We start from the raw sequence: 118,337 nt of genomic DNA, 5'->3' as shown, positions 1-118,337 counted from the left end.
CGAGCGGAATCCGGAGCCTGGGCGGTTCGATAGGCGCCCTCCTTGCCACCACGCCTCAACTCGCGAACTAACAGAGCTGGGGTCTCTTTCGCGAGGGGGCAGCTCCCATTTCTCCAGTCCGGGAGGTCTTGGGTGGGGGGGAGACACGCCCCCTCCCCCACCTCGGCCTTAGAGAGCCCCGCCCCCATCTCCTGCCCACCGCCCCGGATCTCATCGCCCTTCCCCCCACCCCCCACCCCTCTCAGAATGAATCTCACCTCCCAACATTGATCTAAACTGCTCCTCCCAAACTCGCTTCCTTCCCCAGGCTTTGCCTCTGCTGTCCAGTCTCGGGGGTTCTGAAGTGCGTAGGCACCTTACCTCAGGAACGCCCTTCCCCGGAGTCGCTGACCCCCCAACACATCTCCTCCTGCCAGGATGGGGGCTGCATCCTCCTTCAGCCAGCTTCTGCAACACCCCCCCCCCCCACACACACACACACATCCTGGACTCAAATTTTGTGCTTTATCTCTAGGAGGTGGGCCTTATTGTCCCCTCTTCACAAATGAGCAACCTGAAGTTCAAAGGGGTAAATGATTTTCCCCATGTCTCACAGCTGGTGAATGGAAGGCCTGGACCCGAATCCATATGCCTTCATCCTTTCATCGCACAAATATTCATCAAGCACTATTTCTGTGCCCAGCATTTTTCTAGGCAGTGGGGTTACAGCAGCGGGCAGTAAACAGTGGACAAAATATACAAGTCAACTCTGTAGTGTATTAGATACATATTTTGGGAAAAGTTGAGATCGGCGTTTAGAGGTTGGGATGGTGGCAGTGCTGAGGACCATTCCAAAGATTGTGAGGACCGTTCCAAGGACTGTAGATTTTATTCCAGGTGACATGGGATGCTCTAGGTTGGGGCCTTGAGCAGAGTGAGGGTCTGACTTTCAGGTCAAGCTTACTCAGGCATTCTGTCAAGAACAGACTTGAAGAGTGGGGGCCAGGGTGGAAGCCAGGGGCCATTTGAGGGTGAGAGAGATGAGTCTGGTTACTTTGAAGGTGAGCCGACAGCATTTGCTTTCTGACTAGACACCTCCTCCCAAGTCGGTGGCTGCCGGGACACCCCTGGCTCTCCGGGGCTCAGACCAAAGCTCCACTTCCAGGTCCCCAACCAGGCCACTCAGATGGTCAAAGTCTAGTCTCAGTCCTTCCTGCTTGAGGATGGGGAGGCCTCAACTGGAGGAGCTGGGGAGCCAGGCGGCGGTGGAGGGGGTGGGGGAGGTTGGACATGTGGGCCCTCTAGAACATCAGTTCCTCCGTGTGCCTTGGCTCTGGTGTTGGGACCCCCAGTGGAGGCGTGAGAGATGCCAGACATGCGTGGGTGGTTCCCAGCTGCCTCCTGTGTGAGGACCTGGGGGCAGGGAGAGACTTGCTGCTCAGGCCCCACCCCAGGCCCCTGGAGCGACAAGCTTCCTCCATCTTCCCCACTAGGCCTGGAGAGCCTGCCCTGTTTGGAGCTGGATGAGGGGACTGCCCAGCATTCACTGCCTGGGCTTCTCCTCCCCATCCTCCTCCTTCCTCTCTCTCCGCCTGAAGCCAGAGAATCTTCCCAGCTGGGTCTGGATCCTCCTCTCCATCCTTGGGGTGGGGGGTCGCAGTTTATCCTCATAGGGTGCTGCTCAGTCACTGTCTCTGCTTCTTCCCACTACCCCCTGCCAGCTTGACCTCCTACAGACTGACTTCTTGGCTTAGCCCCTCAGGAGCCTTCTTCTATTCCCACTGTTTTTCTTCCCTATGAGGGTAACTCTGATGCCCTGCCCTCAGGGCCCCCAGTCTGAATTCTGTCTCCCCAGTAGATGGGGCTTCTGATGGCAGGACCATGCCTTCTCCTCTTTCTGGAAGCCTCACCTTCTTTTGACTTTCCCTGTACCTGGAATGAGTGGGGTAGATCTGGGGGCAGAGTGTGAACCCTGGTAGGCTCTGTACTACTTCCAATCAGCCACCTCTCCCCTCCTGGGGGCCTAAGAAGCAATGGGAGGTCCTCCAGAGCCAAAGAGGAAGGCTTGGGGCTCTCCATAATGTACACCAAGGCCCAAGACTTAGTGCCCTGAGATATAGCCCAAAAAAGCGGGCCAGAGGGGCAGCTGTCAGGAAACCTACCTGGGTCCCTCACTTCTGGATAATCTGGAGCAAGTCTTTTCCCCTTTGGGAACAGAGAGTCTAAACAAGTGACCTGGGTGCCTTGACATCCCCTGTTGAAACCCTTGACCAGACAGGCCTCATTTGCTGCCCCACAGTCTCCTCAGACCTGAAATTCTGGGCATGAGCATAGTAGACAGGAGGCCTCAGTGGCCCTGGAACCCTGCAGATTTGAAGGGCTCTATGAAGACTTGTTGTGGGGGTGAGGGTGGGGTGGGGTGTCCTTGCTGATGATACTCATCCCCCTCCCACCCCAAACTGAGGCATCCAGAAGGGAGAGAGAGGCACAGCTTAGGGTAGATGTTGAGTGGGGTCATTGAGAGAACTGAGCAGTGAGTAGGACCCATGGGGGATAGAAGAAAGGGCAAGTCCCACAGGAGGCGGTGTCCTCAGGGTCTGAGGAGTGGGGCTGGGGTACAGAAACCAGAGGTGGCCACCCTCCTCCAGCACTAAAGAGGGATGCCAGAGAGAGAAGCAAGTGGGGGGTGAATGGAGAGGGGACTGTAGATCTCTTGAGCACCTACTATATGCAGAGTACTTTGCAGGCATCACCTCCTTTGATCTGAACTAATCCTGAGGAGTCAATAATGTTACTGCCATTTCACAGATGTGGAGACTGAGGCTCAGAGAAGTGAGGCCACCTGCTGGAGGTAATACAGCAAGAAAGTAACAATGCCAAAATTTGAACCCAATTCCATGTGACTCAGGAGCCCAGGCTCCCCTCTGGAAGTCTCTCAGTGAGGTAGGTGGAAGCAGCCCCTCCCCAGCCCCCTCAGAGGCACAGCCCCCACCCTCCCCTCTTAGGCCCCAAATGGTTTGGAAAATCCTGATGGGAGCAGATGGTGGGGACAGATGGAGGGAAAAGCATCTCAGGGCTGAATTACACAAACAAACATTGATAAAGTGATTAAACCTCAAGCCACCCCTTTCCAAAGGGCCCTGCCCACCCCAGCCTGGAGCACCATGGACCCAGAGGTGGGGGTCTGGGGGTCTCTAGGATGCCCCAGTCTTAGCCCAATGGATCCCAGCTTCTGCCCACCCCTCCCACCGCCGGGGACCACCCCCGGACCAGAGCCCAGGGCCTCAGAGCTGCCAAGAGCACAGCCCGGGAGGGGGAGGGGGCGGGCCTGGCTGTTCCCAAGGGAGCTGGGCCATGAGGAACACAACGGGGGCGGTGGGGGTGTTGGGAAAGTCCTGCGAGCTAGGACTGCAGAACTGAAATCAGAGTTGGGTGGTGTCCCTCCAGCAAGCTTCACTTTACAGATGGGGCTCAGAGAGCTGCTGGGCCACGTCACACAGCAGCCTCAACCTGACCCCGTCCCCCAACCCCACAGTGGAGGGGGGCAAACCTTCACCTCTGGAAGGTTCAGGCGGTTCCTTCATCTATAAAATGGAAACGATAATTTTAATGCCTCCCTGAAGGGTCTTTGTGAGGATTAAGTGAGAGGAAGCTTGTAAATTTCGGGACACTGGGCCTGTACAGTCAGTGCTCTGTTAATGTCATCTCCAGCCAGCTAACAGGGCCTCGCTGGTGTTGAGGGATCAGGAAGGCAGGGGTTGGTTGGAGATGGTCCCCCTACTGAGAAGAAGTTTGGGCTTAAAGATTTTGCCTGCAGAGTCCCTGAGGTTACTGGGCTCCTTGGTGGTGGGATGGCCACAGTGCCCCCAAGAAAAGCGCCAAGTCCTGGGTAAGATTCATTCCATTCATCCCCCACTTGCTCCTGGGTAAGAGCAGCTGAGGGGCTTCCAGGTGGCTCAGTCAGTTAAATATCCGACTCTTGATCTCAGCTCATGTCACGATCTCACAGTTGTGAGATCAAGCCCTGAGTTGGGTTCCACTCGAGGCGGGTTCTGTGCTAAATGGGCTCTGCACTAGGTTTGGAGCCTGCTTAAGATTCTCTCTCTCCCTCTGCCCCTCCCCATTCATGTGAGCATTCTTTCTCTTAAGAAAAAAAAGAAGAAACAAACATGAGCAGCTGATCTCTCTGCCACGCTCAGAATCCACGAGCCAAAGGGAGGCAGAAAGGGGCTGCACCTTTGCTGGTCCCTCAGTGTGAACTTACAGACATTGCAGGGAAACAGACCCAGGTTCACATCTTGATGTGGCCCCTTCCCAGCTTTGGAAAAGTTGACAAAAACAACCCCACTGACTCTGGTCTCTTCTCAGTAAAGCCTGTTATTTCCAGCCCACAGGCACCTCAGCCTCAAGCTAGCCAGCATCCAGCTTATGGCCCTCCACCCAGCCTGCCCTGTGCCTGGGTCCCCTCCAGGAACCCCTCTCTTCTCCTCATCCCACACTTACTTCCCAAGTCAGAGTTCAACCAAAGCATTCCTCTCAGGCCTGCCCTGTCCTCTACCCCCAACTCGCCCCCCACTCCACCCCGCTCCCTCCTCTGGTGGCCCTATATTATCACCTGGTCCTCTTATAGCTCCCCAGCCTTCGGTTTCTCCACATCTAATCTTCCTCCCTGCTTAATAACCTTCCCCACCACTACCAGAGTAAGTGGGTGTTGGAGACTTTTCATAATACACCCAACGCTTGCCTTCCACTTCAGCTCCTACCCTCCACCTTCCTCCGAAAACTCCCCCAAGGCCCATCTCCTCTACAGACGGCCAGGATCTCCCCTACGCTGAAGAAGGGATCTGGAGTCAAAGCTGGGGGAAGGGGGCTCCCTGACCCCCATCTCCCTGCATATGGGTTTTAACCTAGGCGGGGGTGGGGTAAAGTGATGCAGGCAGGTGAGGTAACATCCCAGCCACCCCTTGTCTGCACAATATTTCCTCTTCCCTCTGCTGGTGAAAGCAACTTTCAGCTGAAAGGGCCTCAGGTTCGATGGCTTGCCTTAGGTCCCCCATCCAGGCCCACTCTTTTGCCCCCTCCTCAAATCAGAAGTGGCCCCTTCTGTGACAGCTCTTCTGGCAAATAAGCGTTTGGGTCTTTCTCACACATTTTCATCGCATTACACATTCAGTCTGCTCCTGCAGCTTCTCCTGGTATATCTCTGTTTGAAAATTGTTCCTGGGGTCACAGCAAATGGAATAGTCACTCTTGGAAGTAGGATAAAGGGCAGGAAGCTGAGTGTTCACTTGTAACTGTATATGAAATTCTATATGCATGTCTGCAACCTGCATGCAGGCACTCGACCTCATTTGAGACTTGAGTCAAAATCTAAAGAGTCCAAACAAAAGCTTGTTTTAAGTTCTTACATATCTTTATTTCTTAAAATTTATTTATTTTGAGAGACGGGGGTGGGGTAGAGAGAGAGGAAGAAAGAGAGAGGGGGAGAGAGAGAATCTCAAGCAGGCTCTACACTGTCAGCACAGAGCTCAGCGCAGGGCTTGAACTCACAAACCATGAGATCATGACCTGAGCTGAAATCAAGAGTCCAACGCTTAACTGACAGCCACCCAGGCACCCCTCAAAAAATTTCTGTTAAGTTTTTTAAATTTATTTGAGTAATCTCTATACCCAGCGTGGGGCTCAATCTCATGACCCTGAGATCAAGGGTTGCAAGCTCTTCTGACTGAGCCAGCCAGGTGCTGCCCCCCCAAATCTTTAAAGTCCTTCCTAAATTGGGATCTGCTCTCCAGAAGCCTTCCAGCAGCCCAGCTCTGCTCTGGGGGGTTGCCCAGGGCCCATGGCCACAGGATGACTCTCCCCCACCCCCGCCTGCCTCTTACAATCCAGAGAAGCTGATGGAATCCCCAGTCACCCCTGCAGCGGGGCTTGGTAGCCTGAGAGATTGCACACGTGGTACAAGGCTGAGCCCACAGGAGTGGGGGCAGCAGACCTGATCCCACCACGGCCAGCTGTGTTCTCCTGGAGCTTCAGTTCTGTGAACCTCCTCCTTCTTAGAGCTGCTGTGAGGAGCCCACAAGACACTGGAGCCCACAAGACATGGTTCACATGAAGGAGGCTACTGTGTGACACTGCGGGGCTCAGGGGTACACATTCATACAGCCTAGAGGGTAGGTCCTTCCGGGGAGAGGAAAGGTGACATCCCAACCCAAGGCTTCTGCTGGCACCCACTATTGGCCCCATTTTATGGATGAAGAAACAGAGGCACAAAGAGATCGAGTTCCCTGCCTGAGACTGCGCATGAGATTAGGGCCAGATCCAAGATGGGACCCAGCTCTATTTCCTGAGCTCTTTCCAGTAAGCCAGGATGCCTTGGAGAAGTGTGGGCTTCCCACAGGGTTCCGAGGCTCCCAGAGTCCCAGAACCCAACCCCCAGAGGCTGAGGTCACCGTATGCCAGGGCCTCATGCTCCTGATCCGTCTCCCTTGCTGAGAACACTGGGTCAGCTCTCATTGCTGGCACCTTAGGCTCTCCCCAAGACTGAGGATTGCCTCTTTGTTTCCATAGTAACAGTGAACAGAGGGGTCTCCTGAATCAGTGCAGGGATTCTGCACCGGCACCTGCAAGTAGGCATGTGCCCTGGGAATCCCCGGGATGGACAGCCTTAGGTACAAGCACACATACACATGCATACTCACGCACATGCTTGCACATGCATACACACCCAATGCACATGTGTACACACCCATCCCCCCTTGCGAACACACAAGTGCGCCCTTGCACACGCAGGCACACGCACAAGGTGCCCGCTAACCGAGAAATGGATCAGGATATGATCGTGTCTGGCATAACCCCTTCCCAGAGCCACCTTGGCCCACTCAGGCACAAGGAGGGTCTTGGAGACATGAGGCACTTCTGTACCCCCTGCTACATTTGTGGATACTTACTATGTGCCCGGTACTGCACATAGAACCTTTTCACATAGAACATACTCCCCACAACGCCACGCTGAGACGGGTGCCCAGTGAGGGAACAGGCTCAGAGAGGTGGGGGACTTGCCAGAGAAGGCATGGGCCGAGCCAAGATTTGAGTCCAGCATTGTTTGATTCCTGCCCTCCCCACCAGACCTGTTGGTGCCAGACCCATGAGCACTTCCCTGGGACTCACAAACACAGATGAGGAAGCCTGGCAGGAGGTGGGGCAGGAACTGAGGCCTCCCAACTAGAATGCCAGGGTTCCTGGACTTGTGGCTCTGGGTCATCGGATGCCCTCTCCAGCATCCAGCCATTCTTGAGACTGGGGACTGAAGGAAGGTCCAAGGGACAGCAGGAGATTTCTTTCCACTTCTCCCAGTCAGCAGAAAAGGAACTCTGAACAGCAACAAGAACCACCAGGAATCTCTTGCTGGTGAAGCTACCTGGGTTCACTTGTGAGCTCCCTACCTTTCCAGCAAAGGCAGGAATCCAGCTGCTGAGGTCCTGGCTCCTCGACCTCATGGGCCTCTCAGGCAGACCCTTCAGAGATGAGGGGGCCTAAATTCAGAGGCCAGGCCAGCCAGGTCACCCTGAGTAATGAGTTGGGCGGGGGCATCATCCAGGAGGGACCTTTCAGCAGGAGGAGCTCTAACAGTGAAAATGGGCTGCTGAGGAGATAGTGAGCTCCCTGTCACTGGAGGCATCCCAGGTGGGTAGGTGCTGGTGCTCCTGCTTAGGAAATTGAAAATAAACAGTGACTGAGTCCTCCATCATTATCCTCATCATTGTCATTGTCATAGTTACCACTGATTAGATACTCTTTGAGTCAGGAACTTAAAGATACGACTACCACTACTGCTAATAAAAATAGCAGCCCCTATAGATCAGACCTTATGGGGTTGATCTTCACTGACTCCTCACAGAAACCTGTGAGGCAGGCATGATTGCTAGGCCCATTTACAGATGAAGAAAACAAGGCTCAGAAAGGTCAGTGACTTGTGCACGGTGCAGGGACAGCAAGACCTACGTTCTGCCTGGCTGCTGAGTCTGTGGTCTGTGCACCTGGGAGCTGGCCTCGGGGGTAAAGCAGGACAGCCTCCCCCCAGTTAGGGCTCTTGGTTCCTAGAGCCTTTTCTGTTCTGGGCAACATTGGCTTCACTACGGCCAATGAGGCGCCCTCTGCTGGCCATTTCCTGGCTCTGCGGAACCACCTGAAGGCGGAGGCACACCCTCCAGTACCTGGGATGTGAAAGGTGGGTAGGCCCTTGAACCTTGGACTCTCACTTCAGATGGTGGTACCTGAGGTCACCCAGACGGTCAAGGTTGAGCAGAGGTTGGAGTCTAAGGGCTATCTGATTCCCAGGCTCTCGTCCTTCCACCCCTCCCTGGTGGGGAAGAAGTTTTACTCCAGCTGCCTTCACTTCCTACTGCAGCCTCCTCTACATCCGGGCTCCTACAACAGGGCCTCTGGCCCCACGGCTCTTGAGGGATCTTGGGGACTGTAGTTTGTAGCTGAGAACCTGTCTCCAAAGGCAAAGCGGACCCTAGGGTTTGTGGCAGTTTGGGGCATGGGGCTGTCATTGACTGACTGTATGAGGCTAGGCAAGATTCTCAACCTCTCTGGGTGTGGTGAGATGGGAGTCGGTTCCTTCGTAGACTCCGAAGAAGAGATTTGAGGACGTCTCTTTTACCCAACCAGGACACTTCGGCCAGCCCATTGCCGCACACTACCTAACATTACCCCCACCCAGCCATTCCCTACCACATCACTGCATCGTTTTCATAGCCCAGGGGAGTCTCTGAAGGTATTTTATTTAGTCATTAGCTCACTGTTTATTGCCTGTCTCTCCCACTGGAATGTGAGATCGGCAAGGGCAGGAATCTTGTCATCCTGGTCACAGCTGTGTCCCCAGGACCTATCGGTGTTCATACATATTTGTTGGATGAATAACGCCCTCCCGGGGCGCCTGCGCGTCTCAGTCGGTTGAGCAGTGGACTCTTGATTTCAGCTCGGGTCAATGGGCTCATGGTTCGTGGGTTCGAGCCCCACTTGGGGCTCTGAGCTGACAGGGTGGAGGCTACTTGGGACTCTCTCTCTTCCCCTCTCTCTGCCCTTCCCCCATTCATGTTCTCTCTATCTCTCAAAAATAAATAAATAAGCATTTTAAAAAAAAATCTTAAAGCCCTCCCTAGCCCAACCTCTGTTGCAGCTTGAAACAGTCTTCCAGATCCAGGGCTGTTTTTCCTGTTCCCATTGTCACAGCCCAGAGCTCATAGCAACTCCTCCCACCCTCCTCTGCACCCTCCTCCGTCTCCCCTGCTTCCCCCCAACATGAACACTTTGCTCTCCCCGGCCTCGGGGCCAAAGATTCCTTTTTCTCTCTGCCTGTTCACCCTCATTTGAGTAATCCCCATTTGACTCTCAGGATTAGTTAAACTCAGGCATCACCTCCTCCCAGAAGCCCTCCCTGCTTTCCTTTTAAATTAATGCTCTGTTCTGATTTATTTATTTATTTATTTATTTGAGAGCGAAAAAGAGAGAGAGAATGTTAAGCAGACTCCACACCCAGCTCAGAGCCAGATGCAGGACTTGATCTCATGACGCTGAGCTGAAATAAACAGTCTGACGATTAACCAACCGAGCCACCCAAGCACCCCTCTTCTGGCCTCTTTAGACCCTTGGTGCCTCCAGGTCCAGAGGGTAGTGTTCTCTCTGATATTATTTTATTTTATTTTTAGGATTTTATTTTTCTAAATAATCTCTACCCCTAATGTGGGGCTCGAACCCATGACCCTGAGATCAAGAGGAGCAAGCTTGGGGTTCCTGGGTGGCTCCGTTGGTTGAGCATCTGACTCTTGATTTCGGCTCAGGTCATGGTCTCACTGTGGGTTCGAGCCACATATCAGGCTCTATGCTGGCGGTGCAGGGCCTGCTTGGGATTCTCTCTCTGCCTCTCTGCCGCTTGCACACTCTCCTTCTCTCTCTCAAAAAAAGGAACAAAGAGAGTAGCAAGCTCTACCGACTGAGCCAGGCAGGCACCCTCCCTCTGTCTTTTAAATGTGTATCTCTTCTCTACCCTGGGCTCTCCTCAAGGGCCAGGACCGATCTGGTTCATCACTAGGCCTTCAGCACCCAGGCCCAGGCTGGCCTGGTACAGGCACTCAGGAAGCATGGAGCTGGGCTGGTGTCACCACTGCTGTGATAGGGACTTTGGGGATTAGACAGGCAGGACCAGGGTCTCCCAGCTGTATGGCAAGCCACTTAGAGCCTCAGGTTCCTCATCTATAAAATGGGTATGACAATCCTGACATCTCAGGGTTGTGAGGATTCAAAAGAAGCTTCTCTTATGTGTGTAATGTGCCAGCATGTGGAAACTGTCGGGTGAGTGGTGCGCCCCTTCCCTGGTGTGATCTTGGGCCTGGGCTTAGCAACTGCCTCTGTGAGCAGCAAGCCCCCTCCGGCCCTCCAGGGAAGGAAAATGTGTGTCCTTTAGTGAACCCTGGGCCAGGATCCCTGCCCTGAGGGGCCCCCAGGGGTGAAAGGAGGAGGTAGCAGACTCCCTATTTCACTGGCTGTGTGACCCATGGCAGGTGCTCACACCTCTCTGAGCCTCAGCTTCCTGATCTGGAACGGGAGCTAGTAACACGTGCCAGCCTAAAACTCAGAATAACGTGAACAAAAAGCCAAGTTCTTGGTAGGTGCTTGATTATTTGTGTACCCAAAGCCATCTCCTGCCCTTCTGATTCCTTCTGATTGTGATTTGGGGTGTGTGTATCTAGGGAGATCCCTTAGACAGGGCCATGACCATTCTAGGCTGTGAAGAGGAACCTTCCCATTCTAAGTGATTGCCTGCGGGTCTGGGCTGGGCACCTGCAGTCTGGGTGAGGTGCTAAGACTCTGGGCAGCTCTGGACACTCAGGAGGGTCCAAGTCCTCAGGATTAGCCAGCCCTTTAGGACATGTCTGTGGAGTCCTCCAAATGGAGACCAGTGCGGCCTGGGAGGACAGAGGCTTATCCTTCAATCCCCACCCAGATTCTCACTCATGCATTCATTCATACTTTCAATGCTGTATTTACAGAATGTTGCACAGAGCCTGGTACATAATAGGTGCTCATTAGATATATGTTAAGAGAACAATTTTATCCCACAAATTCAACAAACATTTATTGAGTGCTTACTGCACCTAGCCCTGTGCTAAGAGATGGTGGTATAGATAGTGCCCATAAATCATTGGTCCTGGGGCCCCTCCCAAGAGCGCCGGGGGGGGGGGGCTCTAAATCTTCCCAACTCTTCCCACCCCCTACCCTGCTTCCACTCCAGACATCAAGACTTTTCCCTGAATCTGGTAATTCCCAAGCACCCCATGCATCATGGGGCCTGGGAAGGCTGCACCTCCACAGGCACGACTCTCCAAATCCTCCCTGCCTTTCACGCTCTCCTCCAACCACTTTCCCCCTCCCTCTGAAACCCTTAGACACAGCCATCACCCCCCTCCCAGTGCCCTACATCTACCCGGGGTTATACCTGGAGAGGCCAGCAGGTGGCGCTGAGACACCCCACCCCCACCCCCACCCCCCGCCTCCCGCTGCGCTAGACTGGACTCCAGACCCCACCAGGACCCTCTCCCTTCTCGCCTTTTCTCCCCATCAGGGACAGGAGAAAACTCTGTGACCTCTAACTGACCCCTCTCCTTCCTGCTGGCTCCTGCGATGAGGCCTAAGGAGACTCCAGCTGCTCCTGCAGGCCCCGGGTTGTCTTTTCCTGCCTGGTGGGTGAGGGGGGTCCCCAGGGGCCAAGCTGCAGCTGGTGGGGCGGCGCCAGGCGGGGTGGGGCAGAAGCAGCTGCTGGGGGGAGAGAGAGGAGAGAAGAGAGGAGAAAGGAGATAGAGGTGCTTTGGTTCCTTGGCTCCTGCCCCAAACAGGTGGAGGTCCCAACTGAAGCTCACCCCAGTGCAAGGTATGTGGCTGAGGAAGCAGATGGGGCTGGGGGGTTTCAGTCTGCCAAGCAGAGCAAGTCTGGCGGTACTGATGGGCTGGCCAGTTCAGTTCGCTCTCAGTAAGAATCCCCGAGCCCCCTCCTATCCTAGTGACCCACAGAAACTTGAGGGTCAGCAAGGAGTCCTGGGGTGGGCATTAGGAGAGGAAAGTTCCATTGCTCCTCCTGACCCACTGTGTGAATTTCGGGGAGCTCTTTCCATCTCTGGACCTCAGTTTGTCAATCTAAAATGGTGGGCGGAGGGAGATTTCGAAGACCTTCTGTGGGATAACTTTGCAAAGTGGCCCTTTTCAAAAAAGGATTAGCTCTTCCCCTGGAGCCTGGGGGAAGACCAGAAGGTCTTTAAGACCCAAAGGAATGCCCCCAGTGGTGGAATTTCGGAGTGGTGGAGAGAGACTCATTTGGAGATGTGGGACCCCCTCCATGTCGAGGGGCCTAGGGTCTTGGTCTATGCCGCCCTCCTCAACCTTGTTTCTCTGATTGGGACTCAGGGTGGAGAGTGCCACAAGGTGGGGGGCTTCCCTCGAGGCCTGCTGTTCCAGAGGTCCCCTTGTTAGGGAGAGGGTAGCAGGTGCAGGGCAAAGGCAGCTCTCTGCCTCTTCAGGAAAAGAGAAGGGGTGGATTGGGCAGAAGAGAGCGGGAGGCATATGGGTGTCCCCAGGGTGGTGAGGAAGGAGCCATCCATGCCCTTTATTAACTGTGGTTACTTGCCAAGTCTCCAAAGCCCCCTGCACTTTAGAGTCATTAGCTCACTCACTGCTCACAGCACTCAGCCAGGCTAGAATGGTGGGGGAGGGGGCTGGAGCTACTTTTCCCTCACCCGCTCTTGGGAAGAGGTTGTTCCAGATTGTTCTCTGGCTGGGGAGTAGCTAGCACAGGCAAGTTGTAGGATCTCAGGGATGGTAGGGTGGGTGAGTTCACTCCGGGTGGGGAGACAATCGAGTCAAGCGCACGTGTGGGAGTCAGATCAGCCTGTGTTCAAATTCTGGCTCTGCTGTGAGTCCTGGGGCAAGTCAAGTGACCCCTCTGAGCTGCAGTCTCCTGTGCAAAACGGGGGTCGCAGAGCACTCCTTAAGGGGCTCAGTGAGAAGCAAGGGGCATCGCGCAAGTCAAGCCCTCGGCACAGTGTCTGGCACCTAGTAGGTGCGGGCTGTTACTCTCGTGGAGATCAAAAATGGAGGTCCAAAGAAGGGGAAAGACTGGCCGGCCGGGGTCACAGAGCTAGGTCTCCAGTGAGTCGGAGCACCCTCTTCTCCGCCACGGTGAAACGCTGAGCACCTACTGAATGCACCCCAGCGCCTACTAGGCACTCTAGGCCCCCCAGTCCCTGTTGTGACACTCCCCTCGGCTCACGTCTGTCCAGGCCTGCGAGGCCTCCGGTCTGGGGTGAGGGATGGGGACCCCCAGGCCGAGGGAGGGCGGGCCACGGCGGGGGGTGGCGGGCACCGATATGCGTCTCGGGGCGCGCGTCCTCCCTCTCCCTGGGGAAGGGCAGGGCAGGGGCCAGGTCGGGCCGTGTGCTGGGGGGGTGGGGGAGGGGGACAGGGGCTGCGCGCGGGCGAGCGGTGGGAGCCCCGCGCAGCCGGCGGGCCGGGAGGGGGCGGGCGTGGGGGCGCCCTCCGCCCTCACCCCGCCCCGCGCCTCTCCCCGCAGCGGGGGCGCCCCGCCCCCCGGGCGCCCGACGTGGACGCGGCCGCCGCCGCCGCCGCCGCCGCGCGGGAGTCGCTGTCCGCGGAGCCGACATGCAGGCGGCGCGGGGCGGCGCGGGGCGGCCGGGCCGGGCGGGCCGCGGGCCGCAGCGCGAGCGCCAGCGGCCGCCGGGCGCCGGAGCCGCGTCCCCCTGCGCCGCCCCGGGCCGGCCGGCCGGACGAGCCGCCATGCGCCCCGGGCCGCCCCGCGCCGCGCTCCGCCTGTGGCTGGGCTGCGTCTGCCTCGCGCTGGTGCAGGCGGGTAAGGGGGCCCGGGCGGGGGGCTCGGCGCGGGGCGGGCGGGCGGGAGTCCTCGGGGCCCTTCCTGCCTCCCTGCCCCCGGCCTCTTCCCCACCTCTTGACCCCCAGGCCCGTCCTCCAGCCCCTGCCCCCCCCCCACCCCCGCCCACCACCCCAGCCCTGGGGTCTTTGGGGTCTAGGGTCTTGTGATTCCCCGGTCCCCTCATCCCATTGCCCTGACCCCAGGCCTTTGCCTCAGGTGCCTGAGCTGAGCTCCCTTCTCTGGCCCGGGGAGCAGCCGAGGACACCAGTCCCCCAACCTTGGGCCTCCCTCCCTGTCCCCAAAGCCCTGCAGGACAACTCTGCAGGTCGGAGCAGGATGAGGTCCCAGTTTGCGTGAGCATGTGTGAGGGGGATGGGGACTGGCACCCTAGGGCTCTGGGTGGGTGGGATGGACCCCTGAGCCTACTGCAGTCACTGTCTGGCCTGCCCCGTGTGCCGGCCTCATCCTAACCCAGCCCAGGCTCTCCCCAGGCTCTGTATCTGTCCCTTTGGCTTCTGGCGCCTCGCTCATCTGTCCCTCTACCCATCTCTCTGTGGCTCAGTGCTTTCTCTCTCTCTCTCTCTGCTTCCTCTCTACGTCTGTCTCTGATAGCCCACTTGTCTGTTTTCTGGTTCTGTGTCTGCCGCCACCTGTCTGTGTCCCTCTGTCTCTATCTCCACTTTGGCTTTGTCGCCCCAGGCCCAGCCCCTTGGACCTCAGGTCCACCCCTCTGTGGGGTGAAGGGTGCTGGTCAGGGCCAGGTGTCCGCCTTGCAGCACTTGCCCCTTGGGAGACAGAGAGGCTGTGTGACTCACGGCCCCTCTCCTAGAGAGGTTCTTCCTTCCCTGACCTCCACCATCCTGTCACTCTCCCTTCTTGACTGACCCCCTCTCACCCTTTTCCCATATCCAGAAGACTTGACCCACCCGTACTCTTGACTCTCCCCTGAGAGAACGTGCTCTGCGTGACCCCGTCTTCCCCTGCCACCTCCCTACCTGCCTCTCGAGGCTGGCAGAGTGTGGAGAAGAGGCTCACCTAGATAGACCCCTCCCCGGGCTTCGTTCTGTCTGGATCCTGGGTCACTACAATACTGGGGGTTCTTCTTGTGATCCTCAGTCCCAACCCAGGGCTCACCCTGGCCTGGCTCTTCTCGACCTCTGGGTCTTTCTCCTTCCCTCAAGGTCACTTGACAATGTGGTATTATAGAAAGAGCACTGGACTGGGAGTCCTTTTGACTGCTTTTCATCAGACTAACTTTCAGCACCTGCAACCCTGGCCACCTATGCCTCCTCCCGCCCTACCAGCGCCCCCCCCCCCCACCTCTTTCCACTCCTCCGTTAGATCTGGCCCTAGCCCAGGCCCGTCAGTTCTAACTTGGACTGCTGATCGGGCCAGTGTGATCACTGGGGACTCCCATCCTGGACATGAGGAGCCTCTCAGGCCTGGCTCTTCAACCACTGATGAACTGAGATGTGCCAGCCCCATGGAGGCCTTGCTTTCTTCCTTCCCCACTGTGTGGCCTTCCCCAGGTTTCCACTTATGAGACAGTGGGCCTGGGCCCCACAGCAGGGGGTGCTCAGGCTCAGGTGCCTCCCCACCCCCAGACAGCCCCTCGGCCCCAGTGAATGTCACTGTCAGGCACCTTAAGGCCAACTCTGCAGTGGTGAGCTGGGACGTCCTGGAGGATGAGGTTGTCATCGGATTTGCCATCTCTCAGCAGGTAACCCTTGAGGGTCTGGGAGGGAAGAACACATCAAGATAGTAGCAGGGTATGGGGGGGTGCAGAAATAGAAAGGAACAAGGAGCAAGAGGGACAGGCAGAAGAATTGCACATATGGCTTGGAATGGGGACCCCAGCGGGGAACGGATCAGTAAGGAGGGCTCAGGGGCCTTTGACTGGAATCTGGGAATCAAGAGCCTCGTTTTGATCTTAAACATAAGACCGAGGTTTGGGGCCCGGTTCAAGTTCTCACTGGGGAGACGGTCTTGGGCAACTTCTGTAACCTCTCAGCACCCAGTCTCCTTATCTGGAAACAGAGGTAACGATAGCTCCCTGCGGAGGTGAGGGGATCGGGGAGGAAGCTTATGTGTATAAAGGCTTTATTTATAAAAGCATGGTAGCTGGGTGAGCCCATGTCACCGCCAGAGAGGTGGGCAGAGTGGGTTCGGTGACGGGGCGCTGACAGCAGCGGGCCTGGCATTTTCCTTGGCAGAAGAAGGACGTGCGGATGCTGCGCTTCATCCAGGAGGTGAACACCACCACCCGCTCGTGCGCCCTCTGGGACCTGGAGGAGGACACCGAGTACATTGTGCACGTGCAGGCCATCTCCATTCAGGGCCAGAGCCCAGCCAGTGAGCCAGTGCTCTTCAAGACCCCTCGTGAGGCTGAGAAGATGGCGGCCAAGAACAAAGGCAGGCCCAGGGCACTGTTGGGGGGTGGGGTGCAGGGTGAGGCTTGAGGAAAGCGCCAACCCCGTTTCCTCCCCCACTGCCCACACCCTGCTGCCTAGTAAAGCAGTACCTGAGAGAGGAGGTCACCTTAGTCCCCAAACAATGAGGATATAGCCTCTCAGCTTTGGGTCAAGGCCCTGTTGCTGCTGCCCCAAGGAGCCATCGGCATGTTCCCAAATCTCTTTTTGTTAGATATCTGGGCACCTATAGAAATAAGCACTTAAGGTCTTGGGCCTGGCCCTAGAGGGGTGGCTGGGAATGAACGGAGCCTCAGACCTGGTGTCCCCCTCCCCACAGATGAGGTGACCATGAAGGAGATGGGGAGGAGCCAACAGCTGCGAACCGGCGAGGTGCTGATCATCGTGGTGGTCCTGTTCATGTGGGCCGGTGAGTCTGCCTCCAAGCTCTAATTCACTCGACTTCTGGGGAATGAAGGCCCCTGGCCAGACCCCCTTTCTCACAGGAGCGAAGGGTGGGGCCTTGGAGGCAGCTGAGAGATAACATGAGAAGCCTCAAAGTCTTGCTCTGGGGGCCAGATATGACCTCTCACAAAAAAACTTAGTAGATTGAGAGCTGCCTTGGAGCACTTGGCCTTCCCTCCCTCAGGAGTAGTTCAGGCTCCTGGGGTGGACGCATCCACAGCCCCTTTGCCTTCTGGCCTTGGCTGCAGCAGCCATGCCTCCTTCTGGGTTGCTGGGTCTCCAGTCCATCCATTAGAATGGCCATCTTGCATCTTGTTCCCACAATGCACTGCTTTTCCCTCTCTTTAGCTTTTCTTAGATGAGGTAGTTGGGCTCATGTCTCTCCCTTTTCCCAATTGTCTGTGAGCTACCTGAGGATAAAGAACAAACGTCATCTTTGTACTTAACTCAACCAGCATTTTCTGAACGGCCATCCCATTCCAGATAGTAGTACTATAGTCGTGACTAAGGAGAGCCCTGGGCTTGCAAGGAACCGGGTCTGGGAGGCCCATACTTAACTGTGATTCAGTGTGATGAGTGCCATCACATGAGGGCAGAGGAGAGGGAATTAATTCTGGGGCTAGGAGTAGAAATCGGGAAGAACACAGAGAGGAGGAAACATGGGGATTGAGCTTTGAAGGATGAATAGGAGTTCACCAGGCAGCCAATAAAAGGAACAGTGTTCTGATGATAGTGTGTAGAAGAAACAAATTGAGTTCAGTCTGGCTCAGTGCAGCTGTGACCCAAGAGAGAAGGTAGAAAGGGGACAGTAAAGGACGGTGAGGCTGTAAAGTAGGCTGGAGTCTGTTTTGAGGGACTCGAACACCATGCCAAATCTGCATTAGCATGGTGGTTGAGAGGACAGGCTGTATCGAGAAGTGTTTGGAAAAAATGTTCTGTAGGCACATCAAAAAACAGGTGCTTGTAGGGCACCTGGGTGGTTCAGTCAGTTAAGTGTCTGACTCTTGATTCCAGGTCAGGTCACGATCTCTCAGTTCATGAGATCAGAGCCCTATGTTGGGCTCTGCGCGGACAGCTTGGAGCCTGCTTGGGATTTTCTCTCCTTCTCTCTTTGCCCCCTCCCCTGTTTGAGCTATCTCTCTCTCTCTCTCTCTCTCTCTCTCTCTCTCTCAAAATAAATAAGAACTTAAAAAAACAAAAAACAGGCACTTGTAGAAAAAGGACCAAAAAACACAAAGGATTTTACAAAAGAGGTTTATGGTGTGTTATTAGACTGGGCACAGACAATATTTAGATAACCGTAACAATATAAACATGGTGAACTAACCCAAGATTGTGATGTGATTCTGTTAGGATCGTGGGGAAGGAAGCGGGGTATCTACCATGGTGGAAAGTCAAAAGGTAGTATCTAAAACAGATCAAGAAATAGCACTATAAATAAAGCACAGAGGTAAAAATGGAGAAGACACCTACCAGCACTGGAGTTGGCTGCCTTAATAGTATCTGACTTTCAAAAACTATGACGTTCACGTCTTATTCGTTTGCTAACAATGAACATCTAGCAGAGCGCAGGCCCTGGAGTGCGCATCCCGGCTCCGCCACCGCAGGACCTGGAGTAGGTACCGAGGCGCTCTGCATCGGCGTCCTCACTGGTAACCTGGGGAGGGTAATTACAGGTACCCTCCCAGCACTGTGAGGACGGTGGCATTGGCCGAGTCAGTGCAGACTGCACGGGGCCTGGCACGTGCTCAGCGAATGTTACGGTTTCTATTTCCCCTAAGGGGAAAAGGGAGCTGTCCGAGGTTGAATGCGGGGAAGGTGGGATCAGATGAGTGTCGTAGGAAGATCAGCCCAGCCGCAGCAAAGGGGTTGGCTTAGTGGGGGACAGGTGCAGTGGTGCAGGGAAGAGGCCATCTGGAGCTCAGTATCTAACAGGGGCCCAGCAGATGCCAGCGGGAATGAAGCGGACAGGCAGGCCTCGAGCTCTGGCCTCTCACTGCTCTCTCTTGCCTCCCTCCCAGGCGTCATCGCCCTCTTCTGCCGCCAGTATGACATTATCAAGGACAACGAACCCAATAACAACAAGGAGAAGACCAAGAGTGCGTCGGAAACCAGCACACCAGAGCACCAGGGCGGAGGTCTTCTCCGCAGCAAGGTGAGAGGGAGTCTCGGACCTGGGTGGGCGGCCCCTGGGCTCAGCTCGGGTCCCAGCGTGGCTGCAGCTGGGTAGGGCCACTCTTGGCCGCTGCCTGGGTGACACACGGGACATAGCACATCGATTTTGGACCTTCTCCAGGGACCAGCGGGGTTAAACAGATGCGGTGACCGGGGAGGGCAGATTTCTCGGTTGGTGTGGGACCACGCAAATAGGGGGTTCTAGGCCCATTTCTGCTCCTGCTGTGCTGTGTGACCTTGACCAGGCACTTCACCTCTTTGTACCTTCGTTTCCTCTTCTGCAAAACAGATATGAGAACCTTTTCAGTGCTCGCTCTGAGCAGCTCAGAAGAGACGGTGGAGAAGTGAGAGATGTCATGGTTCTGACGATGATTATCCAACAAACATCTGGCCCTCTCCACATCTCCTCCCTCCATCTCCTCACACCCCCTGGCTTACTGTCCTCTCTCTTGGCTTCTCTCTTTCTGCCGCGTTTTCCTGAAGCCTCTTTTTAACCCCCATCTCCAGAAGCACCTCAACAATGTCAGTGGCTGAGGCTGCGCTCAGAGGCAGGTCCGCAGGATGCGCGAGAAACGGCCGGCGGGATGGCCCTGCCGGGGGTGGACAGGGGGCCTGGGGCCGAGGGCCCAGCACCCAGTCTTGGCCACTAAGCGAGTGAGGCCGAAGGCTGGGTTTAAGAAGGCAGAGAGACGAGGCACGCGGGCAGGGCCACTCCTTTCCTTCACCGCGGGACGAGAGCCTGGCTTTTAGGCTGCAGCCCTTCCTTCTCGTGTCCTCTCTCTAGTTCCAACCTTGCAAGAAGTCTATTCAATTAGCCCTGGCTGCTTCTCTCATTTTTTTCCTCCCAGTTTCCAAACAAGCCCTCGGTGAACATCATCGAAGCATGACTGCCCGTCTGCAGGGAAAAGGATTTCATTTTTCTTCTCTGCTGTCCCCGGGTCCATGGGCACCCGGACGGGGAGGACTGCGGATGGGGGGAGGCACAGCCGGCCGCACCGTTGGCACTCTTCCCCATCCTAGTCTGCTGAAGGAAACCGAACTGTGAACCCAAAATCTGCAAAAAATAAGCCACAAAACTAAAAGGCCTGGCCCCATTCTGGAAAAGGCAAAGCTGCATGAGACACAGCCTTCTTTCTGCCTCCTCGCCTCTTCTGGACTGGCTTCCTCTTTGAGACAATGCACAGAGCTCCCGGGAGATGACAAGCACCTAGACTGACTTCAGCTGTGTCTTTCAGACTGAGAGCCTTCAGGAAAGCCACAGGGCAGGAGCACGGCTGCCAGCAAGCCTTTCCTGGATCCAGCCATCAAGGACTTGCGGTGTGATGCACAACTTTGCGAGTGTGTAAGATGTTATGTTTTGTCTCTTTGGAAAATGTGACGGAAGGGCTTCACTCCAGAGGGCAGAGGAATTCCCCAAGCTGGTTGCCCGCAGCCTCTGTCTTCTTTGGCCCTTATTTTGACCCTTAACATAATTAGTCTGCAGTCTTAAGAAGACAAGGTAGGAAAGAGACCTGGACGGTACTGGCCCCATTTCTTTAGGAAGAGTCTTGGAATTGTGACAATGTTGGCTTACATGACTGAAAAGGTGTGTCCACATGGGACATCCTGGGGGCTGCTAAATCACCCGCTCTGGAATGGAAGCTGCTAGAAGGCAGGCCTGAGCCATTTACCACAGACAGAGCAGCCCTGGCCTCTGGGGTCTCCATATCTTGCCATCTCATCCAGGGTTCTGTGAAAGCTACCCAGGGTCCTCATGTCCTTCCCTAGAGCCTGAGTGGTGTGAGGTGACAGGTCTCTCTCTCCACTGCCCCTTTCTGGCAAACAAAACAAAACAAAACAAAAATGGTGCTTGACAGGGGAAGGCAGACTCTTCCCTAGGACTGCAAGTTACAGCCGCTGAACGCCTGCGTGGGAAGAGATGGGCCTCTGCGTCTTCCATTGGTGGCTAAGGACGGGCATGTGGGAGGACCACACCTAGCACAAGCCTGGCACACAGTAGGCGCTCAGTGAATGCCTGCTGAACTGAATGGTAAGAGCAGTGGCCCCCAAGCCAGAGAGCCGAAAGCCATCACCCAAAGACCGGCCCCACCATCCGGTCTATAAGAGCTCTCGTGGCTAGGCCAGCCACTGCTCTGCTTCGCCCTGGTGTGGCAGCACAGGGAGGGAGGAGAGACAGGGTGAAAGGCAGATGTCAGCAATACTAAGGGCTTCCTCATGGGAGGGCATGAGGCTCCACTCATTGTCTTGTGACTTCCATCCCTGCTGAATGGGACTGCAAGGCCAAGGCTGCTTAGGGGAGAGGTCCTTACCTCTGATTCAGTTAGAGCAATAACCTCTTTTTAAATGTAAAATAAAAGACAAATGAAAAGGCACATCCTTGTCTTCTGGTAAATGCCCAAATGTTGCCCTCTTTTTCTGGCAATTGGCAGCAAGTCAGGATGTGTGGAGGAGGGAGTCGGTTCTCTCTCTCTCCATTTTGGCCTGCAGCTTCTTAGGGACATGCCTGCCAGCCAAGCTGGAGTTGGAAGGGAAATCTCGAACAGATGGGGGTGCACGTGTAGGAGGAGAAAATAGCTGCTCCATCATCCCATTACTGAGGCCCCCAAATCCAGGCTCGGGCTGCCTCATCGCCTAGGTATGCAGGCTGGTGCTCAGTTTTTAAAACAAAGGGTTTTCCCCTCTGGGCAGCGCTGGGTGTTTTCCCCGACCCGAAGGAATGTGGTTCTTGTTTCTCCCCAGGGTGAGGAGGGGAGCGGAGAGGAGCTGCGGAAGCGGCCTGCTGCAGCGCAGTATTCCCAGCTTGCTGTTTGGGGCTGTCCAAGGAACATCACGATGAGCCCAAACAGCAGGCTGAAAGGTGGAGTCATGATGCCATTAGCCAATGAGCAAACTGGTAAATGGGACACCTCAGATACTTTTTGTCCAGAGCCAGCAAGAGCTTGGAGAGAAAATGTCAGGTGAGCAGGACTTAGGGTAGACGTTCTGGAAGGTTCCAAGAGGAGGAAGACAGGTCTTGAAGGCTGGGTGGGAAAGTGGAAATCTATTAGCACTCAGAACTCTAACCCCAACCTGAGAGACAGGTACCTGCCAAGGCCTGGGTCCTGTGTACCTGTCTAGTGCCTTGTGGTGGAGAAGCCCCTAAGTCGGCATCAGGTAAATACAGATTGCTGTCAGTGGTCAGGAAGGCACTGCTAAGGGGAATTTAGCAGGGCCTGCAGTACTTCGGCTGAGGGTCTGAGGGGGAGGGGAGAGGATTGGACACTTCTGGTTTAGAAAAATTTACCCCATTCTCTTTAGTTACCTCCCTAAAAACCCCACGTTCTACGACTGACCAGCCGTCATTGCACGGTAAACCTACAGCTATGACTTGGGCTGGGGTCCCCTCTTCACCACACTTAGATCCGCAGATTCGTCACAGCTTGGGACGGATGTAAGCAAGTTCTTGCAGACGGAGACCTGACCCGCAGGCCACGCAGGGCCTGTGGGAGAATGTTGGACAATGCTGGACGGAGGGCAGAGAACCTGCCTTGTCACCACGTGACCTCTCAGGCCAGTTACTTCTCTGGGGGGTGGTTTCCTTATGTGTCAAAAACAAAAAGGGTAAGAACAAGAAGAGGGAAGCCCCAGGGTCTGGGAGAGGAAGGACCATGAGTGTTTCTGTGGGGCAGGAGTCCTTTGCTCTTTCTGACCCTGTCCCTTCAACCCAGGCTTTTCAGGGTGGCCGCCTCTAGAATCCATGGTAAGCTAATTCAGCCCTTTTACAAAAATATGTAATATTGCACCACTCCAGTCACGTGATGTTTCAGACTGCTGTTATTTCTCACCCTCTTTAAACCTATTTGACAGTTTTTGGATTTCGCTTTTAAGTGGCCTCCAAGAACGAATTGCTTCCATAAATGGGACACGGCCCCGGCCCCGCTCCAGCCGCACCAAGCTCCATCAGTACAATGTTCCCAAACCCTCAAAGCGTCATTGGAAGCTAAGTTGAAGGAGCTCCTCCTATACCAATAGTTCCTTAATGAGAACGATAGTGATTCAGGACTACCAAGTGGAGTGTGTTAAAGCTTGTCCCCAAGAGATCACATCCCACCCCCTTCTCAGTGGGTGCTGGGGAAGGTCTGGTTTTCTGTCTGTGGCATGTTCCAGTTGTCATCGGACAGGACAGGTGGAGAGGACTGACAAGGCAGGAGCTTGTTCATTAAGGAATTCCACTGCTGACCAGCTGATACTTCCTGTGACAAGTGGAAATTTTTTTCCTGACAGGTGCCCTGACATACAAAGCAAGCATTCCCTAGAACCAGCTTAGGAATTGTTTGCTCTGAGAAAAGCAGGACAACACTGAGAAAAGCAGGGAACTCTGCTTTCTAGTTTTAGGTGGTTGGGTTTTTTTTCTTCCTGTAAAAGCTCAAAATAGGCTAGAGAATGACCCCATTCCTTTGAGAGAAGGTCCATTTCTCCTCCCCCTCAATTTCCTATAACATAACATGAACTTAGGGTAAAGGACATCATCACTTCAGAGAATGCAGCCTCGTCTCTGAAACCTTTGATGTCTGCAGTGACACGGTGCTAAAAAGGAAATAAGCAACTCCCTGGACAAGGGATCTCCACCTGACAGAAACAAAATGGATATGTATCAAACAGCTGAGTGTTTAGCAAATTTATATTGAAGCTTTTGCCTGGACTATACAATATCCACTAGACAAAACTTACGCTAACAGCAGGACAGAGAGCCTGTCCCAACATGTTGCTACTTATTTCCTCAGCATGAGGGGAGATTTTAAAAGCATTGGCTAATATAGGTGACAAGCTATTACTGCCTTCATCCTGTCTCCTGGGGCAAGTCTAAGAAGCTTAGGCTCACAAAAGGGATCGAAGGAACGTCGTGTCTCCCACAACTACCCACGCTTAATGCCACCTTCATCCAAGGTCCAGGAGCAGTCAGTTTCTAGAGAAGCTGGATTAAGAACAACCATCAATTCTGTATGATCAATTCTGGTTTCCCACATCCCTTTTAAAGGGAGAATGTCCTGGGATGGCTCAGCGTCCTCCTTAATCAGCAATGGCTCGGGAGAGACTGATATAGAGGTCAACCATATAGCTGTGGGAAGGACTGTAAGGCAGCCCTTGTGTGATGGGGCTGAGCCGCCTCCCCCTCTGCAAAAACAGCACAGTGATATTTCAGGCTTTCTCTATGTCAGGCTCCTGACATGCACTATATGTAGCTGCAGATCCCAATCAATTTCAACATTTCTGAACTGCTGGAACGCCTTTCTCAACACTGTAATTTACCCTCAAAAGAATAGGGAGCACGCACCCTCGCCTCCCCAGTACCACAATCTACTAACTGCCACCCCCGCCCAGACCCCACTAACCTACCCACGCAAAAGAGGAAGGAACCCTCCTTCAAAGCCTGCAACAGACGGCTACAGTACATATGCCACGACAAGAACTTTTATTTCTTTTTAATGACATTAAACACAACTGCTACAAGGGAAAAAACATGATAAAGAGGAGGCACCAAACTTCAGTTTCATAATTGATCCCGACAACTCAAGTAAATCAGGCCTGTGTTAGATGCAAAACTACAGGTTATTTCAGGCTCTTAAAAGTAAACTATGTAAACAGCACATTTTTACTCTTTGTCAAGACCCCTGTGGTGAGAAGGCCATCATGAACGAAGAAAGCTAGGTAGGCAGTTAAATGCACATAACCGTCACTCCAATAAAACAATACAGCAAGAACTCATCACCAAATACTAGTCTGAGAGGCCAGCACCACATAGGAGATATGCAGCTTTAAATACAGATTAAAACTCCAGATTTTACCCACCACCATCTTTAAGGCAAACATGCCTGATAATGAGTTTCTTTGGCTTTGTTTTTTTCTTCTTAAAGAATACCATGTTAACCGCTAAAGAACAGTTCTCTCCTCCCCCAGTCCAACAGATTTAATTAAGCTGCTAAAGCTTTGGAAAAACAGAATTATTTGAGCAAAGAGGAAATGTGATTGTCACATTTTCTAGTTAACCCGTCACTCATTTGATTTGGCAAAGGCAAGGCTGCCATTACACATTCAGGCTTACACCCTCTTGTACCAGGAGTGCAGGAACATGAGCCTAAGCGAAATGCTGTCCCTTCACTCCTTGGGCCGACTGTGGAGAACCAGACAGCCACAGTGCTAGTTACTCCAGCTACAATTAATTTTTATTATGCTGTGGTTCCAAAGGTGGATGTCTGCTCGTCTCACTCCATCATGCTAATTTAGGGAAATCTGGAGAAGTGACTGATTGAGTGAATGTCCATTATGCCAACTGAAATCGATTTTGACTCTTGGCTCTGAACAGAACTTCTTTGCATCTGGTTCCAGAATCTAAACCAAATGTCCAAGGAAGAGACTCCTCACCTGGATAAAAACAGTAAACACTTAGTGGCACCCATCTAAGGTTACTGGTGGCTTGAATGACTGAACTTTTCCCAAGTCGTTTTCTAAAGCCGGGTAGGCTGTTTAAGATGAGTGCAGAGATGGGCCGATGGAACAACAAAAGCAGAAGGAGGCAGCTAGCCTGGTACCACAGGCTGCGCCACAGCGACTACGCCCAGCCTCCACAGAGCGCGAACAGCAGCATGAATGCCGGACTGCAAAATCTCCCCAAAGAGGTCTAGAGCTGGCTGTATAGAAAGAATGACGAACTCCTTGACATCCATTAGGCTGCACAAAGTCTGTCCACTTAAGGTAGAATACCAAAGCTGAAGGTCAGGTAATGCTTTCGTGCACAGGCTTAATCACAACTCATTAGACCCACATTATCAGTTTTGTCAAGCTGTGTATCAGAGGTCTGACCAAACGAGATGGTAACATCCGGAAGCTAAAGGCACCTCTTGTTAACTACTCATGGAGACAACAGAGTGCCTCTCCAGAGTCTCTCCCACAGGATGATGGACTCACTGACTAACACATCAACTCACACTTGAAGTTGGGGTTGAGCAGATGAAACTGAAAACCAACTCACACCTCAGTAGGACTGGTTTGCTGGCCTGTCCTAGAGTGAAGCCTCTGGGTGGGAAGCTCTTTGATAAAGAGAGCAGGGAGGCTGCTCTTAAGAGGCATGTCTATGTCTAACAGGATACAGGAGCACACCAACAGAACTTAAGGAGCATAGTGGTCACTGGGGAGAAAGAAGGCAAATCCTTGAGAAAAGAAGAGAAGACAATCAGTCTCAAGACCACAAATCAACAAGGGTTAGTCAGCAGTCTTCTGTCAGAGTTGAGATGTGTAACATTTGTAAACCTATTGTGCAAAACAAATTTAATGAAGAATGCGGGCAGAGGGCAAAGAAAATAAATAAATAAAGGAGGCTAGTAAGTACAAAAAAGAGAGAAGATTTACACTTTTAATTTGTCCCTTCCACAGGATTTTTGTCCTGCTCCGTCCTACTTCAGATGTGCTGGATTACCGACTTTAAAATACTGACAGGTATTCAGAGATTCAAATAAAAAAGTAAGAGGGGTTGTTAAAAGTGACTTACATCCACTTATAAGTCATTAGCAGTAATTAATGCTGGCTTGCAGCCTGGTAATCTCTTCCTTACAGGAGATTAGAAGATGATTTCTTTTGGGCACCAGAAGTAGACTTCACCTCTGTGCAGAGGTGGGTGCTTTGCCTGAGCCTAGGGATTCTGGCTTGATGCTGGCTTTCAATTAGTGGTCACCTTCAATTTAAATAAAAAAAAAAAATAAAAACTTAACAGTGCTTAAACGCATGCACACAGACAAACAAGAAGGACGTTATACAAAAAAATTTCAAGTCAGCAACGGGAATTTCCAAAAGGTGGCAAGTTCTTTAAATAAAAATCTTGTGAAAAATAAAATTCAAAATCTACAAAGCACAAAAGAGCAGAAGATGAGCTGCTGCTCCGAACAGGACCTGGAACAGGACCCTGGATAGAGACCTTCACTGCTGATGGGGTGAGACAAATGGACTCGGTGGGAAATCTGGGAGACGCTGGAACCGATGGTGGCTTCGCATGTTCCTGTCAACCCACTGAGTCAGACTGTATCTTTGCAGAGGTTTCTGTCGGAACCGAGCGTAGTTTCTATCAGGAGAAAGGGAAAATAAAAACAGGAAAAATGAGTGTTTCGGCTGGAATGGCTATTTGTACACCAAAAATGGCCTAGGCAACTATTTGAAGAGTATCTTTACTTTTGGATAGCAGATACTAATTTTACATTTCAATCCTCACAATTTTAGAAACTTTGTACTATTTTATTTATATGAAAGTCACAATGTAAGTGCTATTTCCTTCCAACTCCCAAAGCCAAATTGCCACATAGGTATTATGGTGATATATGCCACATACACGAATGTTAAGAAAACCTAATACATAATGTATAATAACACTCAAGTAGGCAAAAAAAAATTCTCTCCCTCAGGAAACATTTAGAACAGGATCTGTATTTCACTGCATCATGCTTGTACCTCCAACAGGACCTCACTGTCTGACACAGCTCAAGGTTGCTCAGGACTCAGCAGTTAAAATTAGAATAAAATTCCCAGAGAAGGTAAGTCATCATGTGAGTATCACATTGCAAGTTTGGAGACTGAATAATTAATAGCACGGACTCAAAGTTTCTTGAGATTCTCCTTTACTCACCCCCAGTCCTTTAGGCTGTACTTCTGAAAAAGACCCTGTGTGATAATCTGAGCTCATTCTCAACCCCAGCTCTTCCTAACAACCACCTGGGAAGCTTTTTAAAGGTTGAGATTCTTGCACCACACCCCCACCCCAACCCCTGACTTAATGATTTAGAATCCCTTGAGTCAGGGCCTGGACATCTGTATTTTTAGACATCTCCACAGGTGATTATGAGCAGCCAGAACTGAAAATAATGATAACATCTTATGACATTTATCTGGCCCTATATGCAAGTACTTGCTGAATTCTGTAAATACCTCACCTCATTTAATGCTGATAACAATCCTGCCAGAAAAGCCCTCTCATTAATATTTTGTACAGGTAAGGAAACTGAGTCTCAGGTTAAATAACTTGCCCAAGGTCATAAAGTGGAGTAAGTACAAGAGCCTGGATCTGAATTCATACCTGTCTCCAGAGTTCATCTGATAACCATTACACTGCCCTGTCTTTCTGAGATTTGCTATCATTTTGGCAACTAGAGAGGAAACGCTGGGCATAAAGGCCCTGGGGTGGGAACACGTGTGACATATTAGAAAAATAGCAAGGGAGCCAGTGTGACTAGAACAGAATGAGCAAGGGGAAGAGTAGTAGGAGATGAGGTTGGTGAGCTAACCATGTCAGGCCATGGTCTTTATAGTGGACTGTGAGGGTGGGAAATGTGAGATGGAAAGTTTTGAGCAGAGAATCTGAATTTCTTTGGCTGCCGAGTTGAGAATAGTAGATGGGCAAGGGCAGAAGCAGGGAGACCATTTAGAAGACCTGCAACAGTCCAAGTGAAAATGATGAGAAATGGTCAAGTTTTGGATATACTTACAGGATTTGCTAATGGACTGAATATGGGGTGAGAAAGTCAAAGATGACTCCAAAGTTTCTGTAACTGAATCAAAGTCACTGAATCGATGTGTAAAACCACCCTGCATCAAGAATCCAGAAGATTTCAGAACAGAAAGACCCTTGGACGTCAATTAGTCCAACATACCAGTTTTACTGATGTGAGGACCAGAGGAATGGAGTGACTTGGTCAGAATCATACATCTGGTTATAAACTGCAAAGCTAGTACCCGACCCCGCGTTTCCTGGATTTCAGTCCAGTTCTTACTCCACTATACTCTACCGCTTCTTTTCTACCTCTGGAATTATACAATTACACCCAATTCCCCACCGCATTCCTCCCGTGGCCAAATTCTACCGTTTTCCCCCTCCTCCTCATCACCCACTCACCGCATGGTGAGGTCCGAAGGATGCTGCCATTTTGGGTTTGGCACATGATGAACTTGATCCATCAAGGCGTACAGTTCCCCCAAGGCACCTGTGACACAGAGGGATCGTGGTTAGGAAGCAGCTCAATGAACTACCATATCAGTCTAGGTCAAAGCCCGTGCTTTCAGGGAAAGAAAAAACAGGCACTGATCCTAATACTATCTACGATTATCACAAGCAGTCAGCACAAAAACTGTAAGCCAGAGAGGGAAGCTCGCTCTCAGATGGTGGTGGTGATGACGATGACGACGACGACGACGATGATGGTGATGATGACGATGACGATGCAGCAGCGGCAATAATGACAGCCACCATTCGTTCATTCAACATTTATCAGCTCCTATAGTGTGTGAGGAACTTTACTGGTCCCTAGAATATGGTAGTAGACAAGACACTACCTGCCCTCAATTAAGTTTATATAAGGAGACAGGCAATTCCAAAATTTGTGATACGTGCAGTGACAGGAGAAACACAGGCTGCTATGTGAGCACAGAGACTGGAGGGTGGAGGTTTGAGCAAGCCCTCTCCAGAAGTAAACTACAAGCAGGGATCAAAAGGATCTCTAGAAGTTAGTGAGGCAGACAGGGGTAGAGGTGGGGGTGTCCAAGAGAAATAGCTAATACAAAGGCTCAGAGATACAAGACAGCAAAATACATTCAAGAAACGAGAGAAGTTGGGGCACCTGGGTGGCCTAGTCGGTTAAGTGTTTGACTCTTGGCTCAGGTCATGATCTCATTCATGGTTTGTGAGTTCAAGCCCCACATCGGGCTCTGTGCTGATAGTGCAGAGCCTGCTTGGGATTCTTTCTCTCTCCCTCTCTCCACCCCTCCCCCGCTCATGCTCTGTTTCTCTCAAAAATAAATTAATTATGGAAACCAATTTGACAATAAATTTCATATATTGAAAAAAAGCTGGAGAAAAAAAAATTAATTAAAAAAAAAGAAAGAAGCTGAGAATAGAAGGCAGGTGGGGCCTTTTTGCTAAACAAGAAAAATTGCTGGAGGCAATTTCTCAACCATCTGGGAGACTGGCAAGGTGCTATGCGCTTTACATACTATCTTATGGAGATAGATGTTACTAAAACATCACTTTGGAGGTGGAACCTGGGTAGCTCAGTCGGTTAAGCGTCCGACTTCAGCTCAGGTCATGATCTCATGGTTCACGAGTTTGAGCTCCGTGTCGGGCTCTGTGCTGACAGTCAGAGCCTGGAGCCTGCTTCGAATTCTGTGTCTCCCTCTCTCTCTCTGCCCCTCCCCCACTCGTGCTCTGTCTCTCTGTCTCACAAATAAATAAACATTAAAAAAGTTTTTTTAAAACATCACTTTGGAGATGGGAAACTGTGGCTTGGTGAGGTGGACTTGCTTTAAATGCTCATTAAACCGATCTCAAAACTGGCTCCTGTTTGACTCTATGCTTTTCTGATAATGCTAATTTTGCACTTAGGGGAAGCTCACAAAAGCAGAAATTATGATTAGAGACAATAAAATAATTTCCCTTGACCAGTGGTTCTCGAATTTTAACATGCATCATAATCAGCCAGAAGTATTATAAAACTGATAGCTGGGCCCAACCCCAGACTTTCTGATTCTGTAGGTCTGGAGTGGGACCTGAGAATTTGTATTTCTAATAAAGGCCTAAGTGATGCTGAGGCTGCTGGCCTGGGAACCACTCTTTGAAAACCACTGCCTTAGACGGTACAGACTTTTCTTTCGGCCAGTTTACATACTTCTCATTGCCTTCATTGTGCTCTCAGAAACCGGAAGCAGTTTAACTAAGCTACAGCCCATCTTTTCAAGTTCTGATAAAAGATATTTACTTAACTTTTAGGATGAATCTAATTTATTTGAAGCCTCAAGAAGCCAAGCTATGTAGAGAAAGTATATACTTTGAAGTTAGGCAGACTTAAATTAAAATTCCAATCCAGCCACTACCTAGTTCTAAGACCCTGAACAAATCATTTCACTGCTAGGCCCACTTGACCCATTTATGAAATATGGACAATAATATGTAGCATGAAGTTGAATATTAGGAATACAGCACATAAAAACTTAGCATATTGCCTGGCACAAAGCTGTAAGTGGTAACTATTGTTATTAAGGTGTTACAGCCACAGGCCTATGTTAGTTTGCAAAGACTCTTCAAATCATGGGACAATCAATCACCTCTCTGTAAGGAAAAATGTTTATTAAGTGGATCAGTCTACACATAAACTCAGATATGTGTTATAGCACTCAGCAGAAATTCTCTAACCATAATGAGATGATACTTTTCAGGAAAAATTTATAGATTCATCACAAGCTTCTGTGCAGTTAAAATTAAAAAGTACAACCAAGGGTAAAAGAAGACAACTGACAAAATGAAAAATATCTCTGAAACACATATGGCAAAGTTTTAATGCCCTTATTCTACAGAAGTAATCTCCTCATAATGAAAGAGGTCAAAGGACATAAATAGGCAATTCACCAAAGTAATACAAGTGATCAGTAAACATAATGAAAAGATGTTCAATCTCACTAATATGGGAAGAAAACATATGAATCTCACTTCTTGAGAAGGAAATATAAACCAGAAAAGAGTTTCTCCTTTAAGAAGGGAAGTAGCTTTAGATTAGAAAATCCCTTGCCTGCTGGATGTTAAACTAAAATCAAAGGTCTCAATTCAAATTGCCTTTCCCATATCCCACTGTCACATCCCAGCACCCCATCCTTCTAGGCCGGCAAAAAAAATGTCTCTGTGAGGGGAAAAATCAGCTTTGAAGAATTTCAAGATATGTTTTTCCTGCCAAAGTATCATCAAAGGATGGCTGGCAAGATATGGGTATTGTGGCGTCCAATCTCAAAATGGAACAAGATTATCTGTGGACCATGTCCTTCAGTTCACTCATCTCTTACCAGCTACAGCCTATAAAACTATCCTGATGACGGAGGCTAAAGATATGCTATAAGCCTCCTATGAAGAAACCCATTTACTTTTGGGGTACCTGGGTGGCTCAGGTCATGATCTCATGGTTCGTGGGTTCGAGTCCTGCATCAGGCTCTCTGCTGCCAGCATGGAGGAGCCCACTTTGGATCCTCTGTCTCCCTCTCTCTTTGCCCCTCACACACATGCACGCACTTGCTCTCTCTCTCTCAAAAATAAATAAACATTACAAAAAAAACAAAAAACCTATTCACTCTAAACTAAAAGGAGGAAAAATTGGTCGATTAAGCTCAAGGCTTCAAGTATTAAACTGCTAGGAGTCAAATCTAGCAGTAGCAACTTACATATAGCACTCACCATGTTATTGGACATTGTCCTATGAGCTTAATATATATATATATATATATATATATATTTTTTTTTTTTTTTTTTTTTTTTTTTTTTGATGTTTCTTATTTTTGAGAGAGAGAGAGAGACACAGACAGAGCGTGAGCAGGGCAGGGGCAGAGAGAGAGAGGGAGACACAGAATCTGAAGCAGGCTCCAGGCTCTGAGCTGTCAGCACAGAGCCCAACCCGAGGCTCAAACTCATGAACCACGAGATCATGAGCTCATGACCTGGGCCAAGGTTGGACACCTAACCAACTGAGCCACCCAGGTGCCCCAAGCTTTACATATATTAACTCATTTGTTCCTTATAATAATCCTATGAGGTATTTTCCCCATTTCACAGATGAAGGAACTGAGACACAGAGAAGTAATTTTCCCAAGGTCACACAGTTAGTAACAGCCTGAATAACAATATAATACCATCGAGTTGAGTTTCCTTACAATTTTTTCTGGGACTGACATTTCACACTGGGGATTAGAAAGCAAGAATCCTACCACAATATGTGTAGTTGCATACTCATTACCTCACACAGTGGTAAGTAAACAAGGGCTCCATAATCAGGTCTCAGCTCATGCACCAACAAATGTTAGTTTTCCTTAGCACTAAGAACTTACTGATGGACTATGGGAACATTAATTATTAATAAGACTTAATGATCTAGAGATAATGAAAACTACATTTATCAAGCATTTATTATGTGCCAGGCACTTTGCTAACAGCTTTGCATGTACCCTATCATCTAATCCTAACCACCACATGGGGCAAATACCATGATCTCCATTTTATTCGTGATTAAACTGAAGCCTAGAAAAGATACTCATCTATCATCTAGTAAATGGGAGAGCCAGGATTCAAACCCAGGTGGAGCTAATAATCCAAAGAACCTTATTTCAGCTTATAGCTTCTATCTCTTCTTCCAAATTTAGAGATGCTAACAAGAATGGAAATGTTTGAATTTTCTCTTCACAGTCTCTAACAGATGGGCTTTCTTGGACCAACAATCAGTACCATGGGTTTATTTTAAGTTGTGGCTAAAAGGTGGTGAAGACTGTCCTTTGTTTTGTGCCTAAGAATGAAATTCATCTAAGAATGAAAGTAAGAGGAAAAAACCCTAACATTTTGGGAATTAGATAAACAGTCCGTCTAAACCTTAATCTATAAATATATCGATGACTAGTTTTGGTGGAAGTCCAGTCTAATACCTGTCCTTAGTAAGTTAGGTCAATCAATTGTTAGAAAGGAGGAGGAATGGAAGATGCTGAGTGCTTGCTATGCTGATGGCCCTCCTGAAATCTTAGATTCACACCTTATACATGACCCTTTTAATTCAGTGTGGCACATGACCCAAGAACAGAGAATCTCTCAGCTGGCTAAGGACCTAAAGAGCTGGCCTGGCACCAATAGGTCTTTAAGTAAATCAGTCAGACACTCTCCTTTGGAATGTGAGTGCGAGCTTTAGTAATGAAAATGAGAGAGAACACACAGGCAGGGCTCCAGGAGAGAACAGACACGTGAGACAGCTAATAGAAGCACTGGTCACAGAGAAAGAGAAGTATGAGAATCACTGAGTCAGCAAGGAAAACCTGGACACGGAACAAAGGCACCTGTTTCTGGGGGACATGGGGCCTGGATCTACGGCTGATTCTTTCTCCTATGAGAACTGGCTATATTGTTGAGTGTCTAATCTTCATCTTCTCCTGTAAATCCTTAAACTCCAATTACTTAAAGGCAATCACAAGGTCTCTATTCCTTGCAATAAGAAAAAAAAAAACCTAATACAGGAAAGGGAATGAAGAGCAAAAGAACAAAATGTGCTATATGGGTGCAGGCTACTGCTTTTATAAGTACATTAATAAAATAGGAATAAAAAGGAAAAAGACATTAGTGAAAAACAAGAATGCAAATATGTCACCTCTAGGTCAACAAAACTGCGATGATCTACTGCAAATCTTGACTGATTTCCTTGCAGACAGGGCAAAAAGCAAAAGAAAGAAATAGGAATTATTATATATTATGTATTATATAACTCATTTTTGAAGTGATGTGTTAGGTAGGGGATACTAAGTGATATAGGAATGTCCTTGACAGTAATGCCAAATGCAAAATCAGAATTTACATAACCATTGCTGCTTGTGATCTCCAGGAAAAATCAAAGCAGAGACTTCTAGGCATGATGAATGGGCTTACCTCCTACTGTGAGCCAACTAGAAACTGGGCAAAATATATGAAACAACTGTTTTCAGACTGCTCAGAATCTTGATTCCCAAGAAGGGAAACCACTGAGGTGCACCTTGAAACTTCTTGTGAGTCTCTGAGTCTGTAACTTTTCAAAATAAAAAGTTTAAAATGAAGGCAAAACACTCTGTAAATAAACAAAAGCAAAGAGACTTCCTCACCAGCAGACCTACACTACAAGAAACTAAAAGTTCATCAGGAAAAAGGAAAGTAACAGATGGAAAAGAATCAAGAGCACTGAAAACAGTCAGTATGTGAATAAATAGAAAAGACTTTTTCTCATTTAAAAAAGTCTTTCAAAAATAACTGTTTAAAATAAAAATAATGTGTTGGGGCACCTGGGTGGCTCAGTCGGTTGAACATCCAACTTCGGCTCAAGTCATGATCTCACGGTTCAAGAGTTCAAGCCCCACATCAGGCTGGCTGCTGTCAGCGCAGAGCCTGCTTTGGATCCTCAGTCCCCCTCTCTCTCCCTGTCCCCCTGCTCACGCTCTCTCAAAAATAAATAAACATTAAAAAAAAAAAAGGAAAAATAATGTGAAGAGTTAAATATATATATACGTATATATATATATGTATATATATATATACGTATATATATATGTACAGTATATAAAAACAATTGCATAAAAAAACAGACTGGAGATTTGGAAGTATATTGTTATTAGGGCTTTATGTGTTAAGTGGTGGATTATTTTGAAGATGGACTGATAAGTCAAAGATGCATATTGTCAACAACGGAATCACAGCTCTCAAAGTGTGTCTAAGAATCCCTGGGAGTCCCTCAATACCCTTCTGAGGCTTAACGAGGTCAGAATGATTTTCATAATAACACTAAGATGTTATTGTCTTTTCCACTTGCATTTCCACTGCGTAGGGTGCCTGTGTAAGGTGGCTCAGTCAGCTGAGCGTCCAGCTCTTGATTTTGGCTCAGGTCATGATCTTAGGTGGTGAGTTGGAGCCCCTATCAGGGGATTCTCTGTTTGCCCCTCCTCTGCTCTCTCTCGTGCGTGTGTGCACTCTCTCTCAAAATAAATAAACATTTTTTAAAAAGTGGACTGTGGAGTTCTCAAGAGGCTGTACGACATGATTTAGAGTGCAGAACCACAAGTGAGGATCTAGCAGTCTTCTGTTTAGCCAGGCATTAAAAGAGATTTGTAAAATGTAAATCAATGCCATTCCTTTCCCAAAATTTTTGGTTTCATTTTCAAAAAGTCATTTTTAGAGGCACCTAGCTGGCTCAGTCAGTGGAGCCTGCAACTCTTGATCTCAGGGTCATGAGTTGAAACCCCATGTAGAGGTTACTTTTTTAAGAAAGTTATTTTTATTTATTTATTTTTTAAATGTTTATTTATTTTTGAGAGACAGAGACAGAGAGAGACTGTGTGGGGAAGGGGCAGAGAGAGAGAGAGGGAGACACAGAATTTGAAGAAGGCTCCAGGCTCTGAGCCGTCAGCACAGAGCCCGAGGCAGGGCTCGAACCCACAAATCGTGAGATCATGACCTGAGCCGAAGTCGGACACTTAACCAACTGAGCCACCCAAGCACCCTTACTGCATTTTTTTAAAATGTTTATTTTGAGAGTGGGGGCAGAGAGAGAGATACAGACAGACAGACAGACAGACAGAGAATCCCAAGCAGGCTCCATGCTGTCGGCGCAGAGCCTGACGCGGGCCTCCAACTCATGAACCATGAGGTCATGACTTGAGCCGAAATCCTTAACCAAGTTAACGTATACATTTTACATAATTCCAATGAAAATATCATCAGAATTTTTCCTGGAGCTTAAATTTTTATTATAAAGTTAACTTGGAAGAACAAATAAGCAACAAGTAGTGAAGAAAAAATGGGGGAATGGGTGCAATGGTGTACATGACAGACTGCTGGCCTTAGTAGATGTAAAAGCATATTATAAGGTCACTATAATTAAAAGGGTATAGCATTCTTCCCTGTATAGACACACTAAAAATAGAAGAGAAAACAACACTTTAGAAATAGATTCAACTGTATATGAACATTTAATATATAATAATCATGACCTGAACTGAAATCAAGAGACGAATACTTAACTGACTGAGCCACCCAGGTGCCTCCTCCAAAAATTATTTTTAGTAAAAACACATTATTTCTGTTAACGTGCAATGAGTTTATTATCTTTTTTTTTTTTTTTTTTTTTTAATTTTTTTTTTTTAACGTTTATTTATTTTTGAGACAGAGAGAGACAGAGCATGAACAGGGGAGGGGCAGAGAGAGAGGGAGACACAGAATGGGAAGCAGGCTCCAGGCTCTGAGCCATCAGCCCAGAGCCCGACGCGGGGCTCGAACTCACAGACTGCGAGATCGTGACCTGAGCTGAAGTCAGACACTTAACCGACTGAGCCACCCAGGCGCCCCGAGTTTATTATCTTAAAATATATTAATAAAAAATAATTTTTCAGTTCTTTTAATATGATTAAGTATAGACAGGTGTAACCCACACAAACAAAAACACTTTTTGGGGTCCTCAATTTGCAAAAGTGTAACTGGGTCCTGAGACCAAAACCTCGTGAGAACTACTACCCTAGAACAACCACGAAAAATAAAACAAAGAGGTATAGAATGGAGATGAAATGGAATACTAAAAAATACTTTAAAAACAACAAAAAAAGGGGACTCCTGGCTGGCTCAGTCAGTGAAGCCTGTGACTCTTGATTTCAGGTCATGAGTTCAAGCCCCATGTTGGGTGTGGATGGAGCCTACTTTAAAAAAAAATTTTTTTTTTTATAAATTTTTTTTTTAACGTTTTTATTTATTTTTGAGACAGAGAGAGACAGAGCATGAACAGGGGAGGGTCAGAGAGAGGGAGACACAGAATCTGAAACAGGCTCCAGGCTCTGAGCTGTCAGCACAGTGCCCGACGCGGGGCTTGAACTCACGGACCGCGAGATCACGACCCAAGCCGAAGTCGGCCGCTTAACCGACTGAGCCACCCAGGCGCCTCAAAAAAATTTTTTTAAAATAAAAACTAGCAATAATAATAAAGAGCCTTGAAAAAAAAGGTCAAGAAAAGATGAAAGAAAAAACAAAGAACAGATAGACAAACAGAAAACAAGTAACAAGATGGCAGATTTAAAACCAACCATACTGACTGGACTCACACTTAAATTAGAAGACTGAGATTATGAGGGGCGCCTGGGTGGCTCGGTCAGTTAAGCATCCGACCTTGACTCAGGTCATGATCTCACTGTTCATAAGTTCGAGCCCCACATCAGGCTCTGTGCCAACAGCTCAGAACCTGGAGCCTGCTTTGGATTCTGTGTCCCCCTCTCTCTCTGCCCCTCCCCCGCTGGCACTCTGTGTCTCTCTCTCTCAAAAATAAACATTAAAAAAAAGAAAAGAAGACTCAGATTGAGGTGGGGAGAAAAAAAAGCCACACTCAACTATATAGTGTTTACAAGACATCCACAAAGATATGAGGGGCACTGGCTGGCTTAGTTGGAGGAGTGTGCAATTCTTGATCTTGGCATTGTGAGTTTAAGTCCCATGTTGGGGGTAGAGATTATTTAAAAAAACAAAACAAAAAAAAAAAACAAAAACAAAACACCACATCATGCATACAGTAGTGAAAAGAAAGTTGGAATAGTTAATATGAAACAAAGTGACTCCAAAACAGAATATTAATAAAAATGTAAGTACTGAATGTTGCTAAGAGTAAAAAAAAAAAGTTCATAATGATAAAGGTGTCAATTTATCAAGACGTGTAATATTCCTATAAGCGTATGCATCCAATAGCAGAGATTCAAAACACACAAGGCAAAAACTGACAGAACTGAAAGGAAAAACATGAAAATCCACAATTAGAGTTGGAGGTATTTAAACACTCCTTTTAGTAAGAAAATCTGTAAGGATATATAATTGAACACCACCAGCAACTAACAAAACCGTACTAAAATGTATAGAACACTCCACCAACATCAGAAATATATATTTTCAAGTGCACAGGGAACATTCACCAAAACAGACCATATGGTGGGCTATAAAAATAAGACTCGGCATATTTAAAAGAAGTGAACTCATACTGAGAATATTCTCTGACCACAACGGGATTAAGCTAGAAATAAGAAGATTGCTGAAGAGTCCCAAATATGTGGAAATTAAGCAACACACTTCTAATTACCCATAGGTCAAAGAAGTAATCACAAGGGAAATTAGAAATTGCTTTGAGCCAAATGAAAATGAAAATATATCAAAATTTGTGGGATGCACCTAAGTAGCACTTAAAGGGAAAACTTATGACTTTAAATGCTTGCAGAAAATAGAAAGGTCTCAGATCAGTGATCTAACCTTCCACATTAAAAAGCTAGAAAACAAAAGCAAATTAAACCCAAAGTAAATGGAAGGAAAGAAACAACAAAGTGTAGAAAAAAATTAAATGTAATAGCCAAAACCAATATAGAACTATGAAACTAAAAATCTACTTTGGGGGAAAAAAAATCAGTAAAACTGACAAACCTTTAACTAGATTGTCCAAAAAAAAAAAAAAAAAAAAAGATAAATTACCAATGTTAGAAATGAAACAGTGACCATCACTACAGATCCTACAGTAATTAAAGGAATCTTTAGGGAAACATTATAAATAATTTTATGCCAATAAACTCATCAACTTAGATAAAATTCCCTATAAGACAAAATTTTAAAATGGACTCAAAGATAAAGAAATTCTGAAAAGCCCTGAATCTTTTACAGCTGTACTTTGACACCTTCTAAAAAGAAAACTCCAGGGTTGGATGGCTTCACCGATACATTCTATCAAACATTTAAAGGAAGAAATGACACCAATCCTACATAAACTGAGAAAACATTTCCCTACTCATTTTATGAAGCCAGTATTACCACAATATTTAAACTAGAGAACAATACAAGAAAAACTAAAACCCAATACTCCTTATTAACAAGACGTAAAAACTGTTAAAAATATTAGCAAACTGAATTAAGGATAATTCATGAAGATCAATGAGTTTATCCAAGGAATGCAAGTTGGCATAAGAGTCAAAAATCAATAAATGTAATACACCATGTTACAGAAAAAAGGAGAAATACCAATATGACCTTCTAAATAAATGCAGAAAATTCAACTAACAAAATTCACCACCCATTCATGATAAAAACTCCAATCAAACTACAAACAGAAGGGGAACTTCCTCAACCAAACTACCAATAGAAGGGGAACTTCCTCAAACCTGAACAAAGGGTATCTATGATAAATATACAGCTAATATCACAGTTAATTTACTAGAGATCCTAGCCAGCGCAATAAGGCAAGAAAAGTAAACAAAAGGCCTATATAGATAGGAAAAGAAGAAACAAGCTGTCCTTATTTGCAGATATTATCATGTTAACACAGATAATCCTACGAGATTTATTAAAAAGTTACCAAAAGTATCAAAACCGCAATAAGATATCACCTCATACCAGTGAGTATCAAAACAACAAAAAATAACAAGTATTGGCAAGGATGTGGAGAATAGGGAACCTTTGTGCAGTATTAGTAGGAACGTAAATTGGTACAACCACTATGGAAATGGTATGGAGGTTCCTCAAAAAATTAAAAATAGAAATACCCTATGACCCAGTAATTCCACAACTGGGTAATTACCCAAAGAAAATGAAAACACCAATTTGAAATGATATATGCACCCCTATGTTTATTGTGGCATTATTTACAATAGCTAAGATATGGAAGCAAACTAACTGTCTATAATAGATGAATGGATAAAGAAGATGTCACACACGTGGGGTGTTGGGTGTCCGACTTTGGCTCAGGTCATGATCTCACGGTCCGTGGGTTTGAGCCCCACGTTGGGCTCTGTCCTGACGGCTCAGAGCCTGGAGCCTGCTTCAGATTCTGTGTCTCCCTCTCTGCCCCTCCCCTGCTCACACACTGTCTCTTTCTCTCCAAATATAAACATTAAAAAAAAAGTTTAGAAAAAAAGATGTCTCTCTCTCTCACACTCTCACACACACACACACACACACACACACACACACACACACACACACAGAGGAATATTAGTCAGCCATAAAAAAGACTGAGATCTTATCATTTGCAACAAAATAGATAGACCTAGATGGTATAATGCTGAACAAAATAAGTCAGAGGACAAATACCATGAGTTCACTTATATATGGAATCTAAAAACAAAACAAACAAACAAAACAAAAATCTCAAAAAGACTCTTAAACACAGAGAGTAAACTGTTAATTGCCAGCAGGAAGGCAGGTGGGGAAATGGGTGAAATAAAGGAGATTAAGAGGTACAAATTTCCAGTTATAAAATAAATAACTCATGGAGATGAGAAGTACAGCATATAGAATATAGTCAATAATATTGAGTGACACTGTATGATGGCAGATGGTGACTACACTTATGGTGGTGACCATCTATTACATTATAAAAAAGCATTAGGATACGGATGAATTTAACAAAATATGTATAATAAAAACGACAAAATGTTATTGACAGAAAAAAAGCTACTGACAGAAATTAAAGAGGCCATAAATAAATGGAGAAATATATCCTATTCACAGGTTAGAAGGCTTACTATTGTTATGATGTCAGTTCTCCCCAAACTGATCTATTATAGATTCAACACAATCCCAATGAAATACCCAACAGGTGTTTTTGAATATATATATTCATATATATGTATACATATATGTATACATATATATGTATATATATATGTGTGTATATATATATATATATATATATATATGTATCAAACAAAATAGAGAATTCAGAAACCCATGGAAAGGATAATCTATTCAAAAAATTTAGAACTAAATATTCATATACAAAAAAACCCTTAAGCCTTTGCAGTATAAAACCTACAATAAATAGTACGATCACTTTGCAAAAGTTATACAAACCCTATATGACTCAGCAATTCCATTCCTAATCATTTACCCTGGAGAAATGAAAACACATATCCATACAAAAACCCATATATGACTGTTCATAGATGCTTTATCTATAACAGCCAAAAACTAGAGACACAGATGTCTTTCAACAAGTGACTAGATTAAACTACAGTATATTAATACAAGGAAAAATTCAACGGCAAAAGTATAGAACTACTGATACACACAGCAACATGGATAAATATCTTAAAATTATTCCAAGTAAAAGAAGCCAAACACAAAAGAGCACATACTGCATGATTCCATTTATACGAAACTCTAGAAAAGACAAATCTAATTATAGTGACCAAAAAGAAATCAGTGCTTTCCCAGTGCAGGAGTGGGATAGAGACAAAATGACTGAGATGGAGCACAGGGAAAATTTGGGGGATGGTGGGAATGTTCTATCAATCTTGATTGTTGTGATGATTTAACAGGTGCATAAATTTGTCAAAGTTCAGCAAAAGTACACTTAAAATGGGTGCATTTTAGGGGTGCCTGGGTGGCTCAGTCAGTTAAGTGCCTAACTCTGGATTTTGGCTCAGGTCGACCTCACGGTTTGGGAGTTCAAGCCCCACATTGGGCTCCATGCTGGCAGCATGGAGCCTTGCTTGGGATTCTCTCTCTCCCTCTCTTTCTGCCCCTACCCCACTTGCTCTCTCTAAATAAATAAATAAATAAACTTAAAAAAAAAGCCATTATAAAATGGGTGCATTTTATTGCCTGTAAAGTATAGATCAATAAATCTGATTAAAAACACAGGTCAAGGCACACATCCAGAGAAACAGAGATTGACTGCATGAGTTTATCTTCTCCTACTCCTAACATCCCTTACTAAATTAGAAAAAAAAAGACTCAAATAGATGGTCTTAGCAACCATCTAAAGAAACTAGAAAAAGAGCAAATGAAACCCAAAGTAAGCAGGAAAAAAGGACATAGTAAGTATCAGAATGGAAATCAATGAAATAGAAAACAGAAAAATAGAGAAAAATCAGTGAAACAAAAGCTGGATTCTTTTTTAAAGAAGGAATTACATAATAGTGTTCATAAACTTTTAGCCAGACTGATTAGAAGAGAGAAAACACAATTACTGATACCAAGAATGGGAGGATGACATCACTAAAGAAAACTATATAAAAGGCTAATGAGGGAATGTTATTAACTTCCTGCTAATAAATTTAACAACTCGGATGAAATAGTCAAAGTCCTTGAAAGACCACCAAAGCTCACCCAGGAAGAGATACCATTTCTTCTATATAAACTCTTCTGGAAAATTTGAAGAGGTAGAAATAGTTCCTAATTCATTCTTTGAGACCAACATTACTCTGATACCAAGACCAGATCAAGAGATTATAGAGAAGTATAAAACAATACCCCTTATTAAGGCAGATATGAAAATTCATAACAAAATTTTAACAAATCAACCCAATGCTGTCATTATAAGGATAACACCTTAAGACCAAGTGCAGAATGCATAAGACCAGGAATGCAAAACTGGCTTAACATTAGAAAATCAAATAATACAATTCTCAATTAATGGACTTTAAAAACCACAACAACACTGTATGATCATCTCAACAGATGCAGAGGAAGTATTTAATAAAATCCAATATCTATTTCTAATATAACTCTCAACGAGCTATAAATAGGAGAGAACATCCTAAAGTTGATAAAGGGTATCTAAGAGAAACCTAAAATAATAATTAATGGTGAAAGACTAAATGTCTTCTTCCTAAGATCAGCAACAAGTTGCTTGTACTACTTGTATTAAACACTGTACTGGAGGTTCTAGCCAGTGCAATATGGCAAGAAAAGCCAATAAAAAGCATCCATATTGGAAGGGAGCAAGTAAAAATGTGTTTATTTGCTGATGACATGATCACAGATGTAGAAACTGATGCAATTTACCAAATAGGTACCAAAACGAACTAGTGAATTTAGCAAAGCTGCAGAATATAAGGTCAATGTACAAAAATCAACTGAATTTCTATATATCAGCATGAACAATCCTTTGTAAATATGGGAGGATCTGGAATTTATACACTGCTGGTGAGAATATAAAATGGTACAACCACTTTGGGAAATAGTTTGGTAGTTTCTTAAAACAAACAAAAACAAAAAACAGCTAAACATACACCTACAATCTGATCTAATCATTTTACCACTAGATTTTTACTCGAGAGAAATGAAAGCATATCCATACAAAGATTTGTACATGAATGTTCATAACAGCTTTATTTGTAATAGCCAAAATTTGTAAACAACCCAAATACCCATCAATAGGTGAATGGATAAACAAACTGTGGTATATTTATATAATGGAATACTACTCAGCAATGAATAGGAATAAACTATCAAAATGATGAATTTCAAAATAATTATGCTTCAAGAAAGAAGCTAGTATATACTATATGATTCCGTTTACATAAAATTCTAGAAATTACAAACTATAGTGACAGCAGATCAGTGGTTGCCTGGGGAATAAAGGAGTCAAGGAAAGGTAGGAGGGAGGAACTATAAAGAGACACAAAGACAATTTGGGGTGTGGTATGTTTATCTCAATTGCATGAGTTTCATGGGTGTATACAAATGTCAAAACTCGACAAGTTGTATACTTTAAATTTGTGCAGTTTACTAAATTTCAATTATAATAAAAAAGAAACAAAATCTTGAGATAAGAAATTAGTTCACAAATAAGAACAACATAATATGCAAAGGGAACAAAACAGGAAAAGGCTCTCAGAAATCATAAATGTGAATATAAAAATAAAGAAGTCAAGAGGCGTCTGGGTGGCTCAATCTGTTAAGCACCAGACTTGTAGTTTCAACTCAGGTCATGATCTCATAGTTTCATCAGTTTGAGCCCCGCATCTGGCTCTCTGCTGGCAGCACAGAGCCTGCTTGCGATTCTCTCTCTTTCCCTCTCTCTCTGCCCCTCCCCTGCTCATGCTGTCTTTGTCTCTATCAAAATAAACTTAGAAAAAAAAAAAAAAGCCAGTAAGAAAAAAATATCCCAGCAAGTAGAACACTTTGCATAATATAATGGATAAAGAGAAGACCCTAAGAACTTCCAGAGAGAAAAAGACAGTTACACAAAAAGGAATAAAAATTAAATTAATAAAAGACTTCTTAACAAGAAGACTAGATGTAGGTCTCAAAAATTCTGAATAAAAATGATTTTCAATTTAGAATTCTCTACCAAACTACCAATCAAGTATGGCAATAAAGACGTTTTCAGATACGGAGGGCCACCCAAATTTATGTCACCCTTTCTTAGAAATTCTCAGAGAATGTGCTCCACCAAAACAGATCAAGAGGAAGAAATAGGGGTCCAGGAACATGAGTCAACTGAGGAGGGAAGCAAAAAGAAATACCAGGATGATAGCTCTGCAGCAAAGCTGGAGAACAAGCAGTATAAATTGGAGCAGAAGGACACAGGGCTCTAGGAAGGTCTCCAGAAAAAATTATTAAAGGAATTGATAGATTACTAGGTATGTCTGTGCATTTGTAGAGGGGCACAACCCAGACACACAGACAACATAGATAAGGATATAAATTGCAAAAAGATTAAAGACAAATTAATTTGTAGTTTAAAAAATAAGTGAGGTAGGGGCACCTGGGTGGCTCAGTCACTTGAGCATCTGACTGGCTCAGGTCATGATCTCATGGTTCATGAGTTCAAGCCCCACAACTGGCTCACTGCTATTAGCGCAGAGCCTGCTTTGGATCCTTTGTCCTCTTCTCTCCCCTGCCTGTGCTCACTCTCTCTCTCTCTGTCAAAAATAAACATTAAAAAAAATAATAAATAAAAAATAAGTGAGAGAATGAATTACTCCAGAAAAATAAATTATTCAAGAAAATGAAACTATAGTATAGTGCTTGGCTTTGCAGTGAACGATATTTACATAGTTGTAATACTGATGAATACTTAACCACCATAAGGGCAGCTACTCCCAGAAAACAGAAAATAACAAGTGCTGGGAGTGCAGAGAAACTGGAATCCTTGTGCACTACTGGTGGGACTGTAAAATAGTACAACCACTATGTTAAACAGTAAGGAAGCTCCTCAAAAACTTCAAAGTAGAACTACCATACCATCTAGCAATACTTCTGGGTACATATCCAAAAGAATTGAAAGCAGGGTCTTGAGGAGATATCTGCACACCCATGTTCACAGCAGCAGCATTCACAATAGCCAAGAAATGGAGGCAACTCAAATGTCTATTGAAGGATGAATGGATAAACAAACTGTGGTATATACATGGAATGGATTATTATTCAGCCATAAGAAGGAAGGAAATTCTGACACATGCTACACCACGGAGGACATTATACTAAATGAAATAAGCCAATCACAAAAAGGTAAGTGCTGTCTGACTCCACTTATATGAGGTATCTAAAATAGGCAAATTCACAGAAACAGAAATTAGCATGGCAGTTACCAGGGTTTATAGGGAAGGGGAAAAGGCTAGTTGTTTTATAATGGGTTTGATAAGAAAGTTCTGTAGATGTTTCACAACAATGTGAATAAACTTGACACTACTGAACTGCACACTTAAAAACTGTTTAATTGTGGGGTGCCGGGGTGGCTCAGATGGTTGTGTCTGACTCTCGGTTTCAGCTCAGGTCATGATCTCACAGTTCATTGAGTTCAAGCCCAGCATTGGGCTCCATGCTGACAGTGAGGAGCCTGCTTGGGATTCTCTCCCTCTCTCTTTCTCTGTCCCTCCCCTGGTCACGTTCTCCCCTCCACCCCAACTCTCTCTCAAAATAAATAAATAAACTTAAAAAAATGATTTAATTGGTCAATTGATATTACTTTTCTTACCATAATTTAAAAAAAGATTAATGGGGTCATGTCAGAAGACATAGGAGCCCACTTGAAGGAAGGAGTCCCCACTGGTCAAACTTGAGACAAACAGAATTTTAAAAAGTAATGACTATATATAATGACCACTGTAACGTTAATTTTTAAGAACCTATGAGGTTATAGTGATACTAAAAAAATCTTTATAGAAGAATGGAAGGTATTCATTGCAAAAGAAATTATATTAGAAATTATTTAGAAAATGAATACTTTCTATGCAATTCTCTGTGTAGTAGCTGTTAGACAAGGATCATCAATGAATACTAAAACAATTAACAATTGTTGTGGAACAGGATATTCAAATGTTACCAAAGCAACACCCACAGATGACTTACTAATTACAAAGGGGAAAATGCACCTTACAATGGAAAGATATGACAGTTAACACTTTAACAAAGTGATCAAACTTAGCATCACTATTAGAACACCATGCCAAAAAGAAAAAAAGAACACCCTGTTACTGTGTGGTGTCCCCTAATCCGATAAAGATCGAATACATAACAGTGCCTATGAATTATACCAGTCAAAAATGCTTACTCTGAATCTAATCCCTCCTCTAGATCCAACTTCCAATATATAGGAAATACAGGGGATAGAGGAACAAGTTAAATGACACCACAGGGAAACAATTAGACACAATTCAGAATGTGAGACAATCTACAAAACAAGTGACCTAGATTAAGAGAGACTAAGGAGACAATAATTAAACACGTGAACCTTGATTCGATCCTGTTTGAACAGTTTACAAGAAGACATTTTTGGGACAACTGGGGAAACTGGAATATAAACTAGATACTAGATGATTTTTAAAAATCATGATTAAGTATATATTTCCAATAAACATAAATAAAAAATGTTTAACCTCACTAATTATTAAAACAAAATATGTTAAAATTTACCTATCAAATTGGTGACAATAAAAATTAATACATTTTTTGGGGGGCAGGACAATCTGGTAACATGTAACAGAGGTTTTTAAAATATTTATATACTTTACCCAGCAATTCCACTTCTAGGTATTCATCCTATAGAAATAAGAGTTGTACATAAATATTTATTGACCAGAATGTTCACTGCAGCATTACTAATGAAAATGGGCACAACCTAATTATCCAAATGGAATAATAAATTATATAATACTTTGTAATCATTAAAAATCTTAATTTGAGATAATTAACATGAAAAGGTCCTTAGAAGACATTAAGTATATGGAAGAGAATCGTTATTTTTTGTGATCCCAGAGGGCACAACTAGGAACTACCACTGGAAACTATAGGGAAGTAGAGTTTGTCTCAGTGTAAGGAATAACTTTCTAACAATCAGAATTTTTTAAACAATGAATGGCCTGCTTCATGAGTTAATGAGTTTTGTGTTATTAGAATTCTAAGCAAAAGCTGAATGGTCACTTGGCAAAGATATATAGAACAGATTTATATGTTAGGAGATTAAAGAGAAGATCTTAACGCTCCTTTTCTACTCTAAGAACTTATAATTCCATATAAAGTTTTCCATTAGCTGGAATGTCAGGAAGGAAGTAGTTGGTAATTCTTTGTAAATGCTATTAAAGACTCACCTGGCATTAAACTAAAAAGAGATTATATTTATATTAGAATACTGGAGTTGAAGGATGACTTGTATTATCATATTCTGTGTCAATAACATACACATTATTGATAAAGTGAAAGAACATTAACCCAATGGAGAGAACTCAAACTGAATTGACAGGAACTACATTACTAATTTCTCTGTTTCTAATAAAGAACCTGGAGAGTTACACTTTTCCAAGGTGAAATAGCACTTAACATATCAAAAAGGACAGGAGGCACTATATGCTTCCTCTTTTTGTTTCTGGCTACTCTTTACTTCATATATAAATAGAGGAGGAATAAAATATATCCCCACTCTCCTCTGAAATTTTGCACAGAATCTTTAAACTTTGGACGCATGAGTAGTGGGCAGTGGGAAGTAACACAAAAACATGGTATCACACTGGGTTCCTGGAAAGCAGGAGCAAGTGCTAGAGGACTCTGAAATTTTTAGAATAAAACCGGTGATGATGGCAATTCAAAAAAGAATCCCCTAAAAAACACACTTAAAAAATAATAATAATAACCTTTTATTATGGATATTTTCAAATACACACCAAAGTAGAAACTATAGGGGCGCCTGGGTGGCTCAGTTGGTTAAGCATCCGACTTCAGCTCAGGTCATGATCTCACAGTCCGTGAGTTTGAGCACTGTGTCGGGTTCTGTGCTGATGGCTCAGAGCCTGGAGCCTGCTTCAGATTCTGTGTCTCCCTCTCTCTCTGTCCCCCCCCCCCCCCACTCTGTCTCTCAAAAATGAATGGTTCAAAAAAAATTAACAAAAAACAAAGTAGAAAATATAATGAATCCCCACATAACTATCACTCAGCTTAATTAATCAACATTTTGTAAAAGTTGTTCCCTCTAATTTTCCAGGGTTTTGGCTTTTTTTTTAAGAGTTGAAAACAAACACCTGACATCATACTACTTTACCTATAAAAACTTCAGTTTGTAAAGATACCCTTTCTTGCAAATAATACCAAGTATTCAATAAATGTTGGCTGCTAGGTACTGTTAGTGGCTAGGTACTGTTCTATGCATTATACTTGTGCTTACAAGTATGAATTTTCACATATGCTAAACCTCATTATTATACCCATTTTGCAAATGAGAAAACTGAGTTTTATTGGTTCAGGTCATAGAGTCAGTAAGCAGTGGAGTTAGGGTATGAACCCAGAAGTTAACTCTAGATTAGACTTTACTCTCTCAACCACTAAAGTATGCTGTCTTTCCCCTATGCATGTTATTCTAGCTGTTTCTTATGGGATACAGATTATTATGGTAAAGTGGGAGAGGAACTGCTAAGTGGGAAAGAGACTGGAAAGACGCTGTAACATGAGTAGCTGCTCATTGCTTTTCTTGTGAAATTTTCTCTTCTAAATGTCCCAAACGAGAAGGGAAATATAATTGGGTATCATCAGTGTGAATTGCCTAGGACATAAAAGAAAGTCACCTCACAGAGGGAAAAGCAATGCTCAAGTCTCTTCCACAGAGGTTAAACACACACAAACTTCTTTCAATCTGCCCCTCCAGTTAATGACCCGCAGCGAGGGGGTCTGGGCCGATGGGAGAGGGGTGTCTCTAGTTCCACCAGACCTTTAAAATGGTTCAAACAAGGGGCACGTGGGTGGCTCAGTTGGTTAAGCATCTGACTCTTGATTTTGGCTCATGCCATGATCACACAGTTCATGAGTTTGAGCCCTGCGTCGGGCTCTGTGTTGATGGTGTGGAGCCTACTTGAGAGTCTCTTTCTCGCCCTCTCTCTCTCTCTCTGCCCCTCCCCTGCTCTCTCTCTCTAAATAAATAAACTTAAAAAAAACCAAAACTTTAAAATAGTTCAAACAAAGAGATCTCACAAGCAGAGGGCTGAGCCATCAGTACAAGCAGTATTTGATTCCTTAATGAAGTCTTTGAAGAAAAAATAAAAGGACCTGGAAAAAAAACTTCTTCTGGCTGATGCCTCAGTTCCAAAACTACTAATTAAAGATTTGTTTTAAAAAAAAAAAGGGATGGGAGTAGTCTCCTCCGAGTCTTTGGTCAAGAATTCTCCTAAAACTCTTCCTAGTAATTTATGACAGATCTTAGAATAACAGAATTATTTTCCCCATGGAGCCTACCTAGGGTGTCCTCCACTCTCCCCAAACACAAACAGAAGTGCTTCTTCCTTGTTCCTAGTGCACGTTATACATAATTCTCTTAGAGCACTAATCAATATTGTGGTATAATCATCTTTACCTTCTCTGGACTATCAATTCCTAGAAAGCTAGGACCCTACGTTGGTCCTCTTTACATTTCAAATTCCTAATCTTCAAACCTAGCACCACTGAAAATATTTGAGGAAGATTTGCTAAATGAATACAGAAAGAAGCTGAGGATGACCAAATATGGAGTGATATTTAGGAGAAGATAACTTTTATCAGTACCTCTCTAACCTCAGCCCCTTCAGTATAGCCCACAAGTTCCCCTCCCTTTAGGAGTTTTCCCACCAGCTACTAGTCCAGGATGAATGATAACAGGGCCTATATCTTTTGAGGGCTGGAGAAAGAATCCGGCCACTTTGCTTTGTAATAGCTTTTAATGAACTAGGGAGAACTCAGCTTGAAGAATCTGGAAGGTAGTCAAAACCTTTTAGGAGCTTTTATTCAAATGCAGATATAGAATATTATTTGAAATGCCTGCCTTTTTACATTTAAATCCTGAAGGAAACAGGGAAAATAAATAATTCTATATAAAACACTAGTGATTACTAAGCAGCCCTTGGTCATCCACTTCTATTTTTCAGACAAAAAAATTCCCTATCAGAAAACTACAGGTCTGGTTACAGCCCTCAGCCATGGAAGACGCACTCTTCACATAGTGGTATGAGTCTCCTTGGACCCCTCTCTAATACAGGTTAGCCAAACCACTTGGGGAATTATTTGGTTAGGCAATCTTTTAAAGTAAAAATCTTTGGGTAAAGAAGTTATCTTTCTCATCAATTTTAGAAAATTCAAAATAATCTCCCAGTTTAATCTATATTACACTGGAAAAAAAAAAAGAAGTCCCATCACATCTTTTACATGCCATTCTCTGGTTACCATGTTACCTTGGTTAGTGTCCTTTGGGTGTTCTATATGAGCAATGACTTCCTTGAGATAACTTTGCTTCTGCTTTTCTAGATCTGATTGTGAAAACGTCGGAACATTAGTCCTTGAACAAAGCAAACCGGGAGGAAAAACAGCCCATTAGAACCATGAGTGTAGTGTTTATAGAGAGAAGTCATATATTGCCGATCAGTTAGAACAACTAACTTTCAGAGGCAAAATACTCTTTAAGATCCAGTGACAGAAGACAGTGTTAGTCACATAGTATAAAGCTGAAATCAAGTATGGAGTTGAGAAAAAAAGGAAGATGAGAAACAGATACAACCTCCTGTTAACAAGGCATAGGAAAGTGAAGATTATCCAGTCCCCAGAGAAAGTAAGCACTTGTTGAGTAACTCAAGGTTAATCACAGAATAACTTCACAGAGCCACAGAAAAACTCAAAGAGATAAAGACCAAAAAGAACCAGCTGGGTGTGGCAGTTAGAATACTGGTGACCTTGGCAAGAACAATTTTTGGCCCTTGCTCGTCCTGTTTGCACTGTACTATGGAGTCAGTGGATTAGAATATGGAGATAATAAATTCATAACTGTTCTAAGTAGCCTGACTTGGCTCTTTGGTATAACTTCCACTGTAAGTAATTCACCAAGTTTCCCTCAATTGTGCAAAGAAAACAAAACAAACAAACAAAAAAACTGGGATTAAGGATAGAAGTCAAAGGAAACTTTAGCCTTATTTCTAATACATTAAAAAGAATTTAAAGCAGAGGAGAGCCTGGGTGGCTCATTTGGTTAAGCTTCCGACTCTTGACTTCAGGTCAGGTCATGGTCTAGTGGTTTGTGGGTTTGAGCCCTGCATAGGGCTCTGTGCTGGTGGTGCAGAGTGCTTGGGATTCTCTCTCTCCCTCTGCCCCGTGTGCTTTCTCTCTCTCTCTCTCTCTCTTTCAAAATAAACTTAAAAAAACTTTAAAGCAAAATAAATATAATATCTGTGTAATAAAAAAAATTTTTTTAATCCCTTTGTAGGGAAGTCAATCTGACTCAACCTAAAAAATAGCTCTGCTATAGGGCGCCTGGGTGGCTCAGTCGGTTAAGCATCCGACTTCGGCTCAGGTCACCATCTCACAGTTCGTGGGTTTAAGCCCCGTGTCGGGCTCTGTGCTGACAGCTTGGAGCCTGGAGCCTGCTTCGATTCTGTGTCTCCTTCTCTCTCTCTGCCCTTCGCCTGTTCACACTCTGTCTCCCTCTCTCTCAAAAATAAATAAACATTAAAAAAAAAAAAAAAAAAAAAAGCTCTGCTAATTGGAAAGGCCCATGTAGAGACACTGCCATCTCCTGGCAACAAGAGAACAGATTGTAAAGTGACCCAAATCTGCAACCTCTACTAGAATTTTCCCTCAAGGACAGCTGCATTCAAGTTGGAAGAGATGACTAAATGATCTTCTACATAGTTGTATTTTAACGTTTGTGTTCAAATTATTCTAACTTCCTATCATATCTGTGACCAGGCTTCCCCATACACAGGAAAAGAAATCTTACATTTATACAGTATTTTCACTAATAGGTCTTTCTGACTCTTCAAAATAACTGAGAAACAGCAGGGAAGGCATCATTAGCCTCATTTTGTTGACAAATAAACATAGATTATTTGACTTGCCCAAGGTTAGACAACTACACGTTAGTGGTCCCAGAACTTAAAGTATGCTTACTCCTGGTGCGTGGTTTTATTCCACATTAAGGGGAAATGGAGGAGCGGAAGACAGAAATTGAAGAGAACCAACAGAAACCAGAATATTATCATACTGTTACCTTCTTTTGGCTTGCAGAACAGGTATGACTTTGCCTAGTCTTCTCTCGTTGACTTTCAGCTTCCCAGAATCCTTGTCAAGAACATTCTGCTTTCATTCAAAGCAGAAGATAGTCATAAAAAAACAAAACAAAAAAAAAAAAAAAACTGAAAACACCATTTACAGACATATTCTTAAACTATAGGCTACAAAGGCATATTCCTGTACCCTACTGTGTAACAGGCACTATAGCAGATGCCTTAAATGAGATAATAACTAATTTTAAGGAAAAGAAAGAAACCCTAAGTTGTATGCCCATTTGACAGGGAATCAGGCTTAAAGAGGTTAGGTAAATTGTCGAAGATTTTTTAGCTCTTCAGTGGCTGATCAGGTGTTGTATCTCATTTAGCATAGCAACCCGAGATTGAAACTTAGGGTTAAAACCCCCAAAAAAGGAAAAATAATAGTAATATCATCATTATCTTAGTAATTAGCCAATAATAGCAATTTAATATTATATACCAGTTACCATATAGACATTATTTCATTAATCCTTACCATATATGTGTGAAGTATTATTTAGTCCAATTTATAGATAAGAAATATGAGAGAACAGAGGCTAAATAATTTTCCCAAGGTGACAGTTCTAGTCAGGGTTCAAATCCCAATTTGTTTGATGAATACAAAGCTTTGCTATACAGCTTGTGAATGAAAATAATTTTTCTCTTTACCTTGAAAAAATATACGTACTTTGTTTGATGAACTGGAAACAACTGGAAACGTCATTTCACAATTTGATTTATGTGATCCATTTTTCCAGGATGACCCCAAATGAGGAGTCTCTGAATTGTCCAAGATCTGAGAGAATACAGGTGTAGGTTTCTTGCTGTCAGGCATATTTTTATCAGACACAGTTTGCTGAAAGTTACTGTCTGGAGAAGAGAGCGGGGGCATATCCCAAGCAGAATTATTGGGACTGATCCCTTCAGACTCAGTGCAGAGTTTGCTCTCATTTGGGCTAAGACCATCTTCTCTCATCTCTTCCCCAAGGGAGGAGGGCTTTTCAAGATCTTTGGATAAATCAGTCTTGTCCTTATCAAGCACAGCATCACAAACTGTTGGATTAAATGGTGCAACTGTTACTTTTACAAGATTCTTTTCTAGTGCAAAGTGTCTGTTTAACGGTTTAGTAGGAGTTGGGCCATGACCAACTGATGTACTTAGTTGAGGTAGTTTTAAGAGGCCAGGGGTCTCAGCTACTGGTCCCAAGGTGTATGATGAATTTTTCTCTTGGGAAGTATCAAATAGAATTTGATCCCCTTTCCCTCCCCTCTCAACGTGACTGCTGTCATCTTTAAGCAACCCTCCTCCCCAAGAAAAGTGCTCATTTGATAGGTCATCATCCTTCAAGAGCTCCTGAATATCTTCCTCTGTGAAACTGAAATGGCCATCATCTTCTTCTCCCTCAGACAGATCCAGCAAGGAGTCATCCAATCCATCCTCATCTGAGGAACCCCATGAAAATGGGGCATTGTCTTTAGGCAAGAGAGAAGTCCCAGAAGACTGTTCAGAGGAGACTAGTGAGCACGTCATATCTGGAAAAATAAGAAACAGTTTCACCGAGGTACAGGAAATCCCTATATCAACTTCTGTTTTATAGAGTGGTAGTATCCTAATATTTCAAATTCTTTGCACCATGACTTAGAACATGAGAAAGAATTTTAAGATATTTAACCTTACCAGAATCATGGAAATACACATTCGAACAGTGACATGCTTTTTTTCCTAACAAAATAGTAAAAATTAAGATGTCACAATATCTAAGTTGGTAAGGATGTAGGAAACAAGCGCTCTCACAATCAGAATAAGAGTATTAAGTCAGCACAATATTTTGTGGAGAGTAATTTGCAATACCATTTGACCCCACAATTTTACTTCTGGCAATTTTTCCTACAGTAGTACCTATACAAATGCACATCGATACATTTATAAGGATGTTCAAAGCAGAATTATTCAAAATAGCCAAATATTGGAGAGAACCTTAATGTCCATGACCGGAACTATTTAGTGGAATCATGGTACACTCATTCTATGGGATACTTTACAACTATTTAAAAACACAATGAAATAGATCACTATATACTAGCATGGAATAATATCCACAACGTAGAAGGAAAACAAATACATACTGTGTAAAATGCTTGGACTTTCAGTTTACACTTTGAAAAAACAAACACATATAACTTTTAAAGTTTAAAAAAAAACTTTAAGAATACAAGAATTGTCTTCCATACTGTGTGGAGCTGCTGGCGTGATCTCTTTGCCACGAGACCAAATGGAAAAAGGTTTCAGCTCCTGCTAGCTGTTCCTTTCAGGAGACTTGTCAAAATGATTGACTCCCACCTTCCTGCAGGCACAAAGAAAATTAGAGGATCTTCTCATCACTTTCAACTCTGCTAATTACAAAGTCAACTGTATTATGCTTTAAGGTGCTCCACCTATTAATTTTGATCTTGATTTTTTTTAAATACCAGAAAGTTGGATTTTGAGTCAAGAACATCAAAGAAAAATCTTTAGAGGGAAAATTATGCAACTAAGGAACTAGTTTTGTTCCTCCCAACAATTTGTTCTTTCTTGAGAATTATCATTTGCTCCCGTAAGATGAATACTGGCTTGGGAGTCTTGAGACCTTGCTTATAGTCCTGGTTCTCTCACTAACCAGCTGTAATAATTTGGGCAAGTCACTAAATCCCTGGATTTGTCTCATTTATAAAATGGGAAAGGGGTGGGAAGGCAGACTAGGCAATGTCTAAGATTCCACCAAGATCTAGAAGTTCATCATGATCACACATACCAACGTCTCATTTTCAGTTTATATATAAATGCAAAGAACAGATCCAGAAAAATATAAAACTGATGACTGTTATAACCTATGATGGGACCAAGAGATCTCAAGGGAAGACTTCAGTGTCATTCTGAATAATGTCAACTATTCTACTTGAATATTTGTATATTACTGATGTAATCAAAACCTAGCTTTTACACAGTGATGGACTTAATCGAAATTATTTTCTAGATGGTAAAGGTAATGAAAGCTTGTATTTCACACATCACGTCAACATCTGAGAAGCTATTAAGAAATGCTTATACACTAAACTCAAATAATTTCGAAAACTCCCTGCTAGCCTTTTAACTGTGATTTTCCCCCACCCCACTTTTCCTTCACACTCTGAATTTTAGCTCTAGTTCATGCACTCTTTCAGAAAACCATTCTCTGAGCTACTATCATCACACAATACTGAGCAAGACATGTTTCTATATGACTTCTTAAAAACAAAGATACAGTTTCCTACCTTGGTAGGAAGACAACATTGAAAGTTATGCACTAATATCAGAAAATATAAAATGGTATGAATAATAAAGTAGTAGAGAAAGAGAAGAAAAAGAGAGGTATTACAGAACACTAGCATTAGAAAGGATTTATATAATGTATAACATATTGACTATAGTTAACCATACTGTATTTTTATATTTGAAAGTTGCTTGAGACAGATCTTAAAAGTTCTCATCACAAGGAAAAATTTATAACTATGTGAGTTGGTATGTGTTAACTACTCTTACTGTGGTAATCATTTAGTATTATGTACATACATCATTATGTTGTATGCCTTAAACTAATACAGTGCTATATGTCAATTGTATCTCAACAAAACTAGGGGTAAAATAAATTTAAAAAAATTTAAAGAAGGAACTTAAACTTACCCATCTTATAAATGAGATGGGACAAAAAGAAATATTAAGTACCTATTATAAACCAGTCACTACGAGACACATTTTACGACTTCTAATTTAACTCAACATAACTCTGCAATATAGACCTTACCAAATAAACTAAGCTTTCTGTTGCATTTAAACTTAGGGCTGCTGAGACTTTTTATCTTATTTTACCAATATTCCAGCATTGTTGTGAGAGAGTTCCAGGCACTGCAGGCACTGAAACAGGTGCCTCTATGAAGAAAAAGTAATTTCTCTGCACAGTGACTGGGTTATTTTATATTATTTCTTTAGGCAGCAGTAAGAAAAAGTTTAGATGTAAAGTTTGTAGGTGTAAAGCACAAGTATCATAAGCACCGGGTTAAGCAGCTTTATTTCTGAGAAGCCCTTTCTAAGCCACTATCTCCATTCTCATTCAAACTTCTTCCAAAAGGTCTAGTTCAAGCAGTTGGCTTGCCCAAATGAAGAGTTCAATAAATGTTCACTCTTAGGAAACTCAGGTTAAGAAGCATTAAGAGGGGTGCCTGGATGGCTTAGTCTGTAAAGCATGTGGCTCCTGATCTCAGGGTCGTGAGTTCCAGCCCTATGCTGGGTGCAGAGATTAAAAAATAAAATCTTAAAAAAAAAAAAAAAATGGCAGGAAGTAACTTAACCAAGCACACAGAGCTAGTAATGCTAGAACAAGGATCTAAACCCAGATCCAATTCCAAAGGTAATGCTTTTTTCTGCTACCCCTGTCAGAGATTTGCCCAGGGTCAGTCAGCAAATGGCAGAGCTTTCCAATTTCACACTCTCTAACATACTATGAAAGATAAAGATACTGAAGAGGGCTTTTAACCCCTCAGCAAAAATAACTTAAGCCACTTTATTAAACACAGGCTTCCCCGGACTTCCCAGGTAGAATAGAAGAACATGAGAAATACTCCTGAATGCAGCCAAACCTCACTGGAAGAAAATCATGGTTATTGGCAAACTTTACTGTGCACACATAGGATCAATATCCTTCACAAGAACTGAAAACATCAATCCCTATACTACATGACATCCAGAAGCACAGAGCTGGCTCTTCTGAGTTTCTTTCAGAGAATGTTCCAATAGGTTTGGGAGCAAAATTATGCAAAACAATACAATATACAGATAATTTTTAACTTGCACAAATCATTCTCTCCACAATTTTATTTCCTCATTAAAAATTCTTTTTATTATACATAACTTAAAACATATACAAAAATCACAGCAGTATAACAAACTCTCATAGATCCACCACTCAGCCCCAACAACTATCAGCCCATAGTAAATCTTGTCTCATCCACTTCCCCCCTTTACTGGATTCTTTTGAAGCAAATCCCAGGCATCACATCATTTCATCTGTAACTAACAGGAATTCCTTATCATAAAATACATGGTTCAGGTTTCCAATTATTTTATAAATGTCTTATTTTTTAAGATTGAAAAAAACCGGTTTCCATATAAGTCCACACACTGCCATTGGCTGACATGTTTTATATTTTAATCTATAGGTTCCCCATCTTTTTTTCCTTGCAATTTGTTAAAGAAACAATACCAGATAGTGTATGGATACACACATATATCATTAAATTATAAAAATATGCATGGGACTAGGAAGCACAAAATTCAGGATAGTGGTTACTTCTGGTGGTAGAGAGGGAAGAGGAAGGTCAAGGGGGCATGAGTACCTTCAATTCTATCTGTAATGTTTTACTTCTTAAAAAATAAATAGATAGATAGATAGATAGATAAATAAATAAATAAATAAATAACAAAAAGACCTCCAAGAAATATGGCGAAGGGTGCCTGGCTGGCTCAGTCAGTAGACCTTGAGACTCTTGATCTTGGGGTCATGAATTCGAGCCCCATGTTGGGTGTGTAGAAACTACTTAAAAAAATATGGCAACATAATGAAAGTAAAATAAAGGAAGCTATGTTCCCATTCCAAGGGGGAGGCAAGAAAGTTAATCATTCCTCTAAGTTCCATCCTAGGCCCTGAAACACCTGATAACATCTAAGACAACTGGATCCCAAACATGTTCCAGGACATTAGCTCCAAACCTTGGCCAACACTGGCATCAATACCCCCTCCCTTTGGTAATTTATGGAATAACACCTATTGTTCTCCTGACACTCACTTTTGATCAGAGGCTACGTTGGGTTCTTGAAAGAACATGCACCCTGGACCCCCTTCCAATATAAACTCATAACCCCAAGTGACAGAGAGACTCACTTTTCCTTTTCCAAGTCTCCCAGACACTCCATCTGCTATACTCTCTCACTTACACTATTCAATGAACTCTGTTCTCACTTCCTCCTGGCTCACATTTGATTTCTATCCTGAACTAAGCCAAGGACTCTCTTGAGCCTCAGACCCCTCTGAGTCCTCAGATTCAGCTTGCCTACATCAATAAGAAAGATAAAGCTGAATGGTGTGCATAATGGTATTATTTTGTTACTTCCTACAAATTTCATATGCTTAAAATATTGAATAAAAATATTTCTAAATTAAGAAGCCAGTGGAGAAAGACAATGATTACATTCTAGGTTTCAAATGTCCTCTTCTGTACAATAGAGACCATCACAGTAGCTACCTCATAGTGTTGTTGCCAGAATTAAATGAGACCGTGAACATAGAGCACTTAGCACAATAGAAGCACAATGGAAAAGCTAAATAAGTAGTGGCTATAGTTTCATTTCATCCCACATCATCACCTCCCTGACCCCTAGAGAATCTTAAGGAAGCATAGAAATGGTAGGAAAGAGTGCTAATCTAATAGAGAACTCCCCCTAGGTCCTTGCTTGTTAAGAAATTATCCAGTATACTCTAATCTCTTCTAGTTTAACCCAGCATTCAACCATATTGCCACTGAATTAATTAAAGACCAGGCTGTGTGCACGTCTGAAATATCAGGCAAATCCTGCAAATTAATGGTTACTAAAGTGTCTTGTATAGAGGAACTGCACTAAAATTCAGAGACCTCTGCAAGTCACTGAAAGTCTCTGAACCTCAATACAGAGAACACTCATCTGAAAAATGGGGGATAATTATACACTGTTAACTTCAAACACCGATTATGAAGATCAAATGAGGGGATGTTTATGAAAGCACTCTAAACCTAAAAGCCCTATACTAATGAAAGTTGGTATTTAATGAATTTGCAAGAGGTGGGGAAAAAAAAAAACTCAGATAAAATTAAGTTCTAAAATGAAGTTCCACAAGACGGCCTTAGTACTTCTCTGTCTGCCATTCTACCATTACCTGACTTTCTTGGCACTTGCTTTGTAACTGCCACCTAAAATGAGATCTCTTAATTTTTAAGGGAAGAGTATTTTTCCCATCTCCAAGTCTGTCTCTTATTCCTCTGCTCCCCATCCCTTCTGTGACCCTATTCTGTCCTTCCATGTCTCTCTCACCTGTCCACCCCCTCTTCACACTTCAGTTTACCACCCCCTCGCTCTGTTCTCTAACCACCTAGCTGCAACCTCAGAAACTGGTTCCCTTTCTATTTTTATCGTACCTAAGAAAACCTATTGCCTTAAAGCACAAAGCCTTATTTTATTCAGGCCACTAAAACTGCAACACCAGACACAACCCCATATCCCTCTTTCAAGGTTCTAAAACCAAGACCATTACCAAGCTATGGCCAAGAGCAAAGAATATTTCCAAGGGACATGCCTTTGATTTCCAACCTTTCCCATATGCAATACATGTGAGGCACGAAGCACAAAAGACACTCACTAGGCTTTATCGCTCTATAAAATGGGCATAACATTTAAACAAAATCAAAGTGAACTGAAATTATCTGTAAGAATTCTGCAACTTCCTTTGAAGTAACTGGAAACACCGTAGGACAGAAAAACAACCTAGGGCTGGAAATCTCTGCTTTAGGTTAACATTTCACTAGATATGGATTCCAGGACTCTCATCCCACAGGGGCATAAAAACTAAATATTAAAAAAATGCAGCAACAGGTGTCTTCTTTAGAAGAAAATGTTTTTAAACTAATTTAGGCAGGATTGCCAAAGATCGCAGCCTCTAACAAATCCAGAAGAAACTGGAGATCAGGGTGGGGCAGCAGGTGAGCAATGCAATCACTTCTTTCCCTTCTCAGGGGCCCCCGCTGCGGTGCCAACTGCCCTCCCTCCGCCCAAGAAAGAACTGGTAACACCACCAGTCCCGAGAACCCCTCCGGGCCCAAGTCCACCCTTCGTAGGACACTACTTGGGCTCCCCCTGCTCTTCCTTACGAATGCAACGGCCCCAGCACAGCATCGCCCTTGGGGCTGGGCCTTCTCTCTTCCCTTCTTCCCTCCCCCGAAAACACCAAGAAACTCCCGCCTCCCGGTGGAAGGCGGGAGAAGCGCGGGCTTGCTCCGCGCCCCTCCCCCCGGAGGGGCCAAACCGACCTCCCCCGCAGGCCTCGGTGGTGCACCCCTCACCCTGATAGTGACCACCCACACCCACACTTCCGCGGGACCCAGGCCCCGCCAGCCCTAGGGGTGGGTCATCCTCTCCTCCGCCCTTAAGGCGCTGCTGTAAGACCACGATCTTCTCCTTAGCAACAGCCCCCCAAGTGGGGCATGGAGCAGCAGCACCCCCAACCCACCTAACACACCCATCCTCCCACCCCCACTGGGCAGGGAGACGGACGGCGCTCTCCGTCTCGCAGGTGACCCAACAAGCCTCCCTCTTCCTCAGCAGGGTGAGGGGCATCTGTCGCCAGCCGACGTGGAGGTGGGGCGCAGGGACACTCCCCCTCCCGCCGCCATCACCTCAGGAACGACAACGAGCCCTTTCCCAGCAGGGCGAAGGCCTCCCAACCCTTCAACAGGGTGGACAGACATGTACGGCCCCCTGGAGAAGCAACAGGCGCCCCCATCCCCCCTCCCAGCCGGGAACGCTGACCCCTTCATCCCTCCTGCTCTTCACCTCCGGAAGCGGGGCCGAAGCCTGTGCGAACGACTGCGCCTCACTCCGCCCCCTGCGCCATTTTATCGCCCCCTCCCCGACCTCCCCCACCCCTAGCCAACCGGGCCAGCGCAAGGGGGAGGGCAAATAGGCAGTGATTGGCAGGAATCCGCCCCGCCCCTCAGGGGGTTGTGCCCCGCGCAGGCGCGGCGACCCCGCCCCCGTACCGCCTATCCTGCCTACTGGCTCCTCCCCTTCTCGTCTCATCGACCCGCTCGACTCTCAGCTGCTCCTGACTCCTCCCTGGCCGCTCTCAGGCGAAGGGTCCAGGCCGAGCAAGCCGAGCGACGAGCTCAGCTGATGCAACCTAACTGGGCCCGCGTGCCACTTCCCGGCACGCGGCGGCGGCGGCGACCGAGGAAGCGGCGCGGTGCCGGCCTGAGCGCGGGAAGCAGGGGCGACGGTGCCATGGGGGACGCTCCGAGCCCTGAAGAGAAGCTGCACCTTATCACCCGGAACCTGCAGGTAGGGCCTCGGGGTTGGAAATGCGCTGTCAAGGACTGGGGGCTCGAGGTCCAGTGACCCTGAGTGCCACTACAGGGTCCTAACTGTGTGGGGTCGGGGGCTCCGCACCGAGGCAATTCAGAGAGCCTGCTGGTTGGTCGGTCAGTCGTTCAGTCAAGCAGCAGTCATCTGGGTCCCACAGAAATGACAGTGGGCTCACCTGTGTGCAGTCACCTTGTATTGAGCCAAGCTTTGAATCTAGGACTGCCACCCCACCCACCCTATTATGTGCCAGGCGATACGTCAGGGCCCTGCCCTCCCGGGGCTTGTCTGGAGGGAATCAGACGTTAAGAATAACCCATAATTCAGGCACTTAGTTACAGTTGAAACAAGGACTGCCAAGTCCTATCCGTGGAGCTTTGGGAGGAATTTAGGGGAGAGGGCTGGGGGAGTGTCAGGGAAGGCTGAGGAAGTGATCTCTGAACTGCGCCTTGGCGATGCAAATCACTTCACTCCACATCTGTTCCTGCTGTTTCCAGGAACTGCGGGAGTAGAAGTTAACCAGAAGAAGGATGGGTCGGGGCGGGGAGCATTTTAGGTAGGAACCCAGGTCAAGACCCAGAGGGGAGAAAGAACACTGGTTCAGAGAGAAGGCTAAATTCGCAGGAGTAGAATAAGCAAAGTGCAGATCAAACCCTTAATAAATATTTATATTGCTCATTTCTTTACCTCCTTCAGGCCTCTGACTATTGTCACATTATCAGGAAGGCCTCTCCTGACCACTTCATTTAAATAACAAACCCCCTACCACCAGAACTGTCTCATCTCTTGTTCTAGCTTTTTTCTTTGTTGTTTCTCCATATAACTTATCACCATCTGACGTACTATATATTTTACTTGTTTGTTGAGAAGGGGTAAGGAGGAACCAGGTTATGAAGGCCTTGCAAGTTATGCTTAAAATTGGAGTTTATTCTAAGAGCAGTGATACATTGGTTCGGCCACAGTTTGGGGGTTTTTTACCTTTTTTGAGATACAATTCACAGACCATAAAATTCATTCTTTTAAAGTATACTATTCAGTGGGTTTTAGTACAGTCACAAGGTTGTACAATTATCACCACTGATTCCAGAACTTTTTCATCACCGAAATAAAACCTGTACCCACTGGCAATCACTGCCCATTTCTCACTCCCCGCAGCCATAGGGAAACACTAATCTACTTTACGTCTCTAATTTGCCTATTCTGGACATTCCATATGAATGGGATCATGTAATATGTGGCTTTTTATGTCTCATTTCTTTCACTTAGCATGTTTTCAGAGTTCATCCATGTTGTCATACCTATCAGAATTTTCTTATTACGGCTGAGAAATATTTCATTATGTGGATATATCACATTTTGTTTCTCCATTCGTCAGTTGGTGGACATTTGGGTTCTTTCTACTCGTAACTTGATCTCAATCGGTAATTTTTGCATGCTTCCTCTTAGCCAGATCGTTTGTCCTAGTCTCTTTCCACAAAATAATACTGGTTGGGGACAAAGCATAAATAGAGCTAATGGCAATGACTCACTCAGGTTTTCAAGAGTAAGTAATATGACCTTGTGGCAAGAACTCTCCTTGTGGAGCACAGAGCCCAAAGCAGAGCTCCAAATAGTCAGGGGCTTGGAGAATGCAGGATCCACCATCCAGCCACCTTGAAACAGGATTTTAATAAGTCCTGCTAACAGGTGATTCAAACCAGCAAAACAGTTTTTGTCTTTCATGGCTTCCAACAGCCTCCCCAAACCATCCCTTGAAGAGACACTAAGATCTCTTTTATTAGCAGCATATTGACCTATAAGGATTTTTCCAATACTGTCTTAAGGCAAAAGGAAATCATTACAGTATCTAAATAGGTGAACAAGTTAATCAAGTTTTGAGTTTTAAAGATCTCTCTGGCTGCTTTCTGGAACATGGGCTGGAGAGAGCAAGCTGTTAGAAAGCTATTTACAATAGTCCTGGTATGAGCTGATGGCCTAGACCAGGGAAGTTCGATGGAGGCAGAGAGGAGGAGGATTTAGGAGCTTTGGGGTAACTTAGGCAACTTGGTGAATGATAGTTACCATTTACTGCGCTGGGGTGAAACTATAAATGAAAAGGATGGGTGGGGAGTGAGGTGGGAAGTTGAGAGCATGAGGTTAATTTTGAACATGCTGAGTTTGAATTAACTGGGTTGATAACAAGTACACTGTTCTATATATGGGTATGAGCAGAAAATTTGGTCGTTACTAGCTCATGAGTAGTAACTGAAGCAACTCGAAAGGGATCAGTTAGGGAGAATGTAGAGTAAGAAGAGAAGAGATAGGGCTGCGAGGATTGCTAATTTTTTTTAAATTTTTTTCCAATGTTTATTTTTGAGAGAGAGAGAGAGCGCGCGCGCGCGCACACACACACTCACGCGAGCAGGGGAGGGGCAGAAAGCGAGGGAGGCACAGAATCCGAAGTAGGTTCCAGGCTCAGAGCTATCAGCACAGAGCCCAAAGCAGAGCTCGAACTCATGAACCATGAGATCATGACCTGAGCTGAAATGAGACACTTAACTGACTGAGCCACCCAGGTGCCCCAGGATTGCTAATATTTAATGATTAGGAAGAAGAACCGCTGCCAAGAAATCTGAGCCATCAGCCAAAGAAGTAGGAGGACAACTAAGAGAATAAAATAGGGGAGGACCAAAAGAGGAGAGTGTTCCGGGAGGGAATGAGGACTAAAAAGTTTTCATTGAATTTAGCAACATGGGATAAAGACCAGAAGAAGAGACAACTATTTCAAGAAGTTGACGATGAAAGGAAGGAACATGAGTTAGAGTAGATGCAAGGGATCATGCAGGTAGGGACGTGTCCAGTTTTCTAACATGGTGGCATTTCACTGGCAACAGCACCAACTTAGGTTGACTGTCACTTGACACTGAGAGCATGGCTGGACCTCCCTGCTGGCTCTGAGCTTAGACCGCCCCCCCCCAATGACACATGCTTCTGTTTTCCTTGCCACAGGGTAAAGGATGAGCAAGGTGGGGCACCAGCATTAAACCAGCTCTTCTGCTTCCACAACAGGAGGTTCTGGGGGAAGACAAGCTGAAGGAGATACTCAAGGAGCGGGAGCTTAAAGTTTATTGGGGAACAGCAACCACAGGCAAGCCACACGTGGCTTACTTCGTGCCTATGTCTAAGATTGCAGACTTCCTGAAAGCAGGATGTGAGGTAAGAAGTAAGGTTATAAATCAAGGAGTTCCCTGGGGAATGGCCAAGAAAGAGATTTAACAAGGGCAGGGGAAAGAGGGGTGTTTGGAGGGACTTGGACAGAATCACATTTTGGCGGTCCCTCATCTGTTATGTCCAGGTAACAATTCTGTTTGCGGACCTTCACGCTTACCTGGATAACATGAAAGCCCCATGGGAACTTCTAGAACTCCGAACCAGCTACTATGAGAATGTGATCAAGGCAATGCTGGAGAGCATTGGTGTGCCCTTGGAGAAGCTCAGGTTCGTCAAAGGCACTGATTACCAGCTCAGCAAGTAAGTTCTGGATCATCCACCCTCCTTGTGGCTCTCATGCTTCTAGCTAATTACAGGTCCTGTGGAGTCCAGGCACTCTATAAATTTGGATTAGCAGTGCTTTGGCCCTACCAATTAAAAGCCATTAAAAAATGTATACTCTTTGTCCTCTTAACTCATCCATCAAAAATGTACTGACTTGTGAAGGCCTGTGTACTATCCATTTTGCTGGAGATATAAATGTAACCAAAGCAGAGTCCTTGGCCTTGCTGGGCTCCCAGCATATGGAGGAGTGATGAATTGATAAACAATTCAGCCTCCCTTTTTCCTTCCAGCCTCCAGCCTTAGCAAATAATGATAAAATAAATGTGAAAGAAAAATATTTCACTTGTTTCTCACCTCCCCAACAATTTTTACTGCTTCATACTTTTATCAATTTTATTCATACTTGTAATATTAGCAAAGATACAATTTTTCTGTCCTAATATTTTTAACTTAAGTAATTTCCTAAGTCATTTCTCCATGCCGCCTCATAATCTCCATATTTTTTTTTAATTTTTAAAACCTCAATTAAACTATGTATCACTCTACTGGTCACTTTTGCATGTGAACCCTTAGAACAACTTTTTTTTTTTTTTTTTTTTAATTTTTTTAATGTTTATTTATTTTTGAGAGAGAGAGACACACAGAGTGTGAGCAGGGGAGGGGCAGAGAGAGAGGGAGACATAGAATCCAAAGCAGGCTCCAGGCTCGAAGCTGTCAGCACAGAGCCTGACGTGGGGCTTGAATTCATGAACCGTGAGATCATGACCTGAGCCGAAGTCGGGCACTTAACCAACTGAGCCACCCAGGCACCCTAGAACAACTTTTTAAGGTAAGCATTGCTATGTCCTATTTCACAGATAAGGAAACACATTCAGATTTAACTTTCTCAAGTTTATACTTTCAGTAAGTAGAAGAGCCAGGATGTGAGCCTGGATCTCTTGCTTACAAGTTCATTTCTCTTTTTACTTCATTGATCATAATTTTCTTTATCCTTCCTCACTTTGAACATTTAAAGTTTCAAATAAGGCACATAACACTCTAACGTACACAGATGTTTGAATCCACAGTTTCAGTAGAGCGCCTGAGATTCCATTTATTTTTACATTTATTCTACAGATATTTAGGAAGCACTTATTAGATGGGAAGCCCTGTTCTGGGTCCTGGGTGTACAGAAGTAAACTAAAACAAAAACCCCTATCTTAACGGGCCTTACGTTTAAGCAAGGGGATACAGCCAAAGACAACAAATGAACGAGTAACGTATATATAGTGTGTCAGATGGTGATAGGTGCTGCAAAGCAGGTGAGTGGGGGAGAGAAAGTTCTTGGGGAGTGGGGGGTTTCTGTTTGAATAGAGTGGTTAGGGAAGACTTCTATGATAAGAAGATATTAGACCAAGACCTGAAGAAGGTGAAGGAAGGAGTCATGCAAACACTTATTGAGTTCTTACTATATGCCAGACTCTGTTCTAGGTACCGGGATCATAACGGTGAAGGATTCAGGCAAGGTTTTTATTCTAGAATTGAACAGAATTTGGGGTAGGAGGAGATGGGATAAATAAATAAAGCTACCTTGCTTCAAAGTCACTTGATCTTTTTGTATATACAAAAGTGACTTCAAAGAAAGATGGCTTTGTAAGTGTGCACTTTGATGCACTCCCTCTGTTCCAGACAACAGCAATGATAAAAACATTAAAAAAAAAAAAAAAAAAACAAAGGACATAGCCAGGTTCAAAAACAAGCCAAACATCTCTGTGGTAAGAGAAACAGAATTGAAATGCAAATTGGTGAGTTGGGCTGAAGTTACAGCTTTGCCAGGCTCCAGGCAGGAAGCTGGCAGTGGGGACAAACCAGGCTTACTACTTAAAGCCAAAGCATAAAGGAATGCTTTTCCCCTTTTCCTATTCCCATCCCTACCTATCAAGGAGAGTAGAGCCAGGGAATGGGGGCACTATTAGTCACCTGCCTGGGTCTTTAGGGACTTTTATCAAACTTCAGGCCTATGGAGATTAGAATATAAGCATACCAAGAATTAAACCAAGCTGCCCACCATTTTTGAGTGTTCTATCTGTGATATTAACAAAAAGACATAGATCTAACATGCTAAGGAATAACATCCATTTTTAAAAAGGAAATTATAAAACAGAGGCAGAAATGAAAATGAATATATAGAAATAAAAAGAATCATTTAGAAATCTTAGAAAGGTAAAAATTAGTCATTAAAGCCAAACCAAACCAAAACAAAAAACCCCACAGGGGCACCTGACTGGCTCAGGCAGAAGAGCAGGTGACTCTTTATTTTGGGGTCATGAGTTGAAGCCCCATGTTGGATGTTGAGATTATAAATAAATAAACTTTAAAAAAGCAAAAAAGCCCCACAAACCAGCCTTCAATAGAAGGCATCAACTCTAGACTGAATAAAGTTGAAGAGAAAACTAGAGATTCGCCTAGAATACAGCCTAGAGAGATGGACAGAAAAACTGTAAGAGTGTTTGAGATGCGGATGAGGACTTTTGTTTCCAGCAGTCTGTCACACTGGGTACTCTGACCAGCCTTACTGCTGAAATCAACTAAAAAATGCTGGATAAAATATTTTTTACATTTCCTGAATGCTTCAGATCAGTCGATTGAAAAATTAGTCAAGAATACTCAGTGGCCAGAAACCAAACAAAAGTGGGAATACAAAGATCCTGTATTTCAGGGGTACCTGGCTGGCTCAGCCCATGGAGCATGCAACTCTTGGTCTCAGGGTTGTGAATTCGATCTCCATTTCGGGTGTAGAATTACTTAAAAATAAAATCTTTAAAAAAAAAAAAAAAGACACTGTATTTCAATTAATCTAAGATGCCCTTAAAAAACTGCTGGGGCACCTCAGTGGCTCACTCGGTTAAGCGTCCGACTCTTGGTTTCAGCTTAGGTCATGATCTCACAGTTTGTGAGTTCAAGCCCCACACCTGGCTCCACGAAGGCAGTGCTGAGCCTGCTTGGGATTCTCTCTCTTCTCTCTGTCTTTCTCCACCCTTCCCTGCTTGCTCTGTCTCTCAAAATAAATAAGTAGACTTCAAAAAAAATTTTTTTAGTATTGCTAATTAATCTATATCATGCTAGTGTTTATTTTTATTTGTTTATTTATTTATTTTAAGAGAGAGAAAGACTGCGCGCTCACAGGCAAGTGGGAGAGAGGGACAGAAGGGGAGAGAGAAAGAGAATCCTAAGCAGGCTCCAATGCAGAGCCCGATGTGGGGCTCGATCCCACAACCCTGGGATCATGACCTGAGCCAAACTCAAGGGTCAGATACCAAACCAACTAAGCCACCCAGGTGTCCCTCTAGATGAGTCTTAAAACCTAGCATGTTAGGGGTGCCTGGGTGCCTCAGTTGTTTGAGCATCTGACCCTTAATTTCAGCTCAGGTCAGGATCTCACGGTTTATGAGTTAGAGCCCTGCATTGGGCTCCGTGCTGGAAGTGCAGAGCCTGCTTGGGATTCTGTCTGTCCCTGTCACTCTGCCCCTCCCCTGCTCACATGCTCTGAATGAATGAATGAGTGAGTGAGTGAATGAATGAATGAATGAATGAAAAATAAATAAAATAAGATTCTGAAGGAAAACAATTTACAGCCTAAAAAATCTGTGCCTACCTGAACTACCATTCAAGTGTAGGAGTAAAATACTTGAAAATATTTATCTGAAAAAAGTTATTTTCATGTCTTTTTTGGCCATTTTTGTTTCCTTGTCTGTGAAGTATCTTTGCAAGTAGCCCATTTCCCTTTCGTTTTTTTAGGAGTTCCTTATGAATTCCTGGCAAATCCTTTGCATTCCTAGCAAATCCTTTGTCATTTATATAACATGAGGATAGAGTAATAACCAGTGGAACAGAATAGAGAATTCTGAAATAGATCCTCATAAACATGGAAACTTAATTTATGACAGAGCTGGCATTGCAGATCAGCAGAGAAAGAATATACTTTTTAAGAAAAAATGGTGCAAGACAATTAGTTACCCATATGGGGAAAAAAATTGATCCCTCCGTTCCAAGAGGATTAGAGATTTAACTGTAAAGGCCAAACTATAAAACATAAAAAGACTGTACATATGTAAGACTATCTTATAATCTCAGGGCAAGGAAGATTCAACAAAAACACCAAGGGGCGCCTGGGTGGCTCGTCGGTTAAGCGTCCGACTTCAGCTCAGGTCATGATCTCACGGTCCGTGAGTTCGAGCCCCGCATCGGGCTCTGTGCTGACAGCTCAGAGCCTGGAGCCTGTTTCAGATTCTGTGTCTCCCTCTCTCTGTGCTCCTCCCCTGTTCATGCTCTGTCTCTCTCTGTCTCAAAAATAAATAAACATTAAAAAAAAAAATTTTTTTTTAATAAAAAATAAATTAAAAAAAAAAAAAAACCACCAAAAGCACAAATCACAGGAAAAGATAAATGAATTCAAATTAAAATTAAGACCTTCAGGGGCTCCTGGGTGGCTCAGTGGGTTGGGTGTCTGAATCTTGATTTCAGCTCAGGTCATGATCTCACAGTTCATGAGATTGAATCCCACATCGGGCTCTGTGATTACAGCGTGGAGCCTGCTTGGGATTCTCTCCCTCTCTGCCTCTCTCTCTCTCTCTCTCTCTCAAATAAATAAACTTAAAAAAAAATAGAGTGATATTTTGAATAAGAGGATGGACCACTACATTTTAGGAGCTACCAGGCCGCTATGCTCTCTTGGAATGGGAGAGTGAATTAATGTGCTTTAGGATCATAGTGAGGCCTTGGCCCAGTTTCACAGCTGTCCCCTCTTCCTTTCCTCTTCAGAGAGTACACACTCGATGTGTACAGACTCTCCTCCGTGGTCACACAACATGATGCCAAGAAAGCCGGGGCTGAGGTGGTAAAGCAGGTGGAACACCCTTTGCTGAGTGGTCTGCTGTATCCTGGACTGCAGGTACTCAAACGGGAGGGAGTCGCCCAGTGACCTTTTCTGCTCTGTTTCTAACTATTGGCCATAAACCTCTCTCTCAGCCTCCATTAAGTCCATGTACTTGCTGTTCCTTGGCTGTGCTGTGGGCCTTCCTTCCTGTCTCCCTCCCCTCCCCTTTCTTGCAAGCCTTTGACTTCTCAGCTGTAGATCCTCCCCATCTGCCCTTCAAAACGCTACTTATCTCACACATCTTTTTTTTTTTTTTTTTTTAGTTTACAAATCAGTTTATTTACAGATTTTTTAATTTTCTTTTTCTTTTAAGTAAATTAGTTCTACACGCAATGTGGGGCTTAAACTCACAACCCTGAGATCCAGAGCCACACGCTCCACCAACTGAGCCAGCCAGGTGCCCCAGATGTTATATTTCTTAAAGTACATTTCAGCCAACAAATCTATTTACACAGGTATCCATGGGAATTCATACCAGTTATTTACAGATCGTACTTACAAACCACACCCTAAGTCTTCTGTACAGAGTTACACTGGATGTGACTATTGACTGAAAATGGCCTGATGACCAGGCTGTTTACACATATGTAGTAAATGGGTTTGTTTTTTCATGTCTGCACAGTACAGGACACACACAGAGACCAGACCTCCCAGAGAACGCTTTGCAATGTCACACATCTTCTCTGTGTTAATCATAATCACTTAAGTGAAAAAAATTTCAGAGGTGCAAAAAGAAATTTCAGGCATGGTCCTATTTTCCATTAAACAAAGCATATCATATTTCATGTGTGTGTACATTATATTTGTATGAGCAAGGAGAAAGATGACAAAATTCAAAAAAAATTTTTTTTTTAATAATTAAAATTGGGGCACCTGGGTGGCTCAGTCGGTTGAGCACCTGACTCTTGGTTTCTGCTCAGGTTATGATCCCAGGATTGTGGGATCGAGCCCTGTGTTAGGCTCTTGTGCTGAACGTGGAGCCGCCTTAAGACTCTCTGTCTCCCTCTGCCCCTCTCCCCTGCTCATGCGCTCTCTTTCTAAATAAAATAATTAAAATTTTTAGGTTTCAGTCACATTGGCTATCTTTCACATATATTTCAGTGCTCACAGGCCACATGTAGCTAGTGGCTAACCTACTGGACAACACAGATAGAGAATATATTCATCATTCCAAAATATTCTACTAGACAGCGCTGTTGTAGATTATTCCTGCTTGCTTACCTTTCTCTCCCTCTCCTTCTTCCTCATCCCTCCATTCAATCAGACATGAAATTTTATCAATTCTGCTTCTTAAAATCTCTTACGTTTGTTCTTGTTCTACATTCCCACTGACTTGGTTCAGCATTGTTTCTTACCTGGACTCTCATAGCAGCCTTCTAGCTATTTTCTTTGTTCTAATCCAAAGGCCTCCACTCAGTGCTCTGTCTGCCCTCTTACTGGTATGGTCTTTCTACGGTGTGGGCCGGGATGATGCTAGCACCCTAGCATGACATTTAGGGTCCCTACTTCTCTGATGCCATCATTAACCACTTCCTGCATCCGTTGAAGTTTGTGCTTTTGCAGACTGAATCACTCATAATTTCCCTAAACATTTCACACCTCTGTGCCCTCTGACATCTGTTTCCTCTGCATGGTGAAAAACATCTATGTATTCTTCAAAACCAAGCTCAGCCCACAGTCTGATTCCAGGAAGCCTTCACTGCCACCTGTCTGACCAGCTAGAGATCAGCCTTTCTTTCTTTCTTTGTGTTAGCACTGTTCCGTGAATGAACATCCAGGGTAGCCCTTCGCATACTGTACGCAGGTTATCTGCTTAACATGTCTCTCTTTTCAACTGTTTAATTGGCTTATTAAAGGCAGAGTCTGGGTCCGATTCAACTCTGCATCCACAGGGCTGGCTCTAGGCCTGGCATGTAGTGACAATACCTGTTTGCTTACCAGTTTAATAGTGCCCTTTTCTCCTGAGCTCTCACAGCACTTTATTCTTATGCCATTATCTGACATTTGTCACAGGCTGCCTTGCTCACTGTATCTTTGACACGACCATATTGTGTCTTCTCCTTCTTCCCTCCCTTCCCCACTGGATTGTGAGCTTCTTAAAGGCAGAAGCTCTTTTTTTCCCCCCATGACATCCACATGGAGTACTATTCACCGCAGGCATTCAGCAAACATTTCTCCCGCTCTTGAGGCCAACAGGGAGGCTGGATGCTGCTTATTTGCTTCCTAGCTTTACTTTCTGAAAAAAACCTAATGAATTTCAAGCTTCTGACTTCTCAGATCCATACAGAAGAACTACAGTAGGAGTTTATGCTCATGTGTTTTTTTTTTTTTTCCCACAGGCCTTAGATGAAGAGTATTTGAAAGTAGATGCCCAGTTTGGAGGTGTTGATCAGAGAAAGATTTTCACCTTTGCAGAAAAGGTTGGTGTCCTCTTTTCTTTTTTTTCTTTTGTGCCTCAGAGGTGTGCAGTTACAGTTTACTGAATATTCCAGTCCCACCACTCATAACTACAGAGAAAGAACGTTGTCCATTATCACACAATTAGCGACTGAGCAGAAATTAGCACTCAGACCTGGCTGGCTCAGTAAGTGGAGCATGCGACTCTTGGTCTTGGGGTTGTGAGTTTGATCCCCATGTTGGATGCAGGGATTACTTAAAAAGAAAAATCTTTTTTTAAAAACAAAAACCTGTGTAGGGGCACCTGGGTGGCTCAGTCAGTTAAGCTTCCAGCTTTGGCTCAGGTCATGATCTCACGGTTCATGAGTTCAAGCCCCGCATCAGGGTCTCTGCTAGCAGCACGGAGCCCCCTTCGGGTCCTCTGTCCCTCTCTCTCTCTGCCCCTCCCCCTACTCACACTCGCGCTCTCTCTCTCAAAAATAAATAATAAAACATTTAAAAAAGGAAAAAAAAAAAAGCCCACGCTCTGGCTGCCACCAGGAAACTGCCCCCAGACCTGTTGGATTTGCTTCTTCCCTAGTAGCACAGTTTCTAGGGAAAGGTACCACCAGGCAGAACTACTGATCTTTCTCAGAGCATTCAGTCTGTATTGCTGTGAATCTTACATAAACCACTCATCTGAGTTGAGGTTTAGCAGGGTTTAAAGGAAGAAATCAGAGCAAACCCTTTAGTTCTTTTTGGGGAAAGAACGTGAGTAAGTTGAAAAGGACTATTGAGAAATGGTTGGTATTTTTGAAAGCTTCTCAAAACCTCATCTTGGCAAGGGCATGGAGAAAACACTGTTAGTGGAAATGTAAATTCCTGAAGAGTAGTTTGCCCTAATAATTATACAAATTAATGTTAAGGAAATTATTTTATTTCTTTATTTTTTTTTTAAGTTTATTTATTTTGAGAAAGAGAGAGAGTGTGTGAGCAGGAGAGGGACAGGGGGAGAGGGAGAGAGAGACAATCCCAAGCAGGCTCCGCTTGAACTCACGAACTATGAAATCATGACCTGAGCCGAAACCAAGAATTATATGCTTAACCAGCTGAGCCACCCAGGCACCCCAAGGAAATAATTTTAAAAGTGTAATTTCGGTTATATATTAAAGTACTTATCACATTATCAATTTAAAGGAAAAATCTAGATATAAGAGTGCTTGGCTGGTTCAGTCAGTAGAATGTGCAACTCTTGATCTCAGGGTTGTAAGTTTGAGCCCCATGTTGGGTGTAGAGACTACTTAAAAATAAAATCTGGGGTGCTTAGGTGGCTTAGTCAGTTGAATGCCCAGCTCAGTTTTGGCTCAGGTCATGATCCCAGGGTCATGGGATTGAGCCCCACGTTGGGCTCCATGTTAAGCGTGGAACCTGCCTAAGATTCTCCCTCTCTTGGCCTCCTGGGTGGCTCATTCAGTTAAGCATCCAACTTGGGCTCAGGTCATGATCTCACGGTTTGTGAGTTTGAGCCCCGCATCAAGCTCTGCACTGACAGTGTGGAGCCTGCTTGGGATTCTCTGTCTCCATCTCTCTCTGCCCCTTCCCCACTTGTGCACGCATGCCTTCTCTGTCTCTCTCTCAAGATAAATAAACTTTCAAAAAAACCAAGATTCTCTCTCCCTCTGCCCCTCTCCCTCGCACGCACTCTCTCAAATAAAGTTTTTTTAAATATCTTTTTTAAAAAAACTAGAAATAAATTCCTATCCAATGACAAGTGATTGGTTAAATATGTTATGATAACTCCTTGTAATGGAATATCGTATAGTGTATTTAAAATGGTTTTAGGATGTCTTTTTTATTAAGTTTTTAATTCTATTTCCAGCGTAGTTAACATGCAGTGTTATATTAGTTTCAGGTGCACAGTATACTGATTCACCAGTTCTATAGATGACTCAGTGCATTCCCCCAGGGCCCCACCCACCTCCCCTCTGGTAACCATCAGTTCTGTATAGTTAGGGGTGTTCTAGGTTTGACTCTCCACCCCCCCCACCTTTTTTTTCCTTTGCTCATTTGTTTTGTTTCTTAAATTCCACATATGTGTTGGGGCGCCTGGGTGGCTCAGTCTAGTTAAGCGGTCGACTTCAGCTCAGGTCATGATCTCGCAGTTTGTGAGTTCAAGCCCCACGTTGGACTCTGTGCTGACAGCTCAGAGCCTAGAGCCTGCTTTGGATTCTGTGTCTCCTTTCTGCCCCTCCCCCATTTGGGCTCTGTCTCTTGTCTCTCTCTCAAAACTAAACATTAAAAAAAAGTTTTTTTTAAATAAAAAATTCCACATGTGTGTGAAGTCATATGGTATTTATCTTTCTCTGATCGGCTTATGGTTTTGGGGTATATTTAATGAATGGGGAATGATTACAATGTAAATTTTTTAATTAGGTATTTCACATTATTCTATTTTATCTCCTCTGTTAAGTTTTTGGTTGAACGTACTTTTATTATTCTAGCAGAGATGTGACCCATGGCTTGTTTTTTGTGTGACTCACAATCTCTTAGAAAGGTTTTTATATTTTTTAAGGGCTGCACAAAACATGAAGAAGAATATGCAGTAGAGGGGCACCTGGGTGGCTCAGTCTGTTAAGTGTCTGACTTTGGCTCAGGTCATGATCTCGTGATTCATGAGTTTACCCCCTGCGTTGGGCTCTGTGCTGACAGCTCAGAGCCTGGAGCCTGTTTTGGATTCTGTGTCTCCTTTTCTTTCTGCCCCTCCTCCTCTTCAAAAATAAACATTAAAAAAATTTTTCTTTTAAATAAATAAAAAGAATATGCAGTAGAGTCCCAAAGTCTAAAATATTTATTTTTTGGTTCTTTACAGAGAAGTTTTGCTCATCCTTTACTCTAGAGATTACAACATGTGTCTTTATAGTTTATTACAGTTTAAATTAGGTATTTTAACCACTTCTCAACAATGTAAGAACCTGCAATTTAACTCCTTCCTGCCCTTTGTGCTATTGTCATATATTTCGCTTTTACATATATCTTAAATCCGAAAGACTTCATTATAACTCCTTTTCAAGCAGTCAATTTTCAGGTATACTCATCCCTACTTACCCTTCCTGGTATTCTTGACTCCTTCCTGCACTTCTATACTTCTGTGCTTCCTTCTGGGGTCATTTTCCTTCGGCCTGCAGAGCCCCCCCCTTGGGTTTGGTGTTGGTAGTGCAGGTCGTTAGTAATGAATTCCTTCAGCTTTCTTTTGTCTGAAAACATCCTTCTTCTGTTTTCACTGGATATCAAATTCTAGGTTGGCAGTTATTTTTCTTTTAGCCCTTTAAAGAGTCATCCCATTGTCTCTGGCTGCCTTAGTTTCCATTGAGAAGTCACCTGTAAGTATTACTGTTGCTCTTTTGTAGATAGTAACTGCTTTTCTCTGGCTGCTTTTAGGGTTTTCTCTGTCTCTGATTTTCAGCAATTTGACAATGATGTTTTTTGGCTATAGTTTTCTTGATATTTATCCTACTTGGATTTTGCTGAGGTTCCTGAGTCTGTTTTCAGCAATTTGAGGCAATTGTCCCCTACTATGTCCTTAAATATTGCTTCGGTCTTATTCTCTGTCTCCTGCCCTGGGACCCTAATTCTACATAGGGTAGACCTCTTGACTATGTTCTACTTGTCTTTTTAAAAAAAATATTTATTTGGGGGAGAGCGCAAGTGAGGGAGGGGCAAAGAGAGGGGGACAGAGCATCTGAAGCGGGCTCTGCGCTGGCAGGCTGACACCAGCGAGCCCAATATGGGGCTCAAACTCCTGAACTGCAAGAACTTGACCTGAGCCAAAATTGGACGCTCAACCCACTGAGTCATCCAGGTGCCCCTCCCATGTGTCTCTTATAGTCTGTTCTGTTGTTTTCTTTTTTTTGTCCCTTCTGTGCTTTAGTTTGGTTATTCTCTACTGACTTTTCTTCAAGCTTATCAATCCTGTCTTCTGTTAAATCCATCCAATGTTGTACTGTGCCATTTTGAACTTCCATTTGGTTCTTTTTTTTATAGATTCCAGCTCCCTTTTACAAAATTCTCTTTTATCCAGTTTGTCCATCTTTTCCTGTTTCCTTTCACACACCAATCATAGTTATTTTGACATTCTGATCTGTTTATTCCAGTATCTGGATTGTTCCTGGGTCTGCTTTTATTTCTCGTAATTATCAATCATTTTTTTTCTTCTTCCCCGTTTCTAATACTTTTTTTATTGTATCAAAGATATCGTAGAGGGGTGCCTGGGTGGCTCAGTCGGTTGGGCGACCGACTTTGGCTCGGGTCATGATCTCACGGTCCGTGAGTTCGAGCCCCACGTCGGGCTCTGTGCTGACAGCTCAGAGCCTGGAGCCTGTTTTGGATTCTGTGTCTTCCTCTCTCTCTGACCTTCCCCCATTCATGCTCTGTCTCTCTCTGTCTCTAAAGTGAGTAAATGTTAAAAAAATTAAAAAAAAAAAAAAAAGATATCGTAGATATGTGGTAGAGACTCTGGATTATGCTTATAGGGTGAGTGTTTTCTGTAGGCTGTTAAATTACTGACTTACCACCTTGATCCTGTCTGGGGCAGGTTTTAGGCTTTGTCAGAACAGGTTTGTTTCAGGGCACCTGGGTGGCTCAGTCAAAGCGTCCGACTTCAGCTCAGGTCATGATCTCACAGTTCATGAGTTCAAGCCCCAAATGGGGCTGGCTCTGTGCTGACAGCTCAGAACCTAGAGCCTGCTTCAGATTCTGTGTGTGTGTCTCTCTCTCTGCCTCTCCCCTTTTCATGCGCTGTCTTCTTTCAAAAATAAATAAACATTTAAAAAATTTTTGTAAATTATTGAAAAGAAAAGATTATGTGTCTCCTCTGCTCCTCCCCTGCTTGTGCACGTTCTCTCCCTCACTCTCTCTCTTTCTCTCTCAAAAATGAATAAACATTTAAAAAAAAAAAAAGGAACAAGTCTGTTTCAGTTTGCCCTTCTACAATGTGGGTCTTATTCCTAGGATACAGCCTTTCTGGGATCTCAAACTCAAATCTCAGGGTGTTCACAAAGACCTCTCCACTTGGAGTGGACCTAAGCTTCAACCTCTGTCTCCCCAGCACTGTGCAGCCTCTGAAGTCTGTGCGCAGATCACCAGCCTCCCAGCACCTGTTCTCTGCTAGGCTTCCTGGCATCTCCGTATGCACACACCGCTATGAGTCAGCTAATAAATGAGTAGGGAATTTTGACTTCGATTTGAGGGTGGGGGGCTCACTTCTCTCTAGAACCTTTCCTCAGTCCTAGCCTCCTGGCAGCCCAGAACTCCAGTCTCTGTCTCTCCTTCGTCAGACTCTCTTTCTCTCAGCACCTCGTTTGGGGAAAATGCCCTCAAGGAGGAAGCCAGGGTGAGTGTGGGGTCACCTTTGCTTTCCCTTCTCTCAAAATTCATAGTCCTACACCTGTTGCTATCAAATGCCTGCAAATGGTCATTTTATATATTTCCAGCTTTTATAGCTGTTTATGGTGGTAGGGTAAATCCAATAGCTTCACAACATAATACTAATAGGAAAACAGTAGGGAAAACTTTGTTTATGTTATTGTATACACCATCGAAAGGTTGTATATCCAATGCAATGGATTATTAGCCACAAAAAAGAATGAAATCTTGCCATTTGCAATGATGTGGATGGAGCTAGAGAGTATTATGCTAAGCAAAATCAGTTACTCAGAGAAAGACGAATACCACATGATTTCACTCATATGTGGAATTTTAAGAAACAAAACAAATGAGCAAAGGAGAAAAAGAGAGAGAGGCAAACCAAGAAACAGACTCCTAACTATAGAGAACAAACTGATGGTTACCAGAGAGGAGGTGGGTGGGGGGGAGCAAGTTAGGTAGGTGAAGGGGATTGAGGAGAGCACTTGGGATGAGCACAGGGTGTTGTATAGAAGTGCGGAATCACTATGTTGTACACCTGAAACTAATCTACTGTATGTCAACTGCAATTTAAATAAAAACTTTTTTAAAAAAGAAAAAAAGTCTACTCAGTAGGAAAAGAGATTGGAAGGACTATATCAGACTATTAAGTTGCTTGCCAAGTTAGATGGGATCAGGACACTGAGGAGGAGTTTACACTAACATTTGCTTTGTGTGTTTCTTTCTAACCCCTCAGTACCTCCCTGCACTTGGTTACTCAAAACGGGTCCATCTGATGAATCCTATGGTTCCAGGATTAACTGGCAGCAAAATGAGCTCCTCAGAAGAGGTAGGTTTGCCAACTCTGACTTGAGTTTAGAAATCTTCAGCAAGAGAGATGCCTGGGTGGCTCAGTTGGTTGGACATCCGACTTTTGATTTCAGCTCGGGTCATGATCTCACAGTTCTTGGGATTGAGCCCCACGTTGGGCTCTGCACTGGCAGTGTGGAGCCTGCTTGGGATTCTCCCTCTCTCTCTTCTCTCTCTCTCTCTCTGCCCTGCCCCTGCTCGTGCATGTGTGCTCTCTCCCTCTTAAACTTTAAAAGAAAGAAATCTTCAGCAAGAGATGAAGATATTGAAGACTCAAAAGAACAGTTACTTGGCTAACTTGAATTCTTGTAGATTTGAATTCCAAGGAATCTGAGGTTCGTCCCGTTAATTCCAGTGGTTCTTGAGTATTGAAGGACCCAGAAGCAGTCCTGATAGGATCCAATCATAATCTTAACAATTTTACTGCTGTGATATTGTGTGATAAAGCACACAAGCAAAAGTAATGTTTTCATTCATCGACTGTGGTAAATCTCAGCCTTACTAATGAGGTTAATGAGGCGAGGGTTACATTTCACCAAATAGCATCTTGATTCTTAGAGTGATATTTGATATAACTAATATGACAAATACAATATTTTTTAACATTTAAAAGTACTGCTTATGGAAAATGCACTTTTGTTTTGATCACTAAGGGTACAGAATGGAGGGCTCTGTGGAACCCAGAGATGTGGAAGTTTGAGTTCGGGGTTCCCAAACACAGCTGACCTTGAGAACCACCTAGGGAAAGCATTGATTAGGCTCTGTTCTTAGAGATTCTGATAAAGCGGTTCTGGGAAACAACTCAGGAGTCTGTACTTTCTTTCGGATTCTACTAGGTGATTCCGATTGAAGTCACGTTTGGGTGCTCATCCAGTTCTTTAAATCTGACTTCTCAATCTTTGATCAGAGATCAGTAAATATACGCATGGAAACTTTTCTTATTATTTTGAAAGGAATATACTCATTCGTTTTTCTCTATGTTAAGGTGATCCATGTATCAGCTATTTCTCTGACAAAATATCCTATCACTCACCCTATTTGGTGACACTCACCCTATCTTAACCCCGGAAGTCCGTGTTAGTTAGCAGCAGTTCCTGAACACGACTGCATCAGAATCACACAGAGAGCTTTTTCAAGATACAAATATCTGGCCCAGCCTCAAGAGATTTTGACTCATCTCCCAGTAATTCACATTTTTTTACAAGCACCCCAGGTGATTCATACACAGGCATACGTGGACCGGAATTTGGTAACCACTGTGAACCCAGAGATCCGTGAGTTTACTCACTTCAAAATAAGAAACAACTCCTATTACCCTAAAAAGGAAAAATGGCTCTAGGTAATATACAGTACCTAGTGTGGGGGCTCGCTGTGAAACAAGTCCCCTCACACATTGTTTGTGGCAATGTCAATTAGTCTTCCCCTTTCAGAAAATCGTTTTGGGCCTAGCAGTTTTGGGTAGCTTAAGGAAATAATCTCAGAGAAGGAGGAAAAAAAAACCAACTCTGCAAAGATATTCATTGTATTATATATAAATTGTATAAATTAGAACATAATCTAACAGTTTAGAAATCATTAAAGAAATTATATTGTCACTAATAATCGGGACTATAATACACCATAAAAATTACAAGTGAGGGTGAGGTAGCCACTCAGAAATACTTATGATAGAGTCTCAAGTGAAAAAGCAAAGAGTAGACACTTGTTCTCGAACTACAGATTTGTAACGATTCTGTGTGTTATAGACAAGGCCTGGGAAGAACACAGGAAAACTCAACTAGTTATTTTTGTTGGGGGGCAATATCGTGAGTGGCTCTTGACTCTGATTAATTCTGCTTTTGTTGAAGCTGTTACTGTTTAAACCTTCGTTTAAAAAAAAAAAAATGGAAATACACAGATTCGTTGAGCATATCTCATTTCCCACCATAAGAGGTCCCTTCTCCTCCATGGCTTCTAGGAGTCCAAGATTGATCTCCTTGACCGGAAGGAGGATGTAAAGAAAAAACTAAAGAAGGCCTTCTGTGAGCCAGGGAACGTGGAGAACAACGGAGTTCTGTCTTTCATCAAGCATGTCCTCTTTCCCCTTAAGTCTGGTAAGACACCCTTTTATTGCTTCTCAGAGGCCAGGCCGAGGTAGCAGAAGTAGTGCTGAGGTCGCCTTTGTGATTTGTCAGAATCTTCCTTCGCCGATGGCTTCCCTGATTCTGTGCTCTGACTTCTCATATACCGACGTACATTTGGAGTCGGGATGTCATTTCACTGCCCGTGGGGTTGTTACCAAGGTTAGGTTCTAAGCGGGGTGTCAGGGTGGGCAGGGGTGTAGAGATGAAGGTTGGCGCAGGCATGCTCAATTAGAGGAATACAAAAGAAATGTAAGGCACGATCCTTCCCCTTGAGCTTGGATGCCAGCTGGTTTGCTAGCTCATCTGATTTAAGAACAATAAAATGCCATATAATAAAGTTCAAAATATATAATAAAAACTAAAACACCCATAATATTTGAGCTAGGAATGCTGACTCTGCCATTATCAATGAGTTTGTTGGCATAGATCCATTTTCTTACAGAGTTTGTGATCCTTCGAGATGAGAAATGGGGTGGAAACAAAACCTACACCGCTTACTTGGACCTGGAAAAGGACTTTGCTGATGAGGTAATACCAAAGGAGGAGTAATCCCCACTGAATTCCTTCTGACAGACGTCTCCATCTTGGCCCAGCCAGGTTTCTAATATGCGCCGCAAGGCTCTGCTTGATGCTGATGTGTATTGTGTTAGTGTCTTAATGAGGATTCGGGTGGTTCACAGTTTAGATGGGCACATGGCACAAAGCTCGTGTATTGATGTCCTCATCATTCTGCAAAGGATTTAGCCTGGAATGAAGGACCAAACCCAGCAAGATGAAGCATTTCAGGGAGAGGTGCAAAGTCCAGGTTCAAAAAAGAAACACCTGTGGAAGGTAGCTAGCTAAAGGGTACTGATGATCTCAACAGACAGTTTAACAAAAGAATTGCTAGGTGCCCATGTGTTAGGCACCATGGTAGGGGCTGGCATTACAGAGGATTAAATCCTCATGAAGGGGATGCCTGGGAGGCTCAGTCGGTTACGCATCCCACTTTGGCTCAGGTCATGATCTCACAGTTCGTAAGCTCGAGCCCTGCACCGGATGAGCCCAAGCCCCACTTTGGTCTCCACGCTGATAGTGCAGAGTCTGCGTGGGATTCTCTCTCTCTCCCTCTCTCTCTCTACTGCTCACTCACTCGTACCCTCACTCTCTCAAAAACAAATTTTAAGGGGTGCCTGGGTGGCTCAGTCGGTTGAGCAACTGACTTCGGCTCAGGTCATGATCTCATGGTTTGTGAGTTTGAGCCCCACATCAGGCTCTGTGCTGACAGCTCGGAGCCTGGAGCCTGCTTCGAATTCTGTGTCTCCCTCTCTCTCTGCCCCTCCCCTGCTCATGCTGTCTCCCTCTGTCTCAAAGATAAATATAACCATTAAAAATAAATAAATGAATAAATAAATTTTAGAAAATCCTCATGGAGCTCATGGTCCAGTGGGAGAGGCAGACATAGAAACAAATATCACTGCTATGTGACTATACGATGACGATGTACATGTATGATCCAGAAATATAATAGGAGGAAGTGATTGCCTGGCTGGTCAAGCTTTACAGAGGGGACAGCCTCCGAACAGAGGGAAGAAATTGCGCAAAGACATGGTGAGGTGAGACAGCATAGTATGGAATTACAAGTGGTTTGATCTAACATGAGTCCAAAAGGTGAGGCAGAGTGTTGTGGGAGAGATAGGCAGGGCCAGGTCATAAAGGGAAGATGTGGCCATGGTGCATATGGAGAATGAAATGGGGACTTTTGACTGACTCTGACTTTGGGTTGAATCAGCAACGTGATCGGGCTGTCAGAAACGTAATGAAGTCTTAGTGTAAGTCATCCGAAGTGTAGAGTCTGGAACCACAGAGTTGATCATTCAGTTCTCCACTGTTGTGAGTACATTTGGGGTTGTGCATTCAGCCCTGAACTTCAATTTTCTGAAGTTTATTTGACCATCTGGGCTGTGTTGGTGGGGAGAAGGAGGATGCTGTGATAGGGAACAGACCCAAGCCCTTGTCACAAGAGCACAGTTGAAAGAACAGGGGATGTTTAGTTGGGAATCAGGCCTGTGTTCCGTCATCCTCAAATACATGACAGATTCCCGTGGGAGAGGGGTTGGATTTCTTCCTGTGGCACCAGAAAGCTAAACCAGGTCTGCAGGTGGGGACCGCGGGGGTAGGTGTGTTCGGGTTCAACATCAGGGAGAGCTGTGCAGTGACCTCCACTGTGTGGCAATGGACTGGGCTGCCTCACTTGACCTTGCGTCCCCGTCACTGAGGTGTTCAGGCAGAGCCCGGAAGACCACTGCAGGACACCGTTGTGTAAGGGACAGAACATCAAGTAGAAGCAAAGGCTCGGTGACCTCTGAGCTCTGCGGCCCTCCAAGCCCATCTTTTGGATGTTTTTCACAGCCATTGCTCTGAAACCCTTCTGTCTGCAGTCTGAGGCCGGCCACGAAACCCACACGGTACTCCTCAGTCCTGTGAACGGTCATTTGTGGGAGTAACGAAAAGGATAGAAGAAATGTGTCTGAAAAAAGAGCTTGGAGCAGCACTAGCCAATAGCACTTTCTGTGACCATGGACATGGTCTGTATGCACTGCCTCCTCACGCAGCTGCCACTGGCCACGTGTGGCTGGTCAGCCTTAGAACATGCCCAATGCAGCTGAGAAACTGCGTTTCAGTTTACCCGGAAATATCCACATGAGGCTAGTGGCTCCCATCTTGGACAGAGCCGGTCTAAAGCTTTCCTGTTGTTAAAATTACACATGCCCAGGGCGCCTGGATGGCTCAGTTGGTTAAACGTCCAATTTCGACTCAGGTCATGACCTCGCAGTTTGTGAGATCAAGACCCGTGTCAGGCTCCGTGCTGACAGCTCAGAGCCTGGAGCTTGCTTCGGATTCTGTGTCTCCTTGTCTCTCTGTCCCTCCCCCACTGATGCTCTGCCTCTCTCTCAAAAATTTCCCAAGGAAATGAAGGAATATTAGAAACAAAAATGTAGGTATTGTTGTATTACAGGTGTTCATGCCTAAGAGACATCACCTCGGAATATCTAACAGGTGCTTTCAGGCCAGATCTGGGATATAAAAGCACGAGTCATGGGACACAAGAAGAATTGACTTGCTCAACTCTTACTGCATACTTGCACTCCTCACCATTTTCACCCACGTTATGTGATTTAATCCTCATTCTGACTCTCTGAGACTCTGAGATATAGGTATTATCTTCAGCTTTTAAGTGAAGAATCCCAGACTTAGAGGAGTTAACTGCCTGGTCCAGGGGTCACACAGGTAGCTGGAACTCAAACCCCAGTCTAACTCCAGAGCCCTTGTTCTTTCTTCTGGCTCACTCGGCTCGGCCCCCCTCGGGCTGTCTCCTTGGGTTGCATATGTGAATGTTTCTCTGCCTCTAAATGCCTCTGGTTTGTGCCATTCTTCTAAGCATGAATGGAGGGACTAGAAGACTTTGACTAATAAAAACATTCAGCCTCTACAAACCCTCAAGTTGGTATGGAATTCAGAGTCAAAAACCCTAACTCTCATACAGTGAGATAATCTTTCTGAACCTGTTTTCCCTTCTCTGTCAGCTTCACAGGATTGTTCTGAGGATCGAGTAAGACTGTAGGGAGGAGTGGTGTCTGGGTGGCTCTGGGAGCTCACTAGCACAGGTCATGATCTCATGAGTTCGAGCCCCACATCAGGCTCTGCGCTGGTGGTATGGAGCCTGCTTGGGATCCTCTCTCTCTCTCCCCCCTTCTCTCTCTCTCTGCCCCTTCCCCACTTGCGCACTCTCTCTCTCTCTCTGAAAATAAATAAATAAACTTAAAAAAAATAGAGACCGCTGGGGAAACACCTGCACCCTCCACACACATTATCCTTAGTGGACTTGGACATCTGTGCTGCATCTCACAGAGCCTTTGGACGCTTTTGCAGGTTGTACACCCTGGAGACCTCAAGAATTCTGTTGAAGTCGCCTTGAACAAGTTGCTGGATCCTATCCGGGAAAAGTTTAATACTCCTGCACTGAAGAAACTGGCCAGCGCTGCCTACCCAGACCCCTCAAAGCAGAGTAAGGCGAGCCAGGGAGGGAGGGGGAGGGCCAAGGGGTGCTTGGCATCATCAGGACAGAGAGCCTGTCAGTGGGCTTCAGAAGAAGGTCTGCCTTAAATTGAGAGCCCGAGAAGCCAGGGGGCCCGAAGTACAGGAATATCGTACCCCATTGACTCCTGGAATGGAGCTGGAATCATCTGGATTTTGGTTTGGGCGATGCTGTGAAGTGATTACGTCCTGCCGTACCAGTCTACTGTGTGAGACATGGCCTGTGATCTCATACTTCACTAAATCCTCTTCAGTTAAGAGACCAGTTGGGTTAGACCATGAGGGTAACACAACTGCTCAGGCAGAGTCTGCACAGCTCCTTAGGAAAGCTCATCTTTAGCTTCGCCCAGTTCCCTTGCATGGGCTTCTGACCGGCTCTTAGTTGGCCATCCATTGACCCATGATGCTGAGTTATTAACTTGGATGGTTTTGTGTGACTCTCCCAGAAAAGACTCCATCAATGCATGTGAGATGCATGAATAGAAACACCTAGAGGTAGCAAAGCTACTACTGTCCTTTCCCAAAGGTTGCCAGTCCTATTTTAGAGAAGATATAAGTAGGGGCGCCTAGTTCATGAGTTCAAGTCCCATGTCAGGCATAGAGATTACTTAAAAAAAATAAATAAGAAAAAACTAAATGGGTAGATTCTGGGGATTCTGCACTAAACCCTGCTAGTGTCATCATTTGGTGGGGTCAGCATTTGGCCTGTCATGGCAGAGGAAGAGAGTTCTGATCCCTTGGGGTTCCTTTCTTTCCCAGAGCCGATTGCCAAAGGTCCTGCCAAGAATTCAGAACCAGAGGAGGTCATCCCATCCCGGCTGGATATCCGTGTGGGCAAAGTCATTAGTGTGGACAAGGTACTCATTTTTCACCACATCCCAGAGAGGCTGATAGGGGTCACGTTTGTCTGTTTCCATCTGGAGGAAACCTGGCCTGGGATGGGAAGTAACATCCCTGAGGTCATATTGCAAGTCAGAACACAGGTGTCTAGTTCCAGGTGTCAGGCTTTTTTTCCCTTTGCTGCCTCTGGACCTTTTGCAACCAGACACAGCCAGGAACTCAGAGCCGGGGTTGGGGAGGAGAGGATATTAGTCAGAGGGAGCTTGCTTATCAGTTAAATCTGGTCTGATAGACTCTTCTGGTCTCTACTGGCTTGTCTGGACTTGGCTGCAGGCCTTGTCTTGGAACAGCCACTTTGTCTCCCTGCCCCATCCCACCCACCCCTGAAAATGGGGAAGGGAGAGGGACTTCCTTTTACCCAGAGACAGAAGGTTATGCAGCCAGCGACCTGGGACCATTGTTGTGGACTTTTCTTTCTTTCCCAGCATTGTTTTTCACTACAGAGACTACTGAAAGTACTTTGAGATGGCTGCCTCCTTCAGATGGTGAGGCCAGCATTGTCCTCCGCTCATCTTCCAGGCCACGCAGGACTCAGCCGGTGTAGCATGTGGCCATAGCGGTAGCCGCCCAGACAGTCCAGGCCATTTACTTGTGCAGGAGACTCCGTGCACCTCCTCTTACTCAAACCCTGCCTCTTGGGGGAGAGTAAAATGGAGCTTCAAGGCCCATCTTCCTGTCTGCTCTCTGGGACCTGGAAAGAGTTTGCTGCAGAGGGTCCCTCAGGAGCCTCTGTTGGAGAGTAGATGCCCCTTTCAGCAGTCAGAGGGCTCACCGGACCCCCATGGTCCCTTCCGTCACGATACCGTCCGGGACTAACCTCTCTTGCCGGCAGCACCCAGACGCAGACAGCCTGTACGTGGAGAAGGTCGATGTGGGGGAAGCTGAACCACGGACTGTGGTGAGCGGCCTGGTGCAGTTTGTGCCCGAGGAGGACCTGCGGGATAGGCTGGTGGTGGTGCTGTGCAATCTGAAACCCCAGAAGATGAGGGGTGTCGAGTCCCAAGGCATGCTTCTGTGTGCTTCTATGTGAGTGAGAGCTTGGGGTGGGGCGCGGGCCCGAGCGTGGGGGGCAGGAAGTGCAGGGAATTGGCCCACGTGATGCCCTTCTCCAGGGCATCAGGCGGAACACTTGGAGAAACTGTCCAAAACATGATGCGTGAAGGAATTACTCACCACGCACGTACTGCGAATGAAGCGCTTTACCCAAAGTTAATTTTATTACCACAGGAACTGAAGGTTCAAAGCAGCAGGTACATGCCCAAGTCTCTCTACTAGTGAGAGATGGAGCCAGGATTCTAGCCTAATTCTGACTGGCTGTTCAGGCCTTGCTGTCTCTGTTATGTCATACTTCCTCCCCTAAAAGCCTAGATTTCGGTGTCTCTCCTGACAGAGGGTTTCAGTCTAGCCCCGGTTAACCCAACGCACAAATGTAGTACAGCACCGAGGACTTCCTGGGCCTCTGGCGTTGAGGAGGCCCTAAAGCCCCACAGTGAAGGCCCCGCTGCTCTGGCTTCGCTGGCCGCTGCAGGCAGTCCATAGTCTCACTCTTTCCTCCTCCTGTGTGTCTTCCCCAGAGAAGGGGTAAACCGCAAGGTTGAGCCTCTGGACCCTCCTGCCGGCTCTGCTCCCGGGGAGCGAGTGTTCGTGAAGGGCTACGAGAAGGGCCAACCGGATGAAGAGCTCAAGCCCAAGAAGAAGGTCTTCGAGAAGCTGCAGGTAAAAAGCTGCAGTGCCCCCTCTCTGGCCTGGGCCGCCTGGACCGTGTCCCCAGACTGCTATTGCTGAGTCCACAACTGCCCTCTCCCCCGCTGGGCCTTCCTGCGTCTGAGCCCCTCTCTTCCTTCAGTCCAGACCGCCCCGGAGGAGGTGTCTGAGCAGCACGGGAGCCCTCGCACGTACCTAGCGTGGACGGGCTATTTGAGGCACCGTGTGAGGGACTTCAGACGTTTCCTCACTTGATCTTCAGCTCGTGATCAGAGGCCTGTCCCTATTGTACCTGGCAGGATACCTGCCAGGGCCACACAGGGTCACCAGCAGGGATGAAGCCAGGGTCCCACCACCACCCCCAGCCTACCTTGATCTTAGAACCACTCATTCTTTGTCTGCTCTCTGGGACATGGACTCCATACAGCCTGTCCCTGTGACCCCTGAGTGCATTCGTTCTCTCAACAAATACTGAACCCCTGCTGTGTATGCCCACCACAGTTCTGGGCGCTCGGGCTACATCTGTGAACAAAGTAGCAACAGTTCACTCTCCTCATGGAACCAACATGTGTGATTATGAGCAAATGAGGAATTAATACCTCATTTCCTCGCTCAGCCAGAATGTTTCTGGGTGAGGGGCATTTAGAGTGCTGTCTACTTCCATCCGTCCTCCTACATATGGCGGGTGGTTTTACCCGCTCCCTCCTTTCCTGCTTTTCCAGGCTGGTTGTTTTGTTTTGTTTTAATGTTTTTTAATGTTTATTTATTCTTGAGAGAGAGACAGAGTGTGAGTGGGGGAGGGACAGAAAGGGGGGGAGACACAGAATCCGAAGCAGGCTCCAGGCTCCGAGCTGTCAGCACAGAGCCTGATATGGGGTTTGAACCCACAAACTGCAAGATCATGACCTGAGCCAAAGTTGTACTTAACCGACTGAACCACCCAGGCGCCCCTCCAGACTGGTTTTTTAAATCACTTATTTTTTCTGGCTATAAAATCAAAAAATTTTTTAAGTTTATTTATTTATTTTTGAGAGAGAGAATGTGGGAGGGGCAGAGGGAGAGAGCGAGAATGCCAAGCAGGCTCCACACTGTCAGCACAGTGCCCGATGCAAGGCTGGAATTCACAAACCCGTGAGATCACTAAGATCTGGATGCTTAACCGACTGAGCCACCCAGGCGCCCCAATAAAAATTTTCATCGTAGAAATGTCTAAAGTGGAGGGGATATGAAGAAAATGAAATATGCATAGTGTTGCCACCTAGTGATACTAGAAAATAGCATTAGTGGTCATTTCTTTCTGGACTTTTTCTATACATGGAGATGACATATTTACAGTTTGAGTCCCACCATATGTCTATTTAACTTTGTGCTAGAAAAACTTCCCCATCTTTTTAAACACTGAGAGGGGGATCTTACTGTATATACTATTGTATCATAATTACTATAATTTAATGAAATTATCTAACCTTATTAGACGTTGAGATTCTCTTTGGGTTTTCACTATTTGAACGCTGAGATGGAGGTCTCAGTACATAGTCCTTTGCACTTAACTCGTGACTGTTTTCCTAAACTAAATGCCTAAAATGAGCTTCCCGAGGTGAAGAATGAGAGCTGGGTGTGCAGCTCACAGAGAAGCTCGGCCTGTCCACACTGCTAGAGCATCAGAGAGCCTGCTCTCCTGCAGTCCCACTGTGCCCACATTCACTGCTTTTGTTTATTCCATGCAGGCTGACTTTAAAACCTCCGAGGAGTGCATCGCACAGTGGAAGGAAGCCAACTTCATGACCAAGCTGGGGTGCATCTCCTGTAAATCACTGAAAGGGGGCAACATTAGCTAGCCAACCGGGCACCTTCCTCCCTTCTCCCGTCACCCTGAGTCATCTGCTGTCTTAATTTGCTCCGTCCGTCACCCATTTATCCATCTCCCAGGACACCGAAGCAGGAAGTTTGGGACTTTATCAGGTGTGGGACTCAGTAAGCGGCAGCTCAGCCTCCCCAGAATCCAGAACCATCCTGTCTGGCTGAAGTGAGCCGCTGACCTCCCAGGTAGTCATGCGGGTGGGGCAGCAGCAGGGAGCCCAGCTCTACCTTCTTCCCTCGGCAGCTGACTGGAGAAATCTGGTTTCAATAGAAGTCCTAGAAAAGGCTTATGCCACAGTCGTCCTAATTGGAAAAATATTGGTTCCTGTTTTCCTAGAGTTATCCCAGCGGCTGTCTCTGTCTGGGATCTGGTGCCTGAACTGGGCTAATTACAGCCTTTCCCCAACAGGAAATTGTGGGATTCCAAAAGCAAGGGGAAGAGAAAACAGAGAACCTAGTGGTCTACCGAGGGGTTGGCAGCTTTTTTCCCCAGTGGCCGCCAACCTTGAGGCTTGGCACTGGGGGCAGGGCCAGCCCCCAGGGCTCCTGGAATTTCTCTCCCTTGATTCTGTTGGGTTGAGACATTCCCTAAACCAGCTGTGTGTTATTAATATCGGAAGTAGGGCGGGCACAGCCTGAATCCTCCTTCAGAGAGGGTGGGGTACTTCTCCATAGGCATCTCAATCAGAATCACTATCACTGTCATGAATTCAAATAAACTATCTGAACAAAGGTGTCTGGATGAGGCCTGTCTGTGAGCTGGACCATCCCAGGAGAGAGGAAAAGGTGTGGAGCAGCTTCTGGGCCCCTCACCCAACCTAGGCTGCTCATATCTTGGACTTCTGACCCTGTAATGTTGGGAGATAGTGAATTGGATGGATGACCAACACTTTGACTTTTCCTTCGTGATAAAAGCAGAAGAGGCCCACTTTGGGGTCCAGTGCTTACAGGAGGCAGAAAGAACATTCTCTCATAATAGTGGGCCCAGACCACCACCCTGTCCCTCCATTAAGAAACAGCAAACCACAGCCACGTTTTAAGCATTTAATTAACACCTTTGAATGAAACACACACACACAGCTCTTTCATGTGTCTCACTCAGGCTTCAGGGCAGAGGGAATGGATTTGTTTGTATAGACATATCAAAGACTCAAAAATTTAAAGAAATATATATATATACTTCTCTCTCTCTAACATTTTTATGGAAATTAAAAATCAGAGGCTTTTGGTCTCTCCATTTGCACTAGGTCAAGCTCATTTACCCCAGAGGACAAAGAAGGGTTGCCTCTTCTAGATCCTCCCTTCTCCTTTGTACTCTGTCCCACCCAGTGGGGAAACAAGCTCAGAAGATTCTAACTGAGGATAAGGAGCTCAAGTAACGTTGGGGGGGGGGGGGGGGGGAAGAGACACAGAAGTTGGGCTCCCTCCCATCTCCATCTCCAACAGCTCCAAGGCTGCTGCCAGGGCCAGGTTTCTTTCGTGGAGGCTTTGGCCTGGTCTTGGTTCCCAGGGGGCTGGTCAGGAGCTCTGAGCAAAGCAGTGCATCCTGACTCTCCTCTTTCCCCGGCTCACTGGACAGGTGCGACATGTACCCAGCAGCCGCTCTCCATTACCCAAAGGGCAAGGGAAACCTTGGTTTACAGCCACAGGGAGAAGACCGCAGTGAGGGAGGGCCCCAGGAACCTGGGCTCTCGTACCACATCCCCTGTGTTCCCAGCTCTGGTTCTGGGAGGGGTTCAGCCTCTCCACAGAAGCAGCTGAAAGTGAGGTTCCTCAAGCCCAAGTCACTGTTGAGGAAAGAGGATCAGGCCAGAAGGGGTGGCCCTGGTGGCAGTCACACTACTGTAAAGGGAGGCACCGGGGCCAGTGGGGAAGCCAGCTTACCTAGATAGGAGGCACAGGCTGAAAATAGGTCATTAAAATTCCTAGAGGAGACCTCAGTAGCAGAAGCTGATGGCCAGGGGGCAATCGCCCAGCCTGCTCCCTAGGAGCACTGAACCCCCTTCACTGACTAGGGAAGAGTCTGGAATAGAATGCACCTTTGGCTTCCTTCCCATCCTTGTCACTCAGCGTCAGCTCCCCCCAGTGAAACCACCTGTGCTGAAAGGCAGCTGCAGAAAGAACATGCACCGAGTAAAGAGAAAGGTCAGAGAATGTAATCTGTAGGGCCAGGTCTGGGCCCACTGCCCAAATAAGCGCTCCCCCGGCCAGACCCTCCACCCGCCTCCCTCAGGGCTTCCTGCACAGCTGAAGGGGACACAGCTTCGCCACAGCCCATGGGCTCCTGCCTCTGAAGCGTTGCGTCTGCCTGCCCACCCCAACCTGATCAAGAGAAACAAGGGGCAGATGCTTGGCATTACCAAGTGCCCGCTGAGAGGCCTCCCTGTTCTGTCCTCCCACTCTCTGAGGACAGAGCCTGTGGACCTCCTCTCTTCTTCTCCCTCCCACCGCCTCCCTCATTTGGGCCCAGGCAGTCCCCACTTCTCGTCCCCTGCATGGAGCACCTGGCAGAACTGGAAGGCAGGTGGTTGGTTGGTGGTCAGTTGAGGCACAGGAAGGCTAACCCCTGCTGCCCCTTTTGTGCTTTGGAATTCCACAGCCCCGCTCCTACCTCCAGCCTGGAGAAATCTGTGGGAATACAATGACTCGCCCACCTCCAAGAACTAGGAAATGAGCAAACTGGATCGGAGGGAGCAGACTGGTCCCAGCTATGGGCTGGCTACCGGGGACTGATGCTGCCGCCATGTAAACAGGCCCTTAGAATGAGGCTTCATGGGCCCTGGAGGATGGACATGCAGCCACTTGTCAAAAGTGCTTTGATTCTGGACTACAGTATGTGCATGATTTGGACGGGGGGGGGGGGGGGGGGGGGGGGGGGGGGGGGGGGGGGGATGAGGCGCTCTCCTCCCAACCGTGTGGCCTCAGGGCCAGCAGGGGGCACAGCCACCCACTCCCACCAGCTACCTCCTTCAAGATGAGGCTAAGGCCAAGACAAGCAGCAGCTGCCAGAGGGGAATCCATCCAGGGAGGAAAAGGCATGAGCTGGATGACTTGGAGGGCAGGATCAACACCAGGCTTGCATAAATATCGAAGGCTGTGAACGTTAAGGCTGCAGGCATCCTCTCTACTAGGTTAAGTGTCTGCCGTATCGTCTCATCCTTGGAGCTGCTCAGGTCCCTGAGATTGTATTCCTGGGATGGGTCAGCCGTGCCAGTGAGGTGCCTGGCGGTCAGACCAGCTCTTTCTGTGGGTCTGCGGCAGGGGGAAAAGAAGGGACATTCAGCAAGGGGCCTCTTGGCTTAGTTCTGGCTACTAAGAGCCCAAGGCACATCCTCACCTCCTCAACCGACCGATGCCAGCAGCACCAGCTAGATGTGTTACAAACAATACCTCTGGCATGCTAATGTAGGCATCACTGCCCTGCACTTTATGGTGAGGAACTTAAGGCCAGGATGGGTAGATAAAATGGCAAAGTTGGAGTTCAAACTCAGTAGGTCAAAGCCCTACTTCAAAGCCCTACATACCATGCTCCTTCACTAGCTTATCAACGGTGATCGCTCACCCTTCCCAGGCAGCCTGAGACCAGGGAAATCTTAAAGATCCAGTAACAAATTCCCAGTAGTGGGACTTCAGACACCTGCTTCCCAACACCAGTGATGGGGACCCACCCCCACCCCCACCCCCGTACCTGAGCCAGGTGGGCCCAGCTTCTGCTCCTCCAGGCCCACCAGCTGCATGACACTTCCATTCTCCGCCAGCTCCCCCTTAGTCCTGTCTTCAGCATGGAGCCCGTTGGTGGGAGGAGCAGTAAGGGACTCAGCCCGAGGAAAGCTGGGCGAGGTGGATGGCGGGACTCCCACAGAGGGCTTACGAGCCACGGGTGGGGGAGCTTTAGGTGGCTTCTTTGGGGCTTGGGGTGGCCACTGCTCTGAGATGTTCCGAAGTTCGGCCACCAGATTCCGCTGGAGGTCAGCCTGGGTCTCAGGGGACACTGGCCTCTCCAGCTGCAGCTTCTTGGTGCCCCTGGAGAATATGAAGCTGGCCATAGAGGCAGGGGACTGGGGAGACCGTGGCTCCACCTCAGGCGGTCCATTGGGCTGGGCACTCGCAGCGTCCTTGCTGGCAGCCAGACCGGAGGCCTTGAGTTGGACAGCAGCATGGAGCCCTGAGGAGGGGGCAGGCGCTGGGCTGGCCCGCCCTGACAGGGCCCTTCGTAGCGGCTTCTGGGGGGCTGACGGCCCGGAGGCCGGGGTTGCAGCAGCCGCAGGAGCGCCCACAGAGCGCAGCCGAACCATCTGCAGGAGTGAGGGCGTGACCAGGGGTGCGCCAGCATCCTCCCTGGGAACCCCGCTGCCTTTGCTGCAGCCCACCGGTTCCTTCCGTGGGAGCTTGGCCAAAAGCCCCGAGACAGAACCGGCTGGAGGTGGGGCTGGTGGAGCCGGAGGAGGGTCTGGGGAACCGTGAAGCTGGCTCTGGGAAGAGACAGCAACTGAGAAGGATGAAGCAGCCAGGGACCTAACAGGCTCTGGGGGGCCTGAAGGGCCTGCAGGCTCAGGGCCAGCCACAGAGAAAAAGGCCTCCTCAGGTGGGGGGAAGTCAGCCATGGAAAGGTCCTGCACCTCCGGTGCAGGAGGCGGGGGTGGGGGCCAGTTGGGGTCTTGGAGGGGCTCCTCAGCAGTCTCTGGGGCAGATGGGGCCTCAACGACCTCAGGCTTCTTAGTGGGTGGGGGGGGAGGATGATAAGATGGGGGTGGGGACGGTGGGGGTGACTGGTCTTTGGAGGCACTGGGTGACTCCTGTGGCGGGGTCAGGGAGGTCTGCGGAGTTGGTGGGGGCTCGGGACTCACATCAGCAGTAGAGACCGGCCCGGGGACCACAGCAGGAGTGGCAGGAGCGGGGGCAGCTTGTTTAGGACTCTTGGACTTGGAAGGGGGTGGGGAGAAAGGGGCGGGTACCTTGGGGTGAGGAGGTATGGCAAACCTGTCACCCAGGGCAGTCGACATCTGTGTACCAGACCGGTCTGAGGGGGCTGGGTCAGAGGATGAGGAACATAGAGACGTGAGGGAAGAAGAGACAGAGGCCCCAGGGGAACGAAGGGAAGTGACACGTTCTGGTTTAGGGGGTTGGGCCTTGCCTGGGGAAGCAGGGGCCCCTGTTAGACCCTTAGGAGGGAGGGTAGGAGTACCACTTTGGCTCGAGTACCCACTGGAGGGTGAGAGCGTCCGTTCTGGGGAGCGTGGGGGACGCCGGGAGCCACCTGGAGACAAGCCAGGCACCCAGGTGCCTGCTGAGTTGGAGGGACACGGAGCTGCCCCCGTCCCTTCTGCCCCACCAGTGGTGGGTGGCCGAGGCAGCTGTTGCTGCTGCTTCCGCTCAGGCCTGGGCGGCAACCCCAAGGGCCCGTCGGGTGCTGCTGAGCCCCGCTGATGGAGTGAGTAGGTCCGGCGGGGAGGTGGGGGGGGCCTCTTCAGCTTACGGAGGGACACGCTCCGGCCGGACAGCTGCCCACTGCTCCGAACGCTGACAGTGTCGGAGGCCTCGGCGGTGCTGCCCCCGCTGGGAGAGCCCCTCCCACTGCCCCCCTGGGGAGGGGGTGCCACGCTACTGCTAGCCAGAGAGCCCTCGGGCTGACCCTCAGAGCCACCCTTAGAGGAGAGGGTAGAGCCATCAGACACGATGGTCTCAGAGGACTGAGAGTGGCTCCAGGTGTCACTGGAGGAGGAAGGATGGCGGCTGCGGGGCCGCGGGCTGGAGGCCAAGGAGAAGCGGCCCAGCGAGCGGACAGAGGCCGGGCTGGCCGACAGCAGGCTGCAGCGGCTCAGTGTGCGCAGGCTGCAGCGGCCCAGGGCCACCACGTCCACCGTGGGCGGCAAGACAGCATGCGGAATCAGTTTTGACAAGTAGGTGGCCTGGGGCGAGATGGACATGGCTGGGCTCAGGGGTTCTGGAGGCCCTGCCCCTCCTGTCAGTCCGGGCACCGCTAAGGACATGGGCCGTGTCACCGGCGGGGGCCGGGCTCCTGTGGACCGCCCAACGAGGGTGTCATCCCGGTAGACGCGGTCGATGTGGCGCTGCAGCATGGCCTCGGCCTCGGCACCGGCCTGGGCCCGTGCCTCCAGCGCCTGCAGGGACACCCGGGCCCCCGTCTCTGAGGCCAGGCCCGCTGGACGGCCATCCACCGTGGGGATGCGGACAGCATCCCGAGGACCAGGAGGCCGAGGGGTACCTGGTGCCTCACGCTCGTTCCGCAGACCTGCGAGGGACAGGGAGGACCGGGGGGTCAGCGGAGGGTTCAGCCAGAGCTCCCGACTCACCACCGCTGCCCTCCTCCCCGCCAGGCTCACCGAGTTCCTTCTGCACGTGCTGCGGCAGTCCCAGCACCGTGCTCCGCCTCTCGCGCCTTCGCCGCCCCGACTTCCCGGACGATTTGGAAAATGAGTCATGGGGTCGGAAGGTGGACCCTGGGGGCCAGTCCAGGGGAGAGAAACCGTTAGAGCAGGTCTCAGGACACATTTTGCAGAGCACTACTTCTGTGGAATCACTAATCAGTGCTCTGCAAAAAAAGATTTCCATAATCAAGGAGGCGTGGGCCAAGCTAGGTTAAACAAAGCTAAACACTTCTTTTCTAGAAGGCTGATCATTTCCAGTGATAATTTCCACTTAGTGAACAATTATTATGTGTTAGCATGCTGAACACTTGGCACTTGTTCCAATAATGTAAGTACTCTTAACCTCATTTTTATAGAACATCAAACCAAAGATCAGAGTGGTTAAGGGTTGGCCCAAGGTCACACAGCTGGGAAGCAGCAACACCAGGCTCAAACCCAGGTTTCCTGACTCCTAACTGTCCTGCTTTGCAGTTAATGTGCATGGTGAGTCTCCAAGAAAAACGCAGGATACTGTGTTTCCTGGATTCACTGACTCACAGAGCCTTGGAAATGCCAGATGAAGAGGAAATGGGGCAAGGAGCAGGTGCTGGGACCGAGGTAGTGCCCACTGCCCCTCCCCCGCCGGGAATCCTGGCCGGTGAGCAGACACCTTTGCGCTGGATCATCTCTGAGCGGATGGAGAGAGCGTCCTCTGCTGTGGAGCTCTCAGCCGTGTAGGATGTGGTCTGGCTGCAGAAAGAGATGCTGTCTTCATCTGGCCCCATCCGGGAGGACTGTTGAGGGAAGAAGGAGATCAGGCCCTGGCCTCAGACATCCCAGAGGCCTACGTGGGCCTCTGCTGTCGCCTCTTCAGGGCTTCCCTTTGGAACTTTTGACTTGGATTCTCCCCAGCTTCACCTAGCACTGAGCGGGTTGTCAGCTGGACTAGCCCTGAGGGGTCATCTAGTCCAGCCCTTCGTGATACAAAAAGGAAATTGAGATCCAAAAGGGTTCAAAGACCATACTTGCCAGAGATTCAGCAGGAAGGGAAAAGGAGAGTCAGGACTGAGCTGGGGGCAGAGCTCACCTGGATGCTCTGGGTGTCTCCATGGTCCCAACCACCTTTATTCAGTTTCTGTTTTTCTGGAAGACACCAGAAAGGTGTGTCGGGCTAGGTCCCTGACCTTGGAGAGCTAAGAGGGATACTAGAGGGGAAGTGAAGGCTACCTTGGTGCTGGAGGGAACGGAGCCCCTCCTGGGCTTGCGTGTGCAGCTCTTCGAGGTGAGGCGGTCGCCCACTGGGGAAGAAGACATTGTCCTGGTGCTCATCCACTACAGACCCCGGCCCCTGGCCGGACCCCACACTTAGACGTTTGTCACTCTCAGCCTTGGCAGAGCCTAGCGGAACAGAGGAGGAAGAGAAGTGAGGCCTGGGGATGCACAGGCTCCACCACAACACACCCCAGTCCCAAGACTGCACACGGTCCCTGCACACACATGCCAAGGCCTGCTTCCCCCAATCTGTAGACACAACCCACGGTTCTGAGTTATACACGCGATACACACAGCCCCCATGCACATATGCAAACTGTACCCAAGAGTACACATCTGAGCACCCACACCACACAAAGTTCCCCATACCCAGGGCACACAAGCCCACCATATATGCACACAACACCCACAGGCTTCAGGACATACACAAACAGCATCCCAGTATAAACACATCTGGGAACCAACATCGAACACAGGGGCCTCCAGAGAACACAGCCAGCCCCTAGGTCTAGACACAACAGCTACAGTTCCCATTCTGTACATATACAAACAATACCCAAGTACATACACGACTGTGTATCCACATGTCACACAGGGACCGATGTAAGGCACCCTGTGTACACATAGCCCGTAGCAAATACACTGTCTTGTCTCCACACCCCGAGCTTTACTTTACAGAAAAAAACCACCCTTTTCAAACACCCCCCTTGGCCCAGGCCCAGGAAGACACTGTGGGACACTAGGAAAGGGTGTGGGCTTTCAGAGGTCACAACCAGAATTCCCAGGAAGTCCTGGTAGGAGGGACAAATAAGGGACATGGCCTCTTATGTCCCCTACTCACCCATGTGGCTATCCCTTAGAGGAAAGAAGGGGAGGGGAGAAGGCCCTCCTCCGGGCCCCTCTAGCCCCAGACAAGGCAGCTCCAGCCTCTCTTGGGAGAACAGTCCCAGGCATCCCCCTCTCCTGGAGGCCCCAACCCCTGGTGCAAAGGAGCCAGGGATCCATTACAAAGGATCCTGTTACAGGCCCCGCCCATGGGGAAGCTGGTCATCTAATCCTGGGAATAGGGGGCTGTGTCAGCAGTTTGCAGCCCCAGCCCCCCTTTTAAATGGAACCCACAACATAAGCAAAAGTGCTGGGAGGGTCATGTGACCTTGGCAGCACCTTGTAGAGAGGGGCAGGAACAAAACAAGCCCTTTAAAGGGCCACACCCCAGGAAGAGGGTCTTCAGCTCAGACACCTGCCCATTTCTTCTTCCCTGGCCCACTCTTCAACAGCCAGCTCCTGCCCAGGGAACCTGCAGGAACCCTACAAGGTCAGAGCTCCTAAGTCTCCCAACAATCCCGATGAGTCTCACCTAATCCCTGCATTTTACAAGTTGGGGAAACAAGATCGACGGAAAGGCCTTGCCTGCGGTCATCCAGCAAATCAGAGCCAAGACTAAACTCCAGGTTCCCAGAGGGGACACCTGGACCACACTCCAACCAAGGACATTTGCTTGCCCGCCTCCCCCCCACCACCCCCGGCGAAAGTCTGATAAACCATGGCCCCCATGTCTTAATCCAGGCCTGAAAGCCCAGTTCCTAGAGAAGCAGTAAGCAGGCGCACTCCAAAACTTCTCTAGGGGCCCCACCTTGGCCTCTAAACAACGTTTCAATGATCACGCCCCAAATTCCAGGGGCACTACTTTTCTCTCTTCTCTGCTCCCCACATCCCATCCTTCCACACATGCTGATTGACCTGGAAGAGGGTGCCCTGCCTCTCAGAACTGAAGTACTGGGATGTACCCAGTACAGTGTGGGTACTCCTGAAGGGAGGCAGTCTCACCCAAGGGCTGCAGACTTCAAGGTCAGAGACATCTGGATCCATCCTCCCAAACCCAAGCAGGGCCCAGACAAAGGCAGCGGAAAAGCCGCTGGACAAAGGCACAGGGGAGGACAGGGTAGTCTGGCCTCATTACTGCCCCCCTTCCCCCACCCATTAGCCTTCCCCGGCTTTGATCCCCTTTTTACAGAAGGCTCTGGCAAATGGAGGTGTCGGGGTCCTTCTTCCCCCCCCCCCCCCCCCAGCCACACCCACTCACCCTTCTTCTTAAAGAGCCCGAGGAGCACCGGAAGGCGGCGGCCCAGGAACACCACCATGACTGCGGGCGCCACTCGGGCCGTCCCCTATTCCGACCTCTCCGGAGCGCCGGGCGCCGCCTTCACCGTAACCCAGCACCGAGTGGTGCGAGTCGCCCGCCCAGCTGCAGAGCCAGCGCCAGGCAGGGGAGGGGGAGGGGCTGCTCTCCAGGTCCTCCTCCCACCTGCGCCACTGGTCCCGCCCACCCACCGACCCCGCCCCTCAAGTGGAGTGCCGTAGCAAGAACCATCCCAGATTCTCATGGGGAAACTGAGGCCCCGAGTCTGCAGATGCTCGGCTCTGGTGGAGAGTATGACTAGCAGGGCTGAAGACAGTCCCAGGAGCAGACCATTAACCCGTCCCCAAGTCCTTTACTAAACCGTCAGGGGCCAGAGCTATGGCAGGGGTCCCAGCTGCCAGATGGTGGGTGGAAGAGCCACTAAACTACACTTGGCATGATCCCCAAGTCCTCCTGGCTGGTGAGGGTAATTCCCTGGGGAAGGAACTCAGAGGTGGAGCAGCCAGGCAGCCCAGAACTGCCTGTGATGGCAAGTTCACCGGCGAAAGCCGCTGGGACACAGCCCAGGACACAGTACTAGGAAGCCAGGGAGATGCCCAGAGCAGAAACACAGTGGCCGGTGGGAACAACTCCTCCTGTGTATGTTCGGGACTTTCTTCCCACTTTGGTCAGGTGGAAGCAGCCCAGAGAAGCACTATGAACTATCCAAGGTCACACAGCAGAGGTAGGCTTCATCGTCCCCCTCCTGCTCTTCCAGCCCAGGATCCTTCCCACTGGCCTCACTCTATGACTTGGTGACTCTGATGAATCACCAGGTAGGGAGAACAGAACTAGCCAAGAAACCAGCTCACAGCTAAGGGCAGTAAAAGTGGAAGGTGGGAGGAGGGAACTGGAGGGAAGTCGGGCTCAAGTTCAAATCCAGCTCCATCACACACAAGTCATGACCTCATATGGAAACAAGGCCAATAAGTCCTCTTTATAAGACAGTTGTACCCATTCATTCAATCAGCAGTATTTATCGAGCTAGTATTGAGAGCTATAGCAAATGGAGAACTTTGTCTTGGTCACCAGTACATCCCTAGCATCTAAATCAGCGCCTGTCACATACTGTGAGTTCAATAAACATTTGATGAATACATGAATGAGGTAGACTAACAATATAATTTTAGATTAGTGAAGACTGGGAAGCTATGATAGAGAAGGGGGTGCCTATAAGAGGCATCAAGGAAAGTCTCTCTAAGAAAAGGACATTGGAACCAAGACTCGAAGGAGGAGGAGCCCGCCAGGGCAAGTGCTGGGCACAGAGCCCTAGGGACAGAAGCAAGAGGAAGTGTCAGCCTTGAGGCAGGAGTTGGGGGGGGGGGTGTCTCCCAGAATAGAAAGGAGGCCAGTGGGGCTGAAATACGGTGAGCAAGGGAGAGAATGACAGGAGCCAGGTCGAGGTGGGGCCCGGTAGGCCATGGCAGAGTCTGGCTTTTATTCAAAGAGCCCCAGGAGGTCAATAATGAAGGTTAAACTGGGTAGGAACAGTGTTAAGAGATACCCTGGGCAACTCCAAAAAGAGTAGCCGAGAAGGTGGAAGAGAAAGTCTGTGAAGTGCTGTCCCCCAAACTTAACCTCAGGACACCCCTCTCTCACCACACCTTTCTCTCTGAGCCCCTAAGGATCTAAGAATTCACAGTGGCTCTCATGCTGCAAGACCCCTCTGCAGCCCCCTCCCCATTCGCTGCCCCACCTCTCAGACCACTCAGAGGATAAGCCCTTGCTCTCTAGAAAACAAACTTTTATGCAGCTGGATAGTATGTAAATCCACAAATCACTTCAATCTAAACAACAATCCTAAGAAGTGGGCACTTTTTTTTTGAGAGACCGAAAAAAATGCTGTCATAGTTGGGAAGGGGCAGAGGGAGTGGGACAAAGAATCTTGGGCAGGCTCTGAGCCCAGTGCGGAGCCCAATGCGGGGCTTGACCTCAGGACCTCACGACCTCGAGATCATGACCTGAGCGGAAATCAAGAGTTGGACACTTAACCAACTGTGCCACCCAGGCATCCTGGAAATAGGCCCTTTTGTCCCCATTTTACAGATGACGCAATGGAGGCTAGAAGGGGCAAGCTGGGAAAGGGCAAGGTGGTATTTGCACTCAGGACAACTGGAATCCAAAAGCTATGCTCTGTCTGCCATGCCAGCTACAAACCCGATCTCCCCTCTGAACAAGGGCTGAGGGACCCTCTCATCCCCAGAAATTCGAAGTTTCTTGGCCACAGCCTCCCCTCTTCCCTCTCTTAGACCAGACTCACCTGCCCCCTTATTAGTCCCGCTCAGACTGAGAAGAGCAATAGGCCTCATTACTTTAGGGTGATTAATGCCAGGTGCTGGGGGAAGGCAGTCTCTGCCCTCATGGATCTTACAATAGCCCTTGGAGGCAGGTTCTCGAGGATTCTCTCCCATTGTTGATCATGGACCTGTGAGGCTCCGAGAGCTAGGTGACTTCCCAAGCCCTGGCTGGCTCCAAAACTGAAGCCTTTACCCACACAGGACACAGTCATCCTCAGCTACCCGCTAACCAAGGAAACTCAGGGCTGAGCTCCACTCAGGGCATGGGGGAACATCAGCTCAAGGTCTCAGGCCCAAGCTGGCAGTCAGGGCCACAGCTGCAAAGTCCCAGAGGATCCAAGGCTCTCACACTTGATAACATCTGGTTGCTCCAGCAACACCCCTCCCCCCACACCCACCGCTTGGCCAGAGCCTGAGGCCTCTCTGAGCCTCGCAAGGCAAGGCAAAGCAAAGCAAGGCAAGGCAAGGCAAGGCAAGGCTTGGGTCCACACACCTGTGACTTGCTTAGGGCGGAGCTCAGCAACCAGAGTCTCCAGTGGAGGGCAGGGACCTCACAAAGAAACTGGGGCCCAGAGAGTGGAAGGACCTTGCCCAAGGCTGTATTTAGAGCCTTCTGCCCTGGCACAGTCCAGAGGTGCAGCCTGGGGCTGAAGCTCCTGGCTCAGCCTGCAGCCTCCGCCTCCCCTCCTCCCCCACCTGCCAGAGGAAGGAAGCTTCCTGGATCAGAGAAGACACCTTGATCTCGGCCACACCCCCTAACATGAAGGGCACACCAGGAAGCACACATGCAAGTTCGTGAGCTCAGATATAGTCCAACCAGCAGAAGTATGTGCGCCTGCACCTCCAAAATGTCCCACTGGGCCCCCCACACACACAGGTGGGTGCTCGCAGGACCACGTCCACAAAGCACACCCAGACCACCCTAGTCCGTGTCCTCACACAGGAGCAGGACCGCAGACTCACACAGGGCCCAGCCAGGTGGCTGTGTGTACACAAAGGCAGGTGCATGTACCCACCACTGTGGGGCTTTCCTGAGCTTGGGGACAGGAAAGAAAGGGGGAGGGAGCCCCCAACCCCCAAGGCCAAGGGCACATTTGTGCGCATGCGTACACACTGTCTTGGCAACATCCTCCATGGGGTGAGGCCTCAACCTGCCCCATTCCAGAGCAAGGGGCGGGGGTGGTGGCGCGCCCACAGCCAGGCAGGCCTGACTCAGGGGAGAGGAATGAGGGGGGGAGGGAACAGCTGCCCAGGTGGCCTTACTCAGGAGCTGGAGCCCTCCATGCCTGGGCCTGACCCCGCTCCCCCACCACATTTGACCACTGGCCAGGCCCGGGAGCCAGGATTCAGGGTGTTCAGAGGTCCTAAGCCCCTCTGTACTGGTGAACAACCCAGGGCCTTCCAACAGGAGCAGAACCCAGAACGTATGGAGATTTTATTCTCCAAGACAAAGGGAAATGAGTATAACAAAAACCTTCACGTGGAAGTTTCTCTTTCTCTTCAGTCTCACAGAACACCTAACAAAAAACCTGAAAGGTATGTCTGACTTCCCTTTTCACAAAGAGCACAAGGAGGCTCCAGGGAAAGTGACTTGCTCAAGGTCACTCAACCAGGAAGTGGCTGACCCCACACTGGAACTTGGGTCTCACTCCCAACACTGCAATGGTCCTAAGTCCGAGGAAGTTAAGGGATCAGGGGGGCTGCATGCAGCCTCAGTCCCTGCCCAAAGAGGGGGAGCTCTGCACCCCACTTCTGCAGAAGGGAAATCCCCCTCCTCTCTCCCCTCAGTGGGAAGCCCCGCCCTAGAGCAGAGCTGCAGAGCTGACAGGCCGGTTTTAAGATAAATATGGGGGGGCAGGGAGTGCCCCAACAAGGAGAGGAGGATCCCATGCCTCAGGCGGCTGCAGGAACCAGCAGTAGTGCAGGGAGGAATTAGCTACAATAATATTAATAAATGTCATAATGAGTTTCCGGGTCAGTATCTGCTCCTGACAATGACATAATAATCTCTCTGGGCCAGGGTGCGAGTCTCAATTTCCAAAAACCCTTTCCTTTGTTCCTTCAAGACACAATTATCCCTACCTTATATATGGCAGAGAGGCAGCCACGATGAAGTCAAGAGGGGAAAAGCCTGGGAATCAGGAAGCCTGGATTAGAGGCCTTGGACAAATGAATCAGCCTCTCTGGGCCTCAATCTTATCTGTAAAGGACCAACACCTACCTCATGGAGTAGCTGGGAAAGCCAAAGCCACACAACCAAGTATAAGCACAAAGTGTGGTCCTCAAGGGAGCTTCTGCCTCTCCAGGGTGTAGGGGTGGGTAAAGGTCTCTCTCAGGCCCCTCTGCCTTTCTACTGGTAACAGGATAATAAACTCACATGTATTGATAGTACCAACTGATTGAGACACACATGATCTCACTAAATCCCCCTTGCCATACAGAGGCACTCCCTCAGGGTCAGTGACTTACCTAAGGTCACACAGCTAGTAACTGGCAGACTCAGGGTGTGTGAACCCAGCTCTGACTGGCTGCAAAATCCTGTTCTTCCCATGCCACCAGAGGCCTCCACTCCCACCCACTTCCGGAGCTCTCTTCAAATCCCAAGTGGCCTTAAGGACCATTATTAAGATAAAGCCTGATAAGGGACACTTTAACAAGAGTTCCCTATCAGCTCCTCAGTGACTTAGTCCTAATCCTCCTGTTTGGGTGGGAAGGGAATTCCAAGCCCAGACCAGAGACCCCAGGGCCCTGGGAGTCAAGAGCCTCAAGGTTTGAGCTCTCACTGCCCCTCAATTGCAGCATGATGCTGAGCCAGTACGTGCCCTTTTCCGAGCCTCAGTTTCTTCATCTGTGAGATGGGAGGGTCGGAGAAATGATCTCTAAAGGTCCCTTAGCATGTGGGCTCTGCCCCTAGGAGGGTAGTGTCCCCCACTTTGGGTCAGGGCCTGGGGCAGCAGCGGGGGCGGGGGGTGATCCCTGCGACCAGAGAGGGCTGGGCCAGCCCCTTGTCTGCAAGCCCAAGGCTTCCACAACCAAGTCCAGACACACTGTTGGTCACAATCTCTCCCAGGAAGGGGGAGGAGATGTAGGGAGAAGCTGGGGGGTAGGTGAGTAAGAGGAACAGGACTTTTCCCAGCTGCGGGACCTACCAAAGACCCCTGGTGCTCCAAGTACAGAGGTAGGGGGAGGGATGAAAGGAATTCCAGGTGGTCTGACTCCCCCAATGACTTAGTCTATTCCCTCAATCTCCCGATCAGCAAGATGGAAACAATAAATCCCACGGGGGCAGGGGAAGGGGGTGGCTGTGTATAAACCTGACAGTACAAGGTCTGGGAAAAAGAGGAGGATCAGGGGCATCTGGGTGGATCAGTCAGTTAAGCATCCGACTTTGGCTTAGGTCATGATCTCCCGGTTCTTGGGTTCAAGCCTGGCATCGGGCTCTGTGCTGACAGCTCAGAGTCTCCCTCTTCAGAGTCTCCCTCTCTCTGCCCCTTGCCCCCACTCATGTTCAGTCTCTCTCTCTCTCAAAAATAAATAAATGTTTAAAAAATAAAAAAATAAAAAAAAAAAGAGGAGGGTGGTATGGTGGGGGATGCTCCCGGACTCCCAATTCACATCTTTCACCAATCCCCCAAACTTCCCAAGACCAGACGCCAGTGGGCCTGGGGAGGGACGGGGGTGTGGTTGGATTCCTGAGATCCAAGGCCAAACAATCCCAGCAGGTTAGTATCTTTCCAGCAGTGAGAAGGCCTCTCCCTGTCCACCCTTACCATTCCCTTTCATCCAAGGGCATCGATCCAATGGACCAGCCATTCCTTGAATCTCAGTTCTCCTTCCATTTCTCACCTGCTCCCTCTCTGAGCCCTTGGGGGGCTTCGGTGCTCTGTCCTCAACCCCTGCCCCTCTCCCACAGTGCTTCCTCCACTTGTGCTCCCCAAACCCCCAGGGCCTCTGGCTTTCTTTGCCCAGAGGACCTGCAGGCCCCTCAATCATAAGAAGGAACCCATCTATTCCTAAACTGATTAAGGGCACAGTCTTTAAAATTTGATAGGCTTGAGTTTGAATCTCAAAGCTACCTCCTTGCTGAGTGGCCCTGGGCAAGCGACTTCACTTCTCTAAGCTCCAGCTTCCTCATCTGTAAAATGGGAAGGATAATGGCTTCTAGCTTATTTCTATACCTGTTGGGGGACAAATGAGTTAACTGACAAAAGGGTTTAGCACAGAACCTCATTTTTATCTCTGAGTTATTATCTCTGTCACCAACCCCCCCAGCAAAGCAGCCTGGAGCATTAAGCCTCCACAGCCCTCTCTGGCCCATACGCCCAACATCTGATTAATCCCAGGTCCTATCACTTCTGCCGCCTCCTCCTCGGTGTGTCTGCAACTGCCACTCCTCTCCACTCCCACAGCCCCCACCCTGTCCCTAGCCCTCACCTCACCACCTCTCCCCTGGATTACTGCAACAGCCTCCAGACTGCTCTCTTGAGCTTCCACTCTCACTGCTCCACCCCCCAACCTGTCCTGCCTGCACCTGCCCTGTTCTGGCGCCATCTTCCCAACACAACACTTTCATAGGCTCCTCCCTTGCTCAAACACCTTCACTGGCTCCCTATGGTCTACAGACTCCTGCCCTCTCTGCTTGCCTTGCATCATTTCCCTCATCCTCTCACAAACGAATCAAATGGATAAGTACTCAAACCCCAGTCCCATACCTGGGCAGAGGCCCAGGCTGAGGAAGCCTTAACCATCCTCAGCACAAGTAAAACCAAAGGGATTGAAGTTTGCATTCACAATGGAATTTCTCTTCCCAGGCACAAGGAAGAAGCCTCAACCAGTTTTCTTTCCAGCCTCCATGCTCAGGTTCAACTCTTGCCTTTGTTCATGGCCATTTCCCAGAGCTGAAGAGCATCCCTGGTCATCTCTCTCTCATTTAATCAACAATCAGGACTCCCTCCAACCCTGTAGTTTCTTCGAAGGCCAAATTAAGACCATCTCTCCAGTTTTCTAAAACTAGCCCCAACCCAAAAGCCTTCTGAATATTCCTCAGCCCCCACACTTACTTCTCTGTTGTCTTGACATTGCTTTCTGGTTTCTTAGGACCACCTTAAAGCCTGGTTGGTGCCTGAGTTGCAGCAGGAGCTGTAAGAGCACAGGGACTAGTGGGCAAGAGACTGTAAACCTAGTCCTCTCATCTCCCTCTCTCTCCTACCACAAGTGGTCACAAGTCAGCACCCACAGTTGGTTCTCAGGAAACCATCAGATTAGAGTGGCCACGGGAAAGCCGGGGAAGAGCCCCAGCCCCACCCCTTGGTGCAGAATCTAAGAGAGACAGGTGGTCAGATGGATTTCAGGATTGCTGGGACAGGGAGACTACTGGAGGGTCCTGGAGTCTCTCATCAATCCACTTTCTGAGGAATCCTCAGAGTCTACCAGAACATAATTAACCCTTTTCCTACTGTTATTTTGATCATCACTGTTATTCTTCAAACCGCTACTAGCACATGACCTTAGACAAGCCCACCTTCTCTATCCATAAAATCGCTAGACAGAACCGTAAGGGTCCCAGAAGTCGCCTAAGCTATGCCCCCCTTATTTCACAGACAGGCCCTTCCGTGGGAGCCAGGAGGTCCAGAGGAGTGAAAGCAATCTGCTCAAGGTCACCAGAGCCCATACCAGAGTCACACTGAAAATCCAGACCCCCCAATTCCCAGCACAGGTTCTATCTGTCACCCCCTGCCCCCGTGTGGAGGGATGAGATCATCAGGCTCATTTCAGAACCTCTAGGAATGTGGGCCACCCTGGGAAGACATGGGTGGATTCTCCCACCACAGCCAAAGGAACCCCACCCCACCTTCTCCAAGATTCTTCCACTCCCAAAGGCCAGAAGGAATACCTGCCTCTGTTGGAGATCCCCTTATCTTCCTCAGGGGGAAAAGCAGATCTAACCCCCAGCCCCTACCCCATCTCTGGATTCACCAGGTAAGGGAACTGGCCACCCTCAACAGCCCCTCCTCCAGCAACCCTTGGGACTCTGGGGGATACCCTGAACTGTCGCACCTGCTGGGGAAAACCAGGAATCCTATCTCCCAACCCTAGAGTTGGAAGCCTTCTCCATTCTCCCCCTCCACCCACCCCCCACTTGGAGGCTGGAATGTGACCCGCGGAGGGATCCCGCAGCAGGCCGGGAAGGGCTGCGTTCCAGCTCGGTGGCTGCACTGAAAGGGGGACATGCGGCAGCGACCACGGGAACCGCGGGTAGGGGGAAGGGGGACGACAGGCAGCGGCGACGCAGATGGGGGTGGGGAGAGAGCCCAAAGAACCAGTCCAACTCCCAATCACGTCAAATGGAGGCGGCCCATAGTCTCCAGCCCCCTGGTTTCCTGCTTCTCTCCTGCACCTTTGTCTCCCGTCCCTCCTGCAAACTTTCAGCCCGTTGGGGGCTAACAAGTGTGTGTGTGTGTGTGTGTGTGTGTGTGTGTGTGTGTGTGTGTGTGTAAAAGTGCCTTAGGGTCGGTCTTTGAGCCTGAGTGTGGGAGTCTGGTTGGTTGTGCAGTTCTGAACCCGTGGGTACATCTATGTGCCTAAGACGCTGGGCAACTGTACCTACATGACTGATGTGTGTGTGCGAGTGTGCGAATCTGCGCGTGTGGTATAATTCCTGTGGCTGTGTAAACCGTATACCTAGGTGTATGTACCTGTCTCAGGGTCTGTGCGTTCTACAACGACGCTGTGGGTGTAAACGTGTATGCGATTTTGCGTCTGCATGTCCGTACATTTGAGTGGGTGTTGTGTGTGACTGTGTAAATTGTGAACATGGACGTGTGCCCGCCCGTGGGTATTCGCATGTACGCGTGTCTCTTTGCGCATGTGAGGGGTGGGGTCTGTGCGGGGGATTCCCGGCCCCCCACACTCACACCCACCAAGCCCCGGGAGGGGGCAGCAGCGGTGGCGGCGGCTGCGGCAGGGAGACCCTCCTCCCCGCCTGCCCCGCCCCCACCCCCGGCCCCTACCTGCCGGCCGCTTCGCCGACCGCCCGAACCGCCAGAAGCTGCGGGCCCGGGGGCCGCTGGGGGCCTTCCTCTTGTGGTGTGAGTTGCCCATGGCGGGCGCGGGAGCCGGCGCGGAAACCCTAGCGCAGCCCAACCAGCCCGGCCGCCGGGCCCGCAGCCCCGGGAGGGAAGCAGAGAGACGCGCGGGCGGCCACCGCAGGCGCCCCCAGCCCCAGCTCAGCCACGCCTCCAGGCTTTGCGGCCAATGGCCGGGCCGGGGGCGGGGACGGTGGAGGGGCGGGGCCTGGCGCGCGTCCCGTAGGCTCCACCCCTCCCGGGACCTGGGAGACCAGCTGAGCCACCCCACCCAGAGCGCTCGGGAAAGGCCGGTGTGTCCAGGTGGGGCAGGCGGGTCGCCAGCTCTCTCAGCCCAGCGGCCGCCTCTCTGAGGACTGCAGTGGCGCCCAGAGAACGAGGGCCAGGTCTCCAGACAAGGGGGGTCCGGAGCCCCGCTGCTGCTGGGGCCCACCAGCCACCACCCCGTGAGTGTCACGTGTCTGTGTGTGTATCTCCTGTCTCTGTGCCTGTGTGTACACATGTATCGATCTGACTGTATTTCTGTCTTAATAGTGTTTCAATAACAGCATCCTTTTATATAGCGCTTACTATGTGCTAGGCACTCTGATAAACTGCTTTCATGCCACAGAACAATTTTATAAGGTAGGTAGTTTTATCATCCCCGTTTTACAGATGGGGAAATAGGGGTTCCATGAAGTCAGATGACTAGCCCAAAGTCAAACATCAGTAAGCTACAGAGCTAGGACTCAAACCCAGACTGACTCCAATACCCGCTGATCCATGCTACTACCCCTACTGTTTATCTGTGCCTCTGCATAACCTTGAAGGAGGGCATGTAATTGGGCATTGGTAACTGTATGCTTGAATGTGGCTGTGTAGTTGTGTACCTGTGTACATATCTGTGACCCTGAACGTGTGGGTTCCTCTGTGTAAACATCCGTGTGCATCTATCCATATCACTGAGTCTGTTTTCAAACATCTGGATATGCGCTTTTGTGTACCCACCTACGTAACTGTGGCAGGCTCTGTCACATTGTGTCTGTGAGTGTAAGTAATGGAGTGTATAGGTAAACATGTGAGGCCACTCATGTCTGTGTGCCCCCCACTCATCTCCCCTTATACAAGTCTTCATCTTTCAAACCTAGGCCTCGCTTCACCTCTTCTAAAAACCTTCCAGGCCGCCAGGCTATCCTCACCTCTGTGTCCTCACAAACGCCCTTGTGCCCAGGGCTCAGCAGCCTAAGTGGTGACTCTCCTTTACCATCGCTCTGCCCTGTCTCTCCTACTAGGGGCAGCATGGTGTAGCAGAGAGACTGCTGGGCTAGAAGTCCAGAGCCTTCAGTTCTAATCCCCATATTGCTCATCCTTTCTGCCACCTGGGTAAGCCTGTCCACTGCACCAAGCTGCCTCTTATGCCCAGTGGCTCCAGGGCACCCTGTCCCTCCCTGCAAAATTGGGGAGTCAAGCCCCACCCTCCTTCAGGTCCATGCCTTGCTAAGAGTTTGCGATTAACAACAGTGCAGTCCCCGAGGGGTTATATTTTATTCATCCACTCATCACGCATACACTATATACCAAGATGTGTGCACCAGGTTCCCGCTTTGCAGAGAAGAGGGTCCTGGCGTCAAAGCTGGGAGACCTCGGAGTATCTGCTAGCCCAATTCCCCTAATTTACAGATGGGGCCCATAAAGGAGAAAGGTGGTATGAAGGAGCAAAGAGAACACTCAAGGGTAGCGTCCAGATCTCTTGACATAAGCTGAGCAAGGGTGTATGCAAAGAACTTCAAAGGACGTCTGGAGTGTAGCAGGTGCCTTGGCCTTTGCAGGAGGCTTTGCAGTAACTGCCCTGCCCCCAGGTCAACTCATCTCCCACCACACCCCTCATCGGAGCTCCAGCTGCACAAAACTGCTTGCCACACACACACCCATACACACCTCCAAGCCTTCCCACATGCTTCTTTCTCTTCCACCTTTGCCTGGAGGATTCCCCATTTTCCTCAAGATCCCGCTGGACAGTCTCTTCCTCCAGGAAGTCTTCCTTGCAGCCCTCCTCCCCCAGCTCAGCCCTCTGTGCTCCCACAGGCACTAGTGCTGCACTCTGATAGAACTGATCACACCTCACGGCCCCCCAGCACCCTCTGCAACACCATTCCAACACTCGTCTCGAGACAACAGCTTGTTGTGGTATCTCCCTTTCCAACCAGAAAACAAGTTCCTCGGGGACAGTGATCGCCTCCCTCCTCTCAGCAACCCCAAACGCAGCACAGTGTCGGGCACGCAGCACGTCTGCTGTGCGGTGTTGAACAGGACCTGGTGGAGGCAGAGACGGTGGGGCTGGCCCGCTGACGCGGAGGAAGGTGGTGATGATGTCACTTAAGTACTGGGAAAGGTGAAGAGGCACCGGCAGGAGAGTCCCAGTCTTATGTTCTTTCACTACAGAGGCTGTGCTTGCTCCAGGATCCTGGAGAAATAGTACTGCCCACAGCCAAGAGCATGAGAGAGCCTGGGGTAGGACTGTGGGAAGACGTAGCTGGTATGGAAGACCAGAACTCCTAGAAACCACAACACTGGGCTGAGCGCCTGGTGACTCTCTTGAACCATGGTGAAGACCTCACCTAGCTAGAGGCTTGGAGGAGAGGGGTGTCCTAAGCAGACAGGAAGCAGACCCCAGCAGCAGCCTCCTGGGAATTATGCACTGTGCCAGAAAATTTGGGGGTTAAACCCTTTGCAAGCTGAGCTGTGTCTGTCTCCCCTCCATGCCAATCACAGGGCTGGGCACCTTGTGAGTAGGGCTGACAACCCTTGATGAACCAGCCCCTGGGGGCAGTAAACACAAAAGCACAGAGACAGTGGAGTATACTAATGGGAGAGACCCAACAGCGATTCCACCCCTCCGGCCCATAGTAGCTGCTTCCAACCTGCTTCCAACTTACTTCCTCCCCCAAGTCAGCCAAGGGCCTAGAGGTGGCCGTGGGGTATGCTGGGGTACGCTGGTATGTTGACAGAAGGTGGAGGTGTGGATACCTGCTCTCCCTGCCCCACCACCATCACGGTGGCCCAAACAATATACAATGCCTCCTCTCATTAGTTTTCATGGGCATGTGACGGGCCAGGAGCAGCTGAGGCAGCTTTGAGGTTTGGGGAGACGGGGATTTCCAGGGGACAGCTGGGTAAGGGGAGGCTCTCCCTCTGTCCTTTTCTGACAAGAGTGTAGATTTTTCTGGCCACCGGGCTTAGCCACCCCAGTTCAGCAAACTTTGCTGCCAGCCCTGCTTCAGGGGCAGGAGATGGACAGAATAGTGGGGGGAGGGCCCATCCTAGCCCGAAGGGGATTTCCAGAACACTGGGATGTGTGCCATGGGTGGGGATTTGAGGCCTCCATCAGGAGGGAGAGGGAGAGGCAGCTGGAATGAGCCCCTGAAGGTGTTGGAGGTAAGGGAGGGGGTGGAGCCCTTCTTGGACTCAGCTTCCTGCTCATCTCATCCCACTCCTGGTAGAGGCACCTCTCTGGGGCTGGATTTTCCATTTGAAGTCTGAACAAAGGAGTAGGGAAGCTAAGGTCAGCCTGGCAGGTGAGGGTTCCTGCTCCACCTTTAATGCTGGCTGGCTGTGTGACCTTGAGCAAGACACTTAGTCCTCTGGGCCTCAGCTGCCCATCTGTATGTGCCATTATGGCAGCCTGCAGCATCTCAGGCCATCAACTCTGAGCATCTAGGATCCACAGATGCCCATGCTCTGGGGCCCATATCAGATCACCTAGCTATTACCCAAAGCCACTTTGCACCAGGCCCTGTGCTGGGCAGTGCAGAGGGAAAGGACCATCAACCCAGTCCTGCCCTCAGGGTGTTCAAAATTATGAGGTATGGTGATTCCTGCAACCCACAGAACCCAGAGAAGCAGCTGGCCCCAGCTCCTTGCAGGCGCCTTGCCTGATTCCAGCACTGCAAATCCCTCAACCCCAGCTTCCTTTCATCCTTCCATTTTTGTTTACATGTCACCTCCTCTGGGAAGCCGTCCCTAATCTCCCCTGGGATCACTGTGCTTCCCTCCTTTGTCACACTTCTTGACCCTTCATTACCTATTCCATGTCTGGTTCCTCCCTCAGATTGTGAGGTTCATGAGGACTGGGACCTTGTCTCTCATTCATCCCCAGAACAATGCCAGGCACATAGTATAGGTACTTATTACCCAATATTAAATACTTAATCAATATTTTGAAATACAACAGTGAGGCACCCTCTCCCATCTGGACCCAAGGCAGATAATGCCCATCCCTTCACAGGGGCCTGGAGGAGGTGGTCCCAGATTCCTCTAAGGAAGTCACTCCCCCCATTGGCCGTATCCCACAGCAAAGAGAAACCTACCCCTAACAAATTGGTCCAGGCCCCAGGCTAAGGACACTGAGATGTCCTACCCAAGAAGGTGGCCAGAAAAACATATACTGTCCAATTCCAAATCCCTTAAGCACCCTGTTCTAGTCTGGAGGCAGTAAGTTCCCTGGGGGCCATCACAGAGATGAGAACACTGGTGCCAGGCCTTGAGAGATGAGCAGGAGTTCAGTGGATAGAGAAGTGAAGATATGCACACCCTAAGTAGGGGAGACGGCACATGCAATGTGGAAATACATAGAGTGTTTACTGAAAAGCAAACAGACACTCTCCTGTCCTTAGATAGGCAAAGTGTCCATTACCCAAAGTGCCTTAGGGTCCTTTGTTTTGGAGCTCCTCAGGCCCCTTCCTCAGCAGAGAGAGATGGCATTATTCACACTATTCTCCTGGCCCTCCTTACTATAATATCTAGGCCACTCGGTCCCAATGTCTTGTACATGACCGGCCAAAAGGCAGCCTCTCCTTTCCTGAGCATAGCTCCCACCCTCATGGCCCCAGCCCATCCTTAAACCAGAATTCTAGAGCCAGAGAGGCTGTCAGAGGCCATGAAACCCCATCTTTGTCATGACGGGGCATGTGTGGCCCACCATGGGGTGCCACAGAACGTGTACAGAGCACAACTCAAACTCAGGAGTCTCTCCACAACCCCACACCAAGGGCAGTTCTCCCTGAGTGAGTGGCCAGAGTTCTTCAGGTAAAGTCTGCTGGACTCGGCAAGGTGGCTCCTGAATTCTTTGAGTACTGAAGTCCTCTAACTCTGATCCCAAGAATGATCCCACTCCCCACCCGGCCACTGTCCACTGCCCGCGAGTAACCTTCTTCGGGAGGGCTACATCCTCCTATGTACTCCTCTCCAGAGTCAGAAACACACCCAGCCTCATACTGTTTTGTTTGGAGAGTGTGGCCTCTGGAGGCCGACTGAGTGCTTCTGTCATTCCATGCAGGTGGGGACCTTGCCTGTCTTGTCCCAGGTATCCACGTTACCCTGAACAGTGCCTGACACTACATAGTAAAGGATAGGTCTTTTTCAAATGAATGAAGCCGAGTGACCTATTTTCTCCCCTATAAATGGTAATAACTGCCCACCTCTCAGGCTGTTGTGAGGACAAGGGAAAACACTCATAAAGATGCCCAGCCAGGGTCTGCCAGAGAGCAGCCTTCTTGTTACTTCTTCAAGTTCGCCAGCACCCTGCTCTTCTACGCTGCTCACCTCCTGCAGAGAGCCTCCCCTGATTATCTATTTGGGCTCCAGTCCTGGCATCTGTCCCAGAAACACTTCCTCCCCACATACTTGTCTGGAGTCCAGGTGATATTTCTGGAAAATATGGCCTCTTATTTGTTTACTTTTTCTTATGCCTAAGTCCTCTTGTTGGGCAGAGGTAAGATTCTTTCTGTGACTCCTGCCTCAATCATCATCACCACTACCACCATGGGTATCTGAGGCGTAACCAAGAGTGGATTTCCAAACATGGATCAGCTAATGTCCAAGTCCTCAGCATCACAACCGCAGAAACTTGCTACCCTCTAGACCTTTCTCCACAGCTTCACAAAGCACTTGCATGGCTGTTATCTAATTGGGTCCCTGAAACACCCCTGTAAAGCCAGGATTTATTATCCCTGTTTTACAGATAAGGAAACTGAGGCTTAGACGGGTTTAATAATCTGCTGGTGTCACATAGCCTGGGAGGGGCAGCAGAGTTGTCCTGTCAGCCCTGAGCCTATTCCCTCCAGACTGGGTCCTTAGAGCTCAGGTGATTAATAGCAACCCTTTGCATTTTTGTGGTAACTTCACTTTCGCAAAATTTTCACGTCCCCTCTTTTGAGAATCATACAGAGACAGAAATCTTGGAGTCACAAACCCACCAAGGCAACGTCCAACCAGAGGGTCACCCCTGTGAGAAGGTCCCCTGTCTTCCCTGAGCCAATAATGGAATCAGTGGGACCACAGAGAAGTTGCTGCCCAGCATCACAGGGCTTGCGAGCAACTGAGCCAGGATCTGGACTCTTATTTGCCTGACTCTCATACTCCTCCCACTCTGTCAACTTCCCTTATTTCTCTCTGGACCTTTTCCCTTCTGTAGAATGGGTTGGATGAAAAGATCTTTAAGCCTTACCCCCGGTCTTTGTCCCACCTGTATGTCTTATTTATGAAAACGGTACCGGTTGGAGAGGCAGATGGTTTGAGTTCAAATCCGAGTTTGGGCAAATTCAGCACTCACTGTCACTGAGACTCAAATATTTTTTCATCTGCAAATGGGCTCAAATGAGATAATGGATAAAGGGCTCCTGGCACATTCAGAATAATCAATAATTGTCAGATTTCCTCTCTTTTCTTTCTAAGTCTGTGCAGGGCAGTCCTGGAAGACAAGTGCTCAAAATTCTACTCTAAGCTCAGTTTCCCCATCTTAACTGTAGTGGAGTCAGATTAGGGGAGCCATGACCTGCATCTCTGGGTCTCTGGTTCAGAGACTGGGATGGGGGAGCTTCCCAGCAAAAGCTCCTAACCTCTCAAGAATTTTCCGTATATTCCTCCTTCCCATTTTCCCCAGTCTCCATTCTGAACATTTTCCCCAGAAATAGTTAAGCCTTCTTTGGGCTTCCCCTTCCTGATCAGCAGTGCCAGTGGAGATTAGAGAGATTGGATTCATTTGTCTTCATAAACAGAAAAGAAGTTGGGCCAGGCAGGTGACAAGGAAACAATTGGAATAATAGGAGGTTGGAGCAAAATGGAGCAGGACTTCCTCCAGTCATACCCAGGGCCACCCCCAGACCTGGGGAAACAACAGCCAGGGGCAGGGAGGTGTTTCCCATGCACGTGGGCTCAAATCAGGCCGACTGCTGCCCAGAAAGCCCAGTGCTACTGGATACCAAACACAACGCAGGGGGAGGCCTAGCCACTGAAGCAATGACAGATATACCCCAGGAGGTTGGAGCAGGGACTTATAGGATCAGCTTTCCCAGCCCCTGCCTCCAGGCTGGTCTCTGGGGAAAGGGGTCCACTTCCCTGGGGTACACCACTAGCTTTCTATCTCCAATCCTCACAGTCTGACCACAATCCATCCTGCTGCAGTTCTGACCCAAGCCCTCTTGAGAGGGGGATGACTTCAGACCGAATCCCAGTGGGACAGCCTTAGGACAGACTCGGGCATCCAGTTGGGAGTACAGAGCCCTTGGAAACACCCTTCACCCAAACCCTCCCTCAGGGCTTGGCCCAGCCATCCCTGCCCCAGCACCCTGACTTCTATTTGTGCCTGGGCCAAAGGGGAGCGGGGCCCTCATCCAAAAGGAAGATCAGGCCGGATGCAATCACACAAGAGGCTTTTCACCCTCTTCCTGACCCCTCAAATGTTCCTTCTAATTCTCCTGCAGAGGAGGTGGTTAAAGGACACTGGGAGGGTAAACACAGATGGGATGGGCCCGCACACACCGCCATTTCCTCACCTCTGGCACTGCAGCAGGAGCCACAGGGAAGGTAGACTTCGGAGCAAGGCAAGCCCCAAGGGAGCCCCACCCTCTTGCAGAGACTCATGCCCTACCCCTCAAACGGGAGACAGAAACAGAGGGGGGAAATGAGAAAAGAACCAAGCAAGTGCCCGAAAGAAAAGTGACCCCAGCAGGGATGAGCCAAGTCAGCCATCCACACCCCCCCACCTCCCCTCAGGCTGCCCATCCATCAGGCCAGAGAGCCCACAGACAGGGAATTGGCTGTTGTGTTTTAAGTACCCATCACAGCCCAGATACAGCTTCTCCCTTAATTTGGGCCTCAGTTTCCCCCATCTGTAAGCACGCTTCCAACACTGGCATGTTTCTACCAGGCCTGGGGGAAGGAGTGATGGGGAGGGGCGCCATGGTTCATTCTCATCCCTGAGCTCACCACCCCAGGAGGTGGATGTTTGCGGTTTGGCCCAGGGGAGTGGTGAGGGGAGCCAGGTGGGAAAAGCTAACACAGTTAAGAACCTAAAGCATGCTATGCCCCACGTTGGGTCCTTTGTGGGGCTGAAACACCTTTTGAGTGCAGTTGACCTTCCAGACCTGGAGGAAGCCCCACCAGAGACGCAAGGCCACTTGCCTCTCCCATGGGCCCCAGGCCAGAGCCAAGTCTCTGACCCCCTGACTCAGCAGAGGGCAGAACCTGGGTGAGCCTGGGGGAGGGGGACTGCCTCACCGTCCCAAGAGCCAGATTGCCAGCACTTCCTGCTTAAACCAGGAGATTCCTGCCCCAGCCGGGGGTCCCTTCTCTCCAGAACGGGGCCGGGCTGACTCTTGGCGATGCTGGCGGGGTGGGGCGCGCAGAACGGGGGTGCTCGGGCTGAGCCCCGGGCTCTTCGCTCCCCCCCCCCCGCCCCAGTGCCTAGAGGCTCACCCCTCCAACGCGCCGCGGACCCCTGGCTGAGCCACCCTGGCCGCACCCTCGGCGCCGCCCGGCGCGCAGCCCAGGTGCCCGGCCGCCTTACCTCGGCCTTTACCCTTGGCCCTCCTGGCCTTGTCGTCAGCCTTCTTGGCCCGGGGGGCGGCCGGTTCGGCGCCCTCGGCCCCCGCCGCCTTCTTCTTGCGCCGCTTGCCCCGCAGCCAGCTGAAGGCGCGCCGGAGGCCGGACGCGCCGGAGCGGGACTTCTTCCTGCGCGGGGGGCCGCCCGGACCCCCCGGCTCGTCGGCCGCAGGTGCGGCGGGGGGCGCGCGGGCCGCCATGGCGCGGCGGGCGGACCGGGAGGCGGGGGTCAGGCCCCCTGCGGCGGGGCACCCATGCGCGGGGCGGGCGCGCGGGCAGGCGGCCGCCGCGGGGAGACGCGCGGGAGAAAAGTTTGGGCGGCGGAAGCGGAGCCCGCGGGGAGCGGCCGGGCGCCGGGAGCGGCGCGGGAGGGGCGGGCCGGGCGGCGAGCAGGCGGGGCGCGGAGGCCGGCCGGGAGCACAGGAGGGAGCGGCCGCGGGGCGGGGGCGGCGCCGCCTGCCGCCCTCCCCGCCGCCTCCGGCCCGCGGCCCCGCTCTGGACTCTCGGGGGGCCCGAGGAGGGCGAGGTCGGGCGCCGAGCGAGCCGCTCCCGTGT

At 47.7% G+C, this 118,337-nt stretch overlaps 4 protein-coding genes across 15 annotated transcripts; 2 read left to right on the top strand and 2 right to left on the bottom strand.

Annotated features, from left to right (window-relative positions):
* Positions 1 to 13,827: 13,827 nt before the first annotated feature.
* FNDC5 (fibronectin type III domain containing 5) lies at positions 13,828 to 21,382 on the top strand. 3 transcript variants are annotated; one of them, XM_042997213.1, is made up of 6 exons: positions 13,828 to 13,900; positions 15,526 to 15,641; positions 16,135 to 16,333; positions 16,670 to 16,759; positions 18,816 to 18,949; positions 19,818 to 21,360. In XM_042997213.1, the coding sequence occupies exons 1-6, from the start codon at positions 13,828 to 13,830 to the stop codon at positions 19,854 to 19,856; spliced, it is 651 nt and encodes a 216-aa protein (XP_042853147.1). In that variant the 3' UTR covers positions 19,857 to 21,360. The 3 variants fall into 3 exon arrangements, with proteins under 3 accessions (XP_042853147.1, XP_042853149.1, XP_042853148.1); XM_042997215.1 differs by lacking the exon at positions 13,828 to 13,900 and adding an exon at positions 14,109 to 14,284 and having other exon boundaries at positions 19,259 to 21,382; XM_042997214.1 differs by lacking the exon at positions 13,828 to 13,900 and adding an exon at positions 14,109 to 14,284.
* Positions 21,383 to 26,345: 4,963 nt separating this feature from the next.
* Positions 26,346 to 62,176, bottom strand: LOC102970643 (S100P binding protein). Of its 6 annotated transcripts, none has more exons than XM_042996340.1 (7): positions 62,142 to 62,176; positions 54,913 to 55,130; positions 53,474 to 54,318; positions 52,746 to 52,831; positions 50,941 to 51,044; positions 28,883 to 28,970; positions 26,346 to 27,061 (listed from the first exon to the last, which is right to left on the bottom strand). In XM_042996340.1, the coding sequence occupies exons 3-7, from the start codon at positions 54,314 to 54,316 to the stop codon at positions 26,920 to 26,922; spliced, it is 1,263 nt and encodes a 420-aa protein (XP_042852274.1). In that variant the 5' UTR covers positions 54,317 to 54,318; positions 54,913 to 55,130; positions 62,142 to 62,176; the 3' UTR covers positions 26,346 to 26,919. The 6 variants fall into 6 exon arrangements, with proteins under 6 accessions (XP_042852274.1, XP_042852272.1, XP_042852271.1 ...); XM_042996338.1 differs by lacking the exon at positions 62,142 to 62,176 and adding an exon at positions 62,051 to 62,135; XM_042996337.1 differs by lacking the exon at positions 62,142 to 62,176 and adding an exon at positions 61,439 to 61,538.
* Positions 61,656 to 90,468, top strand: YARS1 (tyrosyl-tRNA synthetase 1). Of its 3 annotated transcripts, none has more exons than XM_007092430.2 (13): positions 61,656 to 61,942; positions 65,012 to 65,158; positions 65,298 to 65,473; positions 70,298 to 70,427; positions 72,752 to 72,832; positions 78,946 to 79,038; positions 81,016 to 81,151; positions 81,624 to 81,709; positions 85,094 to 85,229; positions 86,018 to 86,115; positions 86,991 to 87,184; positions 87,733 to 87,874; positions 89,590 to 90,468. In XM_007092430.2, exons 1-13 carry the CDS (start codon positions 61,778 to 61,780, stop codon positions 89,698 to 89,700), a joined length of 1,695 nt encoding a protein of 564 aa, XP_007092492.2. In that variant the 5' UTR covers positions 61,656 to 61,777; the 3' UTR covers positions 89,701 to 90,468. The 3 variants fall into 3 exon arrangements, with proteins under 3 accessions (XP_007092492.2, XP_042852270.1, XP_042852269.1); XM_042996336.1 differs by having other exon boundaries at positions 61,858 to 61,942; positions 64,952 to 65,158; XM_042996335.1 differs by lacking the exon at positions 61,656 to 61,942 and adding an exon at positions 64,533 to 64,787.
* A 2,155-nt stretch (positions 90,469 to 92,623) lies between these two features.
* Positions 92,624 to 117,982, bottom strand: KIAA1522 (KIAA1522 ortholog). Of its 3 annotated transcripts, none has more exons than XM_042996331.1 (7): positions 117,748 to 117,982; positions 97,318 to 97,488; positions 97,178 to 97,233; positions 96,761 to 96,884; positions 96,067 to 96,183; positions 93,411 to 95,975; positions 92,624 to 92,974 (listed from the first exon to the last, which is right to left on the bottom strand). In XM_042996331.1, the coding sequence occupies exons 1-7, from the start codon at positions 117,980 to 117,982 to the stop codon at positions 92,952 to 92,954; spliced, it is 3,291 nt and encodes a 1,096-aa protein (XP_042852265.1). In that variant the 3' UTR covers positions 92,624 to 92,951. The 3 variants fall into 3 exon arrangements, with proteins under 3 accessions (XP_042852265.1, XP_042852266.1, XP_042852267.1); XM_042996332.1 differs by lacking the exon at positions 117,748 to 117,982 and adding an exon at positions 108,849 to 108,954; XM_042996333.1 differs by lacking the exon at positions 117,748 to 117,982 and adding an exon at positions 99,446 to 99,560.
* Positions 117,983 to 118,337: the final 355 nt, after the last annotated feature.

The sequence above is a fragment of the Panthera tigris genome, chromosome C1 (genome assembly GCF_018350195.1).
Source record: "Panthera tigris isolate Pti1 chromosome C1, P.tigris_Pti1_mat1.1, whole genome shotgun sequence".
NCBI classification, from domain to species: Eukaryota; Metazoa; Chordata; class Mammalia; order Carnivora; family Felidae; genus Panthera; species Panthera tigris.
This window is presented reverse-complemented; position numbering and strand designations above follow the sequence as displayed.

What these genes read in the sequence shown, in the direction of transcription:
- FNDC5 (XM_042997213.1), top strand. Translation starts at nt 13,828, where the DNA reads ATGCGCCCCGGGCCGCCCCGCGCCGCGCTCCGCCTGTGGCTGGGCTGC. An exon ending in GATGGCGGCCAAGAACAAAG is followed by an intron (nt 16,334 to 16,669) that starts GCAGGCCCAGGG and finishes CCCTCCCCACAG; the next exon opens with ATGAGGTGACCATGAAGGAG. An exon ending in GGTCCTGTTCATGTGGGCCG is followed by an intron (nt 16,760 to 18,815) that starts GTGAGTCTGCCT and finishes CCTCCCTCCCAG; the next exon opens with GCGTCATCGCCCTCTTCTGC.
- LOC102970643 (XM_042996340.1), bottom strand. Translation starts at nt 54,316, where the DNA reads ATGACGTGCTCACTAGTCTCCTCTGAACAGTCTTCTGGGACTTCTCTC. An exon ending in CCCAAAGGACACTAACCAAG is followed by an intron (nt 28,971 to 50,940) that starts GTAACATGGTAA and finishes TCTGTGTCACAG; the next exon opens with GTGCCTTGGGGGAACTGTAC. An exon ending in CCTTCGGACCTCACCATGCG is followed by an intron (nt 27,062 to 28,882) that starts GTGAGTGGGTGA and finishes TTCTCCTGATAG; the next exon opens with AAACTACGCTCGGTTCCGAC.
- YARS1 (XM_007092430.2), top strand. Translation starts at nt 61,778, where the DNA reads ATGCAACCTAACTGGGCCCGCGTGCCACTTCCCGGCACGCGGCGGCGG. An exon ending in ACTGATTACCAGCTCAGCAA is followed by an intron (nt 65,474 to 70,297) that starts GTAAGTTCTGGA and finishes TTTCCTCTTCAG; the next exon opens with AGAGTACACACTCGATGTGT. An exon ending in AAGTCATTAGTGTGGACAAG is followed by an intron (nt 86,116 to 86,990) that starts GTACTCATTTTT and finishes TCTTGCCGGCAG; the next exon opens with CACCCAGACGCAGACAGCCT.
- KIAA1522 (XM_042996331.1), bottom strand. Translation starts at nt 117,982, where the DNA reads ATGGCGGCCCGCGCGCCCCCCGCCGCACCTGCGGCCGACGAGCCGGGG. An exon ending in GAGACACCCAGAGCATCCAG is followed by an intron (nt 96,885 to 97,177) that starts GTGAGCTCTGCC and finishes TTCCCTCAACAG; the next exon opens with TCCTCCCGGATGGGGCCAGA. An exon ending in GCTGGGCCCACCTGGCTCAG is followed by an intron (nt 92,975 to 93,410) that starts GTACGGGGGTGG and finishes CCCCTGCCGCAG; the next exon opens with ACCCACAGAAAGAGCTGGTC.